The 117,696-nt window shown below is 45.9% G+C and overlaps 1 protein-coding gene across 1 annotated transcript; it reads right to left on the bottom strand.

Moving 5' to 3' along the window:
• Positions 1-360: 360 nt before the first annotated feature.
• On the bottom strand, positions 361-116,186 carry LOC144755286 (uncharacterized). Its single transcript, XM_078644065.1, has 9 exons — positions 115,718-116,186; positions 99,911-100,037; positions 97,155-97,265; positions 79,295-79,411; positions 73,693-73,800; positions 47,685-47,846; positions 44,717-44,830; positions 41,778-41,888; positions 361-1,798 (listed from the first exon to the last, which is right to left on the bottom strand). Exons 1-9 carry the CDS (start codon positions 115,739-115,741, stop codon positions 1,128-1,130), a joined length of 1,545 nt encoding a protein of 514 aa, XP_078500191.1. The 5' UTR covers positions 115,742-116,186; the 3' UTR covers positions 361-1,127.
• Between the last annotated feature and the right edge of the window lie 1,510 nt (positions 116,187-117,696).

The following is a 117,696-nucleotide window of genomic DNA, read 5'->3' as shown; positions in this document are numbered from 1 at the left end:
ATGATCATAATGCCATTATTTTATAAAACCCCTTTTAAAACCCATGGTCAACAGAGCTTCCTTATACTAAATTATTCGTGTTTCCAGGATTTGAAGTTGAGCATTTCAGCTTCATTATCATGTTCTCTCATGTACAGTTCCATGCCATGATCAAATTACATTCAGAAGAGCGGTATGAACTTGACTCCAAGTGTATATTGCTGAATTTGCACGGGTGTTCTATGCAATGTCTTTTATAAGACGGAGGTTACCCACCTGGCACATAATCTACTGTCCTGTGCTGCAGTGATTTATCATCTATCACAAAGTTTCAGTTTTCCATTTTGCAGCCATTGAGTTATATTAGTGATCAGCACAAGCTTTCTGAAGAATGTTACTTTATTTTTCACACTACTTAGAATTAACCTACACATTTTGCATTTTCCCTTGGGAACATTTCTTTATCTGTATTGAAGATTACATTGCTCACTTTTCTTTGACCATTCTATAATCCATGCAAAAGGTTTGTCAACGTTTGGCGGTGGAAGCAGGCATGGGCATTTCTTTTTTAAGTTTTCTTCATGCCTAATTATTTAGGCTTGAGATTAAAGTTACTGTGTAACACACCCATGCATTCTTCAGCTTTGTGACTGCACAGTCTAGGAATGTTCATCTTTTTTTTTACATCTAAGCTGGTTAATTCCTTTTGTAAGACAAACAACCATTAAAATATATTGAAAATAAAGGGATGGTGGTCGGTTCAGTTTTAATGAACTCATCAGTTACCTGTTCACAATAAACATCATTAACATATGATTACATTTCATAAAGTAGATCTTCTGCTGGAGGGTTTCTTACTATGGTTATAGTGTTGTGTTCAATCATGAAATAGGAATTTGGTAATTTGTTAAAGAAGGTGTACTAGACACGCTGTTGGTTAAGCAGAGTGGGATAATACTATACTGGCGATATCTTCTTGCTTCAGTCCTCTTTGTGATGCTTTCTATTGAAGCATCTTTTGCTCTACTGAGATATAGCAATACCTCTTATTCGTCTTGCATTTCTCAATGCTGTTTCTCTGTTAAGTAATTTTTATATTACTTTTTAGTTTCTTCATATCTTCCTATTGAGCGACGATCTTTTTGAGATCAGTGTCTGGTTCGTCGATGCTGATTAAGATCACTTATCCAGGGAAAGCTTCTCTCACATTCAGTGCATTTAAATGGCCTCTCTCCTGTATGAATTCTTGTATGCCGATTCAGATGATCTTTCCGACTAAATCTTTTGTGACAGAATGTACATTTATATGGTTTTTGACCTGTATGCGTTTTGTAATGCTTAGTAAGATTTGGCTTTCGAAAGAAGCTTTTCCCACAATCAGTACATGCATACGGTCTCAATCCTGAATGTGATTCTTTATGTCTAATAAGGTCTCTCTTCAGGCGGAAGGTTTCACCACATTCTGCACATGTGTACCGTGCTGGATTCTGTTGTGGTTTTGAAAGACCGTTAAAGTATGGTGAATTCCATTGATTACTGTCATATTCATCATATTTCTGTGATAGTGCTGCTTGAGGCCTTCGTGTTGGTAAATTGAAATGGTCTGAGAGTCTGAAACTACTTTCATATTTGAGATTTTTGTGTCTTCTCATTTCCTGGTACCTTTCTGATCGCATCTGTCTTCTAGCGTTTAGTTCCATATATGAGGAATGCATAGCCTTGGTGGGGTTTTTCCATAAAGACTCTCTAGTTGGATTGGTTCCTTTCACACTTTCCATAGACTCTGCAAATTTTCTTTGTCTTTTCATGCTTCCACCATCTGTTGGATTTGAATAAGAGTCAGTAATTAGTATTGAGCTGATAGGAATATATTTGCTAACTTTTATCTTACATGCATTTACTGTGACAGATAATACTGGATTTCAAATTGATGATGGCAACAGAATTACTGGACAAAGAAACCATAGCCCACACTTTTATATTTGTCACTACATCACACAGAAGACCTTGACGTTTTCAAAGCATCATTAAACCGGTTTAGACTTTTATACAAAAGAAGAGGCACCAAATATATATTTGGAGTATAATGATATTTGTAAAGAAAAGATCTCTTAGAAATGTATGCAGAATGATAACTCTTATGTTTTTTTAATCCCATATATATATATATATATCGTGCACACTGCCGTCTCACCTAGCTCTGGAGTAACAACCAGCCAGGGTAAGTACCACTCGGACACGGACCAGTAAAGTTTCCTTTCTTCTTAGTTTATTTAGTGCAGAAAAAGTCCATGACGTTTCGGCTCCACGAGCCTTGTTCACATGACAATGTTTGTTTGTCGGTGTCCACCTTTTAAAGTGCCAGTGATAATTACATTGATTTCACGTGTGAGTGTTTGAAGCATGGGCATATAAAACATACTCTGTTGGGGTTTTCAATCAACTTATCAAACCGGGTAACTTGATTCATATTGGACATAAATATCAGTAAAATACCAATGATACAAAGGACAAGAGTAAATAAATAATAAATGAATGGATGGGGGTTCAATCCATAACATTTGAAATCCGTATACAAATATATATAACTGTACAGATATACAAATTGATTCATCCTGCACTGTTTTGGCCTTAATTTCTTGGTAAAATACAAGTTTTGCTCAAGGTTGCAGACATAAATCTTAAGTCAATTTGAAACAACATCACCGGTGTCCCCCAATTTCCAATGTATGATGTCAGATAACTATGGTCAAGTTGAACACACAATATCAATAATACTGTCAATAATAAAGTGCAAGTGCTTATTTTGGTGTAATACCAAATCGTGCAAATACGCTCATCAGATGTGCAAATTTCAAACAAGTGCAAAATAGCAATTGAGTGTGCAAAATCCGCAATATGTGCAAAATATGCGAATCCAACTCACATCCAGTTGTATTGACCAAGTATCTGCGACAGTATTATTTACAAAGGAAATCTGTGTATATGGCATCAATATCCTAAAGTACACAAGTGAATACCTATAGTATTCATATTACCCTAGTTGAGTAGATAATTCGGGGGCAATATTAGAGTACAGCCTGCCACCCTGTACCCATTAGTTTATATCCCCACCCTCCAATAAAGAGACATGTTATTTTCCATAGTCCTGCTCAATAATCGTAAGTGAATAAATACTGTGACTAATATTAACAGACTGACTGGGATTAAAGACCCACCACAGTCCGAATATTGTATATGTGTGCCCCCAAATAATCAATGATTTCACCTAGTTAACAGTATAATATTATATAGTTAACAATATATATATATCCATAACACCTCCACAGCGGAAGTAATAGGGCCGCAAACCAGCAGGATTTAAAACACGAAGATGGTTTTATTTTTCAAGTTTCATTCGTTTGCCAAACACAGTGTAGACAAAAGCTTTTCCCTCTAATGTCCACATAATGTGCAATTTGTGGATTTCTTTTGCTATTTCTTTCTCAACAGTCTTTCTTAAGATCCTATGCGAACGTTTGTTACCTTTAATTATATTAAGGATTGTGTCATAAGAGTTTCGCCTGTTTGAACTGTGTGTAGGATTACTTTGTCACGTTTTTTTTAATTGTTTTAAATAGCTGTATGGTATGTTACTGTTTTCACCAAAGTCAGTTGTTGTGTTTGAATGAATACATAAAAAGTGTGAAAAGATATTTAATGGCTTAAGGGGTGGGGGGTTGTGAAGCTCTAGGGTCAGAAGCTGTGTCTGATTTTAGCTCCATCGTTAGGAAGGTAAAGCACAAGTTACTACTTGTGTAACGATATATCTGTAAGAGACATTAGTTAGTGATAAGATTCCTTACCTTAGAATAGTCAGACTGGATACAGATTTTTTTTGCGTAGCAGTACCCTTGCGCGTCGGTAGGCGTCGTCTGCGGCTCCGCGTCCGTCGTCGGCGCCGTGATGACGTCGTCGGAATACTTAGACGCCGCCTCCGCGTGCTGACGTCAGTTCTTAGACACAGCTTTTCCGCGCCAGAAACGCTGAGCCATGTTAAAAACCAACACTGGTGCCATTGAAACTAGGGCCCTGAAAGGGGATGACCCTAACCCTAGATATCGGTTCGCAGAACGGGGAGGATGGGTGGGCGGTAAGGAATATATCACTAACTAATGTCTCTTACAGATATATCGTTGCACAAGTAGTAACTTGTGCATCTGAAAGAGACACGTTAGTGATAGATTCCTTACCTTAGAATAGATACCCCAGCAATACCAACCCCGGTGGTGGGTCTGCGAACCAATAATCACACCAGAAAGTCCTGGAGGACAGAACGGCCAAAGAAGCCATCCCTCCGGACTTGGCTGTCCAGGCAGTAGTGTCTTGCAAACGTGTGCAGCGATGCCCACGTAGCTGCCTGACAGATGTCTTGTAAGGGCACTCCCCGGCCCAGGGCAGTTGTAGTCGCCGTGGCTCAGGTGGAATGAGCCCGCAATCCAACAGGGGGCTCCTTCTTAGCCAAGGAGTAACATGCCTGGATACACAAGATGATCCACCGGGAGATGGTCCTCTTGTGCACCGCTTTCCCCTTCTTAGCGCCCACGTAACCAACAAAGAGTTGGTCATCCACCCGGAACTGGGGTGTGCGATCCAAATAGAATGATAGCGCACGTTTTGGGTCCAGACGGTGGAGCCGCTCTTCCTCTTTAGAGGGGTGCGGTGGCGGAAAGAAGGTTGGCAAGGTGATAGACTGCCCGATGTGGAAGGCTGTGACAACCTTGGGCGAGAAAGATGGCTTAGTACGCATCACAACCTTGTCCGGATGGACAGAAAGGAAAGGAGGAGTACAAGAAAGGGCCTGGAGCTCACTCACTCTCCTGGCAGAGGTGATGGCAACCAGGAAAGCAGTCTTCAGAGTAAGAAGGCGTAGAGGACAGTTGTGAAGTGGCTCAAAGGGAGCGCACATCAGAAATGTAAGAACAAGGTTCAAGTCCCACTGAGGCATCACAAACGGAACAGGAGGGAACGTGTGTGTGATGCCCTTTAGAAATCTATTTACAATAGGGGACTTGAACAAGGAAGGTTGATCAGGCAGCCTCAGAAAGGCCAGAAAGGTAGCCCTTGATAGTGCCCAGAGCAGAGCCCTGCTGGGCAAGAGAAAGAAGGAAGAGAAGAACCTCGGAGAGAGGGGCAGCAAGAGTATCCACAGCCTTTGCTGTGCACCATGCCACAAATCTGTTCCACCTGCAGGCGTGTACCGACTTTGTGGAGGGACGCCTGGCTGCCAGAATGACATTACAGACTTCAGGAGGCAAGTCAAATGGCCTCAACTGTCGCCGCTCAATCTCCAAGCATGGAGGTGGAGACTGGACAGGTTCGGGTGGAGGACCGTCCCCTGCTGCTGCGACAGAAGGTCCTCCTGAAGAGGCAGACGAACCGGGGGATCGACTGACATACTGAGTAGCTCTGGATACCAGTACCTTCGTGCCCAGTCCGCAGCCACAAGGATGACTTGGGCCCGGTCGTGTTTGATCTTCTTCAGCACTCTGGGCAGAAGTGGTATAGGTGGAAAGGCGTACAACAGACCGCAACTCCACTCGCGACGAAAAGCGTCTCCGAGCGAGCGCCGCCTTGGAAATTCCAGCGCGCAGAACTGATGACATTGCGCGTTCTCTTCGGTGGCGAATAGATCTGACCAAGGCTCTCTCCATTGCTGAAAGAGGCCTTGCGCCACGTCCGAGTTCAGACGCCATTCGTGATCCATCATGCACCGACGGCTGAGCTCGTCAGCCCTGGCGTTCAAAGAACCTGCCAGGTGTTGAGCCACCAGGGTCACGCCCTGGCGTTCCAGCCACTGCCAGTCAGAGGGGAGGAATGCCTTCAGTGCTAGACGAATCGCCCGCAACTCCAAAAGGTTGATATGGAGCCGGGCTTCCGCCGGAGACCAGAGTCCTCTGATCTCCGCCTCTCCCATGTGGCCTCCCCAGCCCTGGAGGGACGCATCCGTCACCACTACGTGCTCCGGTTGGGGAAGGGAGAGGGATCTGCCTCTGACCCAATCGCGGTCCGTGAGCCACCACTGCAGTTGTCTCGCAGTGCCCTCCGAGATCAGGACGCGGTCGGACAGGTTGCCCTGATGCTGGGCCCACTGAAACTTCAGGTCCCACTGCAGAGCCCGCATCCGCCACCTGGCACGACGCACCAGTAGGATGCAGGAGGCCATCAGCCCCAGAAGCCGCAGCGTCAACCTGACCGAGACCCGGGATAAAGGCTGAAAGAGTGGAATTAGAGCCTGAATATCCCGGACCCGCTGTTCGGGAGGATAAACCCGAAACTGCGCTGATTCCAGAACCGCTCCGATGAAGAGGAGCTTCTGAGAGGGGCACAGGTGTGACTTAGGCACATTGAGGGAGAACCCCAGCTGGTGCAGGAGGTCTGCCGTTGTCTGGAGGTGGCTGACGACTGTTTGGGGCGAGCCCGCCTTCAACAACCAGTCGTCGTGGTAGGGGAAGACTGAAACCCCTAACCTGCGCAGATGAGCTGCGACCACCGCCATCACCTTTGTGAACACCCGTGGGGCGCTGGTAAGGCCGAAAGGGAGCACGGTATACTGAAAGTGCTTGTGGCCAACCGTGAACCGCAGGTAGCGCCGGTGGGCCGGCAGGACGGGGATGTGGAAATAAGCGTCCTGCAAGTCCAACGCTACCATCCAGTCTCCTGGGTCCAGGGCAGCTAAGACCTGAGCCAGTGTCAGCATTTTGAAATTCTCCTTCCGGAGGAAGCCGTTGACGTTCCTTAGGTCCAAGATAGGGCGTAGGCCCCCTTTGCCCTTCTTGGGTACCAGAAAGTAGTGAGAGTAGCAACCACACCCTACTTCTGGCCCAGGAACGCGCTCGATGGCCCCCTTGGCCAAGAGGGCCGTAACGTCCTCCTGCAGAAGCCGCAAATGATCCCCCGATACGCGGTGGTACTGCGGTGGCATGGCTGGAGGGGTCGCCTCGAAGGGGAGGGAGTAGCCCCTTCGGACGATTTGCAGCACCCACCTGTCCGACGTGACAGTGCGCCAGTGGAGGAGGTGATGGCGAACCCTGCCCCCCACTGGCGTCACATGGGCCTGAAAGCACGGACTAGAAGGTTTTTGAGGCAGATGCTGCGGGGGAAGGTGTGGACTGACCTCGCCGTTGTCCCCGACCTACGCCACGGCGGTTTCCACGGCCGCCACCGTGTTGGGTATTACCCTGCGGAGCGTGGCTGGCAGCTCGTGTGGGTGCACCCCTTCCGTGGCCACGAAAGGAGTGAAAGGCAGCCGATTGCTGGCGCGGGGCCGAGAGGCCCAAGGACTTGGCCGTAGCCCTGGAGTCCTTAAAGCGCTCAAGCGCATGGTCTGCCTTGTCGCCAAAAAGGCGCCGGCCATCAAATGGAATGTCCATGAGTGTGTTCTGGACATCTGCCGAGAAGTTGGCGGATCTCAACCAGGCGTGGCGACGAATCGCCACCGTCGTTGCCATCGCTCTGCCCAGAGAGTCGGTGGTATCCAGTCCACACCGGATAGAATAACGTGCCGCATCTCGCCCTTCCACAAGGGCTTAGCAGAGTTTAGCCCGTACCTCCAACGGGCATTCTTGCAGCACGTCCGCGACCGTATCCCACAGAGAATGGGTGTAACGGCCCAAGAGGCACGCGGTGTTGGAAGACCGCAGTCCCAGACTCAGGGAGGAGAATACCTTCTTGCCGTATTGCTCGTACCTCTTGGATTCCCTGTCAGGCGGCGCCGACGGGAATACGGCACGGGAGTTTGAGGCCTGGATCACCAGGCTCTCAGGGGCCGGGCGGTGGCGTCTGGCCACGTTCCTATCTACAGGCGAACCTGAGGCGGGCCTGGACCAAGTGCCCAAAAGAACGTCGGTTAAGGCCTCGTTAAACGGCAGCAGAGGCTCGGCTGAGCATGACTGGGGCTTAAGGACCTCAGTGAGGAGGTTAGTCCTCACGGCCGCGACGGGGAGCTCAAGGCCCAAGGCCTTGGCCCCCCTCATCAACACCACACTGTAGGTTGCCCCCTCCTCCGTAGCCACGGTAGGAGGTGAGACAAAGCCAGTGTCCGGCGAAGTGTCCACACCACTGGCATCCCCAAGTACACCTGTCCAGTCCTCCTGGGACTGACATTCACGTGTCAGAGGGTCCTCAGACCCCTCCCAATACTCCACATCACCCATCTCCTGGAACTCAGGGTTAGCAAATGATGGGGCCGGTTCATGGAAAGTGAACTCTCCGAACGGCGTCTGAAGCGGCGCCCAGCGGCGCCGGAACCGGGTCGAGGGAGGCATCGGGGACGGCGCCGGGGGTGACACCTGAGGGACCGGCGCCGGGGAGGTTGTTAAGTCCACCGGCGACGACCCAGATCCGGAACCGGATCCAGCGGGGGCCTGCGGCACCGGGCCCGAAGGCGCCGGCGGCGTCGGAGCCGAAGCACCCGATGGCGTCGGGGCCGAAGCCCCCGATCCGCTAGGACCCCCAGACGGGTCCGCTGGACCCGAAGGCGCCGCGCAGCCCGTGGGAGGAGTGAGGGACCTCATCGCCATGAGGAACCGCTCGATCTCCTCCTGCGTTGCGCGAGGCCCAGGGTACGGAGGTTATGGGGCCGGACGCGGCGCCTGCGACTCCGACGGAGCCGCGTGGGCGGTGCCACCTGAACCCCCGGCCGCGTCGCACGAGCGTCGGGGGAAGTCGGAAGAGCGATGACGTCTCTTCGACTTCTTGTGCTTACCTGACGACTTCGACCCTGAGGAGTGATGTCGACTCCCGGAGCTCCGATGGCTCCTCTCCCGCGACCAGTCCCTCGACCTCCGTCCGGACCGGGACCGTTCTCGGCACGGGGCCGACTGCCGGAGTTCGAGTCGCTTGCGGGACCGCTCCCGCCTAGCCTTCAAAGTCAGGGCCCGGCAGTCGGAACAGGTCTTGTCGTCGTGGTCGACGCCGAGACAGTGGAGACACCGACGGTGAGGGTCGGTGACCGGCATCAGCCGGTCGCAATCCTCACAGGGCTTAAAACCTGGCATCCCTACCGGCACCGTTCGGAGTCGAAGACTTCGAAAAAGGATGATCAAAAGATCAAAAAAGTTTAGTAAAAAAGTGACAAAGGTACCGCTTTTTCCGGATCTGCGCTGCTGGCGCGGAAAAAAGAAGAACTGACGTCAGCACGCGGAGGCGGCATCTAAGTACTCCGACGACGTCATCACGGCGCCCACGACGCCGACGACGGACGCGGAGCCGCAGACGACGCCTACCGACGCGCAATGGTACTGCTACGCAAAAAATTTCCGGATCCAGTCTGACGCCTGGGGATATTCTAAGGTAAGGAATCTATCACTAACGTGTCTCTTTCAGATGGGTAGTTTTCTAAAGTAGCATAAAATTGTTTTGTCCTAGCTTGTACAAAAGGTCTTTCTGCAAGACTAAGGAAAAACAATACAATATTCAAGATAATTTAATAGGAATTGCAAGCATTGCCACAGATCACAGTTAAAGAATATGAGAACTGCAACTAAAATAAATAAAAAACAGACATGGTTGTTGCCCTGCAGGAAATATAATGGGAGTATTAACCGGTTGGCTGGAAAAGTGGATGGATTGGTCATGGAGCTATAGAGTGGTCCCACTATTAATGCAAATGATGTTCAAAACAAATTCAAGTTCAATCAAATTCAAAACACAGCAAGTGAATAAGAGAAAATATAATATTAGGTCAGCTCTAACTTTACACCTGCTGGGGAATGCAGATGTAGCAAATTCTGTGAAATCGTAGCCATTATAAATGGTCGTCAAACTATGAACAATTCACTGTATGTTACTGCTTTAATGGGCATAATATGCTCATGTATGCCTGTTACTCACATAATACAACCATTCATTGTCATCTGTTGTGGCACTGGTAAAGAGAAAAGATTGTAGGGGTGGTCCCCTGGGCCTATGTGTGAGAAATGAGGCCTAGCAATAGGATGGAAGTTTGGGTGGCAGGGATTGCAAGGATAAACTGAAACAGTTTTAAGTCAACTCCAGTGCTGCCAAACAAGCTGTGTGCAAACCAGAGTATCACAAAGCACATTTACCATGCTGTACAGAAAGTGTGCATTCAACACACAGTCTGCAGGTCAAGAATTCCCCAGCATTTAGTGAAAGTACAATGTCTTGCAAACCTCTTGTGAAAGGTTCAGTGGATATCTTGGAGTGGCAGGTATATAAAGCACAAAAGCCAGGTGGTGTTCTTCTACCAAAATATATTTTCAGCAAGTGGGAGCTTCTTATCTCTGCTCTTGCTCCATTACAATGTACCAGCAACCCACAGTGCACTAGAGACCACCACGGAGAGAATCCTGTTGCTGCGCATCCATCCCATGTGTCAGGGGTGTAGTCTAATCAATTAGATTCATGTGGTGTGAATCTCAAATTTCCTAACTAAAAGATAATTTGGCTTCAGGGTGGAGAGGTGAGATGAACAAGGTTTGGGATGGGCTCTGTCTAGAGTTGCACAGTGAGTGAAAACAGAGGCCTGGAATGTAACCCAGAGCAATTGCTACTGATTAGACTATTTGCAAGAATTTATTCGATCGCCCATTAGGTGTTTTCTTGCCAATAGTATGCCTGGAAAACTGAGAATGGAGCAGCTTTAGAGGTCTACTATTGCCAGTGTTTGTGAATTCCAAAACTTAGTAAACTTGCACCCATTCAAGGAGTTATTTTATGGGTGTATGTTAGACCTGGCATATCTTGGCGTGATTACCCCAGACTATTTGCCTCTACCACCTTTGCTTTTAGATGCTTTAGGTACTGAGCCACTGCTGATCAGTGTCAAAGTACTTGAGTGTCCTATGTAAAATGTAATGGTGATTGGTTGGCCATGATTGGTATCTTGACTTACTAGTAAAAGTCCTTAGTGATGTGCACTGGGTGTGCAGGGGTAGTAATGCAAGGGCGCGCAGGGAAGGGAACTCGGGCCTTCAGTGTAGTACTTGCACGCAGAATGCTAAGTTAGCACGCAGTCCTGACAAGTGCAACTACTCGTCAGGCCTGACTTTCCCTTTTACATACACATGGGGCACCCCTGTGGTAGGTACCAGGTAACCCCTGGGCAGGGTGCAGGCTAGGTAAAAGGCAGAACACAAACTGTGTGTGTGTTATGTTCTGACAGTGAAAAACTCTCCATTTCGTTTTTCACCGCTGAAAGGCCATTCTGCCCATAGGACAGAATGGGGGAGGCTGGGTGTTATGTTTGTTAACCTAGTTTCCTGTCTGTTTATAATGGAGGGGTGAAAATTGGTATGTGTGGACTCACAGTGTCATGATGCATCTTTCTGTGAAGGTGGTTTTGTCACTGTGTTTATAAACCACTCTTTAAGAAAGTAGCTGAGTTTTGTGCTCTGAGCATTTCTGTGTGTCTCTGAAATGTGGATTGTCTGTCTGGAACTGAAAGGTGAGGAGCGCCTGGACATCGTGCGCACCAACGGAGGAAGAGAGTCTCAGACGCGCTGGGTGTGTGCCATGGTGCAACCCAGGTGTTGGTGAAGAGCTCCAGGGCCTCGTAGGCTCAAAAAGAAGAAGTGAGTCTCTGACGCGCAAGAGTGCTTGTCGTGGTGCAGCTCAGGCATTGGTGAAGAGCGCCTGGACATCGTATGCAGCGGGAGACGAGGAGAGGCTCAAACGTGTGAAGAGCGCCGGATTGTCGTGAGCACTAAAGAAGAGGTGAGACTCGGACGCGCGGTGTGCGTGTCGAAGTGCAACCTGAAGGTGCTGGTGAGGACTGCCGGGTTCGGGTGTGCACCGAATTGAAGTAAAGTCTCCACAGTGCTGAGGGCGGGTCTTGGTGTGAACTGAGACGCTGGAGTGAGGGCCAAGTCATTGGGGCCCTCGGAGTCGATCAGCAATGGCCCAGATCGGCAGCCACTGAAGAACTGAGCCGCCGGCCCGAGTCAGCCGCAACCCGTGATGGAGTTCTGGATCAAGGCCCAAGTCGCTGACGTCGGGCAGGAGAGTGGGATCGCGCCTCCCCAGGTAACGTGCATCAACACCTGGCGTGTGGTGCGGGCATGGAAGGACACTCTCTCGGCCTCCCACTTCAGTCAGCTGGGCGAGCCGTTGTTTCGGCTCAGATCCCGGCCCGTGCTGACCCAAGACGGGGCAGTACTGGGGTCGAAGTGGGAAGCAGTACTTTTTGTGTCATGATTTGATCCATAACGGGGGCACTGTTAACGGAGCACATAAAACTGTCTTATTACACTTTGCATTATTACTGCTAATGGACTATCGAACTGTCGCATGACGCCTGACCTCATTTGTGCCTGACGAACTGTATGCGGGTGCGCTACGCACTACGTTATTTCGCCCTTGCATATTACCTGATTGCAACGTGGCACATTGCCTTATTTCTTCAGTGCACAGTATCGGAGTATAACTTGGCACAATGTATTATTCCTTTATTGCACAGGATTGTTGCGTGACACATTGCTTTGTTTCTCCCTGGTGCAGGGCATGCTGGTCGTGATACACATTGCATTATTCCTTAAATTTCAAGTACATGACTATGACGTTACGTATGGCATTGTTTCTCTGTTGGCCAGTATAAGATAATATAGTTACGCATTGCAGTATTGTTTCCTTTTACAAAGTGTGTGATTCTAGCAATACGACTTGCCTAACTTTTTGGGAACCGGTTAGAAATGAGCTTAACAGTTGGTTAGAAGCGGTGGCTGGGATTACAACCTACCAGCCCACAGGAAAGAATACTCAATCAATCAATAAACTTTATTTTGACAATTACTGCCATAAAAGCACAATTTTATAATGAAACACACAGTAAAAGAATACTACCCATTCTTATATGTTGATTTTGTACCGTGTGGTTGTATCGTACAATTGCTTATATAAAGATTATATTCATTTTATCAATACTCGTGTGGAGTCTATTTATGATTATATCCTGGGGTTACTGTGAGCATTGTTGCACATATTGAACACTTGTGCCTTGGAGATAAGCCTGGCTGCTTGTGCCAAGCTACAAAGGGGGTGAGCAGGGCTATCTCAGACGGTGTGCTTACTTAGCCTAACGTTGAAGCGAGGAGTCGGGGACGTACGCCTGCAGTATTTGGTGGCGGTGGTAAGTGACAGGGTCCTCCACTTCCAACAGTGTAGATTTACCATCTTGTTTTGTAAACCAGTCTTAGTCCTTTATTTAAGTTTCCGTTCCAAAATTTGACCAAGTTAAAAGCTCTTAGTGAGATGAGAATAACAAGAAAATCCAACACAGCCCCGACTCAGGGCTCTAAATCCAACTACCAAGCCAAGAATGCATCTGGGAGGTGCCACACCCCAAACACCCCCTGAAGCTCTGCCCTAGCCCGTCCCACCTGAGCCTGGCAGTTTTCCTTGGGAATTCATGAGTACGGTCGTATACAAGACAACTGCTTGAAATCTCTGCCCTGGGATCACTTATCTTAAATATATTTTCACTGCAACACGCTGTCTCTGCTATTAGAAGCCTTGACTGTAGAGTTGTCAAATCAGTGTGTGTGGACAGGGCTCCATGTTTTCAACCATGCCTTTTACAGATCATTTTAGCAAGTGACCATCAGCCCCATGTACTAAGCCCCATTTTTAAATAGAGGTGGGAGCGCAATAAATGTAATTGAGCAAGCAGAGCCAAGAATCTGGCTTGGGTCTAAAAATCCATGCATAATCCAAGCCATGAAAATGCTTGGCATGCATATCGTCAACAAACATAATTTAAAAACATGATATAATCTCTTCAAAATTCAAAAAAGTGTATTTCATTAACATATGGAAATGTTTTACCTCAGTACATCAGATTATATCACTGCTTAGACCGAGATTTATTACATTTTTAAACATGAACTCAGAAACATTAATGACCCCCCCTGACAATGCCATTAGTGAACTTAAAGGCAAGTCACGAGTCACGTTAACGCTAAATGTGGCCTCGATTCCTATTATAGACGGAGCAACATTAAGGCCTGTTAATTTAAACAAAAGAGGTTTTGTACTTCACATATCCTGAAATTGGGTATTTAAAAGTGCTCTCCTGACGCCATTTTGCTGAGGGCCAGATCTGCCGGTCCTCTGGCCTTTGAGAATGCTACGCTCCTTTTCTTTCCTGACTTTACCCAGACTGTACAGAGGCAGCGACAGAGCTTCATGACAGTCAAGAGGAGACTGAGAGCCTTGGAAATCAAATACTCTATGCTGTTCCCTGCCCGATTGCGGGTCGAGCGTGCTGGAAAAACATGGTTCTTCGACCACCCTGAGGCCGCGGCGGACTGGCTGGATCATGTGCAGGGGCCGGTCACGGAGGCGGACACCAGAATGGACAATGAGTAACAGTGACTTTTCTTCTGCCAGTACTACTTGAACTTGGTGATGAGGGTGCTGGTTTGACTGGGGCGTTTCTCTAACGATCGACATACTGTGTATTATTGGAGTTATCCTTCCTTTTTCCTCGATTTTATCGATGGTATTGTTGGTGGGTTGGGATCGTGGGGGTTGGTGGCCGTTGTAGGTCCTCCTCCGTTTTCTACTTTTAGAGTACCTAGATAGTTTCGGGGAGACAGGCACACTGCTAGTTGGGGATGTGCACACGTTGCATGCAGGGGTGCAGGGTGGGGGGCTGGGATTTTCGTATTTGCAGTATTGTTTATTTGTGTTTTGTTTATGACCATTGCATACCATGGGTGTCACGAAATGCACTTAGATTATCCGGGGATGAGTATGGCTTCCGCTAGGCCGGGTTTGGGTGTGTCCGTCCTCAGCTGGAACGTGAATGGTCTGGGAGATTAGATCAAGCGCGCTATGGTGGGGCAATTAATTAGACGGCGGTCACCAGATGTAGTTTTGCTCCAAGAGACCCACCTTCTGGGTAAGCGATGTATGGCTTTACACCGGGGAGGATACAGACTGGTGGCTCATGCCGGTTTCACCTCGGGTTCCAGGGGGGTTGGCATTTTAGTTAAAAACTCCTTTCCGTTCACTATACAAGAGACCTGGTCTGATAATCTAGGCAGATACGTGGGCATATCAGGGCTTTGGGAGGGGAGGTTGGTTACGTTCCTCTCCATATATGTTCCCCCCGCTTTGCAATCTGACACATTTCGCGATTTGGGCAGGGTGTTCTTATCGTTGCCCGTTGGTATCATCGTACTAGGGGGAGACTTCAATTCAGTGTCTGATGGTGAGCTTGACAGGAACCCCTCGTGTGCTGTTGCCCTCCCGTAGATGGCTATCAGACTTTCTCTCTACTACTGGCATGGTTGATGGGTGGAGACTGCGGCACCCTGGTGCAATGGAGTATACACATGTGTCCACGGCACATCACTCTTTCCCTAGAATAGACTACGTTTTGGTGCCTGCGTCACAAGTGATGTTTGTTCGGGAGGTGCGTCACCTTGCTAGAGGAATATCAGATCACTCACGGCTTTGGCTTCAACTTACACTTGGGCAGGGTAATGTGGCTAAGATAGCTCCAATTAGTGCCTGGAGATTGAGAGACCCTACCATAAAAAAGGAGTTGGTACGTGCAACGGACAGATATTTTACTGAGAATTCAGGGACGGTCGACTCTGGGAGGCCTATAAGACAGTCATTTAGGGGGTAGACGCTCTCTCTTATCTCTGGGCAGAAGAAGAGGAGCAGGGTGGATATCGATAGGATTGAGGCACAGCTTGCGGCATTGGAGAGGGAGGTGGCAGCACACGGAGAACCGGGGGCGGTCCATCGCCTGGCTCTTTTTCGTGATGAGTACAAACGTTTGGCGCGTGATAAGGCGAAGGAACAACACGCCGCCACGCAAAGTAGAATTTATGAGCATGGTGACAAGGCGGGGAAATTGATTGCGTGGCTGGAAAAGGGAGACTGGGGGTCGCGACTGGTGCCCGAGCTGCAAACAGCGGGCTCGGGCATTACGTCTGACCCGCAGACTATTGTGGATGAATTCGCTCGATATTATGAAGAGGTTTATGCTTCGACGGGCCTTTATACCGTGGAGGAGAACACAGAGGTTATCAGAGATATTCCGATGCCCGCGCTGGCTGTCGAATATAGAGAGATTTTAGATTCCGCGATCACTAATGACGAGGTCGCGATGGCTATCCGGGGAGTACACTCCGGGAAGGCCTCGGGCCCGAATGGTATTCCAGTAGAATTGTATAAACTGCATGCGGACCGTCTTGCCCTGTTTTTAAAAGACATGTATATTGAGAGTAGAGAGACTGGCGTACTACCCTATGACCAACGCATAGCCAATATTATTGTGATCTATAAAGATGGCAAGCCTAGATTGGAGTGCTCCTCTTACCGACCGATCTCTCTCCTTAATGCGGAACCCAAGGTATTGGCCAAGTGGCTCGCTAACCGCTTGGTGAAGGTAGTCTCTGGATTGGTACACCCAGATCAATACGGGTGTATGCCGCGCCGTAATACTGCCCTTAACCTTCGTAGACTCCATGCATTCACGATCCAGCGGTACTTTTGTCTTTAGACGCCACCATGGCGTTCGACAAGGTGGAATGGTTTTATTTGTTTGCAGTGTTGGAGAAGCTTGGGTTTGGTCCAGAGTTCATACGTTGGATCCGTCTCATATACACAGCTCCGTTGGCCCGAGTGGTGGTGAATAATCATAAGTCCCACGATTTTCAGCTAGGGAGGGGCACTCGTCAGGGTTGTCCCCTTTCACCTCTTTTGTTTGCCCTGGCCCTTAAGCCGCTTGTGGCTTGGGTACCCTGGGACCAATCGATTAAGGGTCTGCAATGGATTCTGGAGTGGGAAGATAAAATTTCGCTATACGCGGATGACATACTCCTGTATCTGACTTCCCCCCCCGGCAGTCTCTCATAGTTTTTATGGATATTTTGGCAATCTATGGTAGGTACTGTGGTTTCGCTATTCACTGGGCGAAGTCGGTTCTCTTTGTGTTGAGCGGTGATTCTCCTAGAGTCCCCGCTAATTGTCCGGTAAAAATCGAACTGGTTAGCTTTCGTTACCTTGGTATACACATCTCGAAAGATCCCAAGGTGCGTTTTGATGCCAATTTGTGTCCCCCCTTGTCTAGACTCCGTCGTGATATTACTAAATGGAGGGAGTTGCCGCTCTCCTTGCTTGGTCGGGCTGTTTTATTAAGATGATGGCTCTTCCACGGTTTTTGTACGCCCTGCAGAACTCCTTTGATCCCGTGCCTCAGTCCTATTTTAATGAAATAGAGTCATTGCAGCGCCGGCTTCTCTGGACCGGGAAGCCGCGGATCGCACTATCCAAATTGATGTTACCTTGGTATGATGGTGGGATCGGACTTCCTAATGTTAGGAAATATTATTGGGCCTCCCAGTTGACCCCTATTAATCATGCGGTCTATGGCTCGCCGGCTAACCCCGGTTTTGCCGGGTAGGGACTTCCTTAGAGTTTTGTATGCTAGACGTGGCAGGTATCCTTTGCTGGGTCCGACGTCGGTTTTGGCGCGGGTGTGGCACGAGGCTAACCGTGCTCTTAAATGGGATAGTAGGATAACGATGGCCACGCCACTGTGGAGCTCTGAAGCTTTGGGTAGTTTGTGGAAGTCGAAGGGCTTTGATCGCTGGGACTTGATCGGCATATCGCAGGTCCGTGATATGTGGGGTAAAGAGGGATTTTGACCTTTGAGGAATTGCAAGCCAGGCACCAACTGAATGACAGTGAGGGGTATCGGTATGTACAGATTAAATACGCACTGGTGGCGGCTGTCCCAGGTGGTGAGAGGCCGCCGCCGGCCTCCCTGCTAGAGGATCGACTTTTGGATGGGTTCCTTCCCACTAAGGCGATTTCTCTGGTCTACAAGAAACTGGTTAACCACACCGAGGATCCCCTAGTCAGGGTCCGGGAACAATGGGTTGCGGATGGTTTAGTTCTGGAGGATGAGGACTGGGTGGAGGCAGTTTCCTACCCCCCGGAGGTTGCGATCTCCATGAGACTTCGCCTGATACAGCTTAGGATCCTCCACCGGTCCTATACCACGGGCCCCGTCTGTGCCGTATGGAGCTCGCCTCAAGCGCAGAATGCCGTAGAGGATGTGGTTTGCCTAGAACATTTTTACATATTCTGTGGGAATGCCCGATGGTTCAGACTTACTGGTTAAGCAACCGCTTACCTGTCAAATGGAGCATATGACCATCACAGACAGCGAGGCAGGGGCCTTTACCATTAGGGTAAATGGTAGTACCACGGTGAAGGGTTTTTTGATTTATAGACCGCCGGGTCCCTATTCCAAGTTCGTAGATAGCCTGGTAGAGGGTATCACCGAAGCCGCTCTCCGAAGGGATAAGTTCCTTGTGCTGGGAGATCTGAATATGCACCTGGACGATCCCTTGGATAGAGGGGCCGCAGGGCTTTATCAAGAACTGCTGGCTCTTCAGATGGAACAGAGAGCGAAGGCCCCCACCCACCAGCAGGGTCATTTATTGGGCCCGATATTCGCAAACTGGAGGAATGTAGAGACCAAACCCAATATCCCAATGCCCTGGACAGACCATTTTCTCGTGCCCTTTGTGGTGCGAATGCCAGGTGCTAGGATGTGGGAACAGGTACCCCTGAACTATCCCAGCCGGAAGTGGGTTAATTTCTCTCAGACTAGTTTTGATGAGGCACTCACCAAAGGAGGGAAGCCGGGAGGGCTGGATGTGGAAACAGCCAATAGTAACCTAGATAAACGTATCACGGAGGCGCTAGACTGTACAGCCCCACTCTGTTTGGTCAAGTCGGGCCGCCGCACACAGAGAACGGCTCCATGGTACAACGATGAGCTGCGGTTGGCCAAATCGGAATGTAAGCGCATGGAGAGGCAGTGGAAGGTGGCTTTTTCGAGTATAACCAGACAGGAGTATTTAGTGAAGAGGCGGGCTTACCATGGGATGATTAGGAAATCGAAAGCTGCCCACTATGCAGATAGGATTAAGGAGGCGGAGAACTCCACGAATGAACTGTTTAAAATCTACAAATCCATCTCGGTAGCTAAATGCTCAGGGGGACTGCTCGCTGGACTCGTGCAACCGTATTGCAGATTATTTTGCAGAAAAAGTCGCAAATATCTACTTATCTTTCCCGGCCCAAACTATAACAGGGTCTGAGTTTGTTGAAGTTACGGGGGAAGCGGGTGGACAGTGTGGCCAGCTAACCTCACTACCCCCCCTCTGGAGGCGCTGATACAGATCTGCAGTTCGGTGAAATCTGGCTCCCCGAGGGACCCTGTACCACCCAAACGGCTCGTTGAAAGCTTGGTGATCTTGGAGCCCTATATTAGGCACCTGTTGGATGTATCTTTTAGGACCCACACAGTACCCTTAGGGTGGAAACAGGCGGTAGTACTTCCCTTACAAAAGAAACCGAACATCAGTTTCGAGAAACTGGAGAACCTCCTTCCCATATCACTCCTACCCTACATGGCCAAAGTAGCGGAGAAGGTCGTGAATATCCAGCTGATGGAATTTGTGGAGGAGGCGGCCCTCCTTCACGCCACTCAGTTTGGATTCCGGCCTCGACACTCCACCGAGTCGGCCCTACTTATGGCAGTCGAGACCATCAGGCAGGGAGTGGATGAGGGCCATACTATGGCCCTGATTCTGTTGGACCTCAGAGCAGCGTTTGACACTGTAGCACATACCACCTTGCTACAGTGTCTGAATGAAGGTGGGATCTCAGGCGCGGCACTGAAATGGATCCAGTCCTCCCTGGTAGATAGGGGTTTCCAGGTTAGGCAGGGGGACTGCTACTCCAGAGTGATCAACTTGGGTCAGGGCGTTCCACAGGGTTCGTCCCTGAGCCCAACCCTATTTAACCTATATGTGTCCCCTGTGGCTACCATCGTGGAGGCTCATGGGCTGCGTATAGTGTCCTATGCTGACGACACGCAGCTGGTCATCTCCCTATCGCGCGCGCCGGGTCTTGCTGCGGACAGCTTCAGAGATTGCATGCAGGAGCTGGCAACCTGGATGTCTTCCAACTGCCTGAGGCTGAACGGCAGCAAGACAGAGGTGCTCGTGGTGGGGGGAGGGCGCAGGGTGTGCCATCTGTGTGGAATTCAGCATGGTGGCCACCCTGTTTGGGGTCGACACCGATACCTCGTCAGGAAGCCAAAAATCTTGGCATTTGGCTTGATACTGAACTGACATTTAGGCCTCAGATCAATAGAGTGGTGGGGGTGTGTTTCGGTGTCCTGAAGGGCCTGCGGAAGGTTCTTGAGCTCCTACCCACGGAGGCCCGAAGGACGCTGGTGCATGCCCTGGTAACAGCACGCATGCACTATGGTAACCTCCTATATTTGGGGGCCACAGAAAGGAGCTTCGACCGTCTCCAGGTGTTACAGAATGCCGCGGCCCGCCTGGTTCTGAGGCTGCCCAGGAGATCGGCCTCAAAGGCAGCGCGCCGAGCTCTTCACTGGCTGCCGGTGAGGAGTAGAATTGAGTTCAAGGCTCTGTGCACGTGCCACCGAATCATGGGCGGTAAGGCACCGGTGCCTTTACAGGACCTTGTCACCCGCTATGAGCCGCCCAGAGCACTGAGATCTGCTGGCTCTGGGTTATTGAAGATTCCCAGAGTGAGAAAGGCTCGCATGGGGGGCAGGTCTTTCAGGTTCTTGGCTGCTAAAAGCTGGGACAAACTCCCGCTGGAACTGCGCCTAGAACCCTCAGAGTCAAGATTTAGGGGCAGGCTTAAAACCCACTTGTTTGTTCGGTAGACTGGCGCGACACCAAGCTGCGAGGGTCCTATCATTGCCACCCACCATAGCGCGGAGACACGCCGTTGAGCGTATTCAGGCGCTTTATAAAATTGCCTATTATTATTATTATTAAGATACATGAAAAAATGAGCGAGGTGTGGAAAGTGTCGATTGCACTCAAGGCACGTCGTTGCCTGCTCAATGTCTGGGAGCCTACCGACCTCCCAACTCATGGTAGGACTTGGGTCACCCTCGCCTGTATGCTTGCCAAGAGAAACATAGCTCAGTTGTGGGGGGCTGGTCGAGCTCCTCAGATACGGAAATGGATGGAGGACCTTGACTGGTGTATGTTCCGGGAGAAATCAGTGTATGTCGCTAGGGGGCGACCCCGTAAGTGGGGGAAAATTTGGGACGCATGGAACTCCTATCGTGGGGATATCTGCACTCCACCCGGCATTGATCCAATCCGGGAGGAACTGGATGAGACCTGAGCCCTTTTTTATGTACTCCTACATAATTCTGTAATGTTGGAATCTGTGCTCTCTGATAATGCCATGCTGATGCCTAGGATTGATGGTCAGGTTTTGTTGTTTGATGTTTATGTTCAATAAAAAGAATTTAAAAAAAATAAAGTGCTCTCATATGTGATAATAAAGACAAAGGAGATTCTGTGAAATCAAACATTTGCCTAACACCACACAATTTGGACAAGTAGGGAAGCTGTTATTGATTCTGGATAATCTGGCTGCAGATTTTGAAATTTAGCAACCAGATGTCTATTGCTGTCTCTCTCTCTTGTTTTACACCAAATGACACTGTTTTGTCTTATATTCTTGACAGAAAACCCGATGAAGGCTAAGCAGACCCGACTCTAGGCTTAGCAGACCCAACTCAAAGTCAAGAATGCATTTATTTGGGGGGTGTCACACTCCAAATACCCCCGGAAGCTATGACCCTGCCGAGTGTTTTTGCTACAGTGGAACTTCGAAGTTGAGGAATTTCAGACCCACAGAGTCAGTAAGCAGCACTCTCAAGCATGACTCCATTAGAGGAAGGTCTTACAATGCATAACCTTTCTTGTGCCTTGCCATTAGGCATTGTTTGGGTGTCGATTCTTGTGTATTGGACTTAGCAGAACTTTGTAAATTGAGAATAACACAACACAGTAAATATATGTGTGCAGCATCTTGGACAAAACTTGACCATTAATATAATAAGTTGCCATACAACTGGTAACCCACAGTCTTCTGTGTCGCAAGGCTCGGTGTTCTCCCTCTTGATGTTCAACATATATCTTTCATCCCTGACTCATCTGCTGTTGGGATAGGGCTTGAAGGGACTAGAGCCTTCACCAGGCTCTGTAACTGACCTAGTAGTGTATGAAAATGAACCATTCCAAGGAGAACTCATCCAAATCTGAGATTGTTCTTACAAAATGTAATCAACTATTGGGACTTTGGCCATATCAATGTGCACTTCATTGCCACACTCTTCTGTACTTAGGAATTTGTGAGTCTTGCTTAAGCTAGACCTTGTCTCTAGCTCTGTTTGTATATGCTCAGATTTCCTATGTCACCAAAGCATGCATCTTTCATCTTGGTGCTTTCACCAAATCCTACATTTCTTAAAGGGCTCTCAGAAGATCTTGGTAGCAAATGCTTTCTTTCCCTCCCATATTGACTTTTCTAATCTTATCTATTGGAGGCTACCGACTAAAGCCCTGGGAAAATCTTCAACAGGTTTAAATGCCGCGACAGGGATGGTTCACCTAGGCATGAAGAAACGATTTATATAAGAGAGAGAGAGAGATAGATAGAGACCACCTTATAGAGTGAAGCAGAGTTCAACAGATCATAGCTAATCCTTACCTGTACCGTAATACATCCACAATTAACCAACAGACCATTGCAGAAAGGGAGAGTAACTACTGATCATAGTCAAGAAAAATGACAATCATTCCAAAATAATGAGCGGTGAGAGCAGGATGGTGCAGAGACTCTGATAACTGTCCTTTCTTTATTGTTTGAGGTGTACCTGAAGCCAGCTAGACTATGTAAGACTAGACAACATAAGGTGGACAAGACACTGGCAAGTAGCTTCTTGGAATGGCAGTTGTAGGCTGGCCTTTCAGACCGTTTGGTTGTCAATGGGGAAAACAGAACAATCATCAGGCCTGCCTACCCAGTTCCAGTTTTGCACCAAAAAGGTGAGAGGAATCAAATGTCGTGCTCATTAAAGACGCCAGGACATCTTCGGAGAAATCTGTAGAACTTATTGAAGTGCAGTGTCGAAGTGCAACACTGGTGCTAATCACCCAACTTAAGCAGTAGTTGGTGTCCAACTTCACTGTGTGACCTTCATCCTGGATAGCTTGGTTTAGGGATTCCAAAGGTCATGCAGAACATCTGGAAGAATTTTGGCCACCATATCCCATAAAGAGACTACTGCTCAAAATGTTTCCGGCTCCAGTCTGATGCCTGGGGAATATTCACAAGATGAGGAATCTGTGGTTAGAAGTATCCATTAGAAATATAAGCATCTGTACATCTACAAGTGCAATGCATGGCTGAGCTGAGCTGAGGCGTTGCAGTGTTGAGAGCGGAGTGTGACTACGGTAGTTTCTTCATTTGCGGACCCAGCCGGAGTCTGTGCCCGTGCCTGAGCTCCCCACCCCATCGCGGAAGTAGCTCAGGACTGGGAGCTGCCGGCGGAGCGCGGCGTGCGGCTCGAGGTGTGAGGCGGCGTCTCCAGGTGAGCTTTGGGGCCTTGGAGCAGAGCTTGGAGCCGCGGAGCCCAGAGCTGTGCTGCAGTGTTGCGGTATCCAGAGGGGAGCACGACTACGGCAGTATCTATAGGAGGAGGAGGAGAGGCTGCCTCCCAAACCACATCAATTGTCACCTGAGGCATCGGTGACCCAGCTGAAGTGCCCACTTGTGATCTTGTGCAGTATTGGGTTTTGTGTTAAAGCTAAGTATAAGGATAAGGTGAATCCTGAATCTTGAAACCAGACGCCACATCTTGCGGCAGGTGACAGCACTAGCGGCAGCTCCAGCTTAAGCGGGTGCAGGAGCAGGAGCGGTAGGACGCCGAAAACTGCTACGGTTCCGACCCCAGCTCCCCTCTCCCCCGTTGCTTTTTTCTACCGGCCCCAGCCCACCGGGGGTCTCACGACAGAGCGGCTGCTCTCATCAAAACCACAACGTGACCCGTGTTTGGAGGGCCGAAGAAGACGCCTCATGGTCCCAGCTCGAGGCTCTTGCTGTTAGCATCGTTTCAGCCCCGCGCCAGCTTCGCCCTCGCCTTAAATAGCGGTCGGTAGGCTGTGGCGGATTGCAGTGGACTGCAGTGGATTGCAGTGGACCTCGGTGAATCACGGTGGGCTGCGGTGTGCTGCATGCAGCCTGACTCCCTTGTGGCCTGGGGGTGCGGCAGCAGCCAGACCACCTCCTTGCCCCTTCACCTTCCGGACCCAGCTGTGGCTGTTTGCAGCAATAAATTACAGCCTACTGCAGTCTTGGCAGACGGCACAGTGGTGCGAGTAGCCCCATGGCAGTGGTGAGCAGTGGTGAGGCAAGGACAAAGAGATGAGAGCAAACCGCCGCGGCACGAGTTGCGTTACTGCCCCAGCAGCGCACCGTAGAAGCTGCAAGAGTCTCTCTACAGTGGCGGGAGCAGGAGGGGGCAGGAGCGCCAGAGTTTTTCTCCAGGAAATGTAAGCCCCTTATCCATTACAGCAGGAGCCTTTCGTTCACGGAAGGGAGCCTTTATCTGGATACCTGTATCTGGACATCCGAAGTGAGATGACCTCCAGAAAATTGCGCTCAGGGCGACTGCTCTCCTCCTCACCCAGTCATAAATTGAGAAGATCTTTCAGCGGTACCAGGCAATTGCAACATCTCTGCTATAAATCCCACCCTGTTATTACTGGTTTCTTTCGTAAAAAGCGTCGGATGGATCCGGAGGTGGCAGGTAATCTCCTCCTTATCGCCCCCCACAGATTCTCTGGAGCTCCAAGGCAGCCTGGCAGGTGCAGTCTAGTGGAGGGTCTCGGTCCGTGGATCAGATTACTGAGAGAGTGGAGGTCAGATCCAGCGTGCAACTGTTTGATGCACCTACCGGTGCCCCTTCGGACTTGGACCTTCTTGCCAGCCAGCAGAGTCAGTCAATTATTCTAATAAATGGGTCAAAGCCGTCAAAGCAGTCAACTATTGACAGTATGAAGGAGTCTCCACTGGTTGTTTTATCTCCGCGGATGGGCTTCCAAAAGGGATCAGGCGGGGACGGTATCCCGGATGACCACCTTGGTGTTCCCCCGGCGGAGAAGGCAATACTACTCGAAGAGCCATCGCTAGGGGAAGACTTTTACACTCCCGGACATTGATATAGAAGCCCAAACATGGGTCTTGGGAGACTGTTTCGATCGTAGGCATAAAGACGTCCAGTTAATGATTGGTCACAGATATGTCAATACTCCAATCGTAAGCTCTTCGCCAAGGCGCCTCTCTATGCCTCTCTTATACAGTAGCACAAGTCATGTGATTGGTATCTCCATGGAGTCTGGCCATGATGTATTCTTGCCCGATTCTCAACCAAAATGGGGAAATGTGAGAGCGGGGGTGCCATCAGAATATCTTGTGTGTATTGAAAATATCTTAAACTCCATATTATCATTATTAGAGAAATCTGTTTTGAGTTCTGACCATATGCTGGAAATGATTTCTGTAATGCTATTTGAAATACAAAAGGGAAACAAGTCTGTTACCCCTAAATCTATCCCCACGATTCTCCCCCACATGGATCGACGGCCAAGGGATAAGCCGGTATTAGACCTTCCCTCTGGAGAATCGAGAGATGTTTCTGTACAGGCAGGAACTCCTCTCTCCCTGGTGCCCCCCATGGTTCCTGTATGTAATCTTGAAAAGGAAGAGCTATGCTTAAGTACATTATTTGAGGAGGTCGAACTGAGTCCCCGTTTGGAAAAATCCACCTTGAAATTCTTCCCCCTGTTTAAAAAGTGCAGGTTGGAGGGCACCGGAGGAAATGAGAAAATCAGGGCCGTTGCCAAGCAATCCAAACAGGCGGGGAGGGCAGGGGGGGAGGAGGAGGCATTAACCCCTCTGACTACCTCTCAGGTGTACTCTCCTACATTGTCAGGGAAGGGAGGACAGAAAGTAGGTAAGCGGGATGGCCCAGTATCAAAACATAAGGTGGAAAACATGAAAAAGAAACACAAAAAAATGAGACGATTCTCTAAACGGAAAGTGTCAAAACTGCATTTTTCCCGGATTATGGAAAGCCAGAGCGATGTCCATTTAATAACGTAGAAGGAAGGCCCGAAAACTCCATCAGCAGGTGGCAACCCAAGGGAATACATTATAGCACCCACAGCATTGACTGGGAGTTTGGGGGACTCAGGACCGGAAGTACCTCCTCTAACCCGGTCACTGCAGTCCCTCCAAGGAACCCAGCCCCCCACTAAGGAGTTATTAGACCCATTGGGTGGAGAAAAGCACATGGGTTACGGGTTCCCCTCACTGTACATAGGGTCTGGGGCAATGGACTCTATTGATTCAGGGGGGCTGGTACCCAAGAGGGAGGGCCCCAAGCCCCAATTACATCGCAGGTTAGGCCAAATAGAACCCTCATAGGGACCTCATTTCCGCATGTTGGAAACTCCGAGGCCCCAATACCCAATACAGTACCATACTCGAATATCCAACAACACGGTGGGACGCAAGTTGCCTGCTCCACAGATAGGGTTCCCTTATGGATCCCATGGAGAGATGCCCCAAAGAATACCAGCGGGGCACAGCCCGGTTTATCTTCCATGCTGGATTTCACCTGGCTATTTGATACTGAATCCATCCTGGTAAATAGAGGTTTCATTCTCAATTTATTTTCAGAATTAGAGTCACTAAAGCTGATAGCTAGCAAGGATATCTTAAATGTGATGATGTATGTACATGACATTGTCCCATACTCCAAGGTTACTTTTTGTTCCCTGATAGTGGCCAACCTGGTTTTCAAGAACTGTGAGATTTTTTTTAAACGAGGGCTTGGTGTATATCTGTTAATGAATTCGAGGAAAATCAAATTGCGGGCCCCAAAAGCCAAAACCTGAAAGTTTCGAAGGCTACTAATTCAGTGGCACTAGACGCATTGGGCCCCGAAATAGAGTATTCTGCGGTCAATCCTAAAGATATAATGGTCTCCATGGACTGAAGGGGGCGTTTAATAAATGGGTTACCCATCGTAGTAGCAGCCCCTCAGACTCCAGACATAGAAGATGAATTTGTCCAGTGGAGTTGGGTTGCAAGAGCCCTGAATAACACCCATGTGGATGCCGTAAGGAGTGCTCCATTGAGGTAGCCTGGGTGGGCTACTCGAGTCCTGGAATATGGCTGACCTGGGACCCAAGGAAACAAAATTTAATTCCTTAAAAAGTATGAATCCCATAATTATATGTCTAAAAGAAACGTGGTCTTGTAAAGAGTTTGAATGTGATGGCTATTTTGTATATTCGTGTTACGCGTAGTGATCGGAAAGGGGACATGCCAGGGGGTTGGGGGGTATCTATCCAATTGGAACCAGAATGTTTTCCCCCACCCCCCACCCCTCAAACCTCTGTATATGCTTGAAGTTGGCATGCTTGGGAGATTCTGACACGCCCACCTCCTTTTTGTGGCAAACTTGTATGTCCCCCCTGGGAAACATTTTGATCATCTTTTGCCCATATTTTTTTTTATTCAGGAAATAGCTACTAGGGAAGATTGTGATTGTGATAGATGTGATTTTTTCCTACCAAATATTTGGGGCTTGTGATAACTTTTTTGTTAGCCCGCCGTTATGGAGCGACCACTGCATAGTGGGTATGTCAGTGGCCTTTGATCTACCCACACTGGACTCGGGGAATGCCGGTCAGGGCTTGGCCACTTTTAATAAAGGAAATGGTCGGTCCTCTTGGACACAAAAAACCACTGTTGAAGTAGGCTCCATTGTGAAGACGGTGTATGCGAAGTGGATAGGGCTGAGGGAAGCCGCAAGGGCCAAGGACTCAAGAAAATATTGGCACTTGATCGCTGAATATTGCGATTCAAGGCAGAGAGCTACACCGATACCCGAAAAGGAATGGGTGGATTACATCCCTCTTTTATATAGGAATAATAGTCCAGTTTCTCCCATGTTGCCTGATGAGGTTAAACCTGTGTCTGCTGTTTTTACTAAATTTGATCCCCCGCTAGGAAAGGAATTGGTAAAGTACATAAAGATTACTAGAACTTCCGGCGCACAAGGGCCGGATGGTATCCCAATTGCACTAATCAACAAGCATTTACAATGCAATGGTTTCGCCTTTGGAAAAGTTAGAGCTATTGACATTGCTCATGACATTTCTTTTTTTTTATACTTATAAATAAATGGCATTGTTATTTACATTGCCACACAGCTCTCACAGCCCACACAGCCCACACAGCTCACACAGCCCACACAGCCCACACAGCCCACACAGCTCTCACAGCCCACACAGCCCACACAGCCCACACAGCCCACACAGCCCACACAGCCCACACAGCCCACACAGCCCACACAGCTCTCACAGCCCACACAGCTCTCACAGCCCACACAGCTCTCACAGCCCACACAGCTCTCACAGCCCACACAGCCCACACAGCCCACACAGCCCACACAGCCCACACAGGCCACTGCATCCGATACCTATAGAAAAGCGGATTCTGCTTCTACGCCCTGTTATGTGTGCAGATTTAGCAGGATCTCATCTGTAGAGATGTTTGATGAGTCTATGCACTTAGGAAGGGCTCGGAGTGATGTGAGGCTTCCTCACAGATTCTCGCAGCAAATAGGAAGCCCTGCACGATCTCAAGTGTTCTTCATGCACCCGCTGTTGGCCTGGATACCAGGTGCTTAGAAAGCAGAGCATACACAAAGCCCCCACATGTGAAAGTGAAGCCGAGAAACCAAGGACTGGGCTATCTAGCAAGTGCAACACGTTTATAATCACAGACAGGACGGATGAATGTTGAGTCTGAGATAACCAGTCCGTGGAAGGATATATCTCTTACCCAAAAACAAACAAAATTGAGTACAACAAAGCAACTGATCTTTAGCTATAACAACCTGTGTGGCTCTCTTGTTTTTGACTCCATCTAACCTGTAAAAAGTTAAGAATTTGGATTCTGAACTTATATTTTTATAAATGTATTTTTTTTTGTAATTCTTATTATGTCTTTGTCTTCTCTTCTATCCGCCTCAATCCTTCTTTAGTTCAAAACGCTTTAGAAATTGATATAAATAACCTCTTGTGAGTCGTGACTCCAGACAGGCAGGGTAAAGCTGAAGAGCTCCTGTCGTCGTGAATAACGGAGGCAGCGCTATGCTAGGCGCTCGACACTGCCCACGGTGATAATTGTGTGGGCGGGCCAGCCATCTTCTGGGTGCACTGCAGCTATGTGTGCCCTCCAAAGGTGAAATGATAGCGATAAACTCCACACGTTTTTAATAGAGCTAAAAACTAATAGAAGTAACCTCGACAGGATTTAAACAAGTCCTTCCCGTTTCCACGGTCACATACAGTAATCAATGCGCCCGTCATGGTGAGACACTTTCTGCCATCAGATGTGCCTCCTGTATTTTAAAAGGGGTTCCATGAGGCATCGCACCTCGGTACCGCAGACAGGTACCCCTGCAAACTACAACAACCAAAGAAAACCATTTAGCGGGTCAGTACTGGTCCTGGTGTTTTCACTACGTACGGTATCGCACGCGGAGCAATGCGCGGGCACGTGGTACAGTGCTCCTCAACTGGGACAGAACGGGAGCAAAATCGATGAATGCAGCACAGTTCATGCTGCTCTGGTGCCAGATCCTCGCAGCTTTGCCTATCACGCTAAGGGAGGTGAGGCTATGGAGTTTCTTGGACCTTGATTACCTCAAGAGACCAAAGTTGCTTTTTATATACTACAGCCTACAGGCCTGATTATCGATAAGGGGGGATAGAGTCGGGAGAGGGGGAATTCTGTTTCCGAGACAAACTCCTGTTTGTGCAGGGATCAGAATTCCAAGACTTCCGGTAAACACAGCACCCTTGCCTTTTTCTACTGATAAAATTTTGGCAAATCAAATCTGCCAAAATTTCAAAAACTGTTTTTCAGTAACTTATGTATCAGTGGTTTCCGACTGCAATTCTGGCTGCAAACCACTGACTTGTTACTGATTCCTCAAAGGAAGTTTCGGACCCTGTTCCCTCTATGAACCCAGCTGACAGCCTCGGAGAATACACCGTGATACAAGGGACCACTATCCGCCCCTTCTAAAGTACTTCCAAATGGGAAACTTATTTTTTTAAAGCTTTAAGGAACTTGTGCTGCTTCAAAAACAAAAATTCTCGCTTGGGAATGCAAACACAGGGGTTGGGGTCTGCTGTATGCCGACCACCAACGCTGTGTTTGCAGTCCATCACAGTGGGGTTGAATAGTATGACCTGCCTAATGAATATTAATTAGGCAAGTGGTTCTGTAATCCCCTGCAAATGGTGATTTCGCGATCTGATCTAATAGCACATAGAGCAATTCACAAAATCAGATTCCATTAGAAACAAGCATTTGCAATGCAATAGGTCTCCCATTTTGTCAGTTAGAGCTATTGGCGCTGTAAATGACATTAATGCTAACAACAAAAGATTGGGTGGAAGGGAGCTAGCGAGTAAAGTCAAATCTCTAACATTTTAACTTTGTGACTGCTCAACTCGATCCAACCTGCCTACCGTGCTAACGCATCCGTACTCACCACCGGCACGTATACCCCTCTACTCTGTATACACTACTAGTTTATGTACACATCGCCTGCTGGTGTTCCTAGAACTGAGTGGTGAACTAGGCAGTCAACCGCAGCCGCCTGCAGAACCCGCTCCAGTCTGCGTCCCACTGCCACGGTACCATGACTGATCTGTGTACCCAGCCACGGTACCTCGAGCTGGTCTGTGTACTACCACCACGGTACCACGAGCTGGTGTGTGAGCCACGGTACCAGGAGCCGGTCTGTGTATCATCGCTACGGTAACACGAGCTGGTCTGTATACCTCCACACGGTACCATCAGATGGTTGTGTACTACCCCTCGGTACCACAAGCAGGTCTGTGTACCACCCCTCGGTACCACGAGCTGGTCGGTCTACCACTCCTCTGCACCACGAGCTGGTCTGTGTACCACCCCGCAGTACCACGAGCGGGTTTGTGTACCGCCCCACGGTACCACGAGCTGGTCTGTGTACCGCCCCACGGTACCACGAGCTGGTATGTGTACCGCCCCACGGTACCACGGGCTGGTCTGTGTACCACCTCACGGTACCACAAACTGGTCTGTGTACCACCTCACGGTACCATCAAGCCGGTCTGTGTACCACCTCACGGTACCACAAGCTGGCCGGTGTACCGCCCCAGGTACCCAAGTTGGTCTGTGTACCACCGCCATGATACCCCGAGCTTTTCTGTGTACCGCCGCCACGGTACCATGAGCTGGTCGGTGGAGCCAGCCACCCTGCTCTAACGTGTGCACACCCGCTCTGAAAGCAGGGCCGGCCCGTGTACTCATCCTCAGCAGGTGTACAGTGTGCCCTCGCCTGGGCAGCCAATGGCAGCCTCTCTGTGCTGGCAGGCATTAATGTAGTATGTTGAAGCACTCGCCGCTGAAACATGCGGCGGTCCCGAGTCTTGTCTGGAGACCCCGCCACACCAGAAGGCCCCAGGGGGCAGAGTCTGGCTTCCAGTTCCAGTGGCATAACACAAGATGCTGCGCCCGACCCCAGCCCCCACGCCATCGGGGTTGCATGGGGCTGTCCATGTCCAGTTTTAATTAAATGCTGCTCTTTTCTTTCCCACACGCCGGTGCCGGCGGAACCCAGGGGGGGCCTCGGCCAGGTTTCCAGCTCTGCGCGGACGGCCCTGTTGACATGGGAGTGTTTGATGCTGTTGCCATGGCAGCGGCAGAGATGACCCTGAGCTGCCGGAGCCCTTCTTCCAAAGGGATGTTTTAAATACCTACGGAGCCGAGAATGGCCTGAAGTGCAGGGGGCTGGAGGGAGCGGCGCGGGAATGCGAGCCTTGCTCACGTTCACCCCGCGCTGCCACTCGGGACCCTCATGTCTCTCTGCGCGCTGTAATACAAAAGCCGCGCTGTCACTCAGCACCCCTCGCTCAACCTCACAGCATCCAGCCTTCTCTTTCATACAGCACCTCTCCGAGCAAGCCATGGCCCAGGGACTCTGCACTCCCTCTTCTCTCGCACCCCTGGCTTAGAGAAAGCACCTAGATCGGTCAAACAGCACCCCCTGGCGGCCTCCCTGCACCTCTTGATTATCGCCCTGGCCTCTGGCAGCGGCCCAGGCCCCCGTCACCACACCCTCCCTGCGGGGCCTGCTCTGGGGGTGCTGAGGCGGTCGGACGGTCCTGGGCGGGGTCGTGCGTGGGTTTCCTTGTTCTCCACGTGTGTCACGGCTGCCTGTGAGTACATCTGCGCTCCAGCTGGACAACCCCCTGGACGACCAGATGCCCGAAGGAATGAAGTCGCGCAGACCGGGCTTGCCCTAGGGCAGGGTGACCGGCGTCCCGGATTTGCCAGGACATTCCCGGGGTTTCAGCAGCTGTTCCCGCAGATTTCAGCACATTTGGCTCACGTCCCGGCTTCCAGAGAGGGTCGACGGAAAACACAGGGAGGCGCATTTTTGCAGGACTAGTTAGCAGCAGTTAGCAGGAAACAATGTAATTAACAGGTGTGATAGTGGGTTTGAAAATTGCACATTAGTTATGTCCTCAGTGCCTCGTGTGTTTTTGTTGGTTGATATGCGCTGTCATTCTGTACCCCTTGGATGATGCGAAATTGAAGACCTTCTATTTTAATGAAATGTTACGGGTTTTGTGTGTTTTTTAATTATCTTTTCACCCGACCAAGGAAGGCAAGAAACTGACGGCCCCGTAAATACAATAGCATAAACTCAATGTCCAACCAGTGTTACAGCTTCAAAGACAACCAATACCTTCTATACCCTGCGAGGAGGGGGAGGGGCGGGCGGCTACACGGGAGGTTCTGGACGCAGACATCGGATCGGGGAAGCAGGCGGCCTGTGCTATGATCTACGGGTTGGTTTCCCTGTCCCGACCCCACCCCGCCATCAGCGCGTGAACCAGGGAAGTGGATAAAGAGCAATTACGGACGGTGCAGAGCAGCTTTCCCTCGCGTACGTGTTTAAAACAGGCGCGTCGGAAGATCTCGGAAAGCACAGATTGGACGCCTCCCCTACCTCTCTAAAGAAATGAGCATAACCAAAAAACAAACACCTACGGACAGCGGGAGGGGGGGGGCGGACAAGGACAGCGGGAGGGGGCGGGAACGGGCACTCACCTGGACTTCTTCCGGCGGCCGTGGTCGGCATGGAGTGACAACAACAAACCCAGAAGAAAAAAAAAACGAAACTCCGCCCACCGCCCAATGACGATGCAAAAAGGGTGGAGAGCGAAAAATTCTCGGGAACGCCCCCGAATCTGGTCCGGCCTTGACGGACAGATCTCTGTTCCAATGGCTAGCCTCCATTTATGGAGCTAGCCAATGGAACAGAGGGCGGATTCAAGTGTCCCTTACTGAAGACTACAGATTTCTCCTGGGGGCGGAGCTAAAGCTCCGTGCCCCAGGCGAAACCTAAAAAGGAGCCAGAAGTATGGGGTGATTTTTTAGAGCCACTTTTTAAATATTGCTTCTTTATTAATACAATCCCCCCCTCTTGGAACGGGAGCATTATAGTCCCCCTGTATAAAAAAGGTCCAAAAACAGTGCAGACTAGTTTTAGACAGATTGCCCTCCTGGATGCCTCAGGCAAATTGTTTGCAAAAAGCATATTATGCCACTTACAACAATGGGTTTATGATCAGGATATCCTTCCACCGGAACAAGCCGGCTTTAGAAAGAACCATGGCACCTTAGATAACATAGCGGTTGTTCATACAATTGTGGAGAAATATGTTTTCACCCGAGGGATGCCAGTTTATACAGCCTCTATTGATTTCTCCACGGCGTTTGACAAGGTGGATCGCCAGACCCTGTGGAGAAAACTTGTCTCCCTCCGCATTCCAAATCATGTCCCGTGTCTGATCATGGAATTGCATACTGACACCTGGTGCCAGGTTCTAATGGGAGGTTCGCGGGGGTTAACATGCAAAATTAGAACGCATAATGGGCTTAAGCAGGGTTGTCTATTAGCCCCACTTTTATTTTCATTGTATATCGCTGATCTCCCTGGCACCTTGAACTTGGTGAGAGGGGATGCCCCCAAAATTGGTCGAATGTCAGTTGGGTCTTTATTGTGCGTAGACGATGTTGCAATATTTGATTTAACACCTATTGGCCTGCAACGCCGTCTGGACGTTTTAAACAAATATGCAGAGGTTCACTTTTTAAAAATTAACATTGCAAAAAGCAAGATCTTGGTTTTTAGTAAGAAGGGGCTCAGAATAAAGAGATGTTTAAGATGGATGCTTGGTTTTGAAAAAATGGAATTGGTTGACTCGTATGTATATTTAGGGAAAGTTTTTTCCAACACAGGTCGAGACTTGGAGCATACTAAACACTGTGTTAGTAAAGCCGTCTCCCAGGCAAGTGCATTAAACAGATTCTATAAAACTTGCGGGAGATGCCATTTTAGCCATGTTTTATCTGTTTTCAAGGTTAAAATCCCACCCAGGTTAATATATGCTGCCGAGGTGGTGGACATGAATTATTGGCTTTTGTTTGATAAGGCAGAAGGACGAATTATGCACAAAATCTGCAATTTAAATTCTCTGGCTGCCCCACATGTCCTGCGCCTTGAATTTGGATTTGTCTCGTCCTTTATTTTAGCCCATGCAGCAGTTCTTAGGTGGGGTAACTCTCTCTTCCTGGGGAAAGAGAGTACTCTTAGGGCTGCTCTGAGAACAGAAATCTTTTGCACTCTAAAAGAACAATCCACGTTTTTTAGGTCCTTTTTATGTGCAATTGACAGTTTTGGTCTTAGTTTAACTCCAGCTTCTCCAATGCCTAAATCTGGTTTGAAATAGTTCATAAAGAAATTCAGATCCTTTATCAGTTTGGCGAGAGACGCTGCTTTAAGTAAATCCTGGCCCAGTATCAGTGGGAGTGCATTGAGGAATAAAGCACAGCCTTATTTAACTTGGAATATCCCCCATGGGATTAGAAGGCTGATACTCCTACTGAGACTTAATCTGCTGCCTTTAAGAGACGTCACTGACATCTGGGCTAAAACACCTAGAGAGAAGAGAATTTGTGAATTGTGCCAGGTGCAAATCCAAGATCTAAATCATGTCTTATTTGTATGTTCAAAGCTGCAAAGTGCCGGTCGAGTGTTTTTAAAACCAGTATTTATCAGATTTAATATTCACTCTGCTCAGGACGCACGTTCTCTGGTCCTGTCCCCCCCGAATGAAATGGTTTGTTTTAAGATATACCAATTTTTTAGAACATTTTTGCCTATTTATTAGAATTTTGTCTAACAGTAGTACTCTGGTTCCGATTTAATACCAGTTGGTTGGCTATATAATTGTTTCATGTATTCATAGCATCATTTGCACATTTCTTAGTATGTATATAAGAATTTTTGTCCGTCGGTTATGTGATTGTTTTACGTATTATAGCATTATTTGCACATGTTTCACTATGTTTGATATAATGTTATAGTAATATATAAGGAAGGAATTTTGTACTGTATGCAATGTTTGTCTTTTTAAATTATTGGTGTGTTTTTGTGGACCTCCGTAGGAGTTCCAAAATAAAATAAGGAATATGCTACTTACCAGTATGCATCTGTTCTTGGCATGTAGGGCTGCTGACATTGACATCTTGTGCATAGATCGCCGCCTAGTGTTGGGTCCGGATGATTGCACATTGCTGTCCTGGAAGAGTCTTCGAAGTATCACGAGATAGGTGGCTCCTCCCCCGGACTACAGTGCGCATGGGCATCCTCTCCATCCTCAGATTGTTTTTCGCCATTGTGGCAGGGATGGAGTATGATACAGTAAGTGATGTCCATGCTAGAGAGTAAGTCTGAGTGCTACAGCTGCGACAGCCACCGGGGAGGAGGGAGGGCGATGTGAATGTCAGCAGCCCTACATGCCAAGAACAGATGCATACTGGTAAGTAGCATATTCCGTTCGAGGCATGTGGGCTGCTGAATTCACATCTTGTGCATAGAATGTATAGCAGTCTCTTCCTAGCGGCGGTTGCCCGTGCCAGCTGCAGCAGTCTGAAAAAGAGTTTTGAGTACAGCCTGCCCTACAGCTGCTTGCTGTTTGGAGTGTACATCTACGCAGTAGTGTTTGGTAAATGTATGTATGGTAGTCCATGTGGCTGCCTTACATATGTCTTCTAGCGGAATGTTTCCTAGGAATGCAATGGATGCCCCTAACTTGCGTGTTGAATGCGTTCTTGGGGGAACTGTTAATCTGCGTTTAGCTTTTTGATAACAGATTTGTATGCACTTAACAGTCCAGTTGGCTATACCTGATTTGGAAATTGGGTTGCCTTTGTGCTGTGGTGAAAAGGCAACAAACAGTTGCTTAGTCTTTCTGAAAAGTTTTGTTCTGTCTATATAGTACAGGAGAGCTCTTTTAACGTCTAGGGTATGTAGAGCTCTCTCTGCCACGGAATCTGGATTAGGGAAGAATACTGGCAGTTCTATAGCTTGATTGATGTGAAACTGGGACACCACCTTTGGCATACATTTAGGGTTAGTTCGCAGCACTACCCTATTTGCCTGAATTTGTATGAATGGCTCCTGAATAGTTAGGGCTTGCAGCTCACTAACTCTTCTGAGTGAGGTAATCGCCACTAGAAAAGCCACTTTCCACGTTAGGAATTGTATCTCACAGGAGTGTAGAGGTTCAAAAGGTGGTCCCATTAGTCTGGTTAGAACCACGTTGAGGTTCCAGACAGGTGAAGGTGGGTGTTTTGGAGGAATGATTCGTTTGAGTCCCTCCAGGAAAGCTTTAATAGCAGGTACTCTGAAGAGTGAAAGGTGCTGCCTGTTTTGAAGATAAGCTGCCACCGCAGCTAAATGTATACGGATGGAACTGTAAGCCAGATTGCATCTGTGTAAATGTAAGAGGTAACATATGATGTTTTGAGTAGATGCATGTAGCGGATTGATGTCATTATTGTTACAAAAGATGACAAATCATTTCCACTTCGCCGCATAGCTTGCTCTGGTTGTAGGTCTCCTTGCCTCCTTGATAATATTCATACAGTCGGTAGGCAAGTTTAGGTAACCAAACTCTATGACCTCGGGAGCCAGATCGCAAGGTTCAACTGTTGCGGATCTGGGTGCTGAATGGCGCCATGGCTCTGCGTTAAAAGACTGGATGTTAATCGCAGCCTTTGATGAGGAACCACGGAAAGTTCTAGGAACGTGGTGTACCATGGTTGCCGCGCCCATGTTGGAGCAACTAGAATCAGTGTCATTGAGTGTTGTCGCAGTTTGCGTGCCACTAGTGGTATGAGCGGGGCTGGGGGAAAAGCGTACGCAATCTTGCCTGACCAGTTCATCCATATCGCTTTGCCCTGAGACTGCGGATGTGGAAACCTGGCGGCAAAGCTTTGGCATTTTGCGTTTTCCCTTGTGGCGAACATGTCTATTTCTGGGTGACCCCACCTCTGGAAGTACGGTTGCAGCACTGAGGGAAGTATCTCCCACTCGTGCATCTGGTGGCTGTGTCTGCTGAGCAGGTCCGCCATCTGGTTGTCCCTGCCTGGGAGGTGTTCCGCCATGAGGAAGATGTTTCTCTGAATGGCCCACTTCCACATCCTTTGCGCTAGATGGGACAACTGTGGAGAGTGTGTCCCCCCCTGTTTCTGTATGTAGTACATGGCAGTCATGTTGTCCGTCCGGATCAACACGACTTTGTTGCACAAGTGTACCTTGAAAGCCTTCAGTGCCATAAAGATTGCCATCAGTTCCAACAGATTGATGTGCATCCTTTTTGCTGTTCCGTCCATAGTCCCTGCACTGTGTAATGGAGGACATGAGCTCCCCATCCTAGGAGAGATGCGTCCGTCGTCAGCACTATTTGTGGTACAGGTTCTTGGAACGGTCGTCCCTTGCAAAGGTTTTGTGGGTTCCACCAATGCAGAGAGCTGTATGCACGACCGGTCACCAACACTAGGTCTTTCAATTGCCCCTGAGCCTGGTTCCACTGACGTGCTAAGCACTCCTGAAGCGGACGCATGTGTAGTCTTGCGTGAGGGACTATGAAGATGCAGGAGGCCATCATTCCGATCAACTGCATAAACAACCGTGCTGTGAGCGAGTGTTGGGGTCTGAATTTCTGAATGAGTAACAGAATGCGGTTGATTCTTGCTGAGTTTGGCTGCGCCTTTGCCGCCAGAGTGTCTATTGTTGCTCTCAGGTACTGTTGTACGTGGGCGGGCTGAAGATGAGATTTTGGGTAGTTTAGTGAGAATCCGAGGCAGTGTAGGAGGTGAATAGTGCGGGACACATGACTGGCACATTGCTGGGCTGACTTTGCTTGGATGAGCCAGTCGTCCAGATAGGGGTAGACGTGAATATGGTTTCTCCGTAGGTGTGCAGCCACTGTCGCTAGGCACTTGGTAAGCACCCTGGGGGCTGTAGTCACCCGAAAGGTAGTACTTTGAACTGGTAGGGCTGATTTTGGATGGTAAACCTGAGATACTTCCTGTGTGCTGGATGTATTGCTATGTGGAAATACGCATCCTTTAGGTTTAGTGTTGCGAGGAAGTCTCCCTGACTGAGTAATGGTAGAACCTGCTGTAAAGTGAGCATGTGAAAGTGTTCTGACAAGATGTATTGGTTTAGGGGCCTGAGGTCTAGGATTGGCCTGAGAGACCCGTCCTTTTTGGGGATTAAGAAGTACAGAGAGTACACCCCTGTACCCTGTTCCTGTATAGGGACGAGTTCTATGGCCCCTTTTTGCAGCATGCTGATAACTTCTTGCTGCAATAAGTCTATGTGCTCTGTAGACAATAGCCGTATTGAATAAGCTGTCTCACCCACCTGTCTGTGGTAATGCTTTCCCAGACTGGCAGGAACTGTTGTAATCTGCCCCCGACCGGTGTTATATGGTCCGGGGGCAGCGACAAGGCGTCACTGTTTAGTATTGGCGGAGGATCTGGTGTTGTTATTCCCCCGTCCTCTGCCTTTACTGCTGTTGCCACGGTATCCACCTCTGCCTGTTTTATTATAGGTGGTTTGAGTGTTCCCTTTATTGTATTGAGTCTGCTGGGACGCTTGGCCTCTTGTAGCTCCTCTGTTATTGGAGCGACGAAAGGAACCCCCTCTGAATTGTTGGGACTGCAAGGCCCCCATAGATTTGGCTGTCTCTGTCTTTTTTAATCTTTTCTAAGATTGTGTCCACATCAGGACCAAATAAAAAATCAGGGTTTACAGGCTGATTTAATAATGTTGTTTGGATCTCTGGCTTGAACCCTGAGATACGCAACCAAGCATGCCTCCTGAGCATGACACTTGTGTTGATGGCTCTGGCTGCAGTGTCTGCTACGTCCAGCGCACATTTAACGGATGCGTTGGATATCAGTTTCCCTTCTTGTATTAGTGTTTCTGCTCCTTCCTCGTAGGCATCAGGCAAATGTTGTAGCAGTTGCTCTAATGTGTCATAATGTGCCCTATCGTATCTGGCTAATAGGGCATGTGTGTTGGAAATTCTCCAGATGTTAGCTGCTTGAGCAGCCACCCTTTTCCCAGAGGCTTCTAATACTTTAGACTCCTTGTCCGGAGGAGGAGCATCACCAGTAGTTTGTGAGTTGGCACGTTTACGAGCATTGGATACCACCAAAGAGTCCAACGGCAGCTGTCCCTTAATGTATGTAGGGTCCACAGGCGCCGGTCTGTATTATCTTTCAATTCTGGGGTTAACAACCCTTGCTCTTGTGGTTTCCCTGAAAATGTCTCCTGCGTGTTTTAGGACACCCTTTAACATTGGCAATGTTTTAACTGATTTCTCTGAAGTGGAGAAAGTGTCAAACAAGAAATCCTCCTCAATTGGGTCAGCATGCATGTCCACATCATGATTATGTGCTGCCCTCTAAATTAATGCATTAAACGCTGCTGTATCCTCTGTTGGCGAAGTTTTTACAGGGTAAGAAGGAGTATCAGGGATAGTTTGCGACTCCCCTGGTCAACAGGGTCAGTCCAGGCTTGAGTCTGGTCATCTTGATCATTGTCCGCAGGGTAAGTATATTGTTCATCATAGTCATACCCCATTTCCTCATTAGAGCGTGTGGGTGAGTAAGCAGCAGTTGCCTGGCCATGGTACCTTACAGTTTCAAAATGTACAGGTGATGTTGAAGAATCTTTTTTCTTCTTTAGTGGAATTTTATATGATTCCAGAGGATTTTCCGACCTGATTTTTCTTTGATAAATAGTAAGCCTGCCGGTTTCGGCGTCGATATGGAGTTTCGACTGATCATCATAGGAGGGCTCCTGGTACATAACGTCCTCATCTAGAGGATGACCCCTTTTTCCAAGTGACACAGTTTTGGGTGGCTCGACCCCTGTTTTCGGGTCGACCGCCTTAGGCCGAGCTGTCGGGGGCAGTCCGAATTTTGTCGTCGTGCTTTTGGCCTTGCATTGACTTTGGTGCTTGTTGCGCCGGAGGCGCGCTGTTTTTCCTTGATTCGACTTGCTCCTTCGAGGCGCCTTTGGGTTTTGGCTCGAGGGCTTTGACGAGCTGTGGTTTTTCGACTCGGTGCCTTGGTCGAGAGCCTTCCGAGACTCGAGTCCCTTGTTTGTGTCGCTCTCCGTCGACGCCGACCTCGTCGGTTCGACGCACTTGGCTTTAGCGATAGACTTTAGCGCACCAATCTTCGGCTCGACACCTTTTGCGGTTGCCCCCCAAAGGTTAATCAACACTTTTTTTCTACGTCGAATCTGATGTGTTCGAAGTCTTCGGGCCGAAGACTGTCTTCAGCACTTTCGGTTTCATTTTTGACTCGATAGTTTTCGGTTTCGCTTTCTGTAGTGCGACCGATGGCTCTTGTGAAATATTCTTAGCCGGGCCGAGACGCGGGGCTATAGAAATTTTGTCATGATCTTGGCTAAGGCCTTTTGGCGATGCCTCGACCTGAGCCTTTGAAAGTTTTTGAGTGTCTTTTTTGGGCCCAGTACCCACTGCTGGGCCTGGTTCATCACTCGAGTCGTCATCGACGGCTCCGACGGGGGACACGTCATCCCTTACCTCATCGACGTTTTCATCTTCATCGACGTGTTCATCGTCGTCTTCGTAGTAGTTGGAGTCGTGCTCCGAACCTGGATCCGACGGCTGTTCTGGACCCTCAGTCTCTACGACCTCATCGTCGTCTTCATCGAAGATATTCACCGGGTCGGGCGCTGGCTTTGTCATTGTTTGTCTTGCTGCACGTTGGAGCCTAAGCGTCTTCTTTGACTGGAACCGAGCACAAGCTAGACAGTTGTCCTTGTTGTGGTCTGGTGATAAGCACTTGTTGCACACTGGGTGTACATCGATGTGCGGGTACTTAGAGTTACAAAGGGGGCATCGTTTGAACGGGCTCCGTTCCATCGACGATCGGGCCTCTGGTGTCGAAAAGGCCACGCGGCTCTCTTCGACGTCCTGCTTCGAAAAGAACTGGAACAAGAACTCGGCACCGATCGAAATAACAATACCGACGACTCTGAAGGCCTTTTGGCCTTGTAGAAAAGTTTCCGAACTTGAGTAAAGAAAAGTACATCCGAACCCAATGGCGGAAAAAAACAATCTGAGGATGGAGAGGATGCCCATGCATACTGTAGTCCAGGGGAGGAGCCACCTATCTCGTGATACTTCGAAGACTCTTCCAGGACAACAATGTGCAATCATCCGGACCCAACACTAGGCGGCGATCTATGCACAAGATGTGAATTCAGTAGCCCACATACCTCGAACATAAATAAATTGGTAAAATTGGCAATGCATGGCATTACCTCGGCAATGATCATTCTTTCAGCTCAAAAATAGTATGTTTTAAAACGTTACCTGGAAGATTACTGATGCCTTCTAATATTTCACTGTCCTTGTGATCCACAAAATAGATATCTTCTTCTTCTTTTATGTTTACTACATCATCATCAGGGATAACCAGGAGTCCTGTTTTTAAATTAAAAGGTGAATTTCAAGCCAAGTTAAATATTGTAGAACATAGTATTAAGAAAAATTATATTCCATGATTTGAGACTGGAAACGAACTGTTATCACAATTCAGAGAAGAAGCCTTGTCAGGGTTAGGCAAAGTTTTCAACTTCTAAGGGACCCATTGCCAGTTTAGTCATAATTCCGATTTAGCAAGCATGAGAACTTGGCAATCAAATTGCGATTATGAGTGGCATAGGTATTTTGCTACTTACAAGTGAAATGTGAAGAGGAGAATTGGCCTGAAAATGGGAAACAAAATGGAAACAAACACTAGCAAAGCCAACAGGCCTCACCTTTTGGCTTTTCCAATTCTTTCTGCCAATGCTGCTCACCATTAGCATGAGCACAAAAGAGCATCAGCAAAAAAAGAAGACCTCAGCACAATGAAGTATACGTAATGCATGCACATGTATGCGTCTTGATGCTACTGCAGCTCCAACGTGATCATATATACACACACATACATATGTAAGTAACCCCCGATGATGTATGAATCATGATATTGGTGTGCCCATTTTTGTTTTGGTGGACAACCATTGAATTAAAAACATAATAAGTGCACAAAAGTGAATTATTTTACAAAGTAGAGGTTTGGAAGCAAACTGTACCCCACAGGCCCTACAAGAAATGTATTTAAAACAATGGGGAGAGGTGGTGAGCCACAGTGGAGGGGGTGACTTCTACCAAGTAAACACTTCTAAGCTGTGGGGCAAATGGAGGGCATGATGTGGGGTTTAACAGTGGAGCTGGTGGGCAGGTTTCCATAAAAATAGGCACAGAAAAGCAGAGCAGGACAGGGACGGGAACGGGAACCAAAGTGCAAGCTTTGAGGGTACCAACAAGGAGAGAATGGATGGGCAGTGATGTGGGGGAGGGAAGGACAAAGAAAAGGGCAAGAAAACAAATGTATTTACATGAAGTGCTGAAAGAAAAGGAAATTGTAGTTTCTTGTTGTGGAGCTGCGGAAGGCTACAATTCAACCAAAGGGACTGTAAAGTAGCTATGCTCCTCGGAAGGGACAAACACAAGAAGAGGAAGGAAAGTCAGCAAATAAGAAGCAAGCAAATAAGATTGACAAGAAAGCCAACAAATAGTAAGTAATGGACAGGTCAAAAGCCTACACTAAGCATTTGTATTGTACACAATAGGTGTTCGACAACAGATAGATGAAAGATGTCTGTAGGAGAAACCTAAAAAGATGCTGAAGGTGGTGGGGACACACCCATTTCCGCATGGTTTTTTCCATTTCGCGTAAATGTTCAGTATTTTGTCATCCCTAATTACCGAAACTGGCTGGATCTATACTTCAAGGTGCTGTAATATGAACATGGAACCAAGTGCTAAGATGATATCATAAAAGATAAGATAATCCTTGTGAACCTATGTCATAATTTACGCAACTAGTGATGGTATTATCCTAGCTGTCAGTCTACTTCCTTCTTTCTTTCATCTAGCTGCAGCAGTTACAGTTTACTTCAGCCTCCATCTGCTACACTCGGGGATCGAGCCAGTGTATGCTCACATCTTAAGTCCTCCACCAGGCCTCCCCAGTCTAGGAGACGGTGCTGTGAGTCTGATGGGCCTGGAGCTGCTGGCACCCACTGGTCTGATGAACTCCTAAAGATATGCTCATGTATGTTATGTTAAGGTGTCTTATAAAGCGCGACAACTGCCCCAGGAAAAAGGAATCCCGGCGCTAAAAGAAAGACTGACAAATCGCAAAGCAGAACCAGCTAGTTAGTGGGGAAAAGAAGAGACTTAATGGCCCTCCTGAATTCCAGGTAGTTATTAAGGCCCCGAATCTGCACAGGAAGCGAGTTTCATAGCGTGGCAGCTCTAAAACGAAAAGAGTGGCCACCAGCCAAACTCTACGAATCTGAGGAACCACCACCAAATGCAGTGCGGGAGGGCTGCATATGCCCTCGGGAGACCCGGTTCCGAGCCAATGAACACATAGACTTTCCAGAACTGCTATTTTTAATCTGAGATCATTAGAGACATGCTGCACCCAACCTGTCAGGAACTGTGTACATCTGTCTTCTCATTTTCTTTGGCTCCAATTACAGGACTTCAACCTATGCTGTATCTGAACCCTTGATCGATTGTGAGTTTGTCTTGAAATATACCTGTGGCTTCCAATTGTCAGTGTGCTTAGAGCCGAGAGTAGACTGCTACGCCATCCATATGCAACCTACCCTCAGTTCACATTTCCTTCTGCTAGCAACAGGCCCCATGCCTTCATAATACCCCACTCACTAAATTGAATACCCCTTAAGACATCTAAGCATGGCGATTATAGGTCAGTTTTTTTGGCTTAGTTATTACTATGTTTGTAGTTAATATGTTTGTTGTTTATCCAATTTGATTCAGGATTTTTAATCTATTGGATCGGTTTATTATACATGGATCAGGTTATGTTGTCTGCATGTGCAACACCCAACCCCAGTCAAAGCAGTCTCTGAAAGGAGTAGGGGCCTGAAGCCCACTCATTAACATTTGTTCACAAACCAGCATTGAGAAACATGTACCTACACACCTTATGAACGTTACTTGACATGCCTACAAACCCAGATCACCAAACTCTCTTTGGGCAAGTCCGATAGAAAAGACAGCGAGAAGGAAACTACTGTTTACAGTAAAGTTGTCCTACCTAGCACCAACAACCTGCTACACTGATCACTCCAACGCATGGGAGAATGGAGTATGATTATTTTGTAACCTTCTACAAATTATGTATTGACCAATACCAGCCACATAATTATTATATGGTATTTCTCGCCTACCTGAGCTGGAATCCGTACTACTGCTTTCTACATCTTCATCAGGATGAATACTCCGACCCAAAGCTGGTTCGTCCTCATCACTTAAACAGACTTCAGTTTGGCAAAACGGATAGTCTGCGAAAGTGAGGTAAAATAAATGTTATAAAGATGCTATAAGTATAGGCAGTTATAACATATAAACATATTTATTAACTTACGTGTTAAACATGGCACAATGTGCCCCAGTTAGGCAGATTTTTGAAGTTTAACAATACAGATTATACTTCTGATCTGACGCAGCAAGGTTTTTTTAAATGTTACTAACTAAAGGGAGAGCATCAATAAATGTGAATTTATCGTTCCGGTAAAGAGAGGTGGAATCCTCTGTGGAGGTTAATGGTCAAATCTTAAGCAGTTTGTCCATAAAGGAGATCTTCAGTCAGTTGGATGTAAAAAAATGTGATGGGTGTTTGACTAGAATTGAGAAGGGGCTGCCACACTCGTTTTTGCAAAATCTGGGGATTCATTGGTGGTGGCAAGTGGCTATTTCTAAGATAACTGCCTGGGATGAGTTTGAGTTAATGAGTATTATTTTTACGGGTGGGTGGTAAATTCCGTTCCACTCATGGAATTTGCGAAATTTCTGCAATTCCGCGTTACGCGCTGAACTGCCAAAAATTTCGCAATCCGCGGCGGAACGTAATTTGTGGGCATTGTTGGTGAGTAAGTACAGGAGAGGTATGGCACACAATGGTGGCATCGTCTTCGATAAATATACAGGGCAGGATTCATTCTGGCACGATGCTCCTGGCCCGAGTTGTAGCTCAAATTCGGTAACGCATTAATCGGCCCAAAAAATATCATGCGCTCGGTCGAGGCTGGGCAGGTGTGCTTTCTCCCCATATCTACAGTCAAAAAGTAGCTGTGATGCTTGATGGAGGTCTTTGCAGCCATGACTTTCTCGAGCGCAATCCCTATGTAGTTCCTGTGACCAGGAGGTTCTCTCTCCTCATCTGCTGCTCTGATCGGTCACTGACCTTTTATAAACAAGAGGCATGTTGTGAACTCACATAGAAGCCCCGCCCCACACACACTAGCAGTATGCAACATCTTCCTGCCCTTTACCCACTATGAATATGATGGACAGCTTACTCAAAGGACCCCTGCACCTTACTGGCACGGTGGCAAAGTACAGCTGTAGTGTAACGGGCGGAACAAGAAATTTCGCGAGCACGCGAAATTCTGGGTGCTCGCAGAGTTTTTTGCCATTTCGCAGAACTACAAAAACAATACTTAGAGTCCAAGGCCATCAACCCAATAAAACACAATCCACAATTTAGCAACAGAATAGATCAATTCAGAATGGCCTAAGCAAAGCTGTGGTCTGCGCGTGTCGAATCTCCCACATTATGGGGATTCTCCTCGGGACCAATAATTCAAACACGACAGGTAAACAATCCCCGATCGGGGATTGTTTACCCGTCGTGTTTGAATTTGGAGCCTCTGGGAATGAGCCAGGCTTGGATTGATTTCACTGACCTGAGCTAAGGATATAATGTAATCTTGGCAGGTGCCATTGCATATAAACAGAAATTGGTCAATATACATTTGAGAAGTTCGCCAATAAGCCGTGCTACGTACTCATCGTAACCAAAACTTGAGAGATATTTACACGATTCCTCTTAGTCCCGGTAACAAGAAATTATTGGTCCTGAGGAGAATCTCCATAATGTGGGAGATTCGAAACGCGTAGACCACAAGTTTGCTTAGGCCAATCTGAATTGATCTATTCTGTTGCTAAATTGTGGATTGTGTTTAATTGGGTTGATGGCTTTGGACTCTAAGTATTGTTTTCGTATTTATGAAATATAGAATTGAGAGTGCCACACCAGAAATAGGTTTTTGTGAAGCTACCCCAGGGTGGGCATTTTGTATGTATGACGTGAGAATGTATGAATGGATGTGAGGACTAGTGTAAAATAGATGTATGATTCAGACACAGTGTGTATATTTTAGAGAGTGAATGTTAAGTTCAATTCCAAAAGGGGCTCCTAAAAGAGAATTGATAGCGATTTTGATTGTTTGGATTTTCAATCTAGAGTAGTTCTAAAAAAGCTTTTGAAAATATTGACAAAAGTGTTATGAAACAGATATGAATAAAGTTTTTTGATTAAATTCAAACAGTAATAGCGGTTTTGTGAGGGCATTTGTTTTATTCATTGCTTCTCAAATTAATGGTCAAGGAACAGTGCAGCACTGGCATTTTGCTTTGTTTATTAAAATTTGTATCATGGCACTCCTCCCCAAGGTGACTGATTACATATGTATTAGCAAGGACTTTATATACTCCCAGCAGATTTAACCCCTTCGATGCTTGTGACGGAACGGTTCCGTCATGAGCGCCGGTTGGGCTGTGCTAATGACGGAACCGTTCCGTCACGGCCCCACCCGTTTTTTAGAACCTTCAGCACAGCGCGAAAATTCGCGCCGCGCTGAAGGTGTTAAGGTCATTCAATATCAATCTGCTGATACAGACAAATATTTGTTCTCCCTTAACAGTTGTTTATGTGTCACAATGCATTTTGAATGTTCTCTCGGTGTGCATGCTGTTGTCCCAGTGGACAGAATATACATAAGCTTTCGTTTGCAAGGACAATGACAGTCACCCATAGCATAAATTTTAAAATCCTAATTACTCAGGTTGACAGCCGAAACAATGACAGTTAGTGTCAGAGCTGCGGGTGCGGTTTCTGTGACATTCCTCTTAAAGAATAAATGCACTCTGAGCTGCTAACCCTTTATGCTGCACACAAAATAATCTCTGTACACATCTTTATCCATCTACTTTGGAGAGTCTAAACCAGCTAGGTATTCTGCAAGAAGTAAATATTGAAGTACACCTTCAACATTTCCAATCATTATTCATGAAACTTTAATATAGAGCCGATTAATAATTATTCTTCCATTTCTTGTTTTATACTTGTTTTACCTTGTGGATTGCGCTCATTGTGGCTGGTTCTCCTTTCATTTTGTTCGTGCAGTTGCCGACTCAAGCCCCTTGTTACATGAAGTATGGAGCTTGGTTTGCTACCCTTCGAACAAGCCTGAGTTCTCGAAGAACCATATTCATTACCTTCATGAGTAGCATATGCTGTAGAAAAGTAAAAATCCAGAGAAAAAGAACTTGAAAATAAAGTAACATTCCACAAGGTTATGTCCCTCACTCTGGGACTACAGACATATCCAAGCACCCTGCTATATTGAGGATTAAGAACATGGCTAAATGTATTCTGAGCCAGCTTTCTCGTGCAACATCAGAAGAAATTATCCTTACTACAAGCCATTATTCACTACTGTTCATATGGAGAAGCGAGCAATGGTCTTCACTGCCAATTTATTTCAAACTTTATTTTAAGCGAAGCAGCATTCAGTCACTGTTTTGCTTGAGACTATATTTATATATATATATATATATATCCTTGGAAAAAACATTACAAACAAAAGTGTAATAAAAAAAATAAAAAATAAAATATATTTATATATATATATATATATATATATATATATATATATATATATATATATATATATATATATATATATATATATATATTGCTTCACATGGCAGGCAATTTTCAGGCTTGCAGAAATGAAAGGCACACGCGGAGTTGATTATAAAGCTTTAAAATGCTTTATTCGGTGCTTGAGCCCTCTCCCCCCCTATCGACAGACGCGTTTCGCCTCGCGGCTTTTTCAATGTCGATTACTATAAAGTGACACAACCATTTTAAACTCTCCAATCGTCATCATAGCCATGAAAACAGAAGATGGACATTTCACCTAGCCCCAGCGATATCAGTTATGCGGTGGCCATCTTATAGTGGGTTAATAAAATGCAATAATACAAATTTCATTTATAAAGTGCAAGTGCTAAAAACTTTAACAAAAAATGTAAACCAAAATTAAGGATTTTAAGAACATTTTCTATAAACAGGTGTAATTTTGTAAGCAGAAACAATTCATTGTATGCAATACATAATCCCTGTTATAAATCTTAACCACCGCAGGAACAGAGAAAGATCAAATTAATATCTACTCAATTCGTAAACATTAGATCAATTTCTTGTTGTCGCAAAACCTGTTGCGGTAGCAAAATTGTGCCCTGGATGGGCTATTTATTATGTATATGTGTCTAGCAAAGCTTGCTGCTATAGGACATTCCTATTTTTATTGTTTCATATAAAGCAGCAGTATATGGCGTAAAGGATTCGGGGGAATGAACGGATATATGTATTTTTACATGCATGTATTACATATTTTATATTACATCCTTTTTCTTACAATGAAGCTCTTTCTTTTTAGGTACAGCACTGCCACTTGTTATTCTAGGTGTGTCCAGAGTTCCTCATCATTGTTGAGTCCAGCCGGACTCATACTTTGGAGCTCTATAATATAACGGGACTCTTTGGCTCTGAGTTTCTTCAGCCTGTCTCCACCCCTTTCATGTTTGTCTACCCCGTCGATGCAATAATATTGTAACAGATCCCTGTTACTTTGATGGTATAGTTCAAAATGTCTTGCGACGGGGTAGGTAGGGTCCTTGTTCGAAATGGCCCGCATATGTTCTAATATTCGCTTTTTAGTGGGGTTCTTAGTGCTGCCGACATACCTTTTATTGCACGGACAGATGAGACAGTATATGGTGTACTCAGAATTACAATTATAAAACTTATTAATTGTTCTTACTGGCCTAGGGTCCCCTGGCCCACCTTCGAAAGTGGTGATTTTTTTTACTAAATCTACAGGCTTTGCATTTCCTGCAAGGAAAGAAGCCATTTATTCCTAGTTTGTTCTGTGTGGCATTGGATTTAGTAAAGTGGCTGTGTATTAGATGGTCTCCAATTGATGGGCACCTTTTGTATGTAATAGGCGGGCGCTCTGGAATGTGGGCTTTTAGTATATTGTCGGTTTGGAGGATATGCCAATTCTTTTTGAAAATCTGGACAATTTGTGCTGATCTGTCATTGTACGTTGTGATCATTCGTACAATATTGTCCTCAGTTTTAGATTGTTTCGTTTTTTTGTTTTTGGAAGATAGTAGTGTTTTCCTCTCAATCTTCTGCACTTTCAGTTCAGCAGTTTTCAAATGTCCTTTCCTATAACCTCTATCTGAAAAGCGTGATAATGCATCATTTTTAGCACTTATATAGCTTTCCTCTGTGGAGCAGTTGCGCTTTAATCAATCAATCAATCAGGTCATTTGTATAGCGCACTACTCACCCGTAGGGTCTCAAGGCGCTGGGGGGGGGGGGTGCCGCTACTGCTCGAACAGCCAGGTCTTGAGCTTCTTCCTGAAGGAGAGGTGGTCTTGGGTCAGGCGCAGATTGGTCGGAAGTGAGTTCCAGGTCTTGGCGGCCAGGTAGGAGAAGGATCTTCCTCCTGTTGTCGCTCTTCGGATGCGGGGGACGGCGGCGAGGGCGTGGTTGGTTGATCTGAGGAGGCGCTTGGGAGTGTAGAAGTTGATCCGGTTGTTGAGGTAGCTCGGGCCTTGGTCGTGTAGGGCTTTGTGCGCGTGGGTGAGGAGCCGGAAGGTGATTCTCTTGTTGACCGGGAGCCAGTGCAGATCTCTCAGGTGTCCGGAGATGTGGCTGCGTCGGGGGATGTCGAGGATGAGTCTCGCCGAGGCGTTCTGGATTCGCTGGAGTCTCTTCTGGAGTTTGGCAGTGGTTCCGGCGTAGAGGGCGTTGCCGTAGTCCAGTCGGCTGGTGACGAGGGCTTGGGTGACCGTCTTCCTCGTCTCGGTGGGGATCCACCGGAAGATCTTACGTAGCATGCGCAGGATGTTGAAGCATGACGAGGAGACGGCGTTGACTTGTCTGGACATGGAGAGGGAGGAGTCCAGGATGAAGCCCAGGTTGCGTGCGTGGTCCGTCGGTTTGGGTGCGGTGCCCAGGGCGGGGGGCCACCAGGAGTCGTCCCAGGCGGAGGGCGTGGAGCCCAGGATGAGGACCTCCGTCTTGTCTGAGTTCAGTTTCAGGCGGCTGGTCGTCATCCATTCGGCTACGTCTCTCATCCCTTCGTGCAGGTTGGCTCTGGCGGTGGCGGGGTCGTTGGTCAGGGAGAGGATCAGCTGGGTGTCGTCGGCGTAGGAGATGATGTTCAGGTTGTGTTGGCGTGCGATGGCCGCGAGGGGGCTCATGTAGACGTTGAAGAGGGTTGGGCTCAGCGAGGATCCTTGGGGTACGCCGCAGATGACTTTGGTGGCCTCTGACTTGTACGGTGGTAGGCGGACTCTTTGTGTTCTTCCGTCGAGGAAGGAGGTGATCCATTCCAGTGCCTTCTCCTGGATTCCGACGTTGCTGAGGCGCTGTACTAGGGTGCGGTGGCAGACAGTGTCGAAAGCCGCGGAGAGGTCCAGGAGGATGAGGGCCGCTGTTTCTCCGTTGTCCATCAGAGTTCGAAGGTCGTCGGTGGCGGCGATGAGGGCGGTCTCGGTGCTGTGGTTCGCTCGGAAGCCGGACTGTGAGGGGTCGAGGGATCCATTCGTCTCGAGGAAGGCGGCCAGCTGTTTGTTGACGGTCTTCTCGATGACTTTGGCCGGGAACGGGAGGAGCGAGATGGGACGGTAGTTCTTGAGGTCGGTGGGGTCTGCTGTGGGTTTCTTGAGGAGAGCGGTGAGTTCGGCGTGCTTCCAGCTCTCAGGGAAGGTGGCGGAGTCGAAGGAGGTGTTGATGATGTCCCGCAGGTGGGGTGCGAGGACAGCGTCGGCCTTGTTGAAGACGTGGTGAGGGCAGGGGTCAGTCGGAGATCCGGAGTGGATGGAGTTCATGGTGCGGATGGTGTCTTCGGTGCTGATCGGGGTCCAGGTGCGGAGGGTGGTGGATGGTGGCGTCGTTGCGGTTGTGGCTTGCGTTGGTTGGTTGTTGAAGCTGTTGTGTATGTCCGTGATCTTGTTGTGGAAGTAGGACGCGAGGGAGTTGCAGAGGTCTTGCGACGGGGTGATGTCGTTGTTTCCGGCGTTGGGGTTGGAGAGCTCTTTCACGATGTTGAAGAGTTCCTTGCAGTTGTGTGCGTTGTTGTCCAGCCGGTCCTTGTATGCATTTTTCTTGGTGGCGCGGATTAGTTGGTGGTGTTTCCGGGTGGCGAGCTTGAGGGTGGTCATGTTGTCCGTCGTTGGTTCCCTTCTCCAGGCTTTCTCGAGGGCTCGACAGTTCTTCTTGGAGCACTTGAGTTCGTCGGTGAACCATGGTGTTTTTCTGCTGCAGGATCTGCTGGGCGGGGTCCTCAGAGGGGCGAGTTCGTCCGCGCAGTTGCTGATCCACTTCGTGAGGTTGTCGGCGGCCTGGCTGGGGTTCGCTGAGTTGGCGGGAGGGTGCTGGCTCAGGGAGGCGGTGAGCTGGTCGGCTGTGATCTTGTTCCAGCTTCTTCGAGCAACCTGTTGCTGGAGGTGGTGGATCGTCGTTCTTCTGAAGGTGAAGTGGACGCAGCTGTGGTCCGTCCAGTGGAGTCCTGTTGCGTGGCTGAAGGTGACGTCTTTGCTGGATGAGAAGACGGCGTCGAGTGTGTGTCCGGCGAGGTGGGTGGGGGTGGTCACTAGCTGCTTGAGTCCGAGGTTGTCGAGGTTGTCGAGCAGGGTGCTGGTGTTGCGGTCGTTGTTGTTCTCCAGGTGGAAGTTGAGGTCCCCCAGGAGGATGTAGTCGGCGGAGGGGAGAGCGTGCGGGCTGACGAAGTCGGCGATGTCCTCGCTGAATCGTGTGCGCGGTCCCGGGGGTCGGTAGATCAGGGTGCCTCTGAGGGTGGTCTTCGGGTTGGTGTGTATCTGGAAGTGTAGGTGTTCGGCGGTGGTGAGGGTGTCGTCGGTGTTGGTCGTGATGCGGATGGTGTCTCTGTGGATGATGGCGATGCCTCCTCCGGTCTGGTTGTCGCGGTCCCTCCGGGTGATCTTGTAGCCCTCTGGGATGGCGATGGCGATGTCTGGGGCTGAGGAGGTGTTCATCCAGGTCTCGGTGATGAAGGCAACGTCGGGGGCGGTGGTGTCGAGCAGGTTCCAGAGTTCTACGGCGTGTCTGTGGACGGAGCGGGTGTTGAGCAGGATGCACTTGAGGTGGGTGCTGCTGGAGGTCGGCTTGGCGGGTGCAGGGAAGGTCCGGATGCAGGTGAACTTGCAGGCGAGGCAGCTGAAGGGTCCGTGGGTGTGCTTAGGGGCGGCTCGGTGACATCCTGGGATGTGGCCGGTGTTGAGTGCGATGAGGTCGGCGGCGCTGTAGGGTCGTCGGGTCGGCTTCCGTCGGTGGGGGCCAGGGGTCCTGGCACTGGGCGCGGTCCAGGCGCGGACGGGCGCAGACGGGCTTACCTTTGGCGCGCCTTCGGCGCACAATCGGCGCGCCCGCTGCGCGTCAACGCTGCGCGTTCGCACGGTCGCCATTTAAGGCGAAGTGCGCGGGTGGGCGGAGCAGCTGGGAGGCGGGAGCGGGGAGGGAAACAGAAGAGAAAAGGGGCGGGGCTGAAGGCGGTGGCGGGAAGCGGGAGCGGGGGTCAACACGACGAGAGACGGCAGAAACAGGAAAACAAGCACAAAATCAGGACAAAACGGGGTAAAAATGCAGAGACACACGATCAGGGCACAGGAAGAGAAAAGGAAGCAAGCACAAATTCTGGACAAAAACGGGGGAAAAAATACTGTTACACGCGATCAGGGCACAGGAAGAAATAATTAAGAAACAAGCACAAATTCTGGTCAAAAAACGGGGGAAAACCAAGGAGAGCTCTCAGGGCGGCTGCGAGGCCGGCGCTGAGGCAGAGGCAGGCACTGGGGGGGCACACGCAGCAGCTGGTGGCCGTGCGGCGCGGGGGTGTCCCGCAAAAGCTCCCCATAGGGTATGCTTTTAATTAGGCTTATTGGATGATGACTGCCTGCATGCAGAACTGCATTACTCGCAGTAGGTTTTCTGAAAAGACGGGTTAATAGGACATTGTTTTGAATGTAGACCTGTAGGTCCAGATAATTGACTGCGCTATTACTAATATTCCCTGTAAACATAAGGTTCAGGTTGTTATTATTTAGAGATGCGATATACTCCTCCGCTGAGGGTCGATCGCCTCTCCATATAATAAACAGGTCGTCAATGTATCGCGACCAAAGCACAATCCTATCTAACCATTGGTCATTGGCCTCCCCCCAGGCTACGTGCTTCTCCCACCAGCCAACGAAAAGATTCGCGTAGCTGGGGGCGAAGCACGTACCCATCGCTGTACCATGGTTTTGCAGGTACAGTTGTCCGTCAAACACAAAGATGTTATTGTGGAGACAATATGAGACCATCTGCAGCAGCATTTCATTGTGTTGTGTGAATTTTGGATGCTTTTGGCCCAAGAACCATCTTATTGCATTTAAACCATCAGAGTGACAAATACAGGTGTATAAACTTGTGATGTCCAAAGTTATAAGCAGTAAATTCTCTTCCCATCTGATCCCTTCTATATGTCTGAGAAAATCCTGTGTGTCCTGTATGTATGACACCAGGTTTTTCACAAAGGGAGATAGAAATGAATCCACATATATTGCTGTGTTCTCCAAGAGGCTGTTGTTCGAGGCCACAATAGGTCTTCCTGGTGGATTTTTATAATGTTTATGAAAAAAAAAAATATATATATATATATATATATATATATATATATATATATATATATATATATATATATATATATATATATATATATATATATATATATATATATATATATATACGCAAACGCTCCTTGACTTCACTTGTCAACTAGAGCACTCGTGAACGGGTGCAGGTAGCGGTAGTGGACAACCGCGTAATTTTGTTTCTCCAACTCTCCCAATTCCTGGAAAAAATATGCCGCACTCCGGGGGGACTTTACAAAGTGTTTATTTTCACCGCAAAGGACACAAACGTTTCGGCGTGAGCCTTCCTCAGTGTTACTGACACACTGAAGAAGGCATGTGTTATCCCATGATTCTAGTGCATTCATTTCAATGCATAAAGCAAGTGCCATTTGTAATGGTATACAGACATAGAGCTTCTGGTCTATCCATACTTTAAGAAACATTTCCAAAGCAATGATTTGAACATTCCGTTACGGGAAAACATCTATATGTATGTAATTCATTGCAATTGCTAATAATTGCTGTATTGCTCCGTACTTTGCTTATTACCCAGAAAACATTATGTTACTTTGAGTATACAATCCTGACGTGTATCGGCTAATGTCCCCTCTTACTGTGTTATCACACATTATTTCCATCTTAAAAATTCATTGCTAGCATGCACTATAAACATGTTTATAAGTTCCATGGGTAGTTTCAACTCATCACACTCTTGTTCTAATGACACCCACGTTTTTCTCAGAAAGACTACTTAATACACGTGAAGCAAAATTCATAAAACATACAGACTCAATTCCTTAACAGAATATACTTTCTAGATTTCATTCAATTTAAAATTATGATCACAATACAGTAATTCTCCTAATTTGATCGGATTACACCTCACATTGAATGGTATGATAATATTAATTTCGAATGAAATAATATCGAATGAAATATCCTCTACCCCTAAAGTCAGATTCTAGGTAGTTCAAGGGCCCAAATGGACAGCTAACTCCTCCCCGCTATTCATCCCTCTAGGGGACTTAGTTAACAGATCTATAATATACCTTGACTCTAAACGTCTAAGTTTGCGTAACCTGTTTCCTCCTCTTGGATTTACCGGAACGCAATCTAGACCGAAATACTGGATTTTATCTCTTTCGCTTTGGTGGAATTCTGCGAAGTGACGAGCCACTGGATAGAAGGATCTTTTTTGTCTATGGCCCTCATATGCTCTAGAATTCTGATTTTAAGTTGATGTATAGTACTGCCTATATAACGCAGCCCGCATGGGTACACTAGGCAGTACACGGCATAGGGGGTGCTGCAAGTCAGAAATTTCTTTATTTCCCTGCTTTTCTCTATCCCTGGTATTTTGTAAGTTAGTGCTCGCTTGCTCTGGGCACAAGCCTTACATCTCCCGCAGGGGAAGAAACCCTTCATTTCTTTCAGGGTTCTGCCCTGCTGTTGCGGTTTTTCAAGATGACTCCAGACTAGCATGTCACGAAGTGATCGTGATTTTCTAAATGTTACCAAGGGATAATTGGGGATATCATCCTTAATGGTGCTGTCTGTTTTTAAAATATGCCAGTTTTTCTTAAGCATTTTCTTCAGGCAATTAGCCTCAGCTGAATAAGGTGTAATCATAGGGAATTTATTCTGACCATCTTCTACATCTCTCTCTCTACTCTCCATAATCAGCTTTTCCCTAGGGATACATCTCACTTTTTGCAATGTCTTTGTAAGTAAAATGGGATCATACCCCCTCACCACAAATCTCGCTAGGCTCTCCGAGGCAGCCGCCTCGAAGTCCTGGTTCCTGGTACTATTTCTTTTAATCCTCAGGAACTCTCCATAAGGAATACTTTGTATGAGTTTGGGTGGGTGGTTGCTACTAGCAAACAGCCTCTTTTGATCACACATCGAACGTTTGTTACTTGGTGCTATTCACAGATACTAGTGCTCTGCATAGGGAAAGGACTTGCATGCCAATGTCTTATCACATATTACACTACAATGGCGGCCATATTTGAACATGTACAAAGTGCACTGTAATAGTGTTTTCTACACATATCTTTGTAATACAGCACTGTCTAATTCATATTTAGAAAAGTTACCTCATATGAACCGTAGTCAATGTTAAAGAGGAAAGACAAAATCAGAAACAAAAGAGAAACAGTAGAGCAGTTATTTGACTCCTGTACGAGTGAAAAGTATATTAACTAGTTCTGTGTTCATGTCAGACCGAGCTAACGTGAATGGGGTGTAACTAAAGAGTTTAGTCGGTTAAACGCTCCACACCTCGGCTGGATGATTCCATCCCATGCGCAATGTTTACATAAGCCGGGTGGTGTAATGGGTGGCGTAGCCCATAGCATATCGTCCAATTTAATTCAATACTATTGAATAGGACGATGTGATATGGGCCACGCCCCCATTTCACCACCTGGCATATGTAAACATTGCGCATGGGATGCAACAATCCAGCCGAGGTGTTGAGCGTTTAACCGACCTAACTCTGTAGTTCAGCTTCCATATGGCATATAAGGTTGCTGGTGAACTTGGAGATAGCTAGCAACCTTTTTACACAACCATTCTCTACCTTTTCCATACCAGATTGATTGCATAATAAACTCATTTGTAACCAACTAAGTGAACAAGAAAAAGAGAACTAGAACTGCCCCTATCATCGCCTCGCTTGATATTTGTCAGTTCGTTAATAGCTAGCTCATATGTGTCTCGTTATGTTAATAGCACAGGTTGAGGTGCACCGGATTCTGATTCATTAGTGTAGCGGCGGGGTAATGTGTGGGATCTGCTCGTGGGTGGAGAAAGCCAAGAGGATGTCACCCAATCGTTCTGCAGAGGGGCGCCACAGGAGTCCTAGTCTCTTCTCTCGCATTAGTGCATGGTGTTCACCAGTGGCCCATTTGCATACGTTGGGTTTCCACCTCTCTATTGCACGGACTACAGCCGCTTTCCAGTGCATCGCGATGCACCTTTTAGCCAGGATTAGAGCCAGGTCGAAAATTTGGCATTAGGCCTGTTGGCTGCTGTAGGAGAGTAGGGTCTGCTTTCCTATGGTCACCCCACTTTTTGCTTTTTGCTTCACTGGTTTTCGACTTAATGTGGCTGTAGGCCTGCTAATCAGTCCCCCAGCCCTGCTGTTCTCTCTCTAAATTCACAACCATGTACTTTAGGTACATCACCAATTGGGATTGGGTCACCTTATGAGCCCCTGTACAGAGTACTATAGGTACCCGGGCATAGGTGCATCCAAGGCCTACCAGGGGCTGCAGCATATCTTTTGCCACCCCTGGCTGGCCATCCAAACTGACACAACTGGCTGATCACTCAGCTGGGGCAAGGTCGTGTAATCACCCCTTGCTTAGATATAGTATACCTATGTCTAAACCTATATCTGGACACATATACACCTATAAGTCACTCCTATGGCAGGCCTTAACAATCCTGGAGGCAGAGTTCTTGGTTTTATGTGAGATGGTGCTCTAGCATGAGCTGAGCCTGTCTGCAGCTTTCGGAACCATGTCCTTATAGCTGTTCTAGGATATTGCCATACCATATACTCTTAAGTGCATTATGAACATCGCGGTTAAATGCTATCTTTGGTTTGGCTTTATCAAAACATGTCATGTAAGGTGTCATACGCTTTGGAATACTACCCCCTCGCCAATTCTGGCCACGGGGGTAGCATTCCACCCTTCTAGAGGGAGAAGACATGTTACTTTCCTTAAACGCGGTTAAAACTAACCAGAGCCTCAGCATCATAAAATGGATGCTGCTGCCACAGACACAAGTCTGGCCTCCTGCTGCTGACCGAAACTCCGGCAGGGGAGGCCTGGACAAAAGGTTTCCTGTCACAGGGAGGTGCTAGCACCACCCCAGACAGGAGATAGTGGATTGGGGCAGGGAGGGCTGAATGAAACTAGACACTGCCTGGGGCACACAAGGTGTCCCATGCATAGCCCAGTTCAAACCGGTGCTGGGGCACTCCAGCCCCAGCTCTGGCACGAAACTGGACAAAGGGAAAGGGGTGTAACCACCCCCTTCCTGGGTCCCACCCATAGGAGGGACCTAGCAGGTAATCCAGCCCCTTGATTTGGAATAAAGGTAGGAGCTGTGTCCATAGACTTTAGATAATCCTGACTGAAACTTTGAAACGGAACTCTGGACCCTTCGACATCCTACTCGACGTAGAAGACTGAAGAATCTCCCTTGTGGTCAAGGAGTGACCACCCTGTGCAAAGCTGAGACCCGTGGAGGCGACGTGAGACGTGGGACCGACCATCTTGGAAAACCGGCGAAGTGCTTCCCGTGCAGCTCCCGAGGCACCCTCAAAGCTGTGCATTGGGGATTGAGAAGCCCCAGCCCGAGCAGCCTTTGCACTGAAGATCACCTCTCCACACTCACTGAGTGCTGCGTGGGGCCCTTTTGCATTTTCCTGCTCGACGCGTCTGTCCAGTCACTTGCCCATTAGCTAGTGGCCTCTGTGACGACAAAACCCAAAATCTACTCTGCTGGTCCGGTTGCTCCAGACTGGCCCTTGCTCCCCTGAAAAGCAGCAGCCCATCAGACCTTGCTGGTCTGATCCAGAAGCCATCTTCGATTCCTGCGTGGGTTGCATTTGCCAAGACCTGTTGACTCCAATCCCGAAGCCGACACCGCCGGCAGCGAGAGCCTTCGTGGGACAGTCCGTGCCCAGCTCCTGGTCATCGTCGATATCTCCTGGTCCACGTGACAGAGGAGACAAGCTTCACGACAACCACCTGATTGCGCCAGACATCGCCTGGTTCCTTCCTGGTTCCACGCTGGTCACTGGCTAGTGACCCAGACTCTGTCCCCTCTGCTTTCAGGTACTCTACATCTTCGATCCACCCTTGGATCCAACCGGACTCTTCTCTCCTGGTTGCCTGCAGCATCTTTTCTCCAAGGCTCCATAGAACTCCACGACAAAACCCGACACACTTTGACACCTAGGCACCCGCTTCCTGTGGGCGAGGTAACGCAAGCACTACGGTGCTCCTGTTGAGATTTACATCCCTAGTGTCCTAGTTTTAAGTGGTTAAATTCTAGTCCAGTCGGTAGACTTCCAAATATGCAACTTTCTAACTTTTACGCACCATTTACTTCTATTGGTGCACACGTGTGCATTAGACACTGCACCCGCATCCTGTGGGCCTCCCACGTCCTAACTGCTGTTAGTCCAGTGTAGCCCCAGCGATTCCCAAGGCCCTAGGTCTTACCATTGTTCGTGACGTGGTTCTTATACCACTATTTTAGTATATGGTTTTAGGGGCCACCGGGCCTATTCATATTTGTGCAACTTTTGTATGTTATATGAAGTTCTTTGTTTAACGCTTGTGCTTCTGGCCTCATAAAGAGTACAGAGGATAATAAATACATATATTTTATAATATATAACTTGTGTGGTGTCCTTTCATTTGGTATTAAAAGGATTGCATATGGTAAAACAGCTGGCTTCACATGCCCTCTTGAGTTTAGCCTAAGACTGCTTTTGTCCATGCTACCCCTAGGATAGTTGGTCTATAAGGGTTTCTTATAACCAATCACCATAAGGTTCGTTTGGACTGGTTTCAAGGTGCTCACTAGAATAGTGAACATCATATGCCAGGCCAACTTCTCACAGCTCCTGTTCCGGTAAATAAGCCCATTATATACGTGTTTGGGATGGGCCATAATCCTGTGAGTGCCACGCCGTTAAGAGTGGCGGTTACCTGTTGCTGGTAGTGTTGTAAAATTGCACACTGCCTAACCTTGCGTAGAAAGTCAGCGCCAAGTGCGTTGCAGCAGGGGCAAGCATTTATGTCCACGCTTAATATGCAATTCAGACACCTGGGGATGAAATAGGTGGCGTGGAGATAATTAAACTGAGTGTCTTTTGGTTGTGCATTTCTGGATCCTCGCTGTCTGTAGCCAGTGACCCTGTCTAACTCCAACTTTCCTTGTGAGGTTTCACCCCAGGTCTCATCTGTCTTTAGTCACCGCAAGTGGAGGTCTAGTCATACATATAAAAGATGCATAGAACCAAGATATCAATTTAGTTCACCAGCCCCCCATCCTGAATAATAGCTGAAGCGCTTTGTGTGTCTGTGGTTCGCAACCCCCTACCTGTCCCTGGCAGTCCTGCAGATTGCGTCATGCAACAGGAAATGCGTTTCTGTGAGTTGCAAGTATGTCATCATTTCGCCTTCTGTGCGGAATTTCCCATCCCTATAACAGTCACCTATTGTGCGAGACCTGAAACCCTCCCAGTTGCACAAGTAATCTGGCAAGTCCGGTGCCCTGCTCCATCAATGGCAAACCAGGGGACTCAGTGGCCAATATAGCAGTGTCACCTTAAGTCTTGACAATACATCGGTGCCAACATTTGATAGCTATATGCACCAGTTTGGGTAACTGTGTAATCCCTGGAGACCTGCGTAAGGCAAGACCAATAGGGTAGTAATGTTTTCGCTGCTTTCCATTTGTGCCAACTCTTCCCTGTGCTTCCCTTCCAGACACTGAGTTAGCCATTGCACCTGTGACGTCAAATAATAAGCCTCAAAGTCAGGTGCACTCAATCCACCCTCCTCTATCCGGATCTTCAGAGTTCTTGTGTTCATCCTGTGCTGATGCGCCCCGCCCCACCCCATCCAGGACATCCGCATCTTCATGATAAACCCGGACCCCTGGGTATCTGAAACTGCAGGGGCACCATTCGACCCCCTCTAAGTTCTAACTGACTGGGTGGGGTAGTGTTGTATGCATCCACTGGGAATACACACGTTTTTCCCTAGTTAGTGCGCAGTTCTGACAAAGCTTAAAATTCGTCCAGAAGGGGCAGTGTACTCTCTGGATCCACACTATCACCACGGAAGAAGTTTACAAAGTAATTTGCATACAAGGAGATGGTGTGCACCCCAACTTGCAACCTTATGCCCCTGTCCGCATGCTACCATCACATTATCACAGTAAAGGGCTCTATCGTCAGTGCAAAAAGCATCAGGGGCAGCGGGCATTGTTGTCTAGTCCCTCTATAGCTCTCGTAGGGAGGGAAGATTGTGTTGCTAGTGTAGACCCTTATGGTGGGGTGTGAGTACAATAGCTGGATCCAGCGAATCCCCAGCTCAAGGTGTCAAATGCCTTTTCGAGGTGTATGGACAGCACCAGTGCTGTCGGATTGTCTATATCTGGCGTCTCCTCTAGTACTTTGAATAGACGTCTTACACGGACTGATGTATTCCTACCCGGGATAAACCCAGACTGATCCAGGTGGATCAGCCCAGCCATCCGAGGCAGTAGTCTATTGGGCAGTATTTTCTGTGTTTAACAGAGACAACCGTTGATAAGCAGATCAGTCATTAGGGTCTCTGTGTGGTTTTGGGATAAACATCAAGTGTGCCTCACACACTGATTGAGGCAAAATGCCTTCCTTCTGTGCTGTGGTATACAGCTTAGCTAAATGAGGCCTCAGGATGTTTGAATAAGTATGGTAAAATTCAACAGGCAAACCGTCGGTCCCCGTAGCCTTACCTCTGGCTAATTCTTTAATTGCAACTCGAATTTCATGTGCGCCTATTGTTCAGTTTCAGTGTCGGTAACCTTTGGTAGAGTGTATCGCTGTATGTACTCTCCTATCATTCGCATGGGGATTTCTCTGCGCTGCCCATACAGGGCCTCTTTATAATTAAGCACCACCTCATTATTGTCGCTTGGGATGTATGAATGGATCCCTAGGTGACCCCGGGTTGGTTAATAGTAGACTCCCCTTGGATGGGTCAGCAGCTTGCCTGCCTTATCACCCTCTGAGTGCTTGCGTCTGATGTACTCCGTATGATCAGGTAACCAAGATGTTAGACTAGAGTTGCATATTGTTCTCTAGCGGCAGATGCTGCTTCCGCCTTCACTTTGTCCCGACCTTCGGCCTTTTCAGGTCTCCGAGCTTCCCATCCACGGAAGTCAATTCACGTTTTAGGGTGTTGTGGCTGCCTACAAGCACACTCATTTATTTATTTATTTCCATCACTTGTAAAGCGCACTTTCACCTAGCAGGCATCCTGGAGCTAACATGTGTGTGCCCAACTGGGCTCATGCTTAGGGGTCTTGTCAGAGTAGCAAAGTTATGCACTCGGGAAGAGCCATGTCTTTAATCTCTTCCTGAACGGAAGGAGATCCTCCAGTTGTCGCAACTCAAATGGAAGGTAATGCAGTGGCCCCCTCACCACGGCTTAAACGCTTCCTGAGTCGTGTGGGCCGTGTCAGTGTATTCCTATAAGTAGTTCACTGTACATTCCCACAAACCCTCTCTAAAGACCTGGTCATCTAGTGCAGCTCCCTGCCGGCACCATGCCGTGACAAGGTGTGAGAAAGTGCCCTCTTTCTGCATGGTTGCCCCCAACTTTTGCTGAATTGCTGATGTGCTTTGACTGAGTGTGCCCTGGGCTCCTGCTAATCAGGTACCCAGGGTCTATGTTTTTTCCCTAAAACTGCATTGAAACCAAAACCCATTTGTCATTCCTGGCCACAGGTCAGCCCCTGGTAAATGGTATCGCAGGTAGCCAGGGCAGTGTGACCAGGGAAGATCTCTAAGGGCTGCAGCACATATTGTGCCACTTTTAGAGGTCCTGTACCTTTACACACTCACACTGCCTCTGCAGGCTGCGTGTCCTGGTGAAGAACAAAGTGAAGAGTCGACATGGCACTCATCCCTCTGTGCCGTGCCTGCAACCGATTGCCCTGGCATAGACCAGTCACCCCCATAAGCTGGGTGCATTATTCCAGTGGTGAGGGTACAGGTGCATGAGCCCTGTTCCCCTACAGAGTCTAAGTCCATTCTTAGACATTGTAAGTGCAGTGCTGCCATTAAGAGTATATGGTGCTGGGAGTCTGTAATTGCGAACTCCACAACACGATAATGGTTACACTGAAAACTGAGAAGTTTGGTATCAAACTTCTCAGCACATTAAACTCACACTGATGCCAGTGAGGAATTTAATGAAAAATGCACACAGAGGGCATCTTAGAGATGCCGCCTGAAAAACGACCTACCACTAGTGTCCTGGCTAAGTGGCTGCCTACAGCTGCTACCACCAGACATGTTTCTGGACCCCTGGGTCGGGAGCCTGCTGCTCTCAGGGGCCTGAAACAATGCACATCCTGGGACGAGGTGCTAAGACTCCTCCCCAGGATGGGCAGGGTCCACGAAGGGGAAGCTTCATAGGCTTGCCGCCTTTGTGAGCTTCCCCAGGCCACTTGCTTTCAGCAACTTGTCCTCACTGGTTCTGACCCCTACTTTGGGTGGGAGAACCTGTGGGAAAAAACTTGTGAGGAAGAGAGGTGTGCCCACTTCTGCCAACTCTAACCTCAGGGGGGGGGAAGCGTGGTGAAGCACAACTCCCAGTTGCCGCCATCTTGCAGATGGGGGGACCCAGCCAACCAGGGAGAGGCATATGCCTCCCTTCCACTGGAGGGTGGCATAATAGGGAGGTTACCCACCCCAGGGAAGGTACCCATTGGTCCCAACCTTTTACCTACATGCAACGCCCTGAAATGTAGCATTTATGGGCACCCCTGAACCTTGCTTCCTCAGACAAGAAACCTGAAGAAGAAAAGAAGAAGGACCAAACAGCCGTGCCGAAGCTAACAAGAGGAGGACGCCCACTGACTTGGCCCCAGCTCTACAGGCCTGTCCCCACCTCGAACCAGCTCCAGCGAAATCCTGGTGTGTCCTGCAGCCAGCAACCTCGAGAAACTCGCAGGACCTGCCTGCCTTCCATCCCAAAGATTCTGTCTCCCGTGAACACTGTATTTGATCAACAACAGACTCCAGCTCTGTAAGGATTTGCGAGTCTGCACCACTCTGCACCCAACACCCATGGCTCGAGTTCAAGTGGCCCAACACCAAAAGAAGGTCTCCCCGGCGATCCTGACCCGAGATCCAGTGACCCCTGACCAGCCTCAAGCCTTCAGTCGACGCCTGCAGCCTCAAACCGGAAGGGTCCCGCCAACCAAGACCAGGAGCTGGTAAGAAGATCCGACCCTAAAAGGCACCCCTTCACCCGACGCCCCATGGCCTTGGATGGCCCAACTGATGGTGCCTATCCAACCCCCAGCATCCCAACTTACCTCTCTAAGTGGTGGCTGCACCCAGAAGACCTTCGTCCCTGAGCCTGCGGTGCGTTTGCAAACCAGAGACTCTCCATTGAAAGCTACAGGGCACCCGACACCAAAACAGAACTACGCACACGGTCGCCCCAGTGCCGCTGAGGGTGCACCTTTTGTACTGGCTTGAACACCCTTTTGTCCTGAGCTTCAGTCCAGGAGCTTTGTTCCCACAACCCAGTGGCCTACTCGTAAGCAAACCGGGGGCCACCTATCCCCCATTGGATAACATTGGGCCTCAGCACTCTGCACCCGGCCACCCTAGTGCCGCCGAGGGTGTAACAAGAGTGCATCATTGACCCTGGGGGACCCTTGAGTCTAACCCCAGTATACCAACTCTCACAACAAAGTCTTGGCAGCGAGGTGGGAGAACGATCTGCCACCTGAGGTCGCTCTTCGGATGAGGGGGATGGTGGCGAGGGCGAGGTCGGCGGAGCGGAGCTGGCGGTGTAGAAGGTGAGTCGTCTGTTGAGGTATGCCGGTCCGGTGTTGTGGAGTGCCTTGTGTGTGTGGGTGAGGAGCTTGAAGGTGATCCTCATGTTGACGGGGAGCCAGTGCAGGTCTCTCAGGTGGGGTGTGATGTGGCTGCAGCGAGGGATGTCGAGGATCAGGCGTGCATAAGCGTTTGAATGCGTTGAAGTTGTTTCAGGAGTTTGGCCGAGGCTCCTGTGTTGAGAGCATTTCCGTAGTCCAACCTGCTGCTGACGAGGGCCTGGGTGGCCGTTCTTCTCGTTTCGGTGGGGATCCACCTGTAGATCTTGCAGGAGGACGAGACGGCGTTGACCTGCTTTGTCATGGAGAAAGTAGAGTTGAGGATGAACCCCAGGTTACGTGCGTGATCGGTGGGTGTTGGTGCTGTTCCTAGTGCGGTCGGCCACCAGAAGTCGTCCCAGGCAGAGGGGGTGAGGCAGAGGATGAGGACTTCCGTTTTGTCCGAGTTTAGTTTCAGATGGCTGCTCTTCATCCACTCGGCGACTGCTTTCATTCCTTCGTGGAGGTTGGTTTTAGCGATGAGGGGGTCCTTGTTGAGGGAGAGGATCAGCTGGGTGTCGTCGGAGAGGATGTTGAGGTTGTGCAGTCGGGCGACGTGGGTGAGGTGCCATGTAGATGTTGAACAATGTCGGGCTGAGGGATGAGCCCTGGGGTACGCCGCAGATGATCTTGCTGGTTTGGGAGCGGAAAGGGGGGAGGTGGATGCTCTGGGTTCTGCCGGAGAGGAAGGAGGTGGTCCAGTCCAGAGCCTTGTCTCGGATCCCAGCGTCATGGAGGCGTGTGCGTAGGTGTGGTGGCAGACAGTGTCGAAGGTGGCTGACAGGTCCAGGAGGATGAGGGCCGCAGTTTCGCCGTTGTCCAGCAGGGCCCTGATGTAGTCAGTGGTGGTGATGAGGGCAGTTTCTGTGTTGTGGTTGCTGCGGAACCCAGACTAGGACGGATCCAGGATGCTATTATGCTTGAGGTAGCGGGTCAGTTGTCTGTTGATGGTCTTCTCTGTGACCTTCACCGGGAGCGGGAGCAGGGATATGGGCCGGAAGATCTTGAGGTCCTTAGGATCAGCGTTGGGTTTTTTGAGTAGGGTGTTGATCTCGGTGTGCTTCCAGCCCTCCGGAAAGGTCGCTGTCTCGAAGGAGATGTTAATGGCTTTCCGGAGATGGGGTGCTATGGTGGGCGCGGTGAGTCTCTGCACGAGATACTGCCACTTGACCACTTGTGGTATTGTAGAATTCTTCTGGGCAATAACGTTGTTTTTAAATTGAATTTTAAAAATTAATCACTATTTTTAAAATTTCACTGTTTACTCCTACCTGCACTTGAAATTTGCCTCTGCCTCTGAAACTCCCGAGCCTCGTTCCGTCGCGGCTTCTGCCGTTTGTGCGGAGGGCTAGAGGGAGGAAAGTCTGACTTCCGCCTGCACCTCTTGCACCACTTCCGGGAGGGTAGCACTCTAGTTCTGGAGCACCCCACTCTACATAAGTGGCAAGACGGGAGCACGCGCGGTGGACGCAGTGGGTCTCTGCACGAGATGCTGCCACTTGACCACTTGTGGTATTGTAGAATTCTTCTGGGCAATAAAGTTGTTTTTAAATCGAATTTTAAAAATGAATCACTATTTTTAAAATGTCACTGTTTACTCCTACCTGCACTTGAAATTTGCCTCTGCCTCTGAAACTCCCGAGCCTCGTTCCGTCGCGGCTTCTGCCCTTTGTGCGGAGGGCTAGAGGGAGGAAAGTCCGACTTCCGCCTGCACCGGTTGCACCACTTCCGGGAGGGTATCGCTCTAGTCCTGGAGCACCCCACTCTACATAAGCGGCAAACCATGTGCACGCGCAGCAGACGAGCACAGCGGGCGTGCCGGCGTGCCAAAGGCAAGCCCGTCTGCGCCCATCACAGCGACCAGGGACCAGAACCCCTGCCCCGCTCCCTGGGAAACAAACTGCCCGCATCAGGTATGGCTCACGGTCTCTCCGGGATTTAAAGCCCCCAATTGAGGCCCCCTGCCTCCACGCCATGTGCCCGAACAATGCCATCATGAGTTGCCCCAACTGCCACTTTGAACTCAGACCCTCTCTAGCACCAGCGGATAACTCCCGACCATCTACTAAAATGTTTCTTTTAAACTGCCGATCTTTAACTAAGCATGCGGTAGAAATATCACTCCTCTTAGAAAACCTCAACCCGGACGCTATATTTCTCGCGGAAACTTGGCTAAAGGATGAGGTAGACCCGGCCATCAGTTACATATCACAGCTTGGTTATGTACTGCAGAGGGTCGACAGGAAAGTGGGAAGAGGAGGAGGGATAGGGATAATATTCAGGTACTGCTACCAATGTAGATCCTCTCCAGCTGAAGTCTCCGGCTGCGAAAGCATGAGCTTTGCCTTAGAACTATCTTCCATCTCGACCTTTTCAGGCCTACTACTCTATCGCTACCCTGGTCAAATAGGCAGGTTCATGGACTCTCTTCCCTCCCATGTTGCCGAGCTAGCACTATCTTCATCACACTTTACGGTGTTGGGAGATATAAACATCCATTTGGATGATCTCTCAGACCACCTAGCGAAGGCCTTCCTGAATAATTTAGCAGCCCTTCAAATTATCCAGAAGGGATTCAAACCTACACACAATAAAGGCCATTTACTAGATGCGGTTCTAAGTAATGATCAGAGGCTTCATGTAGGTGTTCCAATTCCCCTCCCCTGGACTGAACACTTACTGGTACCGCTAGCTTGGGAGATTCTGAGTCCCCCCATGGCTCCTTCCCGTGCCACCTTAATGGGGAGGAATTGGTCGAAGGTATTAGCTGACCAATGGACAAATTCTCTTTCAGCATTTCCTCTACCCACAGGGGACGACCCAGACATACTTAACATGCGCTTCAATGAGTGGATACAGATGTCACTGGAGTCGGTGGCCCCTTCAAAACTCCTTATGGAAAAAAACAAGTCTAAAGAGGCACCATGGTACACTCCCAAACTGAAAGAGCTAAAGCAAAGCTGTAGGAAATTAGAGAGGATGTGGAGACATACAATAAGGGCGCAAGTTAGGAACCTTTATAGGGAATCCATCAAGAAATATAAGGCCGGAATTACGCTGGCACAATTGGTGTTTTATGAACAAAAGATAAGGATGGCAGCTAATGCCCCGAGGGAAATCTTTCGGATCGCCCAGTCCTTGATTAAGACCCCACTTATTCCCCCTGACCTAAAAGAAGCTCAAAGCCGCTGCGACAAGCAGGCAGAGTACTTCTTCCAAAAGATTCGATCCATCTCCCTCTCTTTTAAACCGAATGAACAGAATCTTTTTGATACAGGAAAAATCCCCGCAAAATCCATCTGCCAGCTAGTGGAGATTCCACTGCTTAATGAAGACTCCCTGAATGCATTAATGCTAAAAGTGACATCGGGCTCTCCTACCGATCCTGCTCCTCCACGCCATCTATTGAAGGTTGCAGATACTATTAGACTAATTATCCTAAACTTTCTGATTACCTCTATTACTACAGGAAACGTACCAAAGGCTTGGAAATGTGCTCAAGTCAGGGCTTTATTGAAAAAACCTAACCTCGACTCAGCAATTATGGCTAACTATCGCCCAATCTCCCTTCTCCCCTGGATGAGTAAGCTGCTTGAGAGGCACATCAATTCCATCTTGGTTGACTATCTGGAATCCAACCACCTACTCCATGACTCTCAAGCAGGCTTCTGCCCTAAATTGGGGACAGAGGTTGCTTTGCTGACAGTAACAGAGCTAGCCCAGAAGCACATGGATCAAGGCGGCACCACGGCAATCATGCTGTTAGACCTGAGTGCAGCCTTTGACACCGTGAACCATAACATCTTAATCTCTCGCCTAAAACATCTCAGAGTGGCAGGTCAAGCCCTCACTTGGTTGCGATCCTTCTTAGAGGATAGGATGTTTCAGGTGTCAGAGGGTGCCACTCAATCCAAAGCTTGGCCCCTCACTCGCGGAGTGCCCCAGGGTTCCTCCCTAAGCCCTACACTTTTTAATGTTTACATGGAGCCTCTGGCAGAGATTGTGCGTCCCTATGGCTTTGAAATAGTAACCTATGCAGACGATACCCAACTAGTGGTGGCTCTGAACCAGCTAGAGGGCACATCCAACAATCTGGGCAGTTGCCTAGAAGCAATTACAAAATGGATGGCCCTGTCCCACCTAAAACTGAATGGGGAGAAAACGGAGCTGATCTTCTTGGGAAAATTAGGTGTACCAAGAACCACCATTGATTGGCCGACCTGCATAAGTGCCCCCCAGAACCAAAAGATCTGATCAAAAGTCTGGGAGTATGGCTAGATAACAACTTAAGCTTCAATCAGAAAGCCACTAAACTCTCTGCCACATGTTTTGGCCTGATGAGAACGCTGAGGAAAATTTTGCCTCTTCTCTCCTTTCAAGCCCGAAGGATAATGGTCCAGGCTATTATCCTGTCCCGCCTTGACTACGGGAACGCCCTTATCTGGGCGCTCCTGTTAGTACTATTAAAAAACTCCAAGTAACCCAGAATGCAGCGGCACGTCTTCTTGGACTCTCTCGAAGACACTCAGGCGTGGCCGCCTTGAGGAAACTACACTGGCTGCCCATACAGGCCAGGGTAAAATTCAAGTCAATGTGTATAACGCACAAAGCTACGTGGCAAAAAGGTCCCGCAATGATCTGTTCCTTAGTCACTCCCTACCATCCTCGGAGATCGTTGCGCTCCAGTACAACCTTTCTGGCTACAACCAAGAAAATTAAACTAACTAGATGGGGTGGCCGCTCTTTTTCGTGGAACGCGGCATCTGACTGGAACTCCCTGCCGCTTTCCTTGCGCAGTGAACCCGATCTCCAAAAATTTCGCAAACTCCTGAAAACACTTCTCTTCCACTAATCCTTAGTTGGCTGTTACCGTTTCCCACCCGTCCTCAGCGCTACGAGGCCTCCGGGTAGTAATGCGCTTTACAAAACTCTATTTCATTTCATTTCATTTCATGGTGGTGCTGGCTTTGTTGAAGATGTGGTGGGGGCATGGGTCGGATGGAGATCCGGAGTGGATGGTGTTCATGATTTTGATGGTGTCGTCATTGTTTAAGTTTCCTACAGGAGTGCAGGGGATCAGTGCAGATGGTGGCCGTGGGAACGGAGGCCTCAGTGGCTGTCAGGGCGGGCGTGACGTTGAAGCTGTTGTGGATGTCTGCGATCTTGCAATGGAAGAAGGTAGCAAGGGAGTCGCACAGGTCTTGCGAGGGTGGGATGTCGTTGGTGTTGGAGCTGGGGTTGGAGTGTTCCTTCACAATGTTGAAGAGCTCTTTGCTGTTGTGTGCGTTGTTGTCTAGGTGGTCTTTGAAGGAGGCCCTTTTGGCGGATCTGATGAGGTGATGGTGTCTGCGGGTGGCGTTCTTGTGGGCTGCGTAGCTGTCCGGTGTCTGTTCACGATGCCATTTCTTCTCTAGTTTCCGGCAGGCTTGCTTGGAGGCATGGAGGTCCTCGGAGAAGCAGCTGGCTTTCTTGCTGGTGTGTCTGTTGGAGGGTTTCTTGATCGGTGTGAGGGCGCAGTCGTCGATCCACTGTCTGAGGTTGCGGGCGGCGGGTCGGTGGGTGGGCTCTGGGTCCTCTTGGTGGTACTTGTTGGAGCAAGGACCACGGGCAACCACAGCCTACAGCTACTTGGCCTGTGTTCAATGACTGTGTGAGGGCACTACTAAACCAAGTTCAAACCAAGACAAAGGAACTGATAGTAGACTCCTTTGCTCTCTGGCACCTCTCCAGCTCACAAGGAACACTTCTTTACCTGGGTGATTACCCTTTCTCACTTCAGTGACGGGCCCACTGCTACCTGGTCCACAATGCACCCTGCACCTCTGTTAGCAAAGTTCTACCCCATAAGGAAGAAGTAAATGATACGTAGATGCAGCCACTAGATAAGGGCTCTTCAACTCCAGATTCAGGGAAGAGTACTAAAGATATATGATGATTACAACTTAACGCACAGAGTTTGGGCCAGCCTCACAGATTCTATAGCCAACTAACACCAGATGACTACATTGTTCAGCATGCAAAACAACAGTCACTTAGGGCCCCATTAGGATAACGGGTGGATCGGCCCGCCAAAAACCTCCGCCCGCTCTGCATTTTTCCCCGCCACATTACCATGGCGGGGGGACCCCGGCGGATGGGAAGACCATCCGCCGGTTTTCCGCCAGTAGGCAATCCGCCCGATTGCCTACCAGGCGGTAAAGCAGGTTATATGTGGGCGGTGTCTGGTAGACACCGCCATCCATATTACCATGCATGCGCTGCCACGGAAAGGCAGGTGTTTTCTGACATTGGGGGCCCGTAGCGGGCCCCCAGGGATTCTGGGGGGTGCACATGGTGGGTACCTATGGTACCCCCCTGCAGTTCCATGCACAACATGGCAGGCACCGCGTGGTGCCTGCCATGTTGTGCATAGAAGTGCACAATATGCCTTCCTGTTGGCAGGATACGCCCGCCACTGTGGCGGGCGCATCCTAATGGGATGTACGGGACCGCCGCACCCTTAGCGGGTGGTCCCATTTCCCACAGGTATGGCGGGCGGACAAACATACTAATGTGCCCCTTAGTTTGTGTCCATTTGAGCTCCAAAATAATCTCTGTACCTCTCAATATCAGGTTTGCTAAAAAGAATCACTAAAGATTTCTAGACTCCTTCAAAATAAACACAGAAAAGCAATCTTCAAACCTAAACCCAATTACCATATACACCGAGCTGCCGATCCCCAACCAGAGTCAATTGAAGATCATCACGTCTGTCTACTTAACATTTCAACACAAAAGTAGCACTGTAACGTTGTGCATAGAACCACTATGCCAGAGCTCTGATCTGGCAACCAAAATTTGCAGATAACTCTCTCAAGTGATAAGCTGAGGACTGGAGCGCGGCTTTATGGTCAAACCTTACTGATGTGCAAAGAGCTTCCCGGAAAAGTATTCTTGAAGTACAATCATGAGAAACTGTGTTATATGCTCAAACACATCTGTTATATTGGCATAATGACAACCATTTTCGGTTGTGTGAAACATAGAGATTACTTTACTGAGTTTGTCACAATTTTAATTTTGAGTTAATTCCCAAACAAAAACACTGCAGGTACAACACAATTAAAATATGCAGGACAGAGGACCCAGAGGATGCATGGTGTTGTGCCAGATAGCCCATATTGGGTCCATAAACAAAATGTTGAGCCCACTGAACTGAAACCCTGTGATTGGTTAACCGCAACTTCACATGAAAAATGTTGCGGCCGCCATTACAAGATGCAGGACTGAGTCACCATATTCTGAAAAAAAGGATCCTGGAAAAATAATTACTGAACCCTAGAAAAAACCAGCAAAAAAAAGGTTTAAAAAAAAGAAAGGGCCTGTCTGAAGGTCTGACTCAGCAGCCAATCAAACTTCAGCAAAAGTCCATAAGGTCCACAGGTTTGGATTTGTACCCATAACTTGATTGCCCTGTGTTTAGCAAAGAATTCCTGATCTTTTATTTCTAACCGATGTTAAGGTGTTGTAACCAACGCTAACCATAACTTAACTTTAACCTTTGTTTTTTTCAGTGAATTGTTTCATAGATTGGTTATGTTCCCCTGTTTTCCAAGGATGAGCACCACTGCTCAATGTACACTGCGGAAAACTGTATAAAACAGTGCACATTTAACACGTTTCCATGCACATACAATTTACAAATGAATAACTGAGACTTGGAAACAAAATTCTTTTTTTTGTGCCAAGTTCCTTCAATTAAAATGCAATGCAGAAAAGACAGAAATCTTATTCTATGCCCTAATCTCTCAGACTCGCAGTTGTTTGGCTGAGGAATGCCTCACACCCTAAGCCCCAGTGGTTGAAAATACTTTGGGCTCTTGCGGTCTTTGAAAAATACTTACACTATCTGTTCCTGCCCGTAAGAAAGGTAGTGATCCAGTCACTCATAACATCAAGACTAGACAATAGAAATGCCCTATAGTTAGGAGTTCCGGACTATCTGGTTAAGCTACAAGTGGTCCACAACTTGGCTGCCCGTGTTTTCCTTAACCTGCCCCCAAGAACACACGTCACTTCGCACCTGCATGCACTGTGCTGGCTGCCGATAAAGAAGAAAATTCTCTTCAAAACGCTATTCCTAGCCCATAGGGCACTGCACCATTCTGGGGGAGGCTATCTTAGAGCTAGATTTAGCTTCTATGCCCCCTACAGAAATCTACGGTCAGCCCATGGCCACCTGGCAAGGATCCCTAAGGTGAGGATGAGCGGATGGACTCTTTCTTATCTTGGATCAGTGACCTGGAATAAAGTCCTTTTGGAGCAACGGCTCAGTAGAATCCTCTGACCTGTTTAAGAAACGACTGAAGGCATGGTTCTTTCATCAAGTATATCTGATGTGATTGCATTAGTGGTCAACTACAAGCGCAGCGCCGAGACACTCTAGGAGTAGCCATGCGCTATAAAAAGTCTCATTTCAGTCATTCATTCATTCATGAGATCAACATTTCTTGCCCAAAACGCTGCCAGTGTTTAGACACCACAGAGCGAGGCACAGGCAGCAAATCAATCTTCCACTTACTGATGTATGTATGGCTGTAGTATCTGTATTTACAAATCTGAGAGGAAAATGACCTTGAACACCCCCCACAAACCACTGCCTTCATGTTCTTCCACACATCTCACTTACCAGCAGTATGATGACTGCTTGTTTGCTTGGAGTCCTGATGGTCTGTGGAACACAGCTCTAACTCTTCGTCTTCTGTCAAAGAGTAGGCAGATGTGACAATAGGGAAACCTGTAAAAAAATACAAATTGATAGCCTCAGTTTCCATGTAACCTCAGTTTTGTGTTGCAGTTAAGTATTCAAGTATTACAAGAACAGGGGACTAACTTTGTACACTACTCTACCATAAACTAGTAGGTGCCGGAATTCCTGAAGCAGAACCAGTAAAAAAGTGACCTGTGAGTGTGTGAGGCCAAGCCCCCCCCCCACCACCAGCATCCCTCAAACTACCACAAGGTCACGCTCCCACTTGATTTTGAGACCCTGAGCACTCCTTCCCAAAGATTCGAAAACAACAAAAGGTAGTTCTGTCACTTGATTGTTGTACACCCTATCGCATCTTCTGGTACTAGCTCGACTCAGCAGTTTTATTATAGGATCATGGGATGGACCATCTGGGAATTTCTCAATTTGTTTCAGGCACATCAATGTGCAAATCACGAAATACTCCCTTGTGAATACACAAGTATTACTCATTAAATATTGCAGAAGAGGTCCAGATCCCTTACCTTGTTTAAGAGTAAACAGTCTAAATATTGAGGGCCATATGTATCAAGCACTAATGCGTTGGCAAACGTCGAATTTCGGCGTTAGCGAACACATTAGTGCTGAATGGTATGTATAAAAGAAATCTGCGTGCAAAATATTTGCGATTCCTTATTTTGCGATTGCATTTAAGGAATCGCAAATTTTGCGATTCCTTAAATGCAATGTAAGAAGCATAAAAAATGCAAATTGTCCCTAAGGAATCGCAAATTACCACCAACTTCAAGTTGGTGCTAATTTGCGAATTCCTTGAAAAATTCACTTTTTCGCATTTTTCAAATTGCAATGTGAAGCACATACATGCCCTTAGGGCATGTATGTGCGCCACATTTGCACCCATGCTTATTTCAGGGGTGCAATAGGGTGTCCTTTGGACACCGCTGCACCCTTGAAATTATTCTCAATTTACAATTCTCAAATTGCGAATCTCAAATTGAGAATAACTTCCCGTTCATTCCTATGGGCCTCCTGGCCCATAGAAATGAATGAGAAAGTATTCCTTAATTGCGATTCGCAATTTGCTAAATCGCAATTAAGGAATACTAAGAAATCGCTAAAAAATTGTGATTTTGTACATACACCCCCATTTGCGATTCTCAAATAGCGATTTCTAAAAAATCGCTATCTGAGAATCGCAAATCAGGTTGCTGATACATATGGCCCTGAGTTTTTTATTTCGACAGGCAATAATATCGAGTCCAAAATTTCGGAGAGACAGAATATCGAAATCAAGAATATCGGCGACCAGAATATCGACCTGAAGGTAAGAAATATTGTTTTTGTTAATATCGAAGTTAGTAATATCAATAGCAAAAATATCAATGTTACTAATATCAATATTAATATTAGTGTTATGTATTTTATTTTATATGTTTATTTTTATAAGTTTTGTTATTTACTGTACTAGTTTTAAAATAAATGTATTACATTTTTAAAGTTAGTAATAATCATTAATTAAATAGTAAATTAATTAAATATTTTTTAGGAATTATTAAATATTTTTAACTACATTTTGCGTTTTAGTTCTGTAGCGGGTTGTGGGTTTATAGGGGAATAAGGTGGGAAGTAATTTAATTGTAATTAAGTAAGTATATAAGTAAAGCCTTTTCATATGTAGGTCCTAAATACAGGAACTTCCTGCTAGAAGGGCTTCGCAAGGCCCCCTCGTACCTGACCTTCAGAAAACAGCTGAAGGCTTTCTTATACTGATTTTTTCTCTTGGCCTTTCGTTGCTCTCGGTAATTGGACTAGGTTAGCGCGGAGATGCCCCTGGGTGATTCATGCCCTTTACAAAACACCAATAACATAACATAACAAATATGTAATTTATATTTATTGGTATTGATAAAAAAATGTTATGTTAATTATTAATTGGTAATTCATTTGTATTCATTGGTAATTATATTAAGTGTATTAATTTATTATTGAAGTGTGTTGTGAGGTTATAGGTAATAGGGTGGTAAGTAAATAGTTTTTTTTAGTGTTGAGTATTGATAATTAAATTGTTAATCAATTATTAATTGGTAATACATTTTGACTAATTATTTTTTTAATACTTGTTTATTAATTATTATTGGAAATTAAATTGTATTTTTTATAATTTATTGGTATTTATCAATAATTAATTAATTATTAATTGCTAAATGTTTTTTAATTGTTTTTTGTATTGTTTTTTAATTTTTTTTATAATTGGTTAAGAAATGTTTAATAATTATTATTTAATTATATTTATTTTAAGTGTTAATTATTAATTGGTATTTATTTTTAAATAATTATTTGTTGGTATTCTTAACTAATTTGTTGAAATTTAATAATTAAATTGTTATTGTTTTAAAAAAATATATATTATTTTAATTATTAGTAAGTTGTTTTGACCCCTATGCTATCCAACACTTTCCCTACAGTTGCACCCTCTGGAGTTGGAATAGTAATTTTAACCCTTACGCTATTCAACACTTTCCCTATTGTTGCACCCTCTGGAGTTGGAATAGTCATTTTTACCCCTACGTTATCCAACACTTTTCCTACTATTGCACCCTCTGGAGTTGGAATAGTCATTTTAACCCCTACGCTATTCAACACTTTTCCTACTGTTGCACCCTCTGGAGTTGGAATAATAATGTTAACCCCTACGCTATCCAACACTTTCCCTACTGTTGTACCCTCTGGGGTTAGAATAGTAGTTTTTACCCGTACACTATCCAATATTTATTGTTTTAGTTAATGTAGTGTCTAATTTATTTTAAATTAATTTTTAAAATTTGTTATATATAGTTTTGATATTTTTATTTATATTATTGTTGTATTTGTATGTTTCTATAATTTAAATCTAACAATTTATAAGTTATTAGAGTAATTGTAAATATTATCAAGTATATATTATATGTTATATGTATATGTTACTTTTTTTGCATTATATATATTACTTATAATTTGGCATATCTTTTTAACTATGTTTATTTTAATTATATGTATTATTTATTTAATTTTATATTATTTTTAAACATTAAAAAAACAATATTTTATACAACGCTATTTTTTACAACAATATTTTTGTACTTACCTTAATGTAGATAGGACTACGATATTTTTGATGTCTATATTCCACCTCCGATATTTTCGACGTCGATATTTTTGACGTCGATATTCTGTCAGTGATTCTGCTTAAGACAAAACTGTGGTGCAAAAAAACGATGGATTTAGGCCCAGATCTCTGTACTGGGGTGAATGTATGACATTGTTCTGCATTCTGTCCATCAATTGTTGTTTTTGGATTTGTCACCCCGAGTGGGATGGGTATCCTCAGACGTGAGTCCCATGCTCTCCACACCGCTGGAGTCAAGCTATCCAGGCTGATGAAGGCTGATCGCCAGAAACCGGTCCTTGGATGCTTGATTCCGGTCCTGGAACGACGTGGCTTGGCAGTTCGGGCTGGACTGTTCCCATGAGGCACAGGGTCAAGGCTGATTTGCATATGGCCATGTCTGACCTGGGGTGGTGTGGAGTGCAAAAAAACAATGGATTTAGGGCCAGATCTCTGTCCTGGGGTGAATGTATGACATTGTTCTGCATTCTGTCCATCAATTGTTGTTTTTGCATTTGTCACCCCGAATGGGATGGGTATGCTCATACGTGAGTGCCATGCACTCCACACCACTGGAGTCAAGCTATCCAGGCTGATGAAGGCTGATAGCCAGAAACCGGTCCTTGGATGCTTGATTCAGGTCCGGGAAAGACATGGCTTGGCAGTTCGGGCTGGACTGTTCCCATGAGGCACAGGGTCAAGGCTGATTTGCATATGGCCATATCTGATCTGGGGTGGTGTGGAGTGCAAAAAAACAATGGATTTAGGCCCAGATTTCTGTACTGGGGTGAATGTATGACATTGTTCTGCATTATGTCCGTCAATTGTTTTTGCATTTGTCACCCCGAGTGGGATGGGTATGCTCAGACGTGAGTCCCATGCTCTCCACACCACTGGAGTCAAGCTATCCAGGCTGATGAAGGCTGATAGCCAGAAACCGGTCCTTGGATGCTTGATTCCGGTCCGGGAAAGACATGGCTTGGCAGTTCGGGCTGGACTGTTCCCATAAGGCACAGGATCAAGGCTGATTTGCATATGGCCATGTCTGACCTGGGATGGTGTGGAGTGCAAAAAAACGATGGATTTAGGCCCAGATCTCTGTACTGAGGTGAATTTATGACATTGTTCTGCATTCTGTCCATCGATTGTTGTTTTTGCATTTGTCACCCCGAGTGGGATGGGTATGCTCAGACGTGAGTCCCATGCTCTCCACACCACTGGAGTCAAGCTATCCAGGCTGATGAAGGCTGATAGCCAGAAACCGGTCCTTGGATGCTTGATTCCGGTCCGGGAAAGACATGGCTTGGCAGTTCGGGCTGGACTGTTCCCATGAGGCACAGGGTCAAGGCTGATTTGTATATGGCCATGTCTGACCTGGGGTGGTGTGGAGTGCAAAAAACGATGGATTTAGGCCCAGATCTCTGTACTGGGGTGAATGTATGACATGGTTCTGCATTCTGTCCATCAATTGTTGTTTTTGCATTTGTCACCCCGAGTGGGATGGGTATGCTCAGACGTGAGTCCCATGCTCTCCACACCACTGGAGTCAAGCTATCCAGGCTGATGAAGGCTGATAGCCAGAAACCGGTCCTTGGACGCTTGATTCCGGTCCGGGAAAGACATGGCTTGGCAGTTCGGGCTGGACTGTTCCCATGAGGCACAGGGTCAAGGCTGATTTGCATATGGCCATGTCTGACCTGGGGTGGTGTGGAGTGCAAAAAAAACATGGATTTAGGCCCAGATCTTTGTACTGGGGTGAATGTATGACATTATTCTGCATTCTGTCCATCAATTGTTGTTTTTGCATTTGTCACCCCGAGTGGGATGGGTATTCTCAGACGTGAGTCCCATGCTCTCCACACCACTGGAGTCAAGCTATCCAGGCTGATGAAGGTTGATAGCCAGAAACCGGTCCTTGGATGCTTGATTCCGGTCCGGGAAAGACATGGCTTGGCAGTTCGGGCTGGACTGTTCCCATGAGGCACAGGGTCAAGGCGGATTTGCATATGGCCATGTCTGACCTAGGGTGGTGTGGAGTGCAAAAAAACGATGGATTTAGGCCCAGATCTCTGTACTGGGGTGAATGTATGACATTGTTCTGCATTCTGTCCATCAATTGTTGTTTTTGCAACCGTGAACAATGCCATTGATTGAGTCTTTTGCCATAAAAGGGTCTGTGCAATTCAAGTTCAATATTCATTGCATATTCCGAAGATGTTAGGGTAGGTCAAAGTCTGGGAAGCCACAGCTTGTCTGTAGCACAACACCTGTTGATGAAGGCAAACTCTGTAACCCACACCCTAAAATTATTGTAAAAAAGCCGAAGAATGGTAGTGGTGAAGACAACTGGGCCGAATGAAGAATCATCATACTCACATGAACTGGGACTGTTGCCAACTTCTCTTTCCAGAGGAGCCTGTCGATTTCTGCAATACGGATCCTCAGTCTGTGCGATCCTGAATAACACATCAGGGTTTACTGTTGGATGAGACACTGTAGGGAGAGGCAAAAGGAACGAATGACAGCTTGTTTGTTAATATACAGATATCAAGCAAACAAACAAACAACTAAAATCAGTGAGATGAGAGTGGGCATCGGTAAGTCAAACTAATATGATCGAGACAGTGAAGCTTAACCCTTTAGACAATAGACTCAAACATGGATATGTTGTAGGAGAAAAAGTTGACTTACATCCTTTCACCTGTCTCAGATCCAGAGTAGGTATGAAGGAACTAAAAGACTCGACAATGTGCCACAGACGAGTCCGATTTTGGGCCTGAACATCGCAACTGTGGGACCTCTTCACAAAGTTATTTCTGTTAGTGTAACTTACCCTGAGTTTGAAGTGGGTAAGTCAAATTACAAGAAAATGCTTAATAAATCAGGAAAACTATCACAATTCACACAGTTTCACTGTGGATGAGGCATAAGTAAGTAAACAGAAGTACAATAAAAGGATGGATTTTGGGTTTGGAAGGCCAATCTTCTCTCATATTCCATGATAACATCTGGAAAACACTAATTGGTTGTTTTCATGTATATAAGCGAGGTGGTCTCTTGATTAACCACTAATAGCAAGATGCTCATAGTGTGTATATATAGTAAATTTACAAGAGTAACAAAAGAGTAGCTGATGTTGAGGAAGGATGTGTTCTGTTGAAGTGCAACATAAAATTGGCCAGGTCATTAGTCTGAAGCAGTTAGCTGGGACAATCATCTCTGGAAGTAAGCAGGCCTCAAGAAATCTACTCCCCCATTCACTATGGTGAGTCGGATGTTATCGGGGTGAGTTATTTTTAGGGAATACTGGCCTGGTCTGCCACAGACTCACCTTCATAATCAAGACATCTATCCCCACAGCCACATTCCCCAATGCATGGAAACATTCAGAGATCCAACCCCTCCCCAAGAAGCCCTTCGCAGATCTCAATGACCTCCTGAACTATCGCCCATCTCGCTGCTACCGTTTCCCGTTAAAGTCCTGGAGAAGTCCATCAACCTCCAACTCATCGAACACCTGAAGAGAAACAACACTTTTGACCACTCCCAATCAGGATTCAGAGATAATCACAGCAACAAAATGACCCTAATAGCCGCGACAGATGACATCCACACCCTACTCAACACAGGGGAATCAGCCGCCCTGATCCTTCTCGACCTCTCTGCTGCCTTCGCCACTGTCTCCCACCGCACACTGTGGAATCAAAGACAACGCTCTTAGTTGGATGGCATCCTTCCTCTCAGGGCGCACACAGCCACACACCTCACAGCCAAAGCACACCATCTGTGGCATCCCGCAATGCTCGTCCATCATTCTCACCCTCAATATCTACATGATGCCGCTAGCAGACATCGTTAGAGCCCACAACATCAACATCACCTCCTACGCCGACAACACCCAGCTTGTCCACTCTCTCTCAGTGGTCCCAACTACGACGAAAACCAACTTTCACAACACCATGAAGAATGTCTTGGGCCTGGATGAAAGACAACTGCCTAAAACTCAACACGGACAAAACTGAAGTACTGATCTTGGGCAGCCACCCCACCTCTGGAACAACTCTTAGTGGCCATCGGAACTCAGACCCACCCCACTCCGAAAAAAATCACACTCGCAACCTTGGCATCATCCTAGACAGCGAACTCTCCATGAACCGACAGGCCAATGCAGTCTCCTAAGCCTGCTTTTACAGGCTCCGCAGAATTTTCAAATGGCTACCCATCGGCACCAGAAAAACAGTGACGCAGGCTCTCATCGCCAGCCGTCTATTTTTTTAATATAAACTTAAAAAGGGATTTACATCCTGCCTTCTCCATTTCCTGGCTTCTCATTGGTTCCTGTGTGTGGCACTAATCTTTCCTCCATTTTTTATTGGCTGTAGCATATTTTCCCGCATTTACCAATGCTTGTTCATCGTCTGCTTCTCTTATTAGTTTCCTGCCACCAAAATATTGTTAACATATGCTTTGGTGGAACTATATTTTTTCATAAAGTTTTGCCTTATACTCTTGCAGCATATTTATATAACAATTTATCACCCGGAGTGATTTGCAATGAATCACAGGATGTTGTTTGGCACCACCAAGACTAGAACCAGGATCCCCAGTTCTCGAGGCAGCCACTCTGGCCGCTGGCCACATCCTCTCCACTCTGGTGTTTTGTCAGGGAGCTCTTTAATTCTCCGGGACAATGATTGATGACAATAGCTCTTTATTCATTACATTTGCGAAACTAATGCTTTACCAATGCTTGTTTGTAATTCAGAAAGTGAAAGTACAATAAAGATGCCTTTCAATCTTGTCTTCTTACAGACTGTTCTGTATTTTATCCTGGAGTTCGTGTTTACAAAATCCTCTAACTTTGCAGTCAGAGAAAAAAAAAGTAAAGAGTGCTGTCTCACAATCATGCTGTGTGCAATAAAATGATTCAGAAAAGGGGGTGGTGATGAACAGAGTGTCTGAATTAAGCAGACCACTCTTACCCAGTCCAAAGATCAGGGCTTTATCCATCACCGTTATTTAGCTCACTGCCCCATCCCAGCTCAGAACCTGGCTATATGCAAATTAGTCTGTCCCTGGCCCAGTGCATCATGGGAACAGGGCAGACCAAACTACCAAGCCAATTCTTCACCAGAAAGGAGACAAGCTTCCGGGGACCGGTTTCTGCCATTTCAGGCGTCGTCGGCCCGGCTTGCTTGAATCCTGATGGAGCAGTGAGCAAGGGACTCATGTCTGAGTATACCCTTCCACGCTTATGGTGGACAAAATGATTCAGAAAAGGGGGTGGTGATGAACAGAGTGTCTGAATTAAGCAGACCACTCTTACCCAGTCCAAAGATCAGGGCTTGATCCATCACCGTTATTTAGCTCACTGCCCCATCCCAGCTCAGAACCTGGCTATATGCAAATTAGTCTGTCCCTGGCCCAGTGCATCATGGGAACAGGGCAGACCAAACTACCAAGCCAATTCTTCACCAGAAAGGAGACAAGCTTCCGGGGACCGGTTTCTGCCATTTCAGGCGTCGTCGGCCCGGCTTGCTTGAATCCTGATGGAGCAGTGAGCAAGGGACTCATGTCTGAGTATACCCTTCCACGCTTATGGTGGACAAAATGATTCAGAAAAGGGGGTGGTGATGAACAGAGTGTCTGAATTAAGCAGACCACTCTTACCCAGTCCAAAGATCAGGGCTTGATCCATCACCGTTATTTAGCTCACTGCCCCATCCCAGCTCAGAACCTGGCTATATGCAAATTAGTCTGTCCCTGGCCCAGTGCATCATGGGAACAGGGCAGACCAAACTACCAAGCCAATTCTTCACCAGAAAGGAGACAAGCTTCCGGGGACCGGTTTCTGCCATTTCAGGCGTCGTCGGCCCGGCTTGCTTGAATCCTGATGGAGCAGTGAGCAAGGGACTCATGTCTGAGTATACCCTTCCACGCTTATGGTGGACAAAATGATTCAGAAAAGGGGGTGGTGATGAACAGAGTGTCTGAATTAAGCAGACCACTCTTACCCAGTCCAAAGATCAGGGCTTGATCCATCACCGTTATTTAGCTCACTGCCCCATCCCAGCTCAGAACCTGGCTATATGCAAATTAGTCTGTCCCTGGCCCAGTGCATCATGGGAACAGGGCAGACCAAACTACCAAGCCAATTCTTCACCAGAAAGGAGACAAGCTTCCGGGGACCGGTTTCTGCCATTTCAGGCGTCGTCGGCCCGGCTTGCTTGAATCCTGATGGAGCAGTGAGCAAGGGACTCATGTCTGAGTATACCCTTCCACGCTTATGGTGGACAAAATGATTCAGAAAAGGGGGTGGTGATGAACAGAGTGTCTGAATTAAGCAGACCACTCTTACCCAGTCCAAAGATCAGGGCTTGAAATAAAAGGCTATAGAATATCGGTTCCTAAAAACATTTAATAATCTTGTAATGAACTGTACACATATTTCAAAATATGCTTCAGTAGTTGAGAAAGCCCTTTTTTTTAAATAAGGATGTGTGGTGGAAAAAAATATTTTAATAGGATCAAAACAAATGAGAACACTTTACTTGGTGGTGTGCACGTGATAAATATTTGCTGAAAACACAATTTCCCCATTATCGTTTGTACAATATATAGTTTATCAGTAAAACTGCATGTCATTGGGAAAGTTTATGGCCATTTCAATAGAAATGTGCTGTCTTTAAATGACATGCTTTAGTAATATAAGTATAAAAAGTGAGTGTTTTTAAACATGAACTCAGGAAACCTTCCCCCGCCTTGATGGCAATGCCATTGAACCAAGAGGCAAGTGAGGGGTCATGTAACTTATGTGGGCTACATTTTGTTATTAATGGTACAAATGTTTAGTCTATTAAATCAAATAGAGTTTTTGTACAGCAGACATGCTGAACTCACATATTTGAAGGTGCTCTCTGTTGTAAATATGTTCTTTTCACTCAATATGGTTACCAACCTCTATTGATCTTTAGCCCTTCCTTTGTGTCCATTCCTTACTGTTCCTTTAGAATACTTGTAGAGTTCCAAATGCCTCTCTCTAAGCCAAGCTGCATTCCAGACTAGTCAGTTGGTGTCTGGTCAGTTGGTGAGGTGCATGCTTTGTCTGTGCTCTACCATTAAACCTTCTACTTACCATAAAGAAGCTCCAGCGTGGTGTTTGCAGGTGTTTACATCATATTGGAGGCGATCTTCAGTGCTGACCAGACAAGACAAGAAGCAGAGCCTCCGGCAGAGCAGACTTTCTTCACATCGCTGTCAAGAAAAGCGGCACCTCCCCCAAAAGAATCCACGACGTACTACTCAACTTCATTCCCGAAGCAAGGAACGCAACCAAATCATCCTGAGAAATTTGGCAAGAATAATGCGATCTCGGAGTGGAGCTGACGTCACCCAGGAAACCGTGAGTTAGCCACCACGCATGAGCAAGTTCATAATGCGCTCAACGTTGCTAGACAGCAGCTTTGTTATTTCTCTCTGCGCATCAGAATTCCTTCGCGCCGAACGTTTATAGGCGACAGTGTGTCCTGGCCCCAGAGCGTTCAAGCGCCATCGTGTTTTCTGCCCAACGCCTCCACGTCAATCGCAACGTAAAGCGGCCACCTTGGATCGGGAAATTTACTGATCGAAGCGTGAACTGTTTCTCTACCGCATTATCGTACTCATCTGCGTTTTCTGGAAAGCGCGCAAACCAGCGTTTATGATAACAGCTCTTTGTCCGATTTAATTTACATGGCTATTAAAATAAAAAAAGAGCGTTAGCATAACGAGGATACGCTCACTTATACAAAGCAAAGAACACGAGTGTGACCTATACACGGTGATTCTCTCACCATGTCTTGCTTACAGTATTAAAATAGTTTTGGTGATTAGAATTTCTCAGTGTGACAGTAAAAGAGGAGCATACCAGAATAGTTGTTCACAGTCAAGATTTATTCATACTTACATCAAATAATCTCTTGTTCTTGACTGTAACACACTGGTATGGCTTAACAAGCAAGTCAACAAATAGCAGTAGATTTGCCTCCTCAATTTATCAGCGAACCAGGCACACCTTCAATTGTGTGTAAAGACTGGATAGTCATGTTCGACAATTATCTGGATGCTTTGGACCGGCAAGACATTTTTGCCAAACGTAAAAAAGCCTTATTGTTAAGTGCTCTAGGCAAAGAGGGTCAACGAGTATTCAAGTATCTTCCTCAAGCGTTGCAAGCCAGTGGAGATTCCATGCCAGATGAATATAAGGAGGCTATATCAAGACTTGAAGTGAGGTTTGCCAAGGAAAAGAATCTGGTTATGAACAGATATAAGTTCTACACTCACAAACAACGCAATGATGATTTCGTAGCACGTCTTCGTGGACTATCTGTAAAATGCAGTTTTGGTGTAATGACCGATGAGTTGATCTGTGATCAACTAATAGTACAATGTAACAATAGGAATATTCAGGAGTGGTTGTGGGCAGCCAAGAATCCTTCTTTAAAATTAGCAATAGATTTAGCGAAAGTAGTTGAAGAATCAGATAGATGTATGAAAGAGTTGCAAAAAGGTAGTTCGCAACAGCAAATTTTTGATGTGCCTGAAATGCCTGAAAAGCTTATGAATAAGTATGAGCCTGGGGACGAAGAAGCGTTTGGTCTAGTAAAGTCTAAAGGGAAAAAGTTCCTTAGGAAAAATAATTATGTAAAACTTCTCACTAGATTTTGTTCCAGATGTGGCAGTAAATGCACATACCTCGGATGCAAGATTTTGTTATGCAAATAACAAGGAATGTCTTAAGTGTGGGAAGTTAGGAAACTTTTCAAGAATGTGTCGGAACAAAGGTCGTTCCAAAGTGGCAGTTATTGAGGAAAAGCCCATAGAAATTGCAAGAGAGACAGACAACATTTTGATAGTTGATGATTCAGATATCAATATCTGTAACGAAAAAAGAGAAAGAAGACCCAAAGCAGAGTTTAGAGTTAATGGTCATATAGTAACTCTGATGGTAGATACTGGTTCAAGACATACTATAATTCCTGAGTCCTTGTTCAAGAATGAGTGGAGCGACATGTCACTGAAAGATAGTGACATTTCTCCTACAGGTTATCAAAGTGAGAACATAGATTTATTAGGATACTTTGATGCTGAGATCTCTTTTATGGATAGGTCAATCAAAGGAAAAGTATATGTTACCGTTGATGGACCACTAATCCTTGGTTGGATTCACCAATACGACATGCACTTAACAGTAAATCCAAGAGCATCTAACCAAGTCATGGTCGTAGATGATTACACACTTAGTGACATCTTACAGGATGCAAGCAGCGTTTTTAAGAGATGAATTCGGAGAGTTAAATGGATATGTAAACAAGATCTGTGTAAAGAATGGTACTATTCCTGTGCAACACAAAGTGAGAAGAATTCCCCTTGCAGTTAGAGAGGAGGTTAAAAATGTAATTAATGAAATGCTACAAGGTGGTGTCATTGAACCAGTCGAGGCCTCCACCTGGGCGTCTCCGGTTGTCATCACGCACAAGGCGGATGGCAAGATAAAATTTTGTGAGGACTTAAGATCGTTGAATAAAAATTTTGTGGCAGACACTTTTCCCCTTCCCAACATTGGAGAGATAGTGTCCTTACAGGGAGCTAAGTTCTCCACGAAATTAGATTTGAAGAGCGCGTATCATCAGATCAGCCTTCATGATGATTCCAAACATTTAACCGCGTTCATAACCACGGAGGGTACATTTCAGTTTACGGGTCTTCCTTTTGGATTAATCTCTGCTGCCAGCGTTTTTCAACGTATGGTGACGGAGATTTTTAAAGGAATAAGAAAAGCTGTGTTTTTTCAAGATGATATCCGTGTGTTCGGTGACACTATCTCAGAACACAATCAAGTGTTCAAAGATGTGTTGGTTAGAATTAATGAAGCAGGTTTGACATTACGTAAAGAAAATTTTCTTTTCTTGTTCAGCACATAGAGTACTTGGGTTATGAAATTTCAGCTCAGGGTGTCAAACCGGAAAAAAACTCTTAGAGGCCATACATTCAGCCCCGTGTCCCACTGACAAAGACCAACTTCCGTCATTCATGGGCCTTATAGAGTTTTATTCTAAATTTGTGAAGAAATTCTTGGACAAAACATTAAGGTTGAGACTTTTTCTCAAGAAAGGAGCAAACTTTTCATGGAATGATAATCATGCTCAGTGTTTCAATACTATCAAAAAAGAATTATGTGAAGCTAAAGTATTAGCCCCCTTTGATATTAGGCGTACTTCTGTATTGATGGCGGACGCTTGTGCCACCGGGTTGGGGACAGTACCCTTATAGAAACATCATGAAGGAGAGTGGACCATCGCCTTTGCTTCTCGCACCCTTTCTTCTTCTGAGCAAAACTATTCAGTAATTGAAAAAGAGGCTCTAGCTGCTGCTTGGGGAGTACAATATTTTAGGACATACTTGTGGGGTACGAAATTTCAACTTAAAACGGATCACAAACCTCTGATTAGGGTTTTGTCTCCAGGTGGTGCTGGGAAAGGCTCCCCAAGATTGGCGAGATTTGCCTCTAGACTTCAGGAATGTTAATATGATATTTCCTACATGCAAGGTTGGCATAATGTACAGGCGGACTGTCTCTCTAGGCTTCCAGTTAAGAGTGAAGATACAACAAATGATTTTTCAGATGCTCAAGCTGAAGGTGCTGTGGCCTTTATTCACGATGTTGTTGCTTTAAGTGATGGTACTTTTACCAAGAATGAATGGTGTGGTGCCATGGAAAAAGACATAGTCCTCTCTAAGGTCATAGAGCTTGTAAAAATAGGTGCCAGGCATGAGAGATGTGTTCAACCTCCAGTGCGACCATTTCTTCAAATTATAGATGAACTGTCAGTCTGTGGTGACAGTATTCTTATGAGAGGTGACAGATACATCCCACCGTGCGGTTTAAGGCAGAAATTGTTCAAACTGGCTCATGAAGGTCACTTAGGGCAAACACTCATGCAACGCAGGCTCAAGGCAGATTTTTGGTGGCCAACCATGGATGCACAAGCAGCGTCCTGGGTAGTAAATTGCTCTGCTTGTAGAGATGGTGAAAAGAGACTAAAAACTGCTTCAGGTTCTACGTTGGGTCACATTGTCACTCCTGATCAACCGTGGCATTGTGCGTGTTTAGATTTCATCGGACCTATGGATGAGCTGCCGGTTACTCATCGGTTTGCAATTGTAGTTGTTGAAGGCTTACAGTAGAATTTGTTAAAGATATCCCCACTGATCGCACCATACAATTTCTTAAAGATACTTTTCTTGATGAAGGTTATCCCTCAGTACTCATCACGGATAATGGCACTCAGCTTACCTCGCATAAAATGCGTTTGTTTTGATATGGTTGTGGAGTGATTCACCATCGCACTTCTCAGTATAATCCTCAAGCCAATGGTGTGTGTGAGAGAGCAAACAGAGTAGTTAAGGGGATTATTCAAATGACATGTGCTTCTGGTGATTTTACCAATGAAATGGTTCAAGAAACGGTGTGGGTATACCAAACCACTGCTCACAAACAAGGTGGTAAGTCTCCCTTTGAGCTCATGCGGGGCAGATGTCTTGGTACTAAGCTTGCACCCTCTTGGATAAAAATAAAAAACTGTGTTGTCAAGGGAGTTCATCCAGATCCCTATGCTTTTACTTCTAACTCAATTTCAGTGGGTAATCTGGTGAAAGTTGAACCGGGGAGAGTGACCAAAAGTACTTCCAAATTCAGAGGTCCTTACTTGGTCAAACCAACTTTTCCCCATTATGTGGTGTTTGTTAGACATTGATGAAAAGAGGAACCATCACAGGGTAGCATTATACCGCAAATCTATATACTCCAGTGACAGCACTCAGATTGTAAAGAGTTCTCAGTCCAATAGTGGATACATGCTATCTACCTCGGAAGTTGTTACTCCTTCTCCAGCTGCAATGTGTCGCAGGGAGGAAGGTGGTGGTGATGCTGCTTCTGATCCCATTGGTGTTCAGGATAAGATTACTTCCAGTAATGTTTCTTCTCATCAATCCAATGAAGCTAGAGCAGTGAGATCTCGCAGAGGTCTATTTGAATGATTATTTATGCTAATATGTCAAATGTGAGATTTCCAACGTTAATTGATTGGTTTTATTTCCAAAGGGAGAAGATGTGTTGTAAATATGTTCTTTTCACTCAATATGGTTACCAACCTCTATTAATCTTTAGCCCTTCCTTTGTGTCTGTTCCTTACTGTTCTTCTAGAATACTTGTTGTGTTCCAAATGCCTCTCTCTAAGCCATGCTGCATTCCAGACTTGTCAGTTGGTGTCTGGTCATCTGGGGAGGTACACGCTTTGTCTGTGCTCTACCACTCAACCTTCTACTTACCATAAAGAGGCTCCAGCGTGGTGTTTGCAGGTGTTTACATCCATCTCATATTTAATAAGAAAGAAAAAGGCGACTCAATGAAATAAAATATTTGCCTAGGATCACACAAATAGGAGCAGTTCATGGGTCAAAAGCATTAGTTAGGTCGAGTAGTTTTTTCAAGTCACTAGATCTGTAGGTCTTACAACATTTTTATGATTTTTTGAGGCCTAGTAAGGCAAATATTCAGTTGAAATATTGAGGAAATCCATGTTTGGAATATTTCTTGAAGCCCTTAGCTGAGTAGCCTTTAATAAATTACAGAAGCGGTATTCTTGATTATAACATGCATTGGCAAAGCCCATAGGTCACACCTCATGCCTGCTAATCCAGGTCTATTGGTTTTAATAGTTTTTTGCTGATATTGTTCTTCATCAGCAGAAAAAAAGTAATAAAATGAATTGCACACTTCATTATGAGCTGGGAAGGTGGAAGAGGTCGCAATGTGGAACGTGAGGGGTAATTTCTGGGCAAAAGAAGGAAAATACATTTACACCCATGGAGTGGTGGTGGTGTCACAATAGAATACAGTGATGACATCACTTGAGAGACATAAGCGCAAGTGATAATTTCACATTAATGATCTACCAACAGTGAGGGCGCTTGAAGGATGTGACAGAGGTGATGTTATGTTGTCCGTCTGACATCAGTAATATTACACAAGGAAACTGGCAGCAGAGATACAAAATAATACATAAGGGAATGTTCATGGCACCACAGAAAACCAACATTAAGGTAAGATCATAAAAGGCACCTAAAACATTTATCATCAGGCATGGAAGCTGACATCAGCAACAACACATCAAGACATATTTGGAAGTCATGTCACAAACAGAAACTAAATGGGTCGATATCACATGGGGAAATTGACCTCTCTGATATTCATGAGGACTGATAGTATGATGGTACTTGAGGCAACTGGCAGTGACAAAGCCAACAAAGAAGAGAAAAAAAGAATTCCATGACACAATAACAGTTGTGATACCAGTGAAGCTTTCATAATTGATGTCATGTACAAAAAAACAACAGTAAGGTAATGTAAAATGGTATGAATATAAGAAAACTTAGATCAATGATGTAACAGGAGGTAACTGTCAACAGTACTGTCACACTGGAGAACTGACAAGTGCAAAGTGAAGTCACACAGGGAAAGTGACATCAGTGCTCTCAATCTAGGGACAGTGCAGCGTGACGTCATGTACATAAACTGAGAGAAGCAAGGTTATAAGCAGTGATTCTGCATGCACAGACTGGGACGCTTCTGATTGGAGGAAATTGAGTGGAAGTGTATTATTTTTGTAGAAATCAGACATCTCGAGTTTTCAATGACCAGGTTTGTAAGAAATATAACATGCTACTAATCAACACACAACAACCAATCCACCTCATCACATTATATAATGAGACATGCCGTGTACCACCCACAGACAGGACGATACGAAACCAAAGCTGCAAATACACCAGGAATACTGACTGTCTTGAGTCAGATGAGAAGGGGATGTGCAGCGCCAAGAGTGGCCCTGTGCGTTTCTCTAACATGGCTGTGGTTCTGCTGTTACTTTCAGTTAGTGGCTGTCATATTCCTTTCATGCCGGCCAAGATACATGCACAGGCCAACGCACGGGGAGGTAGCAACAGACCAGCATATAGCTCCTTATAAGTCCAGTTCACTGCTGTCCCATGCGGTACTGGGCTATACTTCATGAAGCCATCAATAACCAATAGACAGCAGTGTAAAGGAGCTTCAGTCTCCCATCTCGAGGCAGTCACATTGTCTCTGCTGTTTGAAACTCTGCTGTTTAACCTCGAGCCCGGTTGCTGACAGTTGCCGTGTGAGACAAGCCGGCACTGTCCCACAAACTGCATACAACCCTTTTAAAAAGTGTATTTGTCTATAATGTGCTCTGCACATTATAAGGCAGTAATGTGTGTAGTACATCAAAGTGCTATCCCATAAAAAATATGACTGCCATTCGAAGAAGTGTGTGCTGACCAAGAGCAGCATGGCTGTAATTTGAATGTTAGTAAAAAGTGATGTGCTAGGGCAAGCTCTGTCGCGTCAAAGCACTTATTTTTAGGTCGAGCTTGGGCAGCGCAAGCACCGTGAGGCATGCTGTATTAGAGTATGGACTTGAAGCCCAACCCACTCTCCGCCCATATTTGTCATTGGCTTGTGTCATTGTCCTTCCTAAATGCTCATTTATGACTCGTTAATAGGCTTGCTAGTCCCTCCTTAGTACCGTCTTGTCTTCATTTGTAACCTCCCATGAGGACTGGTCCTTTTCTGCGTTAGTTACATGGTAAATCTTATTTAGTCTGTAAGCACTATTTTCTTTTGCCTCGAGGCAAGGAATCCACGGCCGCCATCTTGAATTGGGGCCTGGACAGCGCTCTAGTGGCTGGGCGATTTGGGCCCAATCCACTATAAAAGAGCCGACGTCAGTCCTTCTTTTAGATCGATTGCCACATACTCCTGAGGCGGAAGCCGGGAGGTTTTACTGCTAGATAACAGAATACTTGTTATTTCTACCTTTTAAACGCACTGCACTTTACACCAGCACTAGCGCTTTTAAATTGTTTGCTACCACCGCTTTTACTGTGCATTTTGTGATCTGTGTTACTTTGAGGAATTACCTGTTAAAACTCTCCCAAACGACCGCTTGTAAGCCGCTTTACTGTACCCAAGAATAAAAAGGCACATAGCCAGTTCGAGGCCCCCGGTCTAACAAACAATCCCCTCGAGGCAAGGAATCCACGGCCGCCATCTTGAATTGGGGCCTGGACAGCGCTCTAGTGGCTGGGCGATTTGGGCCCAATCCACTATAACATGGAGCCTCCTCCCCGTCCGCGCAGCGGGCGCGCCAGAGGCAAGCCCGTCTGGGCCCGTCCGGGCCAGGCCGGGCACAGGGCCATCCACTATGCCCGTCTCACACAGTCCCCGGATCAGACACTCGCGTGACTACCTCCTGCAATTTTGTACGGCAGCTACTTCCCCAAGATTCCAACCTTTTACCAAGCCCCATAATGACCCTGCAGAGACATCCATCCACCAGTCCTCCAATGGTATTAGCCTAGCTCTGCTGAACTGTAGATCAGCCCCTAAACACGCTATAGAGATTAAAATACTGATCCAAGACTTAAAATTGGATATTCTCTTCCTCACGGAAACCTGGCTAACGTCTCACTCCGAAGCAGACATTGTCAATATGCTACCCCAGGACCACCTTATACAATATCAGAATAGAAGGGAGGGAAAAGGAGGCGGACTAGCGATTGTCTACAAAAACTCCTTTGTATGCAGGCTACAAGAAGGAGGAATTGAGGACTGCGAAAGCACCCATTTCTCCCTTCAGATAACTCCTAATAAATCACTTACGGGCACTCTGATATACCGTCCACCCGGCAGCCTAGGAAATTTTGTAAGCTCACTACTAGAGTCCACTATTTCCTCCTGCACCTCGACCCCTAACTTCATCGTGCTCGGTGACTTAAACTTACATTTTGAGGACAACACAGATAAAACTGCTGGGGACCTCACTTCAGAATTAAAAGTACTTGACCTTCATTTAATTAATTCAGAAGCTACTCACATAAAAGGTCATCTCTTGGATCCTCTCTTTACCAATCTGCCAAAAACAGAGGTTCAACCTACGAACCCTCTCCCTTGGACTGACCATTTTCTCATCCCATTCACCTGGCAAACTCCAGTAAAAAGGGTCCACACCCCGACCCCCAGAGAACACGATAAAATATGGTCTAAATTATCATTTGAGCACTGGACACAGGAGCTAATCCGTTCCGCTCCTCTGCCACTCCCTGACCCGGTAAAAGCAGACGAGAACTTTACCAGTTGGCTCACTTCCACTCTGGATATAATCGCCCCTAAACAAGATCTAAAAAAGAAAAATAACTCCTTTAAATCTCCATGGTACTCACAAGAACTCAGGAACCTACGAAAAATCTGCAAAATCCATGAGAGAAAGTGGAGAAAAAAGTGGGACCCCCTTATCAAGGAAGAGTATAAAACTGCAATGAGGACCTACAAAGCAGCACGAAAAGCAGCCCAAGCCTCCTTCTTTGACAAAAAAATCAAAGCTGCATCTAGCTCATCCCGAGAGACTTACAAAATAGTCAAAGAGCTTCTCAAGATACCCAACCCCCCCTCTTCTCAACAACCCTCAGTTGCCAGATGCAACCAAATAGCGGGCTTCTTCCAAAACAAGATCACTAACATTCTGCAATCACTTCCGCCCAAAGCAGTCAACAACCCCACGGCTGCCTCCCCCCCCCTACCCCGAGACCAACCCTGGACAGCTTTAATCAACTGTCCAATGAGGACTTCCTGAAAGCCCTCTCAGACCTGAAAAGTGGCTCCCCCAACGACCCTGCTCCCATTCGAATTTTAAAACAAGTTGGACCTACCATCTCTCACCTGGCCTCTAACCTTATTAACACCTCGCTGCGCCAAGGAATGGTCCCCCCCAGTTGGAAGCATGCCATGGTCAAGGCACTACCGAAAAAACCAGGCCATGACCCCTCAGATCTAACCAACCTTCGACCGATCTCTCTCTTGCCTGGCATGAGTAAGATCGCAGAGAAGGCAGTCAACCAGCAATTGTCAGCCTTCCTCGAATCCAATAACCTCCTTCGACCCTCACAAACAGGCTTCCGTCCAGGCCAGGGGACTGAGACAGCCCTCCTGAAAGTGGTAGAGGAGGCCAGATGCATCTTGGATTCAGGGGGATCGGTTCTACTGCTCCTCCTGGATCTAAGCGCTGCATTTGATACGGTCGACCACAAGATTCTAATCCAGCGACTATCTGAGCTAGGAGTGAGAAACACAGCACTTTGTTGGCTCTCATCTTTCCTAGAAAACCGTACCTTCCAGGTCTGTGAAGGGAACATGCGATCAGATATCCTTTCCCTCCAGTGTGGGGTTCCACAGGGCTCTTCATTGATCCCTACACTGTTTAACACATATATGGCCCCCCTGGAGGATGTGGTCACCCCATTTGGGATAAAAGCCGTCACTTACGCTGATGACACCCAAATGATCGTATCATTCTCACTCGAAGAAGAAAAAATCAAAAACCTCCATGACTGCCTAGAAGGTATATACGTTTGGATGTCCAACTCAAGGCTTAAGCTCAACGGCTCAAAGACCGAGCTTATGCTCTTGGGACACCAACCACCGTCCCTCCCCATTGCTATGTGGCCTTCATGCCTAGGACCCCTTCCCCAGCCCAAGTCCGAAATTAAAAGTTTAGGCTTCTGGCTGGAACAAAACCTCTCCATGACAACACAAGCAAAAAAAATAGCCGGCACCTGTGTTGGTCTACTTCGATCAACCAGGAAGATTCTTCCACTACTCCCTGCAACCTCACAAAAAATGCTCATGCAAGGTCTAATACTGTCTAGATTAGACTACTGCAATGCCCTTTTTTTGGCCGCCCCTGAAGCTACGCTCAATGTCCTGCAGCGAACACAAAATGCCGCTGCAAGGATACTCACGGGAACCCCCCGTAGAGTTTCAGCCAAACCTGCCCTAAAGACATTGCACTGGCTGCCGATCCGAGACAGGGTCAAATTCAAAACCTTATGTACCACCCACAGAGCCATGCAAAATCAAGGACCCCCAATGCTTAAATCTATGATCTGCCCATACATACCTAACAGACCCTTACGTTCAGCGCAAGGCAACCTGGCTAAGGTTCACCGAATTAAAAGAGCTCGAACCGGTGGACGCCGTTTTTCGGTGATCGCCGCAACCCTCTGGAATTCTCTTCCAATCCAACTCCGGTCTGAACCTAATCATATGAGATTCCGAAAACTTCTCAAAACTCACCTCTTCCCGCAATAACCTTTCCTCTTCTGCTTCTATCCTCAGGTGTTTGTCCGCAATCTCAGCGCTGGGACGCTTCCGGGCAGCCATGCGCTATAGAAGTCCCATATTCATTCATTCATTCATTCATTTAATGAGTTTCACCTACTGCAGGCACGGCATGCTTTCCTGCAACATTAAGTGCATCATGCTTGCTTTCACTTTCCAAGCAGCCTGGGACAATGGCGGACGCTTCTTTGAAATGCAATAGGTCTCGCATTTACAAGAGTTTGAGCTATTGGCATAGTAAATTACAATGCCTTTTATTTAAGTGGTAATTATCAAAACAGATAAATAAAAGGCATTGTCATTTAAAATGCCAATAGCATAAACTATAGCAAATGCGAGACCTATTGCATTGAAAAAGCTTGTTTCCTTAGAGCAGGTGGCTGGAGGCCACACAGACAACAGGAAGATTGGAAGGAAGGTAAGGGGCACTCGGACAGCAGGAAGGAAGGGAACTGGCAACAAGACTGGGAAAAAATCAAGTGCTGGCCGGGTCATAGCGCTTTTTGTTTCTCATGGTGTGTGGGGAACAACACAGATAACAGGAGGGTAGTACGGACAACGGGGAGGTGGGCGGGGGGGAAATAAGCAACACTGAAAACAGGAGGATGTAGGTGGGAGAGAAGAAGCAACACAACCATAAGAAGAAGAAATTAGTACCTAAATCACAGAAGAAGTGAACGAAGGATCAAGAGAAAGCAATCTGTACTTGGTCCACGCTCCATATGAAAAAGGAGGAAGTGAGCCAAGCATGCACTGGCCAATTGCAAGGCAGCAAAGCAGAGTGACAATGAAGACAACGAATGGTAAGCAGTGGGTGGGCTTCAAGTCCTTTGTAGAGCATAGTATCTCTCACACGCAAGTCTGCATGCACGGTCGCAGGCAAAATCTAAAAGGACTGTTAGCTGATATTTTATGTCCTGAGGAGGTTAGTTTCCTTGAACTGTAATACTCTGAAACTTTGGCTCACCATTTCTGTAAATAAACACTTATTATTAGGATACTTATACCCTAGTGTTGTTAGTTAAAATGTGGAACATCAGATGATAAGGATCCAATACAACTGAAACTAGCATTGTGAGTGGTGAGATTCAGTATGTATGAGGTGTAACAGTTGGAGGGCCTGATGGAATGTGGAGATAGATTACTAACTCCACATACATCAAAATAGCCAATAGCGAATCCTTAATTGCGATTTTTAAGGAATCACAATTAAAGATTCACTATTGGCTATGCATGTAGAAATCGCAAATAAATTAGCGATTCCTACAAATTCCTTAATTACTACTCGCAAATTGCGAGTCGTAATTAAAGAATTGCTTCACATTCATTCATATGGGCCTAGAAGCCCATAGGAATGAATGGGAATTGCATGTGCAATTTGCGAGTACCCAATAGGTACCCGCAAACTGCGCATGCAATTTCAAGGGTGCCAAGATGACAACCTGTAGCAGCCCTAAAATTGATAAGTGAACCCATGTTGCACACCCACATGCCCCAAGGTCATGTGTGTGTGTGTAACCTTGAACTTTGAAAAATGCACTGAAGTGCATTTTTCTAAGTTTTAGCTAATTACCATCAAGTTTAATTTGACGGTAATTAGCGTCCCCTAACAGCGAAATCGCTATTGTAAATATCATCATGCATTGCATAAATGCAATCGCAATTTAAGTAATCGCAAATTTGCTTTTACTTTAATTGCGATTTTTGCATTTTTTAGTTTGATGCATGGGGCCCCTTCTTGCTGTACAGCATCGTCAAAAGGTATTTGAAAAGCCAATAGGTGATACCTATTGGCTTTGCCAACACTTGTTTACTATCCAACCACTTTTTATAAGTCAGCATGCCCGGTTCAAGTACAATTCAGGGCAGCAAAAAATATACAGTTTCACGCTCTGGCTTGGCACAAAGCACACACAAGCTTCACACAATTTTACTTACACACAGTCTGATTACATGTGTCTGTTGTCACTGTGTCCTGGAGATCTTGAATGTAAATGTCTCTTCCTTTATGAATCCGGAGTAACGTATCAGCATTGACAATTTGATAGCCTGTTAATATAATTGAAACATGTGCCATGTTAAAATGTGAACTGCAAGGCTGTCTCGGAAGGGAAAGAAAGTGAGAGAGAGACTGCTGTAGTTATTTTAATGTTTACTGTTAAGTAAGCTATAAGGAAAAAAAATGTTTCCTTAAAACCTGCAGTATGGAAAAAGCATAGGACTTATAAACATTGCACACAGTGGCGGCTCGCACAGGTAAGAGTGGTGTGTGGAGCAGGAGTGGTGGAATTCGACAGACGATTGGCTAAGTAATATTAAATAAATAAAACCACTTACTTTGCCCACGCCGCATGCAGACGCGGCGATGCAGCGAGCAGAAAGTATGTGGTTTTATTTATTTACTGAATATTACTTAGCCCATCATCTGTCGAATTCCACCACGCCCACCCTGTCTCACTGCTCTTAACTATGCGAACCACTACTGATTACACAGTAATTCCTCATATGAATTCTTGTGCACTAACACTCTATTACTTCCACCTGGAAAGTTTTCCACCAAATTTCAACAAGTCCCTGATCTCTCAGCTGTAAAAGGTCATATGTTAAATCGCTTCCGATATTCAAACCACATTGCCCCAAAGAATTCCCACCCACCACAGATATTGCTTCCCTCTGAAGCTCAAGTGCCAAGATCCTCCTGCCTTGGATCTTCGCAAGTCTAACAGATTCCAGTTTTTTTTATTACGGCCTCCTACAGAAATCTTCTAACTCTCAAGTATCTCTGTTAGATATAGAATTGAGATGTGTTCGCAACTTTGGTACAATCTGCCATTAAATTAACGTTCTTTTAAAAACAAACAGTTGCTGCTTAATGTGATTCAGCAGCAACGTTTCTTCAGAAGAGCATGCAATGTGTACAAAACAAACCTGTTCCTCTGTAAAACAAGACAGTCTTTTTGGTCTTCAATTTGCATTGACACACCTATGCTTTATTCACATCATGATGTTTTAACTGTACTCGGACGTGACTGGTCACGGTTCCCTGCCTTCACTTTCTCCGAATACAAAAAAAAGGAAATACCTACTTCACGGCTGGGTAAAATATTGGCCCTTACTTTCAAAATCAAACTCAGATTTTGAGGAGGAAACCCTAGTTAACTGCACATAATGTGAACAGAATATACGTAATGTATTGATCACATAAAATAATTTGGGAGGTTGAAAACGTTCATACGAACAGAATTTGAGTCATCGAGAAAATGAAAAAAAGGAAGTAATTGTAAAACAGTATAACCAGCAAGTTACAGATACTAACCAAAAAACTGAAAGGAGGTCCATGCCAGGCAAAATATCGTAGACGGTGGAAGAACCACTATTTAACCTACTGAGTGGGGCTGTTTTAGGCTATCACTTAAAGAAAATACTACTCTGCACGGGTGCTAATTTCTGTAAATGATAAGCTCCTTATGATTACTGTCATTTGCGCAACTTGGCCCACTTCCACCAGATATACCTTGGGTATACCCATTTTTGCCTATTTTAACAAGGATACGCATTTACGCAATTTACTCCATAATCAGTTCTGTTTCGTAGTCTAAACTCAAAATAAACTAATCTCAACATGGGTATAAGTAAAATGCAAACGTATCACTTGTAGTAAGAGAGTGTTTGGATTCATTTGTGAGGAGGGGCTGATGCAGCCTATATGAAGATTACATTTAAAATGCAGTCCACTACATGTTAGGTGACATGCCTCTCATGCTTGAGTTATAACTTATCTAAAGAGAGCGTCCTAAAATTATTATACAAAATGATTTGAGAAGTTTGAAACTTTAATTAGGTTGCAGTATTTCACAAATTGTAAATTTTTTCAGATAAACTTACGTGCTCTATGCATATTCAATTAACACACTAAGCGTGTTGGGAGGAACGCTCACAATCATTCTCAACCATTGACAGTTTCTCTGAGTAGCATTCCAACTCATCATTTGTCACCAACTATGCCACTCTAGATCAAGACCTGCCATATACAAATACTGATCCTGTTCTTCAAGAGTACAGTCTATCCCAAACTGCTAGGCAATGCCTCCTACAGAATCGAACTCAAGCAACCCCAGATTCGTTTCAGCTTTTTTAGGCTTTGACAGTTTGGATTCTATGGCAAAGCGAGCAAGGGGCCTACATCTAGACATACCCTAGGCCACTTAGCATTACATCAAACAGACATAAGGTGATGCAAGAAATACTATTAAATACTATAAATCACTGGTAATCTTCTGGCCAGCATTGCAACCCATCGTTTTTCAGCACTGTGCCACTCTCAACTGAGACTTGCCTTATTGCATATGGCTGGTTCCTGTCTGAGGTGGCATGGTGGTCAAAAAAACAATGTTCTGCATTGTGGCCCAGTATAAATACCAGCAGCTTAGATTAATTCAAGCAATCTGCCCATCACTGTTTTGTTGTTGCTTAAAGTGTGACCTGTTGGCCCAGAGGGGTGTTCTGTTCTTGCTTGTATTGGAGCAAGGCTAAAGCAGATTTACAGATGACAGGTTCCTGTCCATGGTGGCATATTGGGCAAAAAAAAAAACAATAAACTGGATTGCAGCCCAGAGCATTTTACCAGTGGCCAAGATTAATTCAAGAATCCACCCATCATTTTTTTTTGCTGTTGTCCCTGTGTACATATTTACCCATTGCTATTACGACTTGGTGAATTTCCTTCATCACGTTCTTGTAAAAATCTTTCTGCCATTCCTGTAAAACCTTCCACTCCTCTTCAGAAAAACAGGCAGCAACATCTCGAAACTTAACTTGTTCCTGGAAAAACAGATTTGTTGTAACCACACATTCAGCATCTCATTAAGTAGTTTAGAAAAACAAAACAAATTTGATTCCTAACATACAGAAACAAACACGATTATACATGCAACATTTAGGTAAATGTGTTAAAAAATAAAAGACTGGACTGACATTTGAAACATTTGTAAAACCATCCATAAACTACTCAAAACACGCTCATAACTTTAATAAATTATATATGCATGCACCTTTATAAAGTAGTCATTGCCGCCATTCAATATCACTTTTAAAGCATTCAGCGAGCTACATGGGCCACTCTATCATGATTTTCTATAAGGTTTGCTACACTTTGAACAGTACATTTTTATTTGGGAAGTGTTTGACACCCAACAAAGCAACAACATATGGGAAACCCTTGGTTATGCCAACCTATTCATTTGTTTGTATGAGTAGAAGAAGGTTTGGTTGACGAGGCTGATAAATTCCTCCTGTACACAGTACTGTGAACTTCAGATATTCAAAGAATTTAGGTTTGGTATCGTCCTAATTCTTCATTAAAGAATATCTGCGATATCAGAATCAAAACCTCTATGGTATTAAACTCACAGTAAATAGCAGGAAAGAAAAATACCTGTTTTGGTATTATGAATTATTTGTGGTGAACAAATGTATGGGACCAAAATTATACAGAAACATTATTGAACAGGGTCATCATCATCATCATTTAAGACATGATGAACATAATATTCCAAAAGAAGAACTTCTGCATATAAAATGTTATTGCAGCCATACAAGTAATGGAGCACCTTAGACAGTGTTCAATGGATGGAAACCTTTGCCTTCCGCCTGCAATGAGCTATAGATATTCGATAGGAATACACTATTACTCAATACAAATGAACAAAACAAATCCCACTGACATACTATAAAATGTGTTATTGAACGCTGTTGTCAGAAGTTTGCACTAACATTAGTACTGTCTCAGAAGCACTGACACTTGACCATGTATTTGAGATTACAGATTATGTTTACTTTTGTTGTTTTGGGGTAGTAATATAAGCGTATTCTCTCATGCATCATTTTTTAAAACAATAGCTGACCACCAGGAACTGTTGGGGGAACGAAGATATAAACATGGGTGGGACAATTCTTATTTGGACAAATACACAAGACACATATTAGTTAGATTTCATTGTTGAGTATGCTATCCCTTTTTTGATGTCTGACTAATATTACAGAATCGATTTACATACGGTTTGAAGCTTAAAATGGTAAGAGAAGAAACTGAAATACAATTTAGTTGGAGTTTTTTTTCTTTCTTAAGCCTTTATTACTGCCCCAGATAAAGCATCAATGTTTTGCATTACATTAATTTAGCGTCTACACATAACAGACTGAATGATGAACTCCAATTACACACCTATTTTTCTACTTATATGAGAATGCAGAGGGTATGCTTCATTGTATACTGCACTATATATAAAGATTGTGAGGATGGCATGCCCTTCCTTGTTGTCTTTTCTTTCTTTTTATTTTGAGCCAGAGACATGTTTGCTTAACTGACAGAAGGCTTGTCTGCAGGGAAAACAACACAGAAAATACAACAAGCATTGGCATAGCCAATAGGTCTCGCCTTTGGGAACTTATAAGTGTTTAGCCATGCAACTGTTGATGTTGTTGCACTAAGGATATTGTGCTGCATAACTAAATACTTATAAAGTTCCAAAGACGAGACCTATTGGCTATGCCAATGCTTGTTTTTAATTTTTATTGGAAGCACATGGCTACAACTTCCAGGCACAACAAATCTTTTTATTCTTATTATTTTGTAGCATATGCTTGCAACAAAACATTTTACAAAATCTATCCATCGCACCAGCTTGGCAAGGCAAGACCTATTGATTTGCCAAAGCTTGTTTCACACTTACACTTTGCCAGGATGGCACGCCCACTTGCGTGGACCTTACAGAGCCACAGAGACTGTTATCTTTGTCTGTGCCAGGGATCCCGTAAAGGAGGGCCTCAGGAGAGGCCTCAGGTGACTCACGCCGCGGAAATCCTATGGGGTGAAAATTGGTGGGCGGGTACCAAGAGGGGTTGGAGATAAGTCCAAATAAAAAACAACTGAAGCGGCAAACAACACTGGGAACCTTACTCCAAGCCCCCCTTGCCCTACCAAGAACATGACGCATAAATACAGAAAATAACACCTTCGATACCTCGGTGTGTCAACACCCCTGTAACATAGCGGAGTGAATAGCCAGAACAGGTCTGATATTGGGGCAGCAGGCGGCAGCCTCATCCTCTCTCTTTCGCAGGGCAACTCAACGAGCATTATAAAGTCGGTTAACAGTAACCCCTGTTATCGTCAGTGGCATGAAAGGTCGCCCTGTAATTTTACTGACTCTGCCCCAGCCCGAAGTGCACGACGTGCGACGTGCGACTGAGCTCAAATGGCATGGCATATCACTCACTGTCTCTGCCAGTCCGTAAATTACTAAGTACCGATCTTACATGCCAGCCAGCCTGCAGCGTGGGTCACAAATCCTCCGTTTTCCAAACCCCTCAGCCCTTCTAGTCATACAGAGGCGACACTGGCTCGACAAGTGACTTGCAGAGTCTGACCCCTAGCGGCCTTTCAGAGGCACTGCCCCAACTGGTGGTAGTCACTGTCAGTTTTTCAGAAGCACGGGTTTGACACTTTACAGGTTCAGCAAGCCTGTGCGGCTTACCCTTTCCCATCCCTCTAAGCAATTAAGCATTATTGGGCTCTCGGGAGCCAAAGTCAATTTCCTCAACAAGCTAATCCGTCCCCACAGACTGCCACATTGTGCACTCTCACACTGTGCAATATCACCACCCTTCGGCAACCAGCTGTAAGCAGAGAACCGGATATTTCATTTGATATTCTTAACATACAAGTAATCATTATAAACAAGGGGAGGGGGTGGGAGCATGGAGAACATGGACAACAGGAAGGGGGGGGGAGATGGAGATTACGGACAATGGGAGGGGGCCTCCTAACCCGGGGCTCACAATGCCCCAGGGTCTGTTCTGCACTAAGCACAAGCATGAAAGTGAAAGCTATTAGAAACAAGCGCTGTTTACAGAAAACAGTGCCCGGAGGTGCGGCCACAACATGAACGCGACGAAGCCTTTGAAATAAGAAAACAGAACAGATGGAAACAGATGGCCCAACTGCTCGCTCCCGCAAGGTAAACGCCATACATGCACAAGTGCTCATTGGAAACAGTGCAGTACATGCACGAGTTTCCAAAAAAGTACTGAGTGATTCCAAGAGGTCATCTTCTAAATAGCGCTTGCGCGCTGCCTAGGCAAGACTTAAAAAGGAAGCAAGAAGACAGACTGTGTGACGCATAGCTGAAACAGTCTTGAGAAGAGCCTTAGTGACTCGCATAATGTGCTGCAGTTTTAAACCAGTGATTGAATTGAAGTGGGATGGCACATATTTCAATTATTCTCCATAGCTTTAGTAAGTACACTAAGCCTACTTTCATCACAGATTATACAACACGAAGATGAAAGTGGTTTATAATTTGTGTCAAGCCAGAAACTGTATTTATTCACCGATCACATTAAATTGCCTCAGCTCAAAGCAGTGTGAAAAAACAGCAATTATTCCTTGCGAGGTAGACAGAATTTTTGGATGACAAAATATAATCTATAGGCATCCTCACTAACCATTCTGTTCATTGTTGCCCTCACTCAGCACTCAACTTTGTCCAAGTGTGCCTGTCAGTGGGCAGCTCAGTTAAAATCCTCCAAACACGAGCCTTAGCTTAGCAGCCTACTTTGGGCTAGCTCCAGGACTCGAGGAAAGACAACTTCACTCTGCTTCATATGTACATATCAGCAGCGCTTCCTAACACACTGGAACTTATGCCTGGTCCTTCCCTATGTGCTGTAAATTATTTTAGTTTGGTTTTTCACCAGTACTGTCCATGTGCGCAATATGCACACACGTAATTGTGATCAAGTTTAGAAATGCCACTTGACTCAATCCCAGACCGTCAGTTGGCATGAAAATGTGCCTGTCTATCTTCTGTTTTGGAGTTAAGGAACCCTAACATTAGTTGTTTACAACTGTTGCTTGGCATTTAAAACAAAAGCCGAAATGTAAAAAAGTATTCATTAAGAAAAGAGGAATGAGAGAAGGGTGCATATCAAATTTAAGTCAGAAATAGTGACACAGTAGTTATTGTTAAGCATCACTTTTCCTTACACTGAAAAGGAGTTTGCTAATAATGTTGCCACCTTTTGATAAACCTGCATAACATTTGGCACACAAATATTCAAACGAGCTACGTTTTCGCATGTAAACTTTCATGCAGATCTGTTTGGTGGGAAATATTAAAGGAAGGAAAAGTTGCATGTCACAATCTACTTCCATTAGGATTTTTTGCTCTGTTCTACAGGATAATCCACTCGTGGATTCACACCAAAACATGACCTAAAACTATTCAGCGTTAACTTTATTCTATCAGCAAGAATCATAAACGTACAGACAAATACATATACAACATCGCGGCACATCTAAAAATAAACAAGTCCATACATCTCAACAAAAGTGCCAATACATTATGGTTTAAAATGAGAACTAGTCAAATTAAAATTACATAGAAATACCTTCAATTGGCTGTGTAAGCAAACCCTCCGGTCTCAATTTAGCTGTAAAATGAAACTCTTCCATTTCCTCCAGCTTTACTTCACCAGTGCAAAAGAGTCTTTACATTTAGTACATAAAATCCCTCAACCCCCCAAAAAAGGGAAAAGTTCTTATACTCCTCTGTATAATTTCTAGGATTTTGAAACCCAAGGGAGGACAGCACCACTAAAAGAAGCTTATACAATGATTAGGTCAATAAGGTACGAGCCACATACATAAGTTTAACACATCACAAAATCAACGGATCACCAGTTCCCTCCTGTGTGGCTGTCTATTAGGTCCATATCATATGCTCGGATGCACTTAGTTTGCCAGATCCTGGTTGCCAAAAGGTACCTTGCAACCGCGAAGACCACCAGCCTGGAGATGTGAGTTCTTAAGATTCTAAGTGCACCCAGATACTTCTTTACTCCCAGGATCCTACAAAGCAGCAAAAGCTATCTTCTTTTCTGTGGGTCATATCATAGACACAAAAAATAGCAATTGTGATATAGTTTCTGGTGGTCCTCTACACACCGGACACTCATCACTGTTGTTTTTCACAATGGCTCAATTAACACAATTAGCTCTAATAGGAGGACTCGTACCTGAATTGAAAGAACAATTTTAAAGTTGGAGGGGGGCAATCTCATTAATCGTCACCTCATACCTTGGCAAAATGTTAAAATTCATAAACTCCAAAGTAAGGGAGTTCCCACATCTACGAACCGTTTGCACATATATCTGCTCCCAATAGGCAAACTTAGTAGCCATTTTAGAGATAGCACAAAACTCCTCTGGTGCCGCCCAGAACCTCTCCATCCCGAACTTCCTGTGCACAGACCTTACATGCATAAACCATAGTATATCTTGGGTCCTAGATACGACCAGGAGACCTTTTTGAATTTCCCTATCTGCTCCTAGAGCAGGTGAGGTCCAAATCTTAAACCATTAAAACAGAGGCCTTAGTTCGGCCTTCCAGGACATTTTCCTAAATGCCAGATCAAGATATAAGAGTATCAATGGTGTGCTTTTGCAGAGGGCAAAGAGGGACCTGATAAACCTATTTTCAGTTGATGTTAAAATATTACAGTTTGCATGGCTCCAGATCTTAGCACTTTACAAAATAGCTCCCAGTGCTTTTACATTACAAATTTCACTCACGGGGCAGCATTTTTGGAGACAGTTCTATTACCAATCTTGGCCACTCTTGCTGAATAATGAGTCAGCGAGCAAACTGACTTTTGAATCTGCACTAACCAATGCAAATTCGGTGTCAATCTTATCCCTAAGTAGTCAAAGTTTGAGACCTTCTCTGTTGGGTATGCATGTACTTTAAGTACACCACAGATTGGATTCTGGGGTACCCTTATAAGTCCCTAGTATATGGTATCCTATATACTTAGGCCCTAGGTACCCCAGAGGCCTCTCAGGGGTTGCAGCATGTATTATGCCACCCCCGAGAGACCATTCAGAATGACACAACAGGTCTGTTACAGGAGCCTGTGTAAGGTGGTGTATGCACCCCTTTCTTAGATATAGGTTTCCAATATCTACCTTATATCACTGCACATATAAACCTATCAGTCACCCCTATGGCAGGCCTTATCAATCCTGAAGGCAGGGTGCTGGGTTTTGTGTGAGAGGGTGCCCAGGCATGAGCAGGGCCCCTCTGCAGCCTTCACAATCTATTCTCCGGGGTTGTTCTGTGATGCAGCCAATCATATACTCTTAAGTGCATTATAACCTTGCGGTAAATGCTAACTATGAAATGGCTGCAAGGAAACATGTCGTGTTTGGTATCAAACACCTTGGAATGAATCATACCACCCCGCCAGTCCTGGCTGGGGAGGTATGATTCCACCCTCCTAGAGGGAGAAATAGGACTACAACGGTACACCTGGTACCAGCTTCACAGAACCCTGGCATCACAAAATGGATGCTGCCAGCCACAGACATGCGTCTGCCCTCCTGCTGCTGGACAAAACTCTGGCAGGGGAGGCTGGACAATAGGTTTCCTGTCACAGGGAGGTGTGACCACCTCCCAGACAGGCTTTAGTGTATTGAGGCTGGGTGGGTGCACTCCAAGAGTGCTTTGATGTCTGCACTGTGGGCACATTTGGTGTTCCCGTGCATAGTCCAGCTCAAAATGGTTGCAGAGGCACTCAGCCCCTGCTCTGGTGCGAAACTGGACAAAAGTCATGGGTGCAACCACCCTTCTGTCCTGACCCTCCCATAGGTGGGTCCCTAGAGTTTGTCCCACCCCTTCCTTGGGTATAAAGTAGGAATCCCTGACTACAGGACTTTAGATTTATCTGGACGAAATTCTTCTACAGAATCCCAGAACTTCAACTATCTATACTTCGTTGGATGGCCGAAGAATCTCCCTTGGAGTAAAGGAGTTACTCCCCTTCAAGGCAGGCACCAAAGACGCATCTGTCCGGTTTGCCACTATGCAGCTCCTGAAGGACTCTGAAGACTTTGCAACACAGGAGCTGGGTTTCCAAGCTTCCCTGAGGCCGATCGGTGCTCTCAGCAAACCTGAGATCCAAACCCATCGTGGGGACCGTGCAACCCGAACCCCTGGACACCGTGCACATTTGCTGCTGCATATGCTTCTTTGCGATCACTGAGGCTGTGCTTTGGCATACTTGTAGTCCAGACCCCGAGCAGTGATTCCACCGAAGATTACTGGCCTCCACTCCACGAGTGACCCGTGGGCTGATATTTAGTGATTCCTCTTGAGGTCCCTTTGCGATCCTCTGTCCGTCGACTGGGTCCCTGAGAAGGGTTCTTTAACTATCAACGGGCTTACCTGGTTGCTCCAGACGTGCCCTGACTCTCCATCGCTTGGGGAATCACCAGGCCCTTGCTGGTCCACACCGAAGCATTTTTACTCTCACTGCGTGGGTTGCTGTTGCCACGGCTTGTTGGTCTCCGATCCAGACACTGACCCCACCCCAGCACTCGACATCCTTCGTGGGACAGCTTGCCTGTGGACTCTGGTCATCGTCAACGTCTCCTGGTCCCCGAGGCAGCGGAGTCAAGCCTCACCTCATCGCACCTGAAACACCTGACATTGGTGGGCCTTGGTTTACCGTGTCCCTGGTAACCGTGAAGTGACCCAGACTTTGTCACCTCTGATTTCAGGTTCTTCACAGCTCCGATCCAGGCTTGGATCACCCAGACACTTTTCCTTTCCACAGCAGCAACTCGCCATTGAAGACAGCGACGATTCTCAACACCATTTGACACCTATGCACCCGGCTTCCCTGGCTGAGGTAACATGAGTACTCCGATGCTCACATGGGTGCTGGCCTTAGAGCCTTCTAAGTCTAAAAGGGTTTGCTCCAAGTCCTCTCCGAGGTGTCCCTAATCTTTAAAATTCTAACCGTGACTTTCCCATAGGATTGTACGGAGCTCATGGCTGTGTTCTCACACTGCACGTGTCCCCCGTGGGTCCCCTGTGTCACTACCTTGGGTGGTTCCTTGGGGTCCCAGCGATTCTACGTGCTCTAGGCACCGTGTCTAGTCAAGTCGTGGTTCTTATACCACTTTCTTAATATATGGTTTGGTCTCCCCTGGGGCCCATTGTATATTTTGCCATTTACTTACGTTCTAGTGTGTTGATACTGTGTATCTTGCTCTCTAATCTCCTAAAGAGGTTAGTAGAGAGTGTTTAGTAATAAATACATATATTTTATATATACCTTGTGTGGTTCACCTTTCATTTGCTCATTCAAGAGGTTATAATCTGGTAAACCAAGCTGCTTTACACTCCTTCAAGACTTAGCCTGAAGGCTGCTCACCATAGCTACCACCAGGATAGCTTTCAATAAAGATTGTCCTAAACCTATTAATCAATAATGGTTGTTTGGACTGGTGCAAGGTGCCCACTATAACTAGTGGACAGCATATACCAGGCCAACTTCTCATATCCAGTATTTTCTAGACAAAGTTTTTCCATGCAAAGAGAAAACACTATGTGGCAGCATCATGTGGACAAACTACATTTCCCCATAGGCAATGAATCCTACTTAGTTTGGAGACATGGGAGCCATCTTGGATTCATGGGTAAAACTTTCCTCATGGCCCACAGCATCTTTGCTAGGCAAGAATGATGTGTTCAGAACCTTGCTACATGGATCTTGCATTTACTTTTCAAGAACTGTGGAGCTCCTTTAGAAATACAGGGAAGTTTTCTGAAAGCAGAGTCCAAGTAACGCTATGAAACCAGACCTCAAAATATTTTGTACATTTAACTTGAACTTTCCTAAAGACTGTCGAACAGTTGTTACACAAAAAATGGCCCTGTATCGGAACAGGAATGTTTCTTAAGTCAGAACTATGTTGCATTTGCTTTTTAGTTTTGATAATGTGTATGGTACTCAAGAGTTTTCCCTAATGGTTATAAAATTGCCCAACAAGGAATCATAGGATATTAACGTGTACTACTTACTTGGCAATGGCACTCGAGTAAAGTAGAAATGATACCTCATCTTCCACAGAAAGTGCACAGCACTTTGAGTCTAATAAGGAAGGAAAGGGGTTTGAGATCATAATGATTCTACTAGGAATCTAAATAGCTAACATGGCTCTGCCAACTAAATTAGATTCTGATTTCTTAATGGACAATACGAGTGTTTGTAATCTGTTTTACAGCAAGAATAATGGGATGCCATTGGAATTCTCAGTGCAAATGCTTTGTTTTAATCAAACATAGTAGGGACCATGAAAGAATGACAGATAGGTTTCCTGTTATGATACATTACAGCCTAAATGTTGTATGGCCAAATTGGACTACGGAAAGGTACAAAGTACACATATTACTTTAAGACTAACCCCCAAACTGCTTTTGAGCATATACAAAAATCGAAAAAGCTCCTGGCAGGGGAAAATACTGTATGCAAAATAAGAAATAGTGATGATGCTGCCTAATAAAGGATGCTAAATGTTTCTGAAGGACAGATTATCGGGCTATATTGACCAGCTTCTGGTACGTACCCACTCCCTGACTGCTGTATACAGATGACAAATTATGTGTCTCAGTACTTATTTTACGTTATGCAAATTATCTACTCAAACTATTGTCTAGTTTTGAAAATATATGTCCTTATGAGGGCCTGCTAATATAGATAATGGCTCAATATTGATTGTAGGAACCCAATGTGTATTACCAACCATGATTCTTTGGGAAACTCAAGACTGTCTTACAATAAATGTTGGTAAGGTTCATTGCTGCCAAGGGTTGGATAAACCTGAAAAGAAAATCTAGGTTTCATTGTTGAACACCAAGCCTCATTTGTTTCAGTGTGACAAATGTTTACAGTAGTTCAGGAAGGACCTCAAGGCCTGGATGTTCAACCAATAAGATAACAGGAAGCATGCTCTCCATGCGCCTCAAGGCCCTCACGAGTGATGCAGCCGCGCTATACAAATCCTGATTGATTGACAGAGCTCTTTCTAGCCCTCTAGATAGTTACACAGTCAAATGCCTATCACCCTACTTTGCGAAGGATTGAACATGTGGGGCTATGCCAAGACAAAAGAGCATAAAGTTACTAAAAATAAATATTACAAAAAAACTTTAGATGTCTTCTGCAAGGCCACACTAAATGTAATATATGGCCATGTACACATCTATGTTGTTCTCTCAAAAACAAAGTTAATAGAAACAATATGAATAATTCAGGATATTATATCAATATCCACATACAAATCAATTGTAATGAGTCAAATTAGATGACAATAAATTATTTATAATCCAGGAATCAATCAGTGCTCCTCTTAAGGTGAGGTGACATAGTGCATATGAGTTGTGAGCAAGTGTAAAAATGATTTACAAAAACTAGAGCTTTGGCTGCCCAGAATCAATCTGACATATACATAGTACATTGTAATCAAATTCTTAATGCATAATCAAGAGGATTGGATATAAAAAGCAATCCAAAGGTGAAAGATTGTCAACGTTTCGACCCTGGTATCTATTTAGGTGACGGTCTGCATCAAGATAGGTAAGGATGTACATTAAGCATTGGGTGGAAGTTCACAGCCCACACAAATAAAAAGTATAACACCAAAGTTTTGTATCCTAAATCAATCTAAATCAGGGTCAAGAAGATCCATTTGTAGTCCTGTGCGCTTTCACTTCCATTGGGAAGAAGAATCGAACTGGTTTAGATTTATGCAGATATAATATTATGAATTAATCTAATTGGTTCTATTAACTTTGTTTCCGAGAGAACCATTGTTTCAGTTATTGCATATATTACCAAGGTTCTTCAGTTCACAGGGTAGATCCAGGTACTATTTCACATATACAAGTCTATGTCACATAGCATAACATTTGCCTACATGACATGTGTCATGAAATCGGTGTCATTATGCCGCAGATAGCCACACAAAAGCAATTACAATATTGGTATCATCTTTGGAAAACTTCAAGAGCACCATTTACAGAAATATAATATGTAACCTACTAAGGATGTCATTTTGACTGCCCTGTTATTTTCAGGAGGCAAACCTTTCTGAGAAAATGCAGATACCATGGGGTTCGACTTTACCCCAGTGAGGTAATACCTCTCCATTCGAGTTGTGCAGGTTGAAATGCAAGAGAAAGCACTGACACTGCGTGTTTCTTCAATTCCAAGTAGCAAAATTCGAAATATAGGGTTTTTCCTCACACAAAATTTGCAAACTTTCACTTGAAATGTATGCAGGGAAAACTGGTGAGTGTCATCATTACTGACACACTGAGTATGATGCTCTAATAATTCAAGTCTTGAATGCCTTTCCTCAAAAGGACATGTTAAGAAAAACCTAAAATCATACTAGACATACATTTTGAATCTCTTTGGACTTCATCTGAGACACTCACTAGATAGCATAAGATCCTCTTTCAAAGTAACTTATGGACTCTGGTGGCTACACAGAATGACATTACTGCTTGTAACAGCAGTATGTGAATTGCTTATTCTACCCATATTTAAAGAATCAATGCTCTTTAAATTAAGATAATGGTTTTGCCTATTTACATTACTGTTGATATGAGTGCCTTGATATAATTGTCAGACTGCAAATGTTGCCAGTTTTGTACTGACACCTCAGCTGCCCAGGAAGATTAATCTAAACATGGTAACTTCAATCTGCAGCCTTCTCAGATGAGAGAAATTAAATGAAATGGTATGCAGCTGTACCTCCAACCAAACTCTAAATCTAGCCTAAAGTGATCTGCCCAGGATGAAAAAATGTTGTCAAGTGTGGAAGCCATTATTCACACACAGTGTACTCTTGATGCAGAAGTCTTAATCATAAACAGTAGACCAAATCTCCTCATCTTTCCTCAATACTTCACCAATACTTGACCATGTGAAACCAAAAGGATTAACAAGTTGAAGAGGACGCATACTGCACATTGGAAAATTTCAGATCTCTATCGTCTTTATGGCTACAGTATTCTTAGAGACACTCCATTTTCACCTAAAAATGTCATGCCGTATTTGTTTTTCTTGTTTACACTCGTATCCTTCTTGAGCTAGGGTGAGTCCTTGCTGGGCACATGAATAATGATTCTAGGGTGCTGTTTAAAGTATTGAGATATGTCCCTCTTGGGCTAGTGTTGAGATATTTTAAGGAAGTCATGTGCTCCCCTTTTAAAAGGAAGTTGTGTGCTCCCCTTATAAAAATCTATAATCCCTGAATTTTTAAACTAAAAATAGTTGGATTTTTTTAGTGCACCATTGGACAGCACAAATCCTCCTGAAAGTGTGGAATTAAACAGTGAACAAAGAAATATATCCTGATTTAGGGCAGAGTCCCCAAAATGAATCAACCACAAATTGGTGTATCTATTACCTGCACCCCACAGCACCAAAAGTACCCGATGTAGAGTTAGGTTATTCAGTGGGAGTCCTGACCTTGTTACTATTCCAGCTCTACCATCTGGCAGGCCGAGGTGTAGAACTAACCCTATTAAAACTGTTGATATGTCAACTGCCAGATGCCGGCTGGCCTGTTGCGTCTTGTCGAGGTACCGCTGTCTGAGATCACCATAGATACGGTGACCTTGATGATAGGGTAAGTCTACTGTTCCTAAAACACTGTGAAATTCAGTGCCTGGGCACTGGGACTGTGCGCCATTTAAGGATATATTTTGAGGGCCTACATATGGTAGTGGAAACTCCATGATCTAACACGGGCACAGTCTTAATTTCCACAAGAGTTTTCCATCCCCATGTGGCTATTTTAATGGTGTATACGGCAATATTTGCTGAGAAACGTCTGCCCTCTTGACTCAACCTCCAAATATGGTGGACTTTCCTCTACTCTCGTGACCAAAGAGAGAAATCCACTAGAATGACAGACAGGAGCTCCGGTGCTTCAACTCTTAATACATCTGGCCTGTTGGTGAGCCAAACTTAAGTAAGATGTCTCCTTTTTTCATGTAGCCACTTGAAATATGGTTAGGTGATGTTGTCTTACCATCAATTACAAAGTCAACAGGCTAAGCTTTTCTACTGTAGCCACACAATGCATGCACAAATACAGTACGCACACATGACTACAGAACACACCTACAGAAACCAATTTTCACAAAGCCCATAAGACTTACAGACATCCATGCACAAAGGCAAACATAGAGACATCGCGGTACACAGACAAACAGTCATGCATACCTCTGCTCTGCAGAGGTACATACTAATGCGATGGTGGGGTACTCCCTTCTGCACAGGGAGCACAGGTCCACACTGTTATGTACCAAGGGAGCTGCAGGTAATGTGTACCAAGCTAACATTAGTGAGTTGAATGTCCCTGCCCTGCCAGTTAGTCAGTATACTACTGCTCAGTCAGCAGCACTGGATTCTGATGCACACTCAAATGACTGCATGCTGCAGATAAATAATGCTCTTGAGCACTGTGGCAAACTTAGAAGCACTGGAACATTACACAAGCTGCCCCTGCGAAACTGCCTTTGCAATATATGGTCTTACAGCCAAAGTAGTTCGAAAAAGATTATGTAAAGTGAATCATGGCGTCTCATTATGGAACAGAAAATGGAGGTGTGGGATTCCTCCTATCTCTCCCATGGTACGTTCGGCTTAGGCTGAACCACAATTCAAGCTCAAAGTGTGTCCTCATGTAACGTAACTGGTGCTATGTAAAGCGCTCTGATACCTGATTCGGTTCGGGTCTAGTTCGCGCTATATAAAACTCTACCAAAATAAAAATAAAAACAACAAAAAAAAATATGGGGCCGTTATTTAGGCCACACATATATTAAAAGGTTTACCAGCCACCAGCCATCACATGGTGAGAAACAAGTGATAATGAGGACTGCCTCTGATCTGACCAAGTTGACTGGTGAAGAGGAGAAATTAAAATTGAAAATGTCACTCCTATCGCCCACATTTACAAAGAACAAGAGATACAGATATAATGTGGAACTCAGATTTAACACAAATTCTGGGGTCAGCTCCTCATTTTCCGACTTGTACATGTTTTTTTTATATTTCGGATGTCTGTGTACAATTGTTGCTTTTTCTGGAACTCTTTCTGACCCCTTCCAGAATGTGACTTGGTGGCAGATAATCGCACTCTACGTCAGTATTAAGTGCAACACCTTTAGCCATACTTGGCAGGTAACCTAATGGATGGATGAATGGAATGGAATAAAATACTCTCTCTTTATGATGTTGAAGATTTGTATGTTTTTGTGTCGCTGCTGTAAAATGTTCCCTGTTTTTTCAGTGTTCCCCGTGCGGAGCTATTTCATACAATGTTATTTACTGTGCACTGTTCAAAAAATGTGATAAGGAAAGATGTAAGCAATGATGCACTAATCATATGACCATGTTGATCATTTTCCCTGATCCATGAAGACTTTGATTGGTAGGTAATTAGATTTAAAGAGTGCACTACACAAACATAATTTTGAAAAGGTACTGCAACATACATATCCAAACATTAACATATAGTGTTTTGAACTATTGTACGCTGCGGACTCTTATATTTTCCCTTAGCCTGTGCAGTTTGTCTTTACTTTTCCTCGCAAAACAATGGTACATAAAATAAATCTTTCTAAAGGGGCAAGTCTTGAAAAAGCTAGGTCACTTGTCTGGCTAAGGCCTTAATGTAAATTAAACCGAACCTGATAGCACGCCTGCTTTTCAAAATGGTTGTTTTTGCGACATGACTTGCCTTCAGCCCTGCCAAACCAGTGAAAACTGCAGGTGTTTTGGTAAGTATAGGGTGGAGAAGCTAAACTCCATTCCTGACAAGGAGCTAAACCAATGCCAAATCCAGCAATCCTACTAACACGGTTGTCAGTTTCTCATATCGCCAAAAGGATTTTACCAATGAAAGCTAGATTTAATATTTATAATGCCAAACCTAAAAAGATGTCACACTGAAACTTGAAAGGCAAAAAATTAGTCTCAATGTGTTCTCTTTAGGCGGGGTGACCAGTTGTTCCGGATTTGCCAGGTCAGTCTCACTTTTTCACTGTTTGTCCCCGTATGTTTAGCACATATTAAGGTTTTCAGAGGGTCAGCTGAATAGAGAGGGCAAGTTTTTATGTGTTCCAACAAATGATTATTTATCAGGCCTTATCTATAACGAATGTAGTTAACACAGATGATACTATGTAAGTGCTGCATATAATTACCCTCAGTTTCTCATTGCCTATGTTTTATATAGTGCTGAGCGCTGTCAACCGAGTCATTCTGTGCCCCGTATTGGATGCAGAATCGTAGCCGTTCTTTCATGTTTGCAGAAAGTCCCTTTTTTAGGTTTTTCAAACATGGTGACCCTATCTTTAAGCACTCTAATGTTCTGAAAAATAGTTTCCCTAATTTCTCAGCGGTAGACACCAATGAGGATACTTCCCTAGCCTGGATGTGATCTGCAAAAAGTAAATGAGGCCTTCCTTTACACATGTTCGAAACAAGTTTACAATTTTCACATTAATGTACTGATATTTTAAAACACACAGTGTAATGCATAAAAAAAACGCGTTACAGCACTTCATACTCACCTCTTCTGACTCCGGGTGGGACATATTTTCCTAAATTTCGGTGTAATTCTCCAGATGTCTGAATAGTAATTTGTCCTTATAACCGGGCACAGGAGGGGGTGCAACAACCCAGCAAGATATCTTCCTGTGTTCCTAAAAACAGAAGAAAGAGGAAAGGACCCAGACGAGCAGCTCTCATTCTACAAAAAAAGAGACCAGACACACACACAGTGACCACTGACCTACTTCACAAGAGAAACAAAGAGAGAAGAACCCAAGTACATGCAGCTCCCCTCCCTACAAATAACACATAACGGAAAGATACAAGGAGCACGCGCTCAGGTACATGCTCCCCATTCACAACACAAAGGTGAAAGGTCACAGTTTCACACAGCTTACGTCAACCCTATCATAACACAAAGAAAGAGCCCAAACAAACACACAGCTCCTCCCCAGAGACCGCACAGACTGCACCTATCCCGCAGGCGCAGACGGGCCGATGACTGACTGCGCATGCTCAAAATACAGACACATCCCTAAGTGCATGCTCGGTGGAGAGTAGACGCTGGCGGAAGCTCACCGAGATACTATTCCCATAGGACATGCTAAGGCAGAGTCAAGCTTTTCAGAAAAAGAATTTACCGCCGATCGGCCTCAGTTGGGTGATGCTTTCACGGAATATTTTTCAATGTGTAGTGTCTGATGTTCTGAGCATGATCAGTTGAAAAGAAATACAGCACTCCAGATGCTCTGTCCTCTTGGACTTCTGGTCACAGACAGGAAGTTCATTTATTTCATTTATTTTATTTTATTTTATGCATTTTATAAGCGCGGACTTTACCCGAAGGTGTCAGCGCACTGTACAATAGAACCAGTTACGTTACATGAGAGAACTGTTGGAACAAACAAAAATAACATGCCATAGAATCAAAGCGACGCAGGCATAAGGCACACAATCTCAAGCACAGACTGTACAAGCAAAAATATGAATATATATGACAAATTTACAATGACTAAAGCACTTCCTGGCGAAAAATAGCAGGCCATAGAATCAAAACAATGCAGGCAAAAGAAACACAATATCGAATGCAGCAAGCACAGGATGTACAAAAATATAAATATAAGTGACAAATTTACAATGACTAAAGAACTTCCTGGCGGGAAGGAGAGTTTGACGCCTGATGTTGACCGAGCACTACCCCTCCAAGGTTGAGCCGCAGACCTGATACTGTTGGTTGTTTCATCTGAAGTAGCTTATATTACGGATGTTCTATTTTGATAAACTACGCATTTATTCTGACATCCTTTAAATTAGGGGTCAAGGTGTGGCAGAGGAAGGGTTACGAGGGGCGCAGCTTGAGTCAACAAGGACACATGTGACAGCCAATCTGTTCTAGTTTACTTAATTTGTCACAAACAAGTTTAAGACACCTACTGCAGAGATTTCTGTGTGCCCAGCAATTTTGAGGGGATTATAATAGAGGTAAAGTAACTCTGGTTGTTAACCCCTTCACTGGTAGGCCTCCCCCCCCCTGCTGCTAAGCTTTTTTGGGAGCTATTTGGGGTAGTTCACGCTTAGGCCCCTGTAACTTTTTGTCCAGATAAGCTTTTCATGCCACATTTTATCCTTTTCTTCCAAAAAATCCTGAGAATTCTAAAGGTAACCAGGGTTTGTGTATTTCCATGGAGGGGGACAAGAAATTGGCAAAAATGCAGCAAAATTTAGTTTTTTGGGGAATAAAAGTGCTGCAGAATTAATCGTTTATTTTTTTCCCTCCAAACGGTATCAACAAAGGGGTTGTGGTGCTAAAATCACCATCTTCCTAGCTTTCAGGAACAGGCAAACATTTGTCAGAAAACCAACATTTTCTATGCAGTTTTGGCATTTTACTGGGACATAGCCTATGTTTCCAATTTTCTGTGCTTTTAACTTCCTTCCAATTAGTAGAAGAAATGGGTGTGTAAGCAATAATGGATCCGGGAAAGCTATTCATTTCTGA

Source organism: Lissotriton helveticus, chromosome 5_1, assembly GCF_964261635.1.
Source record: "Lissotriton helveticus chromosome 5_1, aLisHel1.1, whole genome shotgun sequence".
Classification (NCBI taxonomy): Eukaryota; Metazoa; Chordata; class Amphibia; order Caudata; family Salamandridae; genus Lissotriton; species Lissotriton helveticus.
The sequence above is the reverse complement of the archived record's forward strand: the minus strand, read 5'-3'. Positions and strand labels throughout refer to the sequence as shown.

Bases quoted from the DNA above. Each gene is read 5' to 3' on its own strand.
- LOC144755286 (XM_078644065.1), bottom strand. From the start codon at position 115,741: ATGTCCCACCCGGAGTCAGAAGAG. The intron at 44,831-47,684 runs GTAAAACAAGTA...TCACTTTCGCAG, and splicing joins CAATGAGCGCAATCCACAAG to ACTATCCGTTTTGCCAAACT. The intron at 41,889-44,716 runs GTAGGCGAGAAA...ATTTAAAAACAG, and splicing joins TAGTACGGATTCCAGCTCAG to GACTCCTGGTTATCCCTGAT.